The sequence below is a fragment of the Nothoprocta perdicaria genome, unplaced genomic scaffold (assembly GCF_003342845.1).
Source record: "Nothoprocta perdicaria isolate Ctin4 unplaced genomic scaffold, notPer1 scaffold_353, whole genome shotgun sequence".
NCBI classification, from domain to species: domain Eukaryota; kingdom Metazoa; phylum Chordata; class Aves; order Tinamiformes; family Tinamidae; genus Nothoprocta; species Nothoprocta perdicaria.
In genome coordinates this window covers 285,495-398,182 of record NW_020455592.1, presented here as the reverse complement: position 1 = coordinate 398,182, position 112,688 = coordinate 285,495, and the positions used below count along the sequence as shown (strand labels likewise).

Genomic DNA, 112,688 nt, shown 5'->3' with positions numbered 1-112,688 from the left:
GCGCGATTTGCGGGAGCGCGCTGGGAACGTGCGGGAGCGCTGCGGGCGCGGGGGGGACGCGGCTGCCCCCGAGCCCCGCGCTCCGGGCGGCCCGCGCCGCCCCCTGCCCCTCGTCCTCGCTCAGCACCGCTCGGCCTGCCCTGGCTGCACCACCTGCCTCTCGTTAGTGTCTTAATGATGTCGCCCTCTGCTCCCTTGGCCGCTAATGGAAGACACCTGTGTGGAGCCGAGCGCTCGCGGGTCCTACCTGTGCGGAGCCGCGTGCCCCGTCCTGACCCGCACCCCCCAACCCGGCCCGCGCGCCCCGGCCCGACCGCCTCACCCGCGGGAAACACCTAGCAGGTCTGCGCAGGCCTGGGGAGAGGATCCTGCTTGCAGCGGTGGAAATCTGGTCCAAAGGGGGAAAACGGAAAAGAACAAACTGCTGCAAGTGAAATGCAAACAGAGAGGTTTAAAAGGAACAAACTGGTTAAGGCCTGAAACAAGAATAGAAACTTTCTGAGAAAGGGAAAACTCGGGGAAGGTGAAACTGTAGCAAGGAAACCAAATCAGTATTCTCTGCTTAGTTGGGAGGGGGATAGAGATATTCGTGAACTGGCACTTCCTGCAATAGCTTCAATTTGAAATTTTGAGCCTTTCTCCATCAGAAACAATTTCAGAACTGCCCGAGATGAGTTAGTGGCAGATTGTCAGTGCAGACGCCTGCTCTTCCTGGGGTTGTGGAGACTCCAATGTGCTGGGGTGTCTCGGCTGCAAGACGTGGTCTGCCCCTCAAGTCTGTTGCCCTCGGGGGAGGCCTGGGACGAGCGGCCGCCTTCATCAGCCCCAGGTCGCCGGGAGCATCCGCGTCTCCACATGGACTTTCCACGGGGTATCAGTAGGATTTGAATAAGGGTTTCACCAAACACTCTGGTGATGGTGCAGCTGCTGAGGGTAAGAGGTGAATTTTCCTGTGGTTTAGTGCCTGGCTAAAGGTTATGAACAGTTCCCTCAGCAGAAGGAAGCTGCTGTTCAGATCTTAGACCTGTGTTGTTTAACACAGTCATGCTGTGTTTGTACAGGGACTTATAAAATGAGCACTGGCATGTTGCTTTCTCTTAGTGATAAAATAGCTAAGGCCTTGAAAACTGAACTAGCAGCAAGTAATTATGGAATGGTCTATGAACGGGCAGAGGTGGAGAAGGACAGTGAAATAGAGGACATTGCTGGTGGCAAAAGACGTTAACAGTTTCTGCCTCTTAAAGGGTTTGGGAAATAAAAAACGGCCCCTTCGACGTCCTCCGAGGGCTGGGGAGCAGGACTGAACCGGGGGATGTCTGTCGTTGGCGTCGCGGTTGGTCACAGCGCTGCTGAACCCTTCCTTTTGGGAAAGTCACAGTCTTGTGACCATGCTGGGTCTTCACCAGATTCTTTATTCTTTTCCAGTATTTCTTACATATATATGAAACACACATATATATATTTATATATATAAGTATATACATAAAAAAGTGTGTGTGTGTATATATATGTATTTTTTTCCTGTACTAGTGCCATGGGAAAATGTTGTCTTTTTTGCTGCTGGGCAGGAAGGTTGTTTTTCTTTTGCAGCTGTGATGCTGCCTAGCTCATGCTTAATGCCTTATTTTGCTAAAGGTGTGAACCCACAATGGCAAACCTTGCCCGAGGCAGCGAACATTAACTAGTTCAATTGTAATTTGAGTTGTAAAAAGAGCTAGCGTTTTATGCTGCTTTCATAACTTTTGGAACATACCAGATTCCAGCCTCAGTTTGGGTTGTGTTCTCATACTAAAATATATCACCAGTTTGTTTATCACGTCAGATGACTTTTACAGTAACTGGCTGCGTTAGGCTCATAGTGCGCCTCAATACAGTGCTTTAAATCTTTTTTTTTTTTTTTTTTTTTTGCATTGGTGCCATAGTTGCAGTCACTTGCAGTGTCCCAACTTGGGTATCTGTGATTAGGAGAGCTGTTGTCGAGGTCCTACTGTGTCAGGAAGGGTGACTCTGAGCTTGGCTTCAGTCCCTGGTGGCGCAGAGCAGTGGGAGCTCCGTGCCCGGGAGGCGGCCGCCAGGATGGACATGCAGGGGTCCGTCCCCATGGGAGCGCGGCCGCAGAGCCGGGCGCCCGCAGCACTGCGGCTGCATCGCTGAGGTCTTCGTGTGCCCTGTCGTGCTGTGCTGCTCCCAGCCACGCGGCTGGGAGGCCTCGGGCTGTCCAGGATGGGCAATATTAGGGCAGAAACCAAAGGGGCTTCCTGAACTCCGGGGCTGCGTCCCGCTGCTCGCGCCCTTTCCAGCCACGTCCTTCCTGAGAGGTGCAGCGGCTTCGCCCAACAGCAATCGCGTGGCCACGATGCTCCCAACAGCCTCGCAGTGAATTTAAAACGGAAATTTCAAGATGCTGTTTGGGCTTGTTTGATAAGACACTTGAAAGATGTGGATGCTAATTTGGGTGCCATCTGTTAGCTGCGCATCACACAAATCGTGGACCGCTTTGGTGGTGTACCAGCTTGTCCTGTGCGTGCTTAAAGTTACTGAAGTTATAACCAGACCTTCCTTTTTGCGTAGTTCATCATCTCGGCTGGGTGAGAAAGAGCAGTGTAGAGCAAAAAGGGGTTTGCTTACAGTAAGTCAAGCTGCTGGCTTTGAGCGCTCCGTTTGCCCTGTAATGGCACTTGCTGGTCATGTGTGGCATTCGAATTTGTTTCACTAAATCATTTAATCTTCTTGAGACCTGAGATTCTTGAAGATAGTAGGGCTGTATCTTACCAAGTGTATCTGAAGATAAAAAGTCTAATACAAATTTATCAAAAGAGCAGGTGAAGATTTGAAGTTATTGCTGGGTGCGTTTTCTCTGTCACTATGAAATTGCATGGTAGTAACTAATCTGTAAAGTGCCCGTTACCAGAGGGAGCTCAAGGGTATGTTTAAAAGCCACAGCTCGTGCACGGGGCCCTTAGTCCGCGGGGATGAATGAGAGCAGCGGTGCCGCGCAGTGACTCGGGCTGGGTCGGCACTTGGACCAGGCAGCGCTCCTTGCTGCTCGCGCCGCTCCCTCCAGCGTGCGCGATAGCAGGGTTGTGCCACGCAGCCGCCCCTTGGCAAACCCGCTATGAGAGGGGCGAGATTGCATCTCTGTGCGCCTACGGAGCACGTGAAGCACCTGCCAAGGGACGGAGTCTTAGCATGTCTGTGCAATTTGTCATCTTGTTCCTCATATTAATCTCTCCATAGGCATGTTATTCTTGGCATAGGACATATTGTCATTCCCTTTCACATTCTCCTGTGTTTAAATTTTACTCGGTGAGTATTGTGTATGTGATTTCAGCATAAATGCTCTTTAATTACTCCATTCTTTCATAGCAACAACTGGTTCCAAAATGATAACGGGATCGTGCGCGTTCTGCTACTGTGCCGATCAACTCCGTGGCCTTAATTTGTGCTTATTTGTTCACTTTGGGAGAGAGATTCTCTTCCCTGTACCGTTCACTGATGACATCTCTCAGGGGAGACCGAGTAGAACAGAAGAGCATGAGACCTATCAGCTCTCTGGATGGAGCTGGCAGCAGACCCTGCTGAGCAGTGTTGGATCCTGTGGCTGGCCGGGATCCAAAACCACCTCCTCGCTGTCCCTATCTCTGCTCTAGGTGGGTGAAATTTCAGTAGTACCCAACAGTCACACACTAGAGTACAACTGCGAATGTTCCAGTTATTCCCAGAAGGAAAATTCCTCATTCAGGTAGATGCCCCTTTGTAAGTCTTACATATATGCTTATGTAACTTGCCATAATGCAAGTTAATGGTTTAGAGGCCATCAAGAAGCTTTAAAATCCTAAAACTGTCAATTTTGCCACTGCTCTACAGATGCAGGAGACCTGACTCCACCTGAATGAGGCCGAGAATAAAACAGAACATGAATCCTTATTAGCAGCAGTGACTTGGGCTTCAGATTTCTTCATAACCTTTGTCCAAATAGTGCCCTGGTGTTTTGTTAAAGCCAGCCAAGAACATCACTTGTAGAGAATGACTTTATTCTTTCTTTCTTTCTTCTTCTCAGAGCATTTAATTTCAGTTCTTGTAAGTTGTATTGTGCTTTTAGAAAACACTTTTAAAGTAAACTCTTTCTAGAAGAGTCTTGAAATAAACTGTGCTTACACAGTTTGCTTTATACTGTGATGCTTTATAACTGTAGTACCTGCTCTGAGATATTTTTAGCTAATTATCCATATCAAAATCTTAAAGCAGAACAAGAATTTCCCATTCAAATTGACAGTTGGCAAAGCTGCCCTAGTTCTAATTTTTACATTTAAGGTCTTCAGATGTGTTCTTTCTTAACTAATGATGTCTCTTTTTAAGAAATTCATGGGCTGTTACTTAAACATACATTCTGTTCCCTGGATGCAAACAATTTTCTTTAAAGCCATCATAGTTTTAAGAGTACTAGATTTGGATTAAAAAAGCTCTTCCTCTGTATCTGAGAGCCTGTTGAGAGCTGACCAGAAAGCGAGGGTAAAATGCAGCAGGGAGATTGCAGGCTTGTATTGATCTCTTCTGCCAGTCACAAAAACCAGAATCCCGAGTAATTCATCTTCTCAATTGCTGATTGGTTTCTGAATCTGCATTGAATTTATCTCTTTTCAGACCTGGAGGGTCCTGGTGGGGATGGGAGCTGCTCCCTGCTGATGAACTAGCTGGAACTAGCTAAACTAGCCTAAGTTTGCTATTAGTCTTGTGATCCTGTCACTGCTGAAGAGCAGTCTCACTTGTAAGGATTGCTCCACTGTATTTTAATTAAATATATAAGTAGAACAATTCCTTTAAGATCTGGATCATCTTTTGCATCTTTTGGCCATCTGTAGTAAATTGACATTAATTGTAAGATATGAATCGTGGTTCTGTCGGATCACGATACACGGGAATACTGATTCCTCCTCACTGGGTTCTAGTTCAGTGCAGTTTCATTACTGACTGGGTAATGAATACAATCAGATTGTAACAGCTGGTGTCTTATGAATATGGATTGTAGATGCTACATAAATATTGAAAGTTCTGTATTCTACTTTTTGCTGTACAGCTGTCTAGAAATGAATTATTTCCATCTGCATGATAATATTCTTTCATAAAGGTGGTAAAGACAATCAACGAAGTTAATGTGATGTTTATGCAAGGTATCTACTACTGAAGTCGTCTCTTAAATCTGCTCTGTTTGTAATACAGCATTTTCTCCATTTCCAAATGCAAGGTACTATTCTAACAAGAGAAGCAAAACCTTAATACAATAATGGCGTTTCACTTAAACAAAATAGGTTTATTCAGTAAGATCATTTAATACCCTTTCTCTAACACCTGCTACCTCTAAATGCTTTAGAAGAAACCAGCAGAAATAACGTTTTCTGTGCTGGAAAACTCGTATGTAAAAACCTGAGTAGTTAATTATTCCAAGTGTTATCTTCGTTGCAGGTTAATTATGCTGCAAGTGCAAAATGGACATTTGCAGGCCAGGCTGCATCCAGTGGAGAGCAAGGAGGATAGACGTGACAAGCTACTATCAGTATCATTTACTGTTCTGCAAATGATACTACATATTTCACAATATTCTTAGGCTAACTACTTCTCTCTCAGATAATAGAGAAACAGAGGAGCTGCAAGGAAAGTGACCTACAGCCCGGAGAAGCTCTTCTCTCAGAAGACAGAAAGCCAGAGTTGCTTAGATTGCCAAGGAAACAAGTAAAAAGAATGATGGAATATGCAGTAATTGTATAGATGATGACGAGTAGGAGTTCTTACCTTGCAGCACAGAAGTGTAAGGAGTTAAATAGCAGTAAATAATGGGAGGTGGGTTCTCAGACATGGGTCCCATTATGGGATCCCGGGATCCCACGGCTCTGGGTGGCCTCGTGCCGGGTCCTGTGGGATCCCGCAGCCTCGTGCTGCGTCCCGCTCTGGAGCAGGCTCCGGGAAACACCCCGTGGCCGCGGGGAGAAGTCACCGAGTGCCCCGGGGCTGCCTCCGTTCCCGGCATCGTGGGCAGAGCTCCCTGCGCGGCCGCCCTATGGGGCTGGGAGTGGAAACGTGCAGCAGCTTTATGCTTAGCTACAAGAAACGTGTTGGAAAGACATTTTTCATGTTGATTAAAGAACAGAGGAGACAACAAGAATTCCATCTGAAGTAGCTGCCTAATTACTGCTTGATATAGTGATGCAGCTTTTCAAATTAAGCCGTTAGTAGAAACGATGCTGGGTAGAAAGTGCTTTTTGCTTTAAAGCACTTTCGGTTTGTTTATGCATGCGGGTTTTTCCAGTGTCACGGAGTCTAGAATAGCAAAGTTCAGCCATTTCTAAAACCCGTCTGCTTTTCTTAAGTGTGTGTTGTGAGTACCATGCAGGTCACTGAGGGGTTCTGGTCTTCCCTGACCACAAATTGGGTGCTTGTCCTCCACAGTGTCTGCAAGCGAGAGAGGCTGTCCAGCCTGCAGGGGCTGAACCGTGAGATTTTGGTGAGCAAATTTAATATATGGGCTAAAATATTGAAACCTGCATCAGTACAAATAAATAGGTCTTCTAGATGGGTGCAAGTGTTTCTTTCTCAGCTTGTGAAATCAAACTACTGCATTAAACCAAATAGCTGAACCTGTTATAGTTCCTTGTATACTAAGGAAAAAAAAGTGCTTAGTATGAAGCTTGACTTTAGACAAAGGGTTTTACAGTGTTTTGCACAGGCCTTTGGGATTCAGAATAAAGAAGAGCATAGCAGCTGAGTAATGCCCAGTGCAGAGCTTAATGAGTCTGAATAAGAAAATCGCTCTCTTAAAAACAAATCAAACCCAAAAGTTCATGCTTCAATATCAATTTTTCCTTTTTCCCCTAAGTCTCTTTAAAAGATCACAGCAAAAACGTGATTGAATGGGGGCCATTTTATTGTTTGGCGCATTTCTTATGTTTGCACAGCTGGTGGGCTATCAGCTTTATCCTGCCGCTCAATAGGGGCTCTCTGTATGCATGTATGGATGTTATTTCTTCTGCTCCTGACATTATTTAAAAAATAAGAAGAATTTGAAGTTGGCGTAGCTCGATTTAAGTGCTGATTATTACCCTCCCATGTTAAGTGATTTGTATTGGGGAGGGGGGGAAGACAAGGGTATCAGTGAATTGTTGAATCATTTTGACCCAATTTTTGCTTAAGCAAAAAGCAACAAAAACCCAACCAACCCAACCCCAGACTTTAAAGGCTTCCCCTTTGTTTAAGGTTTCTTTGCCAGTGAATGGAACTTTGTTTTGGTTATGTGCCAGGTTTACAGTGACCTTCTTCCAAGCTGAAGGTTTGCTAATAAACAGAAGCAGAGTTTGCTGGTACTCCTCATTAAATCCGAGAGGATTAACATGCAGTTATTTCCTCTGAAACCATTGAACTATCAGGAAATAACTAAACCCTAAAGTTTTAGGTCTGTGGAGATGATTTCCTCCTAATGCATGTACTTCAGAGGAATTTCAAAATCCTGTTATGTAAGAGAGCAACAGAGTTCTATATTAATCCCATGGAATGATGCTTAATGGCTTGTTTCATCCTTTATTGATCTAAAGAATTCCTCGGACACCAGCTGACCAGAAGTGCCAGTGAAGTATTTTTACCTCTGTTGCTGCAACTATTATCGCTCAGTAATTTCACTAATCTTCTTTGCAGTGAGATTAGATTGCAAATGCTTTGGTGCAGGGAGGGCTGTGGTGGTGCAATCTGCTTAGCGCTGTGGGCGCTATCAAATAGCGATGAAGTATCAATAACTGAGAAGGGGTGCTCAAGCGTCAAGGAGTATTTAGGAATATTTTTTGCTTTGTCTCGGCTTCAAATTCTTTAGTGTGTCTTTGGAAGACAGCTTTTTTGATGCATACTGTTATGCATTGTGTCCAGTGAAGGATGAAAAATTGTGATGACATAAGTTTGAAAAAAAAATTGCTGTGAATTTTTTTCTTTCATATTGGAAGTTGAACTCTTTTTATATAAAAAAGTTGCCTGTGGATAAATAATGTCAATTATTCTAACCTCTTGAGATCTTTATATGTTGTTTATACACGTGCTTCTTGCTTGAAAAGGCTTGTGATAGAAGCATTAATGTGCCATATTTAAGCATTTATTTTAAAAATATATTGACAGTCATATAAGGTGTGAAATGTTGACAGTCGCATATAACTTGTGGTTAAAGTATATAGAAAATGTCTGAGATTCTGTGCTGTGCGCTCCTCTGAATCGTAAAAAGACGAATACTTTTCCTCCACAGACCTGCACACAGATATGTTTATAAAATCAATAAAATCTAGTGTGGAGCTTTTCCCCCTCAGTGCTGAGCTTATAGTACTGTTCATGTAGTGGAATTAAGAACTCTAGTAACTTGCCTCTGAATTGCAGGCTTTCCTCTCTGTCCTACTTACTCAGTATAAAAATACCTAATCCCAGGGATTGTTTCCCTCTCTGTAGGACAGTGGTGAGTAATTACTTTTCTCTGGTGAAGGTGGAGATGCTGGAAAAGTTTAATTAATGCCATTAGCAGGTGCTGCTAGTAGTTAAAAGAATTAGTTAAAAGGGTAGGGTGCTTAAAATTAGTGTTGATCAAAACAGCACATGCTTGCAGTGGCTGCATGATATGTATGGAACTATTGCACCCTGTCAGTCTGTTGTGCAAAACGGTTTAAAGAACACGTGTCTTGCTGAGCTAATGAAGTCTCTTCTAACCTGTGCATAAAGTATATATGTTGAAAATGAGTCTGGGGGTTAGATCGTAAATCTCTCTCCACTCTGTGGTGTACTGAGCAGTGTAACCAGAGGAAGATGCGTGTTTTTGTCCAGCCTTTGTGTCCTGTGCCTCGAAATATTTCACTAAGCTGTGGTACCTACGGGGCCCTTGTTAGTCTGAATCTTCCGTGCTGCTCTTCCCAGCTCTGAGTGCGGGTCAAGGGGCAGCCGCAGACCATTCGTCTCCTGCTTCACGGCCACTGTTTCTTGTGCAAATGCAGTTTCAGGTAAAGCTGCAGTTAATATAAATGCAGAAAGACTAATGTCATCCCCATGTTAGCATTAGGTGCGTAAATAGATCTGCATCTTGAGCATCACTTGGAGCTTGTCGCGGCGAGGAGTGAAAGGTGGCTCCGTTCCAGGGGCATTTGGCTCGTGCTCGCTTTGTGTTTGCTGCCTCCTCCTAAGGCCTGGCCTGTGTGCATGGCTCTGCGTGGCCTCTGGGCAGCCAAAGGCCCAAACGGGCCTGGAGCTGCAGTGCCGGTCACCGCGTGTCACGGCTGCCCTGCTGTCGATCGAGCGCTCTTGTGAGCGCATTGGAGAGACCGGAGCGTGGCTGGACGGGCTGCGCGGCCCTTAGCCGCTGTGTGCCCGGTGCTGTTGAATAACTGCTTGTTTTGGGGGAAAAAAACAGAGTTTGAGGTTTAGCAGGTGCCCCCGTTACCCTGCGCAGCAGGGCTCGCACAGCTCTTGTCCGCGCGTGTGACGGGGCCTCTCGGGGACAGGAGGAGCCCTGAGCTTCTGGGTCGTGGGTTCCTCATTAACCTTTTTATCCATCTCTGTTCTTACACAAGTGTACTTAGTGTTTCCACAGGGAAGTTTTAAAGCATTCAGAAATTACCAACAGTTCTCTGCTTTTTTTCTCTCAAATTAGAAGTCTGCTAAAAATAGAATATTCTCCCATTCAGTTATCAAGCCCTGGTGTGTAATGTGAAGTGTCATCCTGGAGGAAGAGTAAAGAGCTTTCACTTGGGAAGTTCTTTCTGTTGACTGTTTTTTTTTCTTATATTGAGTGAAATGCAGCAGAGAGAAAAAAGGTTTTAAATCTATTTCTGCTTTGTTGAATTTCCTTCAGGGCCATGAAATTTGTTGTTCCAAAATCCTCAGTTGTGTCGAAGTGGCCTCTTGGCAAATGCATCTGGGCTTTGATTTGATTTTTGTTTTCTTCTTTTTAACTGTGTTGTTAAGAGCATTCAAAATCTAGGTCGGAGATTTTTTTCTTTTTCTTAGTCTTTTTATCTTGTTCATTTGTGTTAAACATATAGAGAAAGTAGATAGGGAAGTACCTAGAACAGACTGTGGAGTAAGGAGGCGTTTTAATAAAAAAGATCCATGTGGATAACAAAAGATCTGCTCTGAAATGCTGCGCTCTGGCAGCACCCAGCCCTGTCCAGAAGATTACTCCAGAATCCATTAGGTCAGAAAATGATGACAGAAAAGGGAATGGTGCAGTATATAGGGAAGAAAACTACTGCGCAGTCCTGTTTGGTTTGGTGTGTGTACGTAGCTGCCTTTGGGTTGACTGGGAGTTGAACACAGGAATTAGACTTGGCTTTGGCCTCTGAGCTATCCCTATACTGGAAGTGTTTTCTTATGTGAATTACATTTCTGTGTCAGTCTTGAATTTAGGGAGCTCCTTAAGCAGATCTCCGTGAGCGCAGCCTTTGGGCCCACAGTGGGGATGGAGGCTGGCAGGTTTCCCATGGGAGAGCCCCGCGATCCAGGAGCTAAGTGCTGCAAGCGGGAGCTGCTTTGCTGGAACCCAGCAGCCCTTTCTCTCATAGTTTATATGAGTGTTGGTGTTTCGCTTACACATCTTCCTACCTTGGGTGGAGCTTTGGGAAGCTTGAAGTTGAGAACAATGGTGAGAGCCATGTGAAAATCAACCACTGAACACGACAGATTGTCACCCACACAGTTCACCTGGAGTCCTCTGGAGGGCAGTTGGGTTTTTTGTTCTTTAGGTATCAATTCTTGGTGACCACTGATGCATCATTTTTGTGGTCCTTTATTGTGCCCAAAGGAGAGAGGGTGGCTTGCAGGGGGACCAGAAGGGATGCAGTGAGCTGTCTTTTGTGTCTGGTTTGGTCGTGGATGGTGAGGACCTTTCAGAATCGGGTTGATTAGATTTCTGTGCATGGTTGTGACTGACATGGACTTGTTTTTTAAGGTTGTCTGCGCAAAGTAAAAAGGTGAAGGACAAACAGTTATTTGCTATGAAGACACTGTTTGTTTTTCCTGTTGGTTTCAACTAGTTCTAAGTCCTGAAGTGTTTGACAGCTGTGAAAGAAATCTAATTCCATCATAATTGAAAACTTACCCATCCTCTTCCCCGTGCAGCACGACACCTATAAAACGAACAAATGCTACCTACTACTGATAGAGCAGAAAAAGAGAAATGTAGAGAAGCAGATGTTGTAGGACCAAGTACCCAGCTGCGTATGAACAAAATGAATCTCATGGTGATTAGTTAACAATTCCTTGGCAGGCAGAGGCATATGTAAAACAGTAAACACAGCATGGGGAAATAAGAAGGAAAAAAAAGCATTTTCTAAGCTTAAAATACTGGCAAAATCAAGTCCACCATCTGTGTTACTGAAGAGCTGTGTTGAGGGTAAGTCACCCCAAGGTCAGCTGAGCTGACAGGGAAGTCCTTAACCCTTTTGCAGTAAAAATATACCATTTCTTTCTTCTAAGCATGAGACCTATGAACATTTGAACCGTTAACTGTCAGTAAAGGAAAATAATTATTGGTGCTGTATATTCTTTACCTGCTATTAAAATAAAGATGTTTAGTATAAACTAGGGAAGCACAAGAACTGAGATTTCGGACAACCTTTTAAAGTTAAAATTATTGCAACTGAGTTGCCCTTTTGTATCTTAAGGTGTAAAGGAGAAAGATTGAGATTGTTACTACCTGCTGGCTCTACAGTTTAGTGAGGTTGTGGCTATCGTTACAAAATTCTGTTTTCTGGAATAGGGTTTTTACTTGTTTGTTTTTATTTTCTCATTAGTGAAATGCATGGGTATGTGCAGGATTATATCATCCTCCATCCTTAGATTCTGAACTTTAGATGCTGAAATTAATCCCTGTTCTGGCAGTGCAGCTCTGTGAATGGCAGATACTGAGTGCCCTGTGCTGAGTGCTCTGCACGGTCCAGCTGGAAGTTCCCATAGGTGCAGATCTAAATTGCATAAGACTTTGTGCTTAAGGGTCTGAGATGGCCCCAAAAAGGAAAAATTGTTGAGTGGGGGATGTTGCTTGGTTGATTTTTGTTTTCTTTTGTCTGTTTGTTTAATGGCTCTTTTCTGAAAATAACTTACTCATCAGTTAAAATACTTTAGTTCTTCTTTATCCTGGTTTATTTATGCACTGCCAACAGTCTGTGCAATTATTATTACTACTGCTTGTACTTTTGCTTACCTTGTATCTTTGCATTATTTCTTATATTTCAAGAAAATATGAGTTTGTTATGTATCGACCTAAAAATGTTTCTGTAAGTCTGGCAATAGTTTCCTTGAAGTTCCCGAATTCAGAACTTTGGTGTTTATGTAGACAGCAGCTTTGTGCCTGCAGAAATGATCTTTAAGAGTGCGATTTATTTAGACCTTATTCCTGTGGAATCCTGTGCTTGTCAGGTGGCAGAAACAATTCCATGATGTACAGCACCCGGAAAACAGCAGAGTGGGATGGTGCTCCTGGGCAAGGGTTCTTCACAGCAGCCCTCGCCTGGAAGGCGGAGATGCGTCTCCTGATAACGCCCTAATTAGTTGTTTCGGGAAGCGCTAGGGCAAGGAACGCGTCTGACCCAATCTAGCCAGCCCTATAAGGGTAGTGTTTCAATCTAGCAACTCTGCAGCGAGCGCCCTTGTTCCAGTGGGCTGCAAAGCCTCTCTCCACATATATCCTTTAAATTGCCCCGCCTGTAGCCCCCTTACCCAGCTCACGATATTGCGTTTCCCTTTGTTTGCCCATCCGTGTGTTTGCTTCCTCCTTCCTTTTGTTTAGGGTTTTATAGCACTTGCAATGCAACTCTGCTGGTGCAATCAACATCCAAATAACAAGATCCTGTGTATTGACTAATTATGCTTATTCAATTTTATTTCTGTAATGATGAATTTGGAGACATAAACTCCTTTCTGTATTGCCTCAACTCTCTGGATCGATTTCTGTGCTTTAATACTCAATTTGGATTGGAAATCTTCCTTATCTGTGTTCTCCTGTCAGTTGCATCATACACTGGTTACTACTTCATGTTACAGATTCTCTGCTTGCATCACCATAGAAATAATTTTTGAGGCATTGTTTACGATAGAAAATGTCATCATGTAAAGCCTAAGGAAGCCTATATGTCAGTGCAGACTCATCTGCTAAAATATTAGGTTTCCTGAATCTCTGCTGCAAATGGGTAGTTTTGTAATTGCATTTAAAGTTAGGTTGATAAATATGCTCTTTGTTCTAGACGATATCTTGTTCAACCCAATCTGCCCTCCGTTATTGAACAGTTTGCTACACAGTCCTGTTCTAAAGCAGCACAGGAGCCGAGAAGCTCTTTATGTGAACGTTGAATTCTGCAGGGAAAAGGTATACGTGGACCCTCTGTGAAAACATCCCGTGTCCCTACCTGTCGGGCGAATTTATGAAGCCTTACGATGTTAGTCTATTCTTGTCAAGTGCTTTTAAATCAAAGATGCATCATCTGTTATAAATTATTGAACCAGTTGAAATGAACTCATCCCATTCTTCCCATTCCGGCTGCTTTAAGTCACTGTGGTTTCCGGCCGCCTGGCGGAGGCAGCGTTGCTGCTGACCTCGCTGCCGTTCCCGTACCTGCTTTCGCCTCTACTGGCTTGGAAACTGGTGTAATGGGAATGCTGAGAACGTTTTGGACTCAGCGGTGCCTGTGAGGATTTATGTTCCCTTCTTAGAGGGACTTCTCGTGAAATATTGCAAATATGACATTTTTAAGTGTGAGTAAGTTTTGCTTAAGGAAAGACTGTTTTAACTAATGCCAGGTCCCCCCCTTTTGCCTTGTGCGGGAGCTCTCCCGGGCTGCACTGGAGACTGAAGAGCTCACCCGGGGCTTGCAGGTGCTGCCGGGCTTGCTGGGCTTGGAGCTGCAGCAGGCGGGATGTCGCGGTGCCGGCTGCAGCCGCTGCTGCCATGGGCGCAGTGTGCCGAGCACCAGGAGCCGGCGGGGGCGCCTGGTGCCCATGCTTGGCACTGCAGGAGGCTGCGGTGTGGAGCACGAGTGCGCGGGCCGGCAGGAGCGCCCAGTGCCTGTGCTTGGCGCGGGTGCTGCAGGAGGCCACGGTGCGGAGCACGAGCGCGCGGAGCTGGCGGGAGCGCCCGGTGCCCGCGCTTGGCACTGCAGGAGGCCGCGGTGCGGAGCGCGGGTGTGCGGAGCCGGCGGGAGCAGCTCCTCGCGGGAGAAGGCAGGCGGCAGTCACGGCTCGCTGCTCGCCGCGCTCCGTCCCTGCGGCACCTTCGTGTCCTCGCGCGTGCGGCTGCTTTGCCCTGGCGCCGGGTCCTTGTGCCAGTGCCCCTGGACGCGCAGACTGGACGCGCTGCCCTCGCTGCGCAGCCACGCTCCCCTGCCAACCAAGATAAACTTGGTTTCTTTCAGCCCTGGCTACATAAGAGAGGAGAGGGGAACACTGAGCAGCCAAGCTGGGAGAAATCCTGTGCAGCACTCTTGTTACCAGGCATTTCTCATATGCTGTCCTCCGGAGTTTTTCTCTGTAGAGGAGCTTTTTATCAGCAGATACTCTCCATTTCTCACCTTAAGAATTGCACTGCCTGCCTATATATTTTTCTGTTTTTGTGCCCCTGATTCGTAGCTATCATAGCAGACTAACACATGCTTCTCTCGTGCAGAAATGCCATGTGAAATGTGAGAGTCACGCGTTAATGTTAGTCATGGACGAGGCACATCTGGAGTTACGGGGGTTTTGCTGAGTGTACTTATTGCAAAAGGAGCTTTAGAGCTTTGGGGGGTTTTGTTGTTGCTTTGTTTTTTTATTTTATTTATAATTAAATGTTTGGACTTTCAGTCTCTAGTCAATATAGCGGGGCCATGGCCTGTTTGTTCATTTAGTCTGATTTTGATGTTTTAACTTCGTGGGAATCCTTGAGAACATGGTGACACACAGCTATGCTCTTTGGGACTTGCATTTGTTATTGAGCTGCCTCTCTGGCACAGCATAACTTGTCTTTAGGGAATGTCGCAGCTTGTGGTTTTGCAGTGTTGGGATTTCCTGAATTCCTCGAGGAGCCTGTTTGGGAAGGTTCAGCTATTTAATAAAACTTGCAGAATGGCTCTTCCTTGGGGCAGGAATGGCTTCTTTCTAAATTAATGTAGGGGTCCTGTCATAACGGGGAGCCTGTGGAGAAGCCAGGTGTCCAGCACGTCCTCAGTTAGTCGCCTGAAACAGTACTTGTAGTTTTGTTGCTCACTGCCACGTTATATGGGAGAAGACCCTATGCCATAAAAATGGGTTAAAGTTTAAAGGAAAACCCAGAATCAAGTAAATAGGAAATAGTGACTGCTCTCGCTGGCCTTTTGCAGGATCTGTGAAAATGGTGAGCGAGAGCCGGGCAGCAAGTGGAAATGGGAGTCAGAGGGACTGGAAAGATAACTGACAGCGTTTGGCTGCCATCCGTGGTGGCGCCCTCATTTTTCTTGGTCAATGTAATTCCAGTGTGCAAGGCTGAACTGTGTGCATAGGGTTTTTGTGGTAAGAGAGCAAATCTCTAGGCCAACTGTTTGCCCAAAAAAGCTTACAGATTGCGTTTCAGCATTTGGAAGTGAGCTTCTGTTAAGAAAATAACTATATTTTAAAGCAATGTGTGGTGCGGAGATGTTTGAAGTGGATCTGATGTTTGGAAGTTTACTGTTGTGTCCTTGAAAAACTATATTTAGGGATTTGGTAATGAAAGACCTTGGTCTTCCACTCATGAACTTAGCTAGATGCCTTTACATGAAGCTTCTTCTCTTGCCTGTATTGGTTAGTAACTTACAAGGTTTGATCTGTGTTCATGAGAATGCGAGTACAGTTGTCAAACTCCTCCTCTGTCAAAGTCAAGGCTGAAATAGGCTGGTGGGCTTAGAAATTATACACAGTGTGATTGCATGTCTTGGTTCCTATGAAAAGAAGGCTAAAAATAAGCCTGTGTAGTAGTAAGTTCTAGTCTAGGCTAATGCATCTTGGAAAATTAAAAAGACAGTCTTGGTTTGTGAATGTGTAGCCTTCTGCCTGAAAATAATGTCATAATCCAAGCAGATTAAACTGTTTAACTGGGAGAACAGCTGCAAGGGCATTTCTGTGGGAACATGACTGAAACGTGTCACTCGACGGAGCTCCCTGCCGTTTCTGCAGTGGGGAATGCCGTGTTCCCTGTACATCAGTGTGAGAAACCTGCTGCTGCCTTAGGGAAATGCATCTCCTTGGTTAAGTGTGTTTTACTGTTGGGCTGTGTACATCTCTAGCCTTCGTGTTGTGTGTTTTTTCTACTGTGATAAGCTAAATATTTACAATAGCTGAACTGTGAATTACTAGATTTTGTGTGTGTGTCTGCAGCAGTTTGCTCGTAGTTCAGATTTTCAGCTAGTTTTGCAATTGCTGCAGATACTTTTTCAGTTAAAAAAAAAAATTAAGTTTTCACAGAGACTTTTGAAGTTTTACATCTATCAAAAGCATTTCTTCTCTTTGACTTGGAGTGCCCTGATCCTGATTCTGCTCAGTTAAGAGCAGGCTAAGTGCATTTTGTATTATTCTAACCTGTAGCAGCTATGGAGAATTCTGATTTCACAGCTCCATGTCTGTATTTGACTTTTTAGTATGAGTGTAATAACCGTAAGGATTGCTCATGTCAGAGAGCCTCTGTAGGTGTAGCCAATTACACACTGATTAAGACTCAGCAAGAGACTGAGTGTGTAATTAGGAAGCCTTAATAAAATATTGTCAACAATGTTATTGAAAGCGCCTTGTATTATTATAATTTAGAGCATGTTTGCACAGTGCCCTATAGACTTTTATAAGCATGCACTTCTAACACCAGCTTGTTTGGAGCCTATCTGTAATGTCACCATACAGGCTTCAAAATCTAGGATGATAGGTCCGATGAATTTATCTTCTATGCTGATAATTATTATGCTTTATGCATAGGCGCTCTTCATCATCATTGTGTTAGTTGGGGTTTTTTCCTAAGAAAATTTCAAATCAAAGAGAGGAAATCAAAGTCTCCATATACAATATAAACGGTCAGGCTGTTCTCTGGTGGAAAGCTGTGCTGCATTTTCATTCCCTGTTAAGTTGAAGGAAATTGTTTGTGTTTTATTTGAATCCCATTCATTATCTTAATAATATGAGTTCTACTCATATGTCCTTCAGTGTCTGATCTTATATCAGAAACAGCTGTATGGTTCTTTGTGCTTTGCCATTATTCTATTTAATAATGGCTGTTAAAATACTTGGCATTATTAGAAAAAAATTCCTACCCGTTCATAACTTTCCTGACTGTATGTCCACGATTCATGTTCTTTGTGTGCACAATATGTTATTATATCTGATGTGAGCAGGCTTGAACCTGGCAGCTAGAAGCTTGAACTGCTTCATTCATGATTTTCATTTGCAAAAGCCTTGAGGTCGTAGGCAGAGAAGATGCTGGTGCATTGAGTAAAGCAACCTGCAAGTGATGCCCACTGTCATCCACGGGAGTCGGCGTGGCCTGAGGCTCCCCTGGCTTTAGGGGGGTCCACGAGGTGGGCACCAGAAACGCGGTTGGGCTCCATGTCCACGTGGTGCTCCGGGTGTTCCCCGTGCAGCCGTGGGGAGAGACCTGCACGCCGAGTCCCTCACTGCATTTGGTTGTCCTCTCCAGGATGTTTCTGTAGCGTTTGTCCGGTTCCTGGCAAGAACAGGCAGAGACAGTCGCTGGGACAGCAGCCCCGGGGCGCGTGTCCCAGCACACCTTGCAAGGAAGCCTCCTTCCTGCTCCTTCCTTCCTTCCTCTGCAGCTGCCTAACTCCAAGGCATCGTGTTAACAGCCAGCGTCTAGCTGCTTGTTTGCTTTGCCGAACTCAGCCTGGTGATTTTCCTAGTTTTGTCTCTTAAACAGTGCTGTGCCTGGCAGTGAGTTTGGCTGCCCTTGGGAATAGAACAGATGGAATAAAACCTGGATTGCGCCCACCCAGGGTGTGCTCTCTGTGCCAGTTTCCAAATCGATCTCTCCCAAACTTTGGCCATCTACACGTGCGAAGGCTGCAAATACGCAGCACTAACGCATGCGCAGCATTAAATGCTGTGGAGCCACCTCTGTCTGCACCTCTTTTTGCGGGATGGAGTAGCCCCTTCCCACAGTAACTCCCGTTGTTCCGCCCCGCAGTCACCTGCTGCCTGGGTCCGGCCACGCTCCGAATTCCGTCTTCTGCTTCTTGCATAATTGAAGTAATTTTAACTTCCCACATGTTCCCTGTTGTACTGGCAATGTAACTGTATGTTTGCTAGATTGTTGTATAAATACTAGAGGCTGCTGTTACAGTTTTGCTTTCCATGCAAAACAAAAAATGAGCCCTTTTCTATTTCTTTTCTAATTTTGGGAGTAGTGTAATTCTTTTGTCTGTTTTTGTAGGAAGGATTTATTTTACTAAGTGAATGCATACATTCAGTTCTGCAGCTCATGTTAAATTATAATCCGTGAGTAATTGCTGATGAATATTGTGAAGTTAATGCCTTGCATGCTAATTATAACTTTGGTCTCCTAATGCAATATATCTGTTTTGTGTAGCTGGATGTTTCTTTAAATGGCTTTGCTTAGTTAAGTCAGAGTTAATCTTACTTCATGCATAATAACCTACTTTTAATTAAATAGTAAATGTTTTCCACTTGATCAACCTAGATAATTCCTGTTTTCGTTAGCTGCTTTTAAGCAGAGCCGTTGAGCTGTTGTTCTAGCCCTCCATGTGTGTTTGCTGCCGAGCTTCCCTGGCACAGCTCCCTTGGGATTGGGACTCGGATGCACCTCAGCATTTGTCCGTAAACCACCGGATTTTTGCCTAGATTCGTTCTGTGCCTGGAGTCGTAATGACTTCGTCAGTGCTCAGTTCCTTCAGCGCTCGCTGTTGTAAATGGTGGTGGATGTTCCTCTGGATGCAGTGTTGTGCGGCTCTGTGTGCGAGGCCGGAGGCTCCATGCAGCCCACTCAGGGCTTAGGGCCTCAGGAGAGAGGCAGGCCTCGCAGGCCCTTCCTGTAGCTCCATGCGGCTCCGTGCAGCCCAACTCGGGGATTAGGGCCCCAGGCAGGAGCAGCGCAGGCCTCGCAGACCCTTCCTGTGGCTCCATGTGTGAGGCCGGCAGCTCCATGCAGCCCAACTCGGAGCTTTGGGTCTCAGGAGCAGCGCAGGCCTGGCAGGCCCTTCCCGTAGCTCCATGTTTGAGGCTGGCAGCTCCGTGCAGCCGGGCTTGGAGCTTCAGGCCTCAGGCAGGACTGGTGCAGGCCTCGCAGGCCCTTCCACAGGGGCGGCCACGCGCGGAGCTGGGCGCTGGGGTGTGCTGGGCAGGCCCAGCTCCTGCCCTCCGCCCAGCACGGCCTCTGGCCTCTCCCTGCCCTTCCTCGCTCTTCTCCTCCTCCTCCTCCTGCCTCGCCCCACCTCCCCTCGAGCAGGCACTTCCCTCACAGTGCCGGCCGCGCAGGGTGAGCAGAGGGCTGGGACCGGGGCCGCCCGCATGGAGCAGGGTGAGGACGGCGGGAGCGGGTGGTGGGGACAGCGGGTCCCGCACGGGCTGCAGCGGGGACGGGGGCTCTCTGGCCCCGGGCGCCAGCCCTGTCGCCCTCTGCAATGGGCTCCGGGCAAGGAAGACTCTTTCCTTTAGTGGGATTGGACTTACGCAGAAGATGGCTTTTGTGTGGCGCTCTCTGGAAGTGCCAGCCTACTGCTCTGCTGCTCTCGGAGCTAACGCAGTAGCTGCAGCTGCCATTAGCCTTGGGATGTCCTTTCTGCAGGGGCTGCTGGCGTGGAAGCTCTGGAGCATCATTCCTCTAGAGTGCTGCCGCTGACCTGTCTGTAGGGAAATGTGGGTCAAAATCAGACTGAGTTTTACATGGCTTCAAAGTGATATGGGAGGAAATACCTCTCAAATGCTCCTTGGCTTGGCTGCATTGTCACCCAGGGCTTGTGAAAGTCTTTGCTGTGACATTGTTTGGCAGTGAAGTAAAATCTTTTACGGGTTGAATGAGTCTCTTAATGTATTTGCATGCATACATGACACACCTCAAATTGCTGAACTTGCAGCGTTGCTGTTGTACCAACACTGCTGTTTAGGAATGAACTTTTTCATCTTGCAGTGTAGTTATAGACTCAGGCAACTGACACACCTAAAATTTAGAAGGAAGTAAGTGCTTTGGCACCTGTTTATTCACATTTTGCTCAAACTTGTAGCTGCGCTTCACAGTAATTTATTTTGCTGTAGGCTCAAGTCCCAAAAGACTTGTCTCAAAAGACTCAACTCTTAGCTCTCCTTACTGAACTGCTGTGTGTGTGTGTGTGTGTGTATCCTCATTAAATAGTGCTTTTGTGGCCAATTTAAACCAGGAAACAGGAGAATTCTGCCTGTTTGTCTTGGAGAATCTGCATGGCATAAAGTGCATTATTCATCTCAGATGGTTCCCGAGGTTCACGCATCGTCCTTAAGGGACAGCTTGACAGGAGAACAAGCAGGATCCTAAATGTTTTGGGGTGTTTCAGAGCCTGATACACGAGGTCTTCATTAAAGTCTGTGTAAAGGAGACACTCTAAAGAAGCATGTTCCGTTTTCCAAGGGAGAAATAAGGTGTGGGGTGTGGTGTGTTTTTTTTTTTCTTTTTGGCATAAGAACAAGCTCTGGAGGTTGCCTGAAGTGTCTTTGCTGTTGCTTTATTTTGCTGCTTTCTAATTCATGCTGCTCTTTAAGTGGCCTTCTGCCTTACTTCTCTGCCTAGTGTTTTTTCCATCTTTCTCCAGCTCTCCCTGGGCAGCCCTTTCAATCTTCAAGCTAGTCTCTTTGCTCTTAGAAGGCAGACGAATCTGTAAGGTTTTTAGTGTTAAGATTAATCCTCTAATGTCAGCATGTTCTTACCAACAGCTTTGTGTTTACTTTTTTGACTGAATTGATATTTATTGAAAATGTTTTTTTCTATAATAGCATAGTATTTGTTGCAACAAAGTTGTCTTTGTGAGCTTTTAAGTTTTGTAGCATGAATGGAGGAAAATCAGTAAATACAGAGGTCTCTAACTCTAAATTTATTACAGTTTTTTACCTCTTGCCAAGTTTTCCTACATGCAGCAGTATGAACATAGTTAACAGCCATATTCATCTACCTAAGTGAAATATGCTTGTGTTGTTCAAGTGAGATGGTATGGATGTGGTTTTGACAGGGAGATGGATGGACCATTTGAGTGGTAAAACAGTTTTTTAATATTGAACAACCATCTTGACTGCAAGCCATAAAGCAATTTGCAGTAAGAAACGGAGAATGTTTTTTCTTGTTGGAGATCAGCCCATTTGTTTTCATTCCGTGCGACGTGTTGTGCCCGCTACACTGCAGAAAGCAAACCCGGAGCTTCCCGACACTGGAGAATCCTTCTTGTGTCGTTGATAGTTGGCAGCGTGAAATGAAGGTGGGGATGGGGCTGCGTTCGGAGCCCCGGAGCAGTGTCCAACACGTGTGTGATGCCTGTTGCAGGGCATGGGACACGAGTGGGTGGCCGGTTTTGCTTTGAATCAGTGCATACCTGTCTGGAGAGAGAATCTCATCTTCCAACATGCCAGCATTTCAATCGGATGAAAGAGCGATAATTGCAAGGTGGTTAACTGTTAATGAACGATGCTAAATAAGGGGTTGGTTGAGAGCTGCACTTCGGGTGGCTATCTACCCTGAAGGGGGGTAGTTATTTTAAGACGTATAGGACTGTCAGCGTCTTAGTGTTGTAAGTACACAGCAAAGTGAAGGAAAATGGACCAGGAAAACGTGCTCTGGGGGCCGGCCCCTCTGCTCCTCTCCGTAGAGTCTCCCTGTCCTGCTCCGTGCTGCCCTGCGCCTTCTGCTCGGCTGCAAAGCGCTGGATCGGGGCGGACGGCAGCGCCCCAGGACGAGCAGCGGGGGAGCGCGGTTATGGTGTGCTAGCGGGACAAGGCTGTCCAGTGCTGTGGCAGATCTGCTAATGATACCTGACAGAAGGATCACACAGAAATAATTGCAGAGAGCTCTTCTCTAATGCGGCGTTTTTTGCAAAGAAAATTTGGTTTTGCAGAGATCAGTTGTTAGTTATGCATAAAATCACTTTTTATTGCTCTGCTCACCCAGCTATAGAGTCTCTACAAAACAACTTGTGTAAACGGCTTTGGGTTTTGCCCCTCTTAGCAGTACATATGTTGATATTTTTGGATTTTGTTTATTTTCATTAGCTACTGTAGACATCTTTAAGAAAAATCCTATACGAAAAGGATTGGCTTAATTAAATTCTAAGCATAATTAATGATTTGGCTTGTTTTATTGCAAAAGTATTGCTATGTGAGTGCAAAAATAATCTGTATTTTCAAAATATCCCCTTATATAAGAGGAGTAGGTTTTACCTTGTGTTCTTGCCTGCAGCTGTTTGAACATATGCATGTGCTCCGCTAGTGGCAACTCTGGGTATTTAGTCTTCCAGCTGGTGTGTAGCGTCGAGCTACCAGTGTTACATGAGGAAAGCTTTGCAAATAATATTATTTTCTACGAGCCTGATGCATGAACTATACCTTTTCTTTTTGTAGGAACTTCATCCTTTTTTAGATAGTTGACGATAGGTTAACCTATTTCCATAGGAAATACTGCTCATGTGGTATTGCTATCATGCTGCTGTTCTCTTCGGTGATCAGCTAAGGACCCTCTAACAAATAAGACCCCGGGTAGGAGGAGCACGACGGCTGTGCATCTCGGAGAGGCGCGTGTGAGCGCCGCACAGGAACACCCGGCCGTTTGAGGATACAGTCTGATTGTCACAGTCGTTGGGGGCACCACTCATGTACGTGGTTGTGCAGCCGCTTCCCTGCTGGAGGACGGCACCTCCCTACTGCCTTTCCTTTTAATAGCCAGGATGTGTGTTTCTCTAGTGCAGTTCCTGTAATCACTTTTGAAGGGGTTCAGTAAGAGCCTTGTGAAGTTATGTCACTGATTTATGTCACCCGCATTTTGGTGTCCGTGCAGCAGTGCCACACTCTGAGGGGTCGCTGCGTGCTGCGAGTTGCATAAGCAGCATCTAGCTTGGGGCAGAGCCCTTGGGACCCGCAGGGATTTAGCTCCTGCTGCAACACAGAAGATCTATAAACCAGCTGAACGAGAAAAACGCACAGATCCATAGTTGGACTCGCAGTTAAGTGTTGCATCCAGTTGTATCCTGCACGCGCACTTTGGAAATTTAGGAATGAGGAGCACAGGTCTGATGTCGGGTGAAAGCTTGCACAGCAAAACACTAAGTAGGGAAAAAGCATCTAAACAGCATTTGGAACAAAGTGTCTGCATTTAGATCATAGTTCAGCAAAAAGTCCCTTCCTAAATGGTGAATACGTAAATAAATGAACATTTCTGTAGCCAGATATCGAAGTATTATTTGCAGCCCACGTATGAAGCAGTTACAAAGCCGGGAACACGCGTTGATGCTCTCTAACACAGTGCAGCTCTGCTGCCTGTGTTTGCTTACCAGACCATGCACCGTATTATCGTTCAGTCTTGTGCTGTTAACACTGAGTTTGTCCTTTATCATCAATTTCCACACAGAGAGCTGAGAACTGCTAATGCTCTGCAACGAGCAGCTCCATCTGTTTCATCCTTATTATGGCAGGAAACTTGATGAATGTCAAAATGTTTGCTCTCGCCTTAACTAGATTTTAACATAAATGTAAGGTGGTTAGAAATCCTTTTGCCTCCATATTGCTGTTTTTAAGTATTAAAAATTACTATTAGAATGAATTACCATATAAATATATATTTTTAGCACGGGGATTGCATCTACACAGCATTTGTTTTATTTGTGTGTGTGTGTTTTTTTAGGAAAAGTCATCAACAAAGATTTGCGTCACTACTTGAGCCTGCAGTTCCAGAAGGGCTCAGTCGACCATAAACTGCAGCAAGTGATCAGAGACAATCTCTATTTGAGAACCATTCCATGTAAGTATGCAAAGGTCAGCCCACTTGTGCTGAACATAATTTAAGAGCTTTAAATTCTTTCTTTCTTAATCTGGTTTGTTTTTACCTTTTCAGTGGAAATTTCTATAAACAGCTTTGTCAGAATAATCTTGTGTTGTAAGTTGCAGTCAAAAGTTGCTACTAATATGCTTTGACAAAACAGGAGAAATTTAAGAATGTAAAGCTCAGAGTATTTTGGTACATTCCCAAAATTGGTCTTTATCTAATTGAAAGTTTGTAATTTATTATAGATTTTGGAGTATCCATAGCAACCATGGAAAATAAATCATCCTCAGCATGATTAAGCAGAGCAAGCACATCGCAATTTTGGTCAATGTATTGTTTTTTGCACAAAGAGGAGATTAAGATCCCCAGGCTGTCACACAGAGCTCGACAGAGGAGCGCAGCTGGAAGGGGGCGGTGCGGGAGGGATTATATAGGGAAAGGAGCCCCCAGTGCTGCAATTCCTGAAGGCAGAGGGGAACCGCTGCTCCTTAATCCTGGAAAAAAGTAGGAGGTGGCAGCAGCCAAAGGGAGACTGAATCTGTGGCCTGGAGGAGGAGGAAGGAGCAGGGCATGGACAAACGTAAGTGTCACAGCAGGAGGTAACTGGTTCCCCTCGGGATGGACCTGTCTCCTCTGCCGGCCTGAGCACCCGGTAGCATCTCCCAGCCCAGGCAGGTGCTCGCTCACCTTTTCCTCGGAACCTGAAGGCTACTGCTTCTGGGAATGAAAAATCTTTTGTCAGTCTTTTTTTTTCCCAATCACTGCTCAGCCTCAGAGGCGTTTGGGACCTTTCGAACCCAGTGCCCCTCAGGCTCAGACTCCAGTGGATTTTAGGCTTCGCCCGCTCTGAACTGCTCGTTGGAGCAGGTGTGCTTAAGATGACTCTTTAATTACCAGACACCCCTAAAGATTTCTGTGTACCTCCCACGTGAAAAAAATTACTGTTAACTTCACAGAGTATGGGGAGTGTTCCAGGCAGGTGGTAACTCTGGCGATGGTGACTCCCGTGGGTGGTTTGTAGATGGTGCTTCCTGAGTGACTGACACAGAATGTCTAAAATGCACCCACCGTTTCTTCTAATCAAATATGAAATTAGAAGGCAGTTTCCGTGTTATGTGTGTGCAGTGGAAGGGGTTTTGCTTACTCTGCAGAGGGGTTGGGCTGTTCTGGTGGCGTAATTGTATCTTCTAAAAACACTTGTAACTGTTTCTTTTCAGTAAAAACATTTGTAGAAAACCCCTTCTGATGTAAAGGACATTGACAGCCACCAAAGTGTCTTTGCTTTTGCCTTTCCATTCAGTTTCTTTTCTAAATCATCATAAAATCATCCTTTACTTTGTCTCAGAGGGTTACCAATTAAAAAGGCTTATTACCTGTTGTGCTGAAATATCCATTGAACAACCGATTTAGAACAGCTTGTCATCTAACACTTTTGTAACTACGGAAATTTCATCGTCAATTTAACATCATTATAATATTGATCATGCTCAGGAGTTTTTGACTTTCTTAAAAGATAATATTATTGAAATGCTGTTTACTTACAAACAGCTTAATAAACTAGTAAAATCCTTTCTAGGAGAGCTTTAATTAAACTATTATAACTACGGGAAATCCTGTTCCTAGATTGAACACTCTGAGAACTTCTGCCCTGACACAGCAGTTTGCTGCTTGCTTTGAAGCTTTGCTTTATGACAGCTGATGTTTTCTCTGCCTTCAGGAGAACAAACAAACAAACCAAGAGCTGATCCACAGTCGGGATTTGCAGTACAGATGAGTTGAGCTCTGAGCTGTGAGGTTAAGGACAAGTTTCTGTACCAGTTATGGATTTGATGACCCAAAAATCAAATGCGTGAGGTCATGCTGACTTCAGTGCAAAATACTGAGCCGCAGTGGGTGCTCAAAAATAACAGAAAGATAAAATATCCACACAAATAGTTAAAATACTATAGCTGGTAAACAGTTCCCCAGACCATGAACTAGCATTGCCTTGTCCACCACCAGCTACCACTGAATGTGTTTTTGGTTCACAAAATATATACAAAAATCTCTCTCTCTCTGCCACTTCATCCTGTTTTTTTTCTCCTCTCCCCTTGATATCCTAACTGTCATTCCTACATAATTTATTGCCCTAGTTTTTATAAGTTCCTGTTTGCTTGCTTGCAGGAGTTCTCTCTTATCTTCCTGGAATGACCATCATTGTATAAAGCTTCAAACTACTACTATTTTTACTGAGTTTTACAGGCAACATTTGATAAACAGGCAGCATTTAAGCATTTACAAGTGTGTTTCCTCTGTCTTTTCAGGCACTACAAGGGCTCCTAGAGATGGGGAGGTCCCTGGGGTAGACTATAATTTTATTCCTGTTGAGCAGTTCAAAGCACTGGAAGAAAGTGGAGCCTTGCTGGAAAGTGGAACATATGATGGTATGTTGATCCCACTTATCAGAATGGGAATATATCCAGGACTCATGACAAGCATCTTTATCTCCCTAATAAAAATCATATGAGCAGTCAGAGGAGTAGTCATTTACCTAAATTATTTTCCAGAAAAGAGATGCTTCCCAATCTTTGTGATTTAGATGAAAATGTTGATATAAAATTGTTTTCTCAGGTAGAAATCATTTTGAGACCAAATGATATCTACAGCTTTCTTTGGCAAGTGTATTGTCAGCTGTTAATATAGGGCTATATTATTTGTAGTTGTGTTTATGTAAATAGATATTTTATGTTTCTGCACAAAATCAATTTGGTTTTTGGCTTTAGTGTGTTTCTATTGCTGCATGTTATTCCAGATAATCAGTACATATTTTACAAGAAAATAGGAGCAATTGATTTTCACTGTTTTGCTTCTCTCATGCTGTTCACTAAGACTCTTTCCAGAGCATTAGTAAATGCAGTTCAAACTAACAAATCGACTTTTTCTTTGGAAGCCTGTTGCAGGTTATACATTTTGAATCAAGCCTATTATTTCTGATGTACAGTTGCAACATGAGAAAAAACATGGTTATGTGTTTTTAATAGATAATTCATAAGCATTGATTGTTTTTGATGGTGCTGATCCTTCGAAAAGTTAAATTGCATTTCTGGTATTTCACCGATACCTTGCATAGACAACAAAATGTTTACTCCAACTACCAGCAGTTTCCATGGGCATTCATGCTTTTAATTACCCTGATTTTTATCTCCCGGTCAGGTAATTTCTATGGTACTCCAAAGCCCCCAGCAGAGCCCAGTCCCTTTCAGCCTGATCCAGTGGATCAAGTTCTTTTTGACAATGATTTTGACACTGAATCGCAGAGGAAAAGAACCACATCAGTCAGCAAAATGCAAAGGATTGACAGTTCTCTGCCTGAAGAAGAGGAAGAGGAGGAGAAGGAAGCCGTAAACGGCAGTGGAGGGATAGGTTGGTTGACAAGGGGAGAAATTCCCTGAGGTATTTTATGAATGAATAAATAGCATTCATGCTTGTTTGAAATACTCCATTAATTTTGGTGAAGTTTGAAGATGATTTTCTATTCAGGCAAGATTTTGAATGTGTTTTTACACCATTTTGAAATCATGTTTAAAAAGAAACAGCTGTTCTCCCAGCCAGATGTTCAGTTGCATCATTAAATGCACTGCTCATTTGAGAACATGTAGTGCTGGGTACCACCCAGTTGCATGAAGATGAGGAAAAAATTATGCACTCTGCAAGTGGAATCCCTCTGCAGAGTATAATTCATGTACATTTTGTCATTTAATGAAAATAATATAAAGCTAATTTCGGAAAGGGAAAAGCAGAATTCAGTGTTTATTTTAGCTTTTAAGAGCTTGTAGTTAAAAGTAGAAAAATACACTTCAAATAAATGGGTGTGTTTGATTTTTCACTCATAGCCACAGTAAGAGGGTGGTTCTTAATGAGAAACAAGACAAGCATCTGATAAATAGTAACACTTTCCCTGAACAACTGCAGAAAACAAAGAAAAACATTCAGATTCTTCTGACTGGATGAAACCTGTTCCCAGTTACAACCAGACAAGCAGCTCCATGGATTTCAGAAACTATTTGTCAAGGGACGAGACCCTGGAACCTCTACCCAAGAACTGGGAGATGGCCTACACGGACACGGGCATGATCTACTTCATAGAGTGAGTGTCCCGGAGAGTTCTTGTACCTTCCAGAAAGCAGCAGGCACAGGGATCTGCCTTCTGGGGAGATACCTGCCATTGGTACTTCCCATTTTAGCTTTAGATTAAATTTAGTCTAAAGTCTTAAGAAAGGAAATACTTAGAAGCTTCCTCAGCTGAAGGGAATTCTCTTCTTTTAATGCCCTTTGTTTTGTTCCACAGCCACAACACCAAGACAACCACATGGCTTGATCCTCGGCTCTGTAAGAAAGCCAAAGCCCCTGAAGATTGTGAAGATGGAGGTGAGATGTTCAGAACTCAGTTGTTTCCCTTGGAGTCTCCTAAGTGTCTCATTTCATCATAGTTGGATTAATGCTGAGATGGGAGCTTCTTTATAAAACACGTGGCTGTCTGGTGTGAACAGAGTGCTGAGTGTCCATAATTTATTGGTAATCACTAAAGAAGTTAGAGAGATTGGAAAATACCGTAGCATAATTTTTCTGGGGTGGAGGGATTTGATTGAATTGTGGATATATCTACATTGCTTAGAAGGGAAAGGCATATTTTGTTCTAATTAAGTATCACTGCTGAGAAGAGAGCTGGATATATTAGTGAAGATCTCACTGGAAATTGTTGTGTGGGTGGGATACAACAGTAGGGAAAAGTCCGTAAATACTGAAATATACAAATAATTAAAGAAAATATGGCATAATACATCAAATAATATATGGTGCATGTGATAAAAGAAGAAAGGACAGGCCACATGGAAGGAATACAGGCGCATCGTCAGAGAATGCAGATGCGAAATGAGGAAGGCCAAAGCCCGGGTGGAATTAGAGTTGGTGAGGGATGTCAGGGACAACAGGAAGGGTTTCTATAAGTATGTCAATAGCAAGAAGAGGACAAGGGAAAATGTTAGTGCACTGCTGAATGGGGAAGGGGCCTTGGTGACAGAGGAAGCAGAGAAGGAAGAGTTACTAAATGCCTTCTTTGCCTCTGTCTTTACTGCTAAGGCGATCCCCCATGAACTGCAGGGCTCCAGTAGAAGAGATATAAATGGGCTAGAGGAAGACCTTCTGCAGGTTGAGGAGGATTGGGTTAGGGATCACTTAGGCAAACTGGCCACTCAAAAATCTATGGGCCCAGATGGGATGCACCCAAGAGTGCTGAGGGAATTGGCTGAGGTTATTGCTCAGCCTCTCTCCATCATCTTTGAGAGGTCCTGGAGATCAGGGGAGGTGCCCGAGGACTGGAAGAGAGCCAACGTCACTCCAGTCTTCAAAAAGGGCAAGAGGGAGGAGCCGGGCAATTACAGGCCGGTCAGCCTCACCTCCGTCCCTGGAAAGGTGGACTAGATGAGTGCACGGTGCGGTGGATCGAGGGCTGGCTGGATGGCAGAGCTCATAGGGTGGTGATAAATGGGGCCGAGTCCAGTTGGAGGCCTGTGGCCAGTGGTGTCTCCCAGGGGTCAGTACTGTTCAGCCTATTCATCAATGGTGCTGTTCAGCCTATTCATCAATGACCTGGACGAGGGCACGGAGTGCACCCTGAGCAGGTTTGCAGATGACACCAAGCTGGGTGGACTGGCCGACACCCCGGAGGGCTGCGCTGCCATCCAGAGGGACCTGGACAGGCTGGAGAGTTAAGCAGAGAGGAACCTCATGAGGTTCAACAAGGACAAGTGCAGGGTCCTGCACCTGGGGAGGAATAACCCCAGGCATCAGTACAGATTAGGGGCCGACCTGCTGGAGAGCAGCTCCACGGAGAGGGAGCTGGGAGTCCTGGTTGACACTAAGTTAACCATGAGTGAGCAGTGTGCCCTCGTGGCCAAGAAGGCCAATGGGATCCTGGCCTGCATCAGGAGGAGTGTTGCCAGCAGGTCAAGGGAGGTGATTCTGCCCCTCTACTCAGCTCTGGTGAGGCCGCACCTGTAGTACTGTGTGCAGTTCTGGGCTCCCCAGTATAAGAGGGACGTGGAGCTTCTCGAGAGGGTCCAGAGAAGAGGAACTAGGATGATTAAGGGAATGGAACATCTCTCGTATGAGGAGAGGCTGAGTGAACTGAGCCTGTTTTCTCTGGGGAAGAGAAGGATGAGAGGGGATCTCATTAATGTGTATAAGTTCAGGAAGGGAGAATGCAGGGAGGAAGGGGACAGGCTGTTTTCACTGGTAGCCAGCGATAGGACGAGGGGTAATGGCCATAAGCTGGAGTACAGGAAGTTCTGTCTCCAAGTGAGGAGGAACTTCTTTACTGTGAGGGTGACAGAGCAGTGGAACAGGCTGCCCAGGGAGGTTGTGGAGTCTCCTTCTCTGGAGGTCTTCAAAACCCGTCTGGGTGCCGCCCTGTGCCACATGCTCTAGGTGTGCCTGCTTGAGCGGGAAGGTTGGACTAGATGATCTCTAGAGGTCCCTTCCAACCTGGAATTTTCTGTGATTCTGTGATATAATATGTGAATATGTAAGTTAAGGGAACAATCTGACTCCCTTCAAATCTTCATCCCCTTACCTAGAAGGTCAGGGTCATAGCCACTATATTCGTGATTGGCTTATAGGCCTGTAAGCATTTCCTACGTAGTCATGCAATTTAATCAGTTAAAAAAAAAATAACAAATAGCTCGGTCTCCTGCAAACATCTGACATGTTACAAAAGCTGAGGCTCACTCAAAATAGTCTATCATCTTTCTAAATTGCACAGCCTAACAATCATGTATTCATAATGAAGCCAGCTGGAGCAACTGCCTCATTCTGCTGCTTATTAAACATATGTACTGCTCGCCACAGGATAAAAAGAGCACTTTAAATAGACGAATGCAGGATATCTAAATGAACAAAATTTAAATGAATAGTCTCACTGGGTCTCTTGTCAAATTATGTGGAATGATGCTAATATTAATAATTGGTAACATGCTATTATATACTAGGAAATTTACTCTTACCTTCAAACTTAGAGCAGCCTCAAACAAGATTACATAGAAATTTTTGCCTTCAAAATGCCTAGATAGCAAGCTTGCCTATTCTTGTATTTAAATTCTCATGGTAAGGCAATGAGAATAGTTATGCTATTGGACTTGTGTGTAAACCACTAGTCACGATCAGCTGGTTTGCTCTGGGCTGTGAGAGCCGTCAAACAGGGGCTGCACAGAACTGCATTTGGTCTTCTCAGCAGGACGAGCTAGTGCTGAATTTCATGTTGCCAGAGCTAAAGGACTAGTAGCTGGCTTGGGTATGTCTGCACCTTACTGTAAACAGCAGAAAAACCACATATTAAAATAGCCCCCCATGATGGGGGCTGTCTTCTTATTCATCACTTATGCCCGTTACCATTCTCACTAAGGGCTTCTTCAGTTGACTGAATGGTAAAATGTTGTCAGAATGCAGTGAACTATGCTGGTGTTATTGAGAGAATGAATAAAGGTGCCATTAATCCTACTGGGTGGTCTAAATTCAAGCTGAAAAATGAAACAGAGACACATAGTGTTTCAGGTTTGGGATGTGATGTATTGAGGTGTTTACAGTTCTTTTGCTGTGCTGTATTTGGGAACACAGGCATTTTTCTTCCCCCTTGATAAGTTTTTCATCTCAGAACAGATTATTTTGTACCTTACTTATTATATGTTTTAAATGGCATAATTTCATTAAATGTAAATTTCCCCATCTACTAGAACAAGAACAATTAGCTATAGGTATAGGTCTTCAAATTCCCTGCAACGGCCTAAAAGACTTTTATTTAGAAGGATCAGCCTTGAACAAATGAAGGAAAGAAAAAAAAATGTGCATTTTCTCTATTCCTTTTTCATAAGTCTATGATCTCTCATTATTTTATAAGAACTCCAGTATTTGCTGGTGGTTTCCCACTATAATGGAGATTTTTTTTTTTTCTCCTGACTGCAGAACTTCCTTATGGATGGGAAAAAATAGAAGACCCTCAATATGGAACATACTATGTTGAGTAAGTAGTAACTGTTAGCTACAGCAGAAAATAATGTAACAGTTCATGTGTGATATGTATAGATTATAATACAGTATAAGTGCTAAACATACTCAGTAGAAATATATTTTTCTTATTCACATTAACTGCTTACTGTGATTGCTACTTGCTTTTCATCCTCATAAGAGAGAGACACTCAAATAACTCAGGTCACAGCAGGGATATATGAAATAATAACAAACAGATTTGGAGGTGTATATTCTGTTGTTGTCTTTCCTGTCAAGCAGGCAGAATGCTTTCTTATGGCAGGTTGTTCTTTCTTGTGTGTTTACAGTCATATTAACCAGAAAACTCAGTTTGAAAACCCGGTGTTGGAAGCCAAAAGAAAGAAACAATTAGGACAAACTGATGCTGGCCCTTCAAAATCAGGTATGACTTAATGTTATGTTTTTTGTTACTGATACCTATAGGTAAACAATGAAAAATAGCCCAGAAATTTCAGGTTTGGTGTGTATCAGTTCAAGTAAGTCTGACTTTTTTTGCTAGTAGTTCTAAATATTTTAGTTAGTGTTTGTTTTGATGATTGAAAAGATGGATTTTTATTTTGCCAGAATCAATATGTATGTATAACGACTGCAGAAATTAACTTAAATCATCTTCATATTTCAATAATTCTTAATACGCAGTTCTGCAGTTTGAAGTCCCATTATATGTTTTTTGCAGACTAGATGGCTCACTGTGGTAATCACTGTGTCAGCTTTAGTTGGGTGGTGCGATTTACGTGTCGAGCTGTTCAGCTTATTCATCAGTGACGGGGCTGAAGGACAGAGCGCACCCTCGGCAAAGCTGCTGCTGATACCAGCCCAGGAGCAGGGGCTGACACCCCTTCCTGCTCCTTAGGCATAAAAAGCAACCTCTTATTCAGAAGAAATCATTAATCCTTATGATAACTTTAAAAAATATACTTATCAAAACCAACCTTTGTATCTTCAGGTCTTTTTATTCCTTAACCTGGAAATATCCTGGAGAGATTTGGTCCTCGGCCTTTAAAATACCTTCTTCCTTCTCTCTTGTTATCTGTATTACATGTCTGCGGTCACCATCAACTGGGGCTTTACTGGCCACCTCCTAGCAGCACTGTTGATGGTGGATTGTTTTGAATCTTGCCGTGCACAGGAGCAGAGAAGTCTCTCTTCACCAGAGACCCAGCCCAGCTTACTGGAGCCCTCATACGGACGTCGCTGAAGAAAAGTACAATGGGATTTGGCTTTACGATCATTGGAGGGGACAGACCTGACGAGTTTCTGCAGGTGAAGAATGTGTTAAAAGATGGACCTGCTGCACAAGATGGGAAAATTGCACCAGGTAAAGTGGTATTTCCCTCAACTTCATATTACCTTCTAATTAACAAATACTGCATAAGTTTTTCAGGATCTGAAACTGCTTGCACTTCATATTGGAAATATGTAGCATGCCAGTATAAGGACACAGAATATGGGTGGACATGTCCTAAGTTATAGCCAGTCCTAAAATAATTATAAGAACAACAAAAAAAAATCCGATTTATTCTGGATTGAGTTTAGAAGGCAGTACAATATGAATTAGAGCATAAGACATCTGCTTGCAGTAATGTGGATGCACTGTTTTATCTTCTGTGGCTGTATAGTATCATTTATTAAATCTGCTGCAGATTAAACTTTATATATTTAGCACACTATGTTCTGAGTTGAAATAGAATAAATGCAAAGAGGAAATCCGTTAGGCTTTTTTTTGGCAAAAGACGGTTAAGAGGTAATAGCACAACCCCTATTCATTATTTTTAAGGATTGTACAACAATTTTCTCCAGCTAGAATTTTCTCCTGAGCCTCAGAATGTTGCAGAGGTATAGGTAGCTTTATTTTGGGTTTGATGCTTTTAATTTCCTTTTGTAACAGGTGATGTAATTGTCGACATAAATGGAAACTGTGTCCTTGGCCATACCCATGCAGATGTTGTCCAGATGTTTCAACTAGTTCCTGTCAACCAGTATGTGAACATGACTTTGTGTCGTGGTTATCCTCTTCCTGAGGAAAATGAAGACTCTATTGTAGATATAGTGACAGCTACACCTCTTATCAATGGACCACCTATGACCAAAGGAGATGTTTGCGTGACCAGTCAGGATTTGATACCAGGCACAGTCGTGCTGGACCAGAATGGAAAGCCGGGCCCTGTGTTAGTCAACGGTCGTCTGAATGGCCCCTCTGTGGACACAAATGAGCAGAGAATCTCTGTTGCATCTTCAGGGACATCTCAAACAGAGCTGGTCACCATTCCTCTAGTCAAAGGTCCTAAAGGCTTTGGATTTGCCATTGCAGACAGTCCTACAGGACAGAAGGTGAAAATGATCCTAGACAGCCAGTGGTGCCAAGGCCTTCAGAAAGGAGATGTAATCAAAGAGATTTGTCATCAGAACGTACAGAACTTGACACATCTGCAGGTGGTAGAGGTGCTGAAGCAATTTCCAGTAGGAACGGAGGTGCCACTGCTTATCTTAAGAGGAGGTACATTTACATTTATCATATGCAGTTAAAAGCTCTTTAAAGGATCCTTTTCAGTGTAATATGTCAATTATGTCCAGCTTTTAAAATTAAATAGCGGCTTATTATGTCTCTAAGCTGTCATGCTCTAAGTTTAATTTACACCCCTGGGTATTGGGGGTGAGAGCATGCAGCTAGTTTTGTGTCTACAAAAATGTTATGAGATGTTTTTGCACTGTCTTTTCCAAACTTGCGGGGTGAGTTAAAGAAAAAATGCAGTCTCTAGTGACATGCAAGCAGCATCATGGGTGGGATTTTTGAAGCTTTACAAATGTATCGCAGTAACCTTGGCTGAAGTGGACCGGGGTCACGAGCGGCAGGAGGAGGCATCAGCCGCAAGGTGGAACCTTCGCTGACTTGACATGTTCTGAGTGATGGTTTTGCTCAGCTGAGTGTTTGCTCTGCATTTTAAAAGAATAGTGAATGAGCAGTAATCAGTTTCAGCCCAAGAGGAGCTGATTGTACTGGTTTAACACTGTTGTGGTTGTGATGGCCTGGCATTTCAAACTTCATTCTACATAGACATTTTCATCTTTTTCCTTCAGGTCCTCCTTCACCTACTAAAACTGCCAAAGTGGTGAGTATTAATGATGCATTTATCTTTGTTTCTGATGGAGGAATTTCAAGTTTTTTTGGTTGTAAAACAGACTTAAAAATATGGTCTGATTAGTGTCATGTGAGGTTTTTTGAATTATTTAATGGGGATGATGGTTTTCTGTTTTACTGCTGAAATATAAAAAATGCAGCAAAAGTCTTGATGATGCATGTAGTATTGTTAATTTGCCCTGACTGTAAATATCACATTGCTGTGACAATTTTTTTCACGATTCCTTTTCTGTCACTGTGCTTGAAATTGCTACTAGTAGAAATATATGACTTGATATTTATCTGTGTGCATACTTTGAATTGCTTTTGTAATCTCATCTCTTAGTTCCTGTGATAATCTGCAAGAATGATTTGGCAGAACCATCTCTATTTAGCTGGCACAAATTAATTGTCTAAGTAATTGCTGTCAGAATACTCATTGAAGGGGAAACAAAATACAGCATCTCATTTTTTTGCTTTGCTAATTACCTGAATCCTGTATTAAAGTAAAATGGGAATTCTAAAGGATGCTTCAGATACTTTGATGTTTCTCAATCCTGACATAAAATTAATGAACTGGTTAGTACGCCCTTCTTAAAATGCTTCCTTATCTCTGCATGCATATATTGAAAAAATCTCTACATAACTATACATTTCTTGTTGGATGTTCATTTTCCTTGAAAGTTTGGTCCAATGGGATATCTTTGATATATACATTAGCTCTGTAAAGAATCTTTGAGATTAATAAAATACACTGAGATTTAATAATATTCACAGTAACACATATTTTTGTCATGAACACTTTTCTTAGTAAACAACTACCTAACAACTACCTATCTCAAAAATAGACATATTTCTTTAAGAATATCTCTCGTACTCCAGAAATTATCTAGTTTTAGGAAAGCCCTGTTACCTGCTGAGCAAGTACTAAAGTCGTATCCTGGCATCTGAACTCACAAGTTCACTACACTTGAAACAAGCTGCACTCCGAAAAATGGGTAGATTAGGTTCCTTGTGAGAGTACAGCTGCGTAAACCAGATAAATCACTGCACGAATCTGTTCCGTCGGAGAACACGAGTGCTGTCAGCAGAGCTCCCGTTTCGGTGTGCTCTGTGCAGGCATGCTAAAAATACTCATGACTTATGTCTGCTAGAATGTGAGACCCTGTGAGAGAGACTTTCCCACAGAGCACTCGATGTTCAGTGGCATTAAGCAGCATGGCAAACTAACGCAGTCAAAAAGGGCAAGGTCTTATGTTTATAAACATACAAGAAGTGTCAAACTACTAAATGCCTTGGGGGAGTTTTCTTCCACCCTTCTTAAAAGGGCATCTAAGTCTACTCTAATTGTGTTTTTGTTTAACATGCACAGACCATGCTCCAGTTTTCCAGTTTGGGTTTCAGCCCAGAATCAATATTTAAAATTACTTTAATGCATAAACCATTGGAAATTAGGATGGGAGGCTACAAGGCTACTTGGTGTCCTTGAAATAGTATTAGAATGCTGCAGAAACAGCATAACAGAAAAATGCAAATACTGAATTTTTATTCCTCATGGCATGTGCGTCTCGTAATAGTCCATTGTATTCCTCTTGCTCAGTTCTTTATAATGTCAACCTGATATTGAAGATACCTCATATTTCTTCTGTTGTTTTGATATAATTGAGCATCTTGAAATTGGGAGGAGGCAGTTGCATGCTAAGCTGCTAGCAGCCTGTAATAAACAGAAGTGAATGCAAGCAAGAGCATGATTAAACTTGTAATCATGAGGAATCTGTGAGCATCAGGCCCTGGAATAACTTTGTAAGCCCAGGCTTCAGTGAAGTTTCAGGACACGTCTAGAAGCCTTTAGCAGTGAGCACAACTGAGGTACTGGAAGAACTAGGTGAAACAGTTCCCTTATTGCCCTGGTCTACTGCGCATTTCGGCCCTCTCTGATGTTTATTGCCTTGGCAGATGTGTGTAAACAAGCACAGTTAGTGCCTTTGGTTTCATATGGATCTTGTGGGAATGGGGGGCTCTGTTTCAGAAAGATAAGCAAGACAATTCAGGGAGTTTAGAGGCTATCAGCGATCCTATTCCACAGCCTATGCCTTTCCCACCCACTGCTGTGAGATCGGGCTCTCCTAAACTAGACCCTTCAGAAGTCTACTTGAAGTCTAAGACCATATATGAGGACAAGCGTGAGTATATCAGCTTCAACTTCGAATTATTAAATTATGAAGTAATGTTTCCTGTATGTCATAAATGTGGTGAAACTACTGTGCCTTTCACCTTAGCCATTTATTTTGTATATATGTAGCATTTTGAGGAATGGCTAATTCATACAGAAGTTTAAAAGAACTGGAACCCGTTAAAGACAGTTTTGCTTTCTCGATTAGCCTCACTAAAATACCTGTTTGTCCTTTTCCAATTCCTGCTGCAGGCCTTTAACCTTGTGAGCGTTCAGGGCACCCTCGGGAAGAGCACTGTACAATGTGGCACATGCAGCTGCATTGGAAATGATAGCTCGGCATCTCATTTATTACATTATCTGGTTTTACTAAGAGATATACCATCAGTCAATGAAAACAAGTACATATTGAATAAAACTACTGACTCATTTTATCGGATGTAATACAGTACATAGGGTAAACAAAACCCTTTTGTTGTGCTGAGAGTGCCACCAAACCTGTTCCATAAATATCCCGGAAGAGCTGATGGGAAAGCAACTCCCTGATACGAGTAATCAATAACACATCGCTAAAATAGCAGGCTGATGTTACAGCAGGGGAGGTGTGAAAGGTTTGTTGTAATGACAGCCTTGTAGCTTGCTGGCATGAGACCCCCTCAGCAGAGGATACGTTGCTTCTAAACGTGTCAGCATCAACCAGTGTATCCTCCTGTGCATATTCCAGCATTTTCCCCAAACGTATTTATGATTAAATGACTAATCGCAGAAATGGGGTAATGTTCTAAGATTGTTTCCTGACCTGAAAGTTCTGAACACTTTTTCAGTTTGTGGACTTGATAAAAGCAACTTCTTGCAAAACGGATCATTTGAGAGACATGGGCTGTTTTAACATCTTACTTAGGTGAAATTTAATTGACGTCAGTATATCTGACTAGAGCTAGATATTCTCCTGAGTAACATCTATTAGCTAGCAATAAATGTTATAAGAAGTAAAAAATAGTCCATTTTGCTGACGTTGACATAACTGTATTAAAGAATTCCAGCAGTTTTATCAGTCCTTTCATAGCTTTGCAAGTACAGGTTTTAGTGACAGGCCAGAAGAGGCTGATGGTGTTTTCTGAAAGAACCCTTTGTTAGTATTTTAATTGAGCTTTGCTGCAGATAGACTTATGTAAATGGCTCCATAGCAAAACTGTACAGACAGTTTAAAAAATGCTATTTTTAACAATGTCATTAAGGACTAACTTCAGAGATCAGAGAAAAAGAAAACTAAGTAAACTTGATGTGTCAAATAATTTAGTATGCCAAAAATCAGTTACAGTAGCTACACTGGAATACAGTAGGAAATTTGTGTATTGTTTTTTTGTAAGAGGTCATGAAAAAAGGAACTTGCACCAATTTACAACAATTTAGCAATTCTTCAAGCTCTAAGGTGCTCTGATTATCAAATTTCTGAATTTAAGTGTTTCTCATAATTTCAGTGTTTCCAAAATACAGTTCTGAACCATAGTACAGTCTGGATTTTATTGCAGGGCTGCATGTGAAAGCAGCTCTGTTTTGTCCCTTTTTTGTACTTTTGAAATGTTGTTTTGTTTTAGCTCCAAACACAAGAGATCTGGATGTTTTCCTGCGGAAACAAGAGTCAGGCTTCGGTTTCCGGGTGCTTGGAGGCGATGGACCAGATCAACCAGTAAGTTGTTTACAGTTGCCTGCATGTTATCTTACAGCTCTGCTGTTAGGGTGGCTCCTGCTCTGTTGTTCTCATTTCCCTCCCGTTCTAAATGATTCAGGAATGTTACTGTCAGAATAACTAAAGATCAGTAAAGTTGTATAACAGCAGACAAAGGAAACACCATTAACTAAACACATTTTTTAAGCTTTTGTCCCATTCAAATGAAGGGAAGAAAAGCGCTAGTTACCTTTCTTTCCTCTACATGGTTGACTTCAGTATCCCACAGTCATGTTCATTTTCTATTTGTCTAGATTCTTTTTTTGGCAACAATAATGCTCTATGCAGCCTGTAATACTGATGTATGTTTCCATAGCTGTTGCTATATCTAGAATGATGTGAAGGACAGTGTTGGCACTAAGCCTTTGCATGTTGCACTACCTAATCCTGTTAGAGTCTTGGCTCGGATGATGTCTCTACTCAAGATGCTTGTGAAAGAATGTCAAAGAGGAGGCAGAATGGTAAATATTTTGTGGAAACCCTGGATAGTCCATTCTTGTTACAATGGGCTTTAGGAGGAATCCACTATGTTTCATAATAGACCAAAAATTTTCTCTGGAAAGAAGTTAAAGATAGACTGGGGGGGACTATTGACAGGGACTATTTCATTAACTACCAAGTTAAGAGGCAAAGTTTTTGGACTAGATATGCTGGTAAATTGCTTTCTGATTACAATTGTAGGAAAACAGTTTTGTTGTTGTTTTTCCATTTGCAGTTGTGATTCACTGCCAGACTTTTTCCTAATATGCAATTAAATAAAATGAAGAGCAGCGTTTCTTCTTGAGGAAGAAAAAGCAGTCTTCCTTATGTTGCACTTTATAGCATTTATTGCCTTTTTGTTTCTATAGCAATAGCTGTTTGTAGGTGTCAAGCTAATGTCATGAAAATGCTGTGTATAGATCTGCTGTCTAATGCTTAACCTCAGACAGCTAATGGCAATAATTGCTTTTAGTCTTTCATTTAACTTGTGATTGTAGCATATAAACCAGAGTATGTTATTCTCTGCCGTGTCATATTTACCTGGCACTTTATGGGTTGTGGTGGACCATATGGGTGCAACTCTGAGTTCTTTGGCTAATCACCAAGAACTGTGCACTAAAAGACATAAAGCATGGAGCTGTCTGGACAACTTTTCCTAGGTGAACCTGAACCTGTCCAAAGCTTTTGCCCCAGCCACTCTAGCCTTTTCTTGCCTCACAAGGTAAGGAGGCTTCCAGAATTCCTTGAAAAGCTCTTGAATATTTATTGGATGCTTTGAGCCCCAAATTGCATCCATTCATTCAGCTGGCACAAACTGCACTCACTGGCTATGCTGCTGTTAGAATATGATAAACAGATTGTTTAAAGATATCTTTCTGAAAGCTCTTTTCTATCTGGATTTGTATGAAGCATTTCTGCTGTAGGGCAGCATTGAAGTATTTTGATGTGCTCCTACTGTACATTTGGAACTTGCCACTGACTGTACTTTATTGATAGATTTATATTGGAGCCATAATCCCATTGGGAGCAGCAGAAAAAGACGGCAGGCTTCGAGCTGCTGATGAACTGATGTGTATTGATGGAGTGCCTGTGAAAGGGAAATCACACAAGCAGGTGTTGGACTTAATGACCAGTGCTGCACGGAATGGCCAAGTGCTGCTCACGGTCCGGAGGAAGATCTTCTTTGGTGGTAGGTGTCTCAGGAGGTACTGTGGGAAGTGGAGCCTGCCTAAGGAGTTACCTCCATTTTGATAATCATTTCGGCTGAAGCTGCACTGAGACATGTCAATTATTGCAGTAGAACAGAATGACTTCTGAGATTAAAGACCATCATCTGTCACTTTGAGTAAGTGGAGAAAAGCAGAATTTAATAAGCTGATGCTTTTGGTGCTTGCTAGCTTGCACAAGGAGGACTCTGAATCAGTTAGGACGAGGCTAATGTTTTCCTTTTCACAGATGTTTGTTAAAACAGTTGCTTGTGCTACGTAAATGGAGTAATAACAGTCATTATTACTGTGCACTGCTTTCCCAAGCAGGCAGTTTCTTCATCCTGCTGCTAATACTGCTATGTACAGTTTTGTTGTAGTTATCTAATAAAACAGCAATATTTTTTCTCATTTGTTGTATGTTTGTTACCTGTAAGGAGAAAAGCAACCAGAGGAGGAAGAGTCACAGCCTATCTTGGGCGAAAAAGGGTCTCCCCGATTGAATAGGGTGGAGTTTGCAAGCCAGCAGTCCTCAGAGGTCTACGATGTCCGTCTACAGCGAAAGGAAAATGAAGGATTTGGCTTTGTCATTCTCACCTCAAAAAATAAACCTCCCCCTGGAGGTAAGTGCTGTATTCAGCCCAGTGTCATCAGGACCTGGCTTCATTGGTGCCTGGTATTTTTAGCGTTAGATTTCTTGTACCAAAGCCACTCTTGTCATTAGCGAGTGTGCTCAGGGTGGTGGGCTCTTCAGTGATCTTTCCTTTCCAAGGCTGTGGTTATGTTACATATACAGCAGACTGTGTAGGTGTAGTCTTGTTTCATTGACAGGGCTTGCAGACAACTGAAGTTTAGTCTGTCTTGTTTCATGTTTATGCTTTTTTTCACCCAACTGTGGCATAAGTGAAGAGCAGGGAGAAAATAAGTCATGCTCAAACAGCCCATACATGGGAGTGTGAAGCGTTTATGACAGATTATTCTTCAGGACATGGATGGTTTTTTAGACTGTGCTAATATGGTAGATTTTGTACACTTCGTTAACTCATAGGCATTTTAATGCAAGTATAGCTTCAGTCTTGTTATTGTCAGGAAGACAGCATGTTTGCCTCAGAATATTCTCAAAGTGAAAAGGTATCACAATCTTACATTGTAGTTCTCATATACGGATTTGGCTTCAGGCAGAGTTGTAAAGATAAACAGCAAAATAACCAAGGTTGAAAGCAAAAATAAAAAGGTACATTGTGAGCAGAAATGAATAAGAGAAGCTGCGTGCAGGAAGCTCTGGAATCCAACACAATTAATGGGCAGATTTGTGACCCTCCACACAAGAGCAGTTTTGTTCTGTGTAATCAAATGTGTTTTGTATTCGGTGTGCTGATAGCTGCTAGTTATCTAGTAGTGCCAAGTATAAACTACTGGACACTTTCTGCATGAGTTGATGAGCAGGATAATCCTGTTGAGATTTATTCCCTTTGTCCATTGAGTTAGTTATCTGTGTCAGCCTTTAAAATACAAACCAGCTCAGTGAATTCACCCACAAACTCGTTTCATTGCAATTAAAAATTGAGTAATTCCTGCAATATTTACCCTGTTCATGTAGCTCCTTGGTGTAAATCACCTTTCCGAACCTCCTCAAGTGGTTCTAGACTGATATAATGATGTGGTTTTTGTCTTTTTTTGAACTCGGACACTTTCTTCTGCTTCTCCATTTCCTTTTGCTGTACTATGAAAAACAACTGGAGCGCCCTGAAAGTTCTTCCAAATCACATTATGCTGAATTGCTACGATGTGTATTTTGAGTGATGCAATCTTGGCTCGGATGATGCCTTTTCCTTCCATTCTGGAACCAACCATTTTGGAAGATGCCTCGTGCCAGAGCTGCAGCGGGTTCTGCTGCGTGCCAGGTCAGCGCAGAGCTGCTGAGTCCTTCCAGAAAAGCAGTTCCCATGGGAACACCTGGATCCATCCCCTGCGGATGCTGTGAAAATTACTGTGTCCTGTGTTAGAATCACTGAGGGCTGATGTGTTGTCTAGTCAGTTGGATATTAATACAAATGCTACCAGCAGAACTGATGCAGACAACATTTTTGTCAGGGAATCTGCTGCAAATCTATGTTAGTTTGATACTAGTATTAGAAATAGCTGAATCGATTGAAACCCATTTCAGCACTGAAGTATAAGCACTGTGATCCTCGGCTCCTTTTAACACGGACACAGGAGATGCGGGTAAACCCACTGCATTCCTGTGAAGCTGGGATATTTTAAAGCAAATAATCAGCAGTTGTGAGTCTGCAACCCTGCACTGTTTTTCTCTTCACAGTTGGTTGTTAAGTTTAGATTATACTAAAAAAACAGTCTTTTAAGGGAAGGGTAATTAAAATTTAAACTCATCCTAAATGCTAGAAGGCTTTAATGGCCATTCTTGTGCAGTAGCTGCTCTGTATGTTTGCTCATTAAAACAAACCTTGATTTTTTTTTTAAATCTTGGGTGATTATCTCAGCTGATGTCTGTTTCTAAAAGTGCATCAGATTTGCTGTCACGGTTTTGAAATATCTGCTGATAATCTTGAAAAGTGCATAAGATTCCTTATCGTTTCCTTAGGGAAGAGGAAGTATTTTGGGGAAACCAGGGACTAAAAAGCAGGGACTAAAAAACTTAATAAACGAGGTACATGTGAAAACCGCTCCAGGCTCAGGCTCTGTTGGATGTACAAACAGGTTTTTACATGAAGCACCAGGAGGAGCCTCCATGGGAAGGACAGAGGTCAGCCAGGAGAAGTGATGGGGCTGCTTGGGAATGGAGTGACTAGGAAGCCTGCACAGTGGGCAGAGGAGCACTGAGGAGGTTCTGTAAGGACAGGAACATTTTGCTGTGCTTTAGAACTTGGTGGATGTAAGGTTGCTCTGGATGTATGGGAACACAGGCTGACGTGCTTTGGTTTAGCACGGTGCTCTTCAGTGCAAGCAGCCCAGTGAACTGCTGTCCAGCCCGCGGCTTTGGTGCGTTGCTGCTGCTGTAACAGCCCCTCGGTGGCTGGGGACACCTCCACGAGCACCGCTGCAGCTCCTGGCCGCCAGAGCGGGGATCCTGCTCCCGGCTTCAGGGTTCAGCACCTTTGAGTGCTCCACGGAGCAGCGTTTGCAGGAGGGACACTGAGGGGCTTCTGTCCTACCATTGTCCTCAGGTCGCTAATCCTAGGGTAAGGCTAACACCACTAATAAGAGCCACAAGGCAGCAAGCTCCAGGAACGGGGGGCACTCTTGGAAGAGCCAGCAGTGTTTCTCTTCCCTGCGAAAGTGTCTGAGTGTTGAGGGACCCCCGCAGCCTGTTCTGGTTTGTTCCCTTTCTCGGAGATGTGGATCACAACACAGCCCGTCTGCAAAAATGACACAGCCCGATCCCATGGGATCAGCCTGCAACCCCCAGGATTATAGGTTACCCACATATGCTTTCCCTCCTAAACAGTGTATTTAGCCCTGCAGACCAGTGACACTGCAGCAGACTGTTCCTCCAGCACCCTTGGGCACAGGAGATCTGCTTCCTCTGCTGCTGGGAAGGCAGAGAGGGAAGGAGGCTTCCCTAGGGCAGGCTCACAAGCTCTGCTTAGATACCTGTCGGGAGAGCTCCTCACTGATCATCCACATCAGCTTCTTGACTGGTGGTGAGCAACCTCTCAGTGTTTATTTTAAAATGCTGCCTTCAGTGGGAACGGTCTGTGTGGTGACTATAGTGATCCTGGGTCTGTACCGTGCCTGACGGCAATGAGCATCAGCTGTGTTCTGATATGCCTGTTCTTGATTTCCTAGTGATTCCTCACAAGATTGGCCGCGTTATAGAGGGCAGCCCGGCTGAGCAGTGTGGGAAGCTCAAAGTGGGGGATCGCATCTCGGCAGTGAACGGCCAGTCCATCGTCGAGCTCTCCCACGACAGCATCGTGCAGCTGATTAAAGACGCGGGCAACGCGGTAACTCTGACCGTCGTCGCCGAGGAAGGTGAGGAAGGTGCATTACACTCGGGTGAATGTGTCCTGCCAAAAGCGAAGTGTTTCTAAAGTGGTGTTTGGTGGCTGTGGAAGTTAATGCAGAGAGAGGTGTCTGGAATTTAAAGAAAATCTGCCATTGAATGTGAAGCTCATTGACTTGCTGTGTAGGACTGAGCACTACGGGGACAGAATTAGACAGCTGCTGAAGTAGTTATATTGAAAAATAACATATATGGAGAACTTAATGCAGAGTAAGAGAAATTCCCATGGTTTCTGAAATGGGAGAGTGAGGCCGCTGCTCACAAGGAAGCCTGTGAGCACCTGATTTTTAGATCCTTTCCAGTTGGCACTCTGTGTCTTTTCTTCCTGCTATGTGAAAATACACAAATTGCCTAGCACTGCATCTCTAGAATACAACAAATGTTCTGCAGTTCTTGTGTCTTCTAAAAACACATTTTGGAAAATAGTCACATCATCATAGAAATCCTGTCCAGACAATTTCCTGCAGAGCTGTCCAGGCCACTCCATTCACACGCAGCAGTCATGTCCCCTCGACAGCAGAATGGATATTGGTGGCTGCAAAGTCACATCTTCAGAGCTCATGGTTTTTAATGAAAGCTCCTATGCAGCATTGCATTCAGCATGGTATTGTTCCTACACAAGCACTTCACTATAAATATGTAAAATCCAACCATTTAATGAGGAAAAATTCTGTTTTCCAACCCTGCTTAGTAATGCCTTTAATGCCAGGGTTTCTGCTTTTGAGTTTAATTAAATTGACTATTGTTATTGTACCGGAAATTTGGCTTTTCTCACCTTTAAAATAATAAATACCTAAAGCCAAACTGTGAAGAAAGCCAGCAGATTGTTCTCTAATTTCACATTCATTGCAAATATTTAAAATGCTATTGCAGCTTTCAATATAAAATGCCAAAGACTTACTTTCTCTTTTTGTTAATGTTTGAAGCAGACTGACTTGTATAAATTCAGTTATTTTTCTATGAAGATTTTCATTTTTTCCAAATCTAATTCATTCCAGAATAAATAGATGCACCTCAGAGCAGTTGCCCAGGGCAATGTTCATAATGCAATTGAAGTCTGAGTTGGTTGCATTAGATCTATTTCTCTAGGGATCTTTACTTTGTCTTTAGAGTAAACCTGCCCAGTATAACCATTTTGTCATTTACTATGACCCTTCCTAGGCTCCATATAAGAAGTTATCTTTTCCCATTTCCTCAGTCACAGATTTATAGCCAGAATGTAGAGATAAATTAACAATTTGAGTGAGACTCAACAAGGAGAGAAAAATCTGTGAGCAGGAAAATAGATGAAAAGAGCAGTCAGCAAAACTGCGACTTGGAGGAGCCAACGTTGGTGCGTTTTGGATATTGAGAGCTCGGGGACAGCAGGCAGAGCCTCATGCACAGAAATGGAAGTTACTGTTTTAAAGTTCTCCTTGATTTATCTGGAGAAACGCTGTTGAGCGCTCGTGCAACCCGCCACGCAGCCGGGGCCCGAGGCAAGGCGGCCAGCGTGGATGTGAATGATGTGAGGACTTGAGCCGTTTGGGCTGCACCAAGCTGGTTCCCCGGACCATGACGTGTGTGAAGGATGAGGGGAATGCTGTTGTCGCCAAAGCTCGGCAGCGTAAACCCCGGCGGAGCTCCCAGCGCTGCTGCCTTGGAGCTCTCCTCCGACCGGCACTGAAAATGCTCCCATGTCTGCACGTGCCCGTGCCTGCCTCCCTCCTGGCTTCCACAGACGGGTGATCTCTGCTTTTCATATGAATAACCGGATTCCACTTCATGCTCCAGAAGACATTCTTGAACATTTTTCACAAAAGTAGGAGCCTGTCAGCTTCTGTCACGTGTTAGCTGGAAATGCAAGGGAGCAGGCTGAAGAGAGGACTGGAGAATTCATACAAACAGATGGCCTTTCCCTTGCTGTGCTTCTGAATTAAAATTCTGAGCATAAAGCAGGAGCAAATGTTGACGTTTTGTCTCCAGAGGCAAAGCCTCTCCAAGGCCTGTCACAGCCACAGCACCAGGCAGCCCTGGGAAGGATCCCGAGGTCTGGCACACCTGGGAAATGCAGGATGGGAGCGCGCAGCACACGGAGCAGCGCTGCCTTCCCTCCCCCGGAGCTGCGTGTGCACCTTGGTTTCCTCAGCTTTGCTGCTTTATAAATGCTGTGGATTTACTGCTAGTGTCCAGTCACTGTATTTTGTGTGGAAGGGAAGAATCATCCTAAAAATTGCTTGACAAGATTTTCTTAAAATGCCATTACACTTCAGTTTACACATTACACATTTTAAGTCGGTCTTGGGGACAAGGCAAAATGCCTGAAATTCCTGCTGATAACAAGAAAACAAGTTGCATCAATTTAATTGTCAGGATAGTTCATCATCTCTCCAGTGGCTTTCCTGTGGCAAACTCCATTGAGGCTTAAAGGAGCTGGCAGCTTCCTCCCCACCATTAGCACCTTCCCCTGTGAGTCCTGAAGGCCTCTGCAGATCCTCAGACTTCTCTCCCTTTCAGAAAGGGATATGTTCTCAAATAAGTGTTATTTTTCATTTCTTATGTTAAATATATCAACCAACTGTGTGGATCTGACTAGCCTAATACCTTCAAATCTGTATCTATGAAATACTTGTGTTTGTGTCTGTTTCAGTTAGAATTTTGTTTGACAAAAAAGAATTCAGATAAGAACCAAGTTCCTAGAATTGCATTCAGTGGAATCAATGAGCTCTGCTGTGATTCCTGGCTTACGGCACCAGACCTCAGAAAATCCTCTCCCCCCTTTTAACTACTATGGGACGTAATCTGGCTGTGGTGATATGATAAGTGCCCCCCATGCCTGTGCATTAGGGAGGGTCTGACAGCTGATCTTGTTTGAATTCACCAGAGCATCGTGGTCCTCCCTCGGGAACAAACTCGGCGAGGCAGAGCCCGGCTCCGCAGCACCGGGCACCGGCGCAGAGCACCCCGGCCGGCGCGGACAGGTATGGGGCGCCCGGCCGGGCGGCAGCAGCCAGAGGGGCTTCGCTGGGGGTGGCTGCCGCTTGCAAGAATCGCCTGCTGCCATTGGTTTTGGGGTTAAACCACCGAGAGTCTGGCCTTAGGTGACACCAGGGTGTTCCAGTGATTTTGTTTGTAAGCTGGAGGTGATGGAGCAGCCTTACGTGCAGCTACTCATGTGTCCAGCATGCAAGAAGCCTGTCCTGTCAGCTGAATTACTGTGTACTGGTTTCCACTGGAACTATATTATAAAGCTTATGACGGTAACTCCCTACGTGCAGACTAACATCCATTCTGTTTTACCTCTGAAGGGGCACCACAGAAGGCGAAGCTGGAAAAGAGGCATCAGCTACTTACAGGCTTTCGTGGCCTGAGCACAAGCACTTGGCGCAGCCTGAGGGGGCTGTTGCTGCAGTAAGTGGTGGCCGTCACCCCCAGGTACAGGTAACCACCTGGCTTCAGGGCATGCAAAATACTGGTTCGAGGATTGAGGGCAATGAAACGTTTCCCTGCCGCGTGTGGGTAGGAAGGTTGCTCATAAAAATGGACTTGAAGCATTCCAGAGAAAACTTTAACATCATAAATTTGGTTGTCTCCTTAGTATAACTTAATACTTGTTATAAAAGCAACAGCAGATCTTTGGAGCTGGGCTATTCCAGACTCTTTGGCAAGATTTCTTCAAGAACTTTCATGTGTATCCAAAACTTGGGCAGAAAAATATTCTGTATATTTGACTTGGCATAAAATTATTGTAATAAATCATACATGAGTTGTGATGAGTTCAAGTTAAGTAGTGTATTGCACCTTCTTCAGAAAGTGTTAAGCATTTTCTAGAAAAACAAACGTTTCAATATGCCTACAGCTCTTCATCCTTTTTTGTGTCGCTTCCTACACAGAATCCTGGCTGCTACCCAGTGGAACTGGAAAGAGGTCCTCGGGGGTTTGGGTTCAGTCTTCGTGGAGGAAAGGAATACAACATGGGCTTATTCATCCTGCGACTTGCTGAAGAGGGGCCAGCAATCAAGGATGGGAGAATACACGTGAGTTTGTCTTCTGTTTGCACAGAAGTTGGCCTTTGATGTATTTACCAGTAGTGGGAACAAACTTATACCTTCTACCTTACCACACTTCCCGAGTGCAGGGTGCCAGCGGACAGAGCAGTATGTGGAGAGCTGCCAGTGTCTCGGTTCTTGCTGTGCAGGTTCTGGGGTGATAGGCTTGGCTTTAACAGAAGAAATGATCCTGTGGGTGGGGAAGGGGCCGTGAGTAGCTGATGCCCTTCTGGCCTGCAGACTATGGGTGATTTAAAATTGTAGGTGGCAGAGATGTTGAGCAAGATCTAACCCCATATCAGCAGCAGGGTCATTTCTTGGCTTGCTGTTTACTGGGGGCCCTGCTTTAGAATAGGAGACACCTGCACTGTAGGATAGAGCAGGATGCAAGGCAAACCATGCTGCTTGGATGTTGAACTTGTCCCGGCAGTGCAAGTGCCCTGAAAAGGGAAGAGTGGAGGCAGCTGCCTGTCCCACCAGCGTTTGAAAGGCCTACCTTGCTCTCATCCTTGTAACTCTTGCTCTCATCTCATGTAACTTGTAGCAGTGCATTGTGCGATCTGCTCCATGCAGCTCCCTGAGTGGCAGTGGCAGGAGGGGTGTTGGGCAGCGTGACAAGGCGGCTCCAGCGGGTCCTGCTCCAGCACTGGGTGTCACGGGCCCCCCTAGGGCCCCCGGGGACCGAGGGTCTGTTGGTGCCAGACGTGACGTTTCTCACCACTCTGGGGACATTCGGCTTTTCCCTGTTCAGCTCTAAAAAGCTGTCACTTTGTGGCTGTACTTCCAAATAACTAGGAGGAATTTCTCACCCAATTAATAGCAGCTGAGCACAAAGTGGTGCACACAGTGCAGTGTGAAGCTTCCTGTCCCATCACATGAGTAACCAACTAGTGACTTTCTTTGGCAATGACATTTTATTTAACAGAGCCCAGATGGACTCTTTAAGCAGCTATTTTTATGCACACTATAGTGACATCCATTGGCTGATCTAAGTATTGTGGAATAGATTTCATGAGGCTTTTTGCAAGAACTCTCTATTTCAGCCGCTTTATAGAACCCTGCAAAGCTGGCGTGAACTGTAATTAGATGCCCGTTGTCTCTTCTAGTTGCTAATTGGTCACAGACCTCAGTGCTATTAACTGCATAACGTTGGTGATCTGTCTTACCTTTTCTTTACATGAAGCCTCTTCTGCAATAACAGTATTCAGCTCTTATGAAATATGGAGCAGTTATTGTGTTACTTCATAAAGATTAAGCTGGCTGCTGTTCTCTTGTCAGGTTGGTGACCAGATTGTTGAAATAAACGGAGAGCCCACCCAAGGGATCACTCACACACGAGCCATTGAGCTGATTCAGGCTGGTGGGAATAAAGTTTTGCTGCTGCTGAGACCAGGGACTGGCTTGATACCAGATCACAGTACGTCATCTGAAATGTTAATTCATTTTCAGGTCCAAGGCAATGGAATAGAGCCTAATAAAGATATGCTGTTTTACTTAAATAGTTCCCTTTTTGATAGCTGTACAAGTGGCTCATACTATTTCAAATATAAGGAATGCTTTTAGTAAAAATTATTGCAGGATAAGTGTCTAAGAAAATTACATCATGTGTGAAATTATTTATTATTATTATATTTACTTTTGTAATCTGCTTCTCTGCTCTGTTGAAACTCATCTCCTATTCTATGCAAATATGACAGTTATCACCATTTGCCTTTTAGTTTTAGTTAAGATTCTGTACAATACAGACACAGTTTTCTCCTTACTGACAGCTACTTGGGCTGGGTGCAGTTTCAGCAGTGAGTGTTTAACATGCACCAAGGAGACTGCAGGAGTCACCTGGAACCATTCCTGGCTCCTCTTGTTCACTGAAACCCGCTGACAGAAAAGCAGAATTGTAGCAGGGTCAGGCAGGACCTCTGGAGATTGTTGTCTTCGGCTTTCTCTCAGAAGCTGGGTCTCACATTAGGTTCAGCATCTTAGATTAGACCAGCAGCTGGGGAGAAGGGGAAGGGCTTTATTACCTCTTGTCTTGCTAATTGTACATTTCTGATTGAGATCTGGCTTGCTGCACTCCTGTGATTTTTGGTATGTAGTTCTGGGCTTTTTTCTCTTCCTCCTTCAGGTTTGGCTGCTTCCAGTCTGTGTCCCTACGTGAAACCTGAGCAACACTAAGGGCTTTCAGTGCTTTTCTTGGTTTTTCCTTAAAGACTTGGTAAATCTGCATGTCTTGTGATTCATCTCTTCCTATTATTAAAGTGCAAAGCTATCAATAACCTCAGCTTCCTATTGGTTTTGGTTTTCTTTAGTATAAATCTTAACTCTGTAGGTCTAAGAATATTTTATTTGCAATTCTGCTCTGTAGACTCTAACATAATATGCTGATCCAAGACCCTGTCAGTCCTGCAGAGATCATGATCAGACCCTGCAGAGCTCTCCAAACACAAGTTTTTCTTCTAAAATCACATCCTTTTATTATTGTAGCTTGTAGAAAGTGAAGAAAACTGATAAGTAGATTTGGAGAATACATCACTATATAATTTATCTAAGTTGAAGATTTCACATAACATCCTGGAACCTCAGTAATAAACACACTTTAAAATTTTTAATGTTTTTTTCTGCAAGGTCTTAGTCTAATCTCATGTTTTTCTTTCAGGTGATTGGGATGGTTATAATCCATCTTCATCAAATGTAATATATGAAGAACCATCACCATTATCTTCATCTTCACAGTCTGCTTCCCCATCTGAACTGTGTTATTTACCAACATCAGGAGAAGCTTTAATGAAAGTTCAGCTGTCTGAGAAACTGGAACAGGCGAAGAACACTGTGCCTGAAAAGATAAGCACTTTATCAGAAATCTCGTCTGAGCTTAAGCCTGTATCTTCTCCCCAGAGAGCGAAGAACAGATGGGGTCATCCCTCCAGTCCTGGCTTGGAAATGACAAAAGGATCCCCCTCCGCGAGCCCAGAGAGGCCGGGGCCGTCCGAGGGGCGGCATCAGGCCGGACCGCGCGGCCCTGGGCAGGGCGACCCCAGAAAGCTCCACGTCGGTGTCGCAGCCGCCTCTGACGGCTGCAGAGGGGGTGAGGGCAGATCCACAGACCCCGGGCTCCACAGCAGCAGCAAGAGAGACCCCTCCAGAGCAAACCAAGGCAGGGGCGCTGGTCCCCACCAGTGTCTGGGTAAACAGGGACCCACCGAAGTGTCAGGAAAGTTGCCGGAGTATCAAGACAGAACAGCTGGTGGTGACGTTAAGACTGCTGAGCAGTTGAAAAGTGGGAACGGTAAAATAAGAGTCACAAGGAAAGATGCAAACCAGGAAAGTTCTGGAAGGAAGGAGGGGTGGCCATTGGAGAGAAGATACCCAGCATTTGAAAATACTCTTCCATTCAGTAAGGCCATGGACTCTTGGACAAAATCTTCTGAAGATGAAAAAATACAGAAGTCAAACTCTGGAGAGCCAAGTTTCAGCAAATTCAAAACTTCAAGCCTTTCCAATATCCCCCTGCTTTCCATGGAGAGGCAAAGGTGGCTAGAACCCCCAGAGACTGCTACTCTCAACAGGCAACAACACATGGAGCCACTTGATGAAACCAAAGATGATGGAATCTCAAAATCTGAGAACAGTTCACCGGTCAAGAGAGCACCAATAACTCCTGGACCTTGGAAAGTACCAAGTGTGTGTAAAGTCACCAAAGCAGCAAGTGTGGCTGAAAAACGGGTTTGACTGACACTTTTTTAAAACATGTTTTAATCAAGTTTCTAATGATGGTCACTTAAAAGCACCATTTCTTTACATAAAGTCATCATTTTTCAGAAACTGTTTAGAGGCTGGAAAGTAATCTGATTTATTCTTAAATTATCTAAGCTGCATGAAGGAACTTTGGATTGCTTAAATGAAACTCCTCCATAAGCTGCTGTCCCCTTGTCCTTTGAAGGCAGTGTGCTGCTGCTCCCGACATTGCACTGCTACAGCTTTCTCAGATAGTATTGTGAGGTTCTGAACAAAGTTATTTAATGCTTATATTGCCAATGTGATCATGACTCACTTGTTCTTGTGCCAAGTTATCTACTGTATCCAGTCAATCTAATCCTTCTCATATGTAATCCGGTCCCAGAAAAGACGAGGTTTTGTTTGAAATGGGTATTTTCTCAAGAGCATGTTGCATGTTTACATAAGGAGATACCCATGTGCTTACTGCTTCTCTGAGAAGATGGGTGAGTTGGTTTTATCAGTTCTAGGGCAGCAATGAGCCACTAATGCTGCTCCAGCAGATGTGTTTTGTTTTTATTTTTTTTTACCTAATATAAAATCATGTAGATAAGAATTACATTGGACATGATGTAATTCTGCTTTTTATGAACACAGCACAATTGCTTTAATTTCTTGATTCATGAGGATGCTCATAGTAATTGTTGACAAACATCTGTCTAAAAAGAGAGATGATTTCTGGATTCTGTTAAATAGCATAATTCCTTTGGCTTCCCTTGTGGCAGGGTCATCCTTACCATTCTCTGTAAACATATGTGAGTGTGTATTTATTTTTAGTGTCATTCTGGTGCTATTTACTGAAATTTCCTTAGTTCATTATTTAGCACTAGTTAAGAGTTGGGATTTTCTTTCCTCTGTAATGATAGCAGTTGATCCTTAGTCAGCTTCTTGAATGAAACTAATTCTACCTGTGCATACTGCAAGTCTCCCCCATCTTACCTGAAACGTGTGATCTAAGAGTGTGAAATAGAATAATAATACAGGCAAGGTGAGATGTAATATCTACTGTTTTGGCTCTAACATAAAATAATAGGAGGAAAAATATCAGGAATGCCACCAACCAAATAATTAGCGGTAAAAACAGTGAACTGAAAAAATTTAAAGGGATGTAATTGCTTTGAAGTTTTAGTGATGGCTTCCTTCATGTCTACAAGAAGTGGTAAAAGAAGCTCTTTGGTCCAGTTTGTAAAAGCAAACAGTAGTACCAAAGGTCAAGCTTTACTTATGTTAAAATTCATACTAGTACAACCTGCTAATTGCAAATGATTGAGCAGCATCTTTGACTTTAAACATTGAATGCTTTTAAAGTTCATTGAAGCACAGCGGATCAGCTCTGAGTTGAACAATTCTTCACCTACCTAAGGAGGTTTTTGATCACTTCTTGGAAAGTAAATAGGCTTTAAGGCAGATCTGCACTGCTCTCTGCTGTTTCACGTGGGACGATCCACTGATTGCTGTAGCATATGTACTAATACTCCATGGTGTGGAGTCTGACTGTGAAACTATTCAATACCTTGAAGTAGCCTCTGTAGATACTATCCATGTATTCTTGACAGGAGACTGTTTATGTTGTTGTATACACCTGCCCTACCCCTGAGTAATGAAATCAGAAGTTTAATATGAAGATGAATTAGCACCACTGAAATTATTTTCCATTTTTTTCTGCTAATGTGATCTAACTTAGCGTCTTACCTGTCTGTGATTTCTCCTTCCAGAGAACTTGTATCTGTACTTACTGTATGAGATGACTTAGCAATGTGGCCTTGGAATGCTAAGCAATGGATGGATGTACTGGGTGTAAATGTTTATATATTGTACAGCATCTTTATATATACTTCTGAGGTTCTAACTAGAGAAAGACCTGTAAATTGCTCATTATTTTTTATATAGATATTAAAAAGAAACTCCAGTTCACGGTCTGTTGGTTCTGCACTGTATAAAACATTCATTGTTGACTTTCAGTGGTGTGACACCTGCATTTAACAGATCAGTATAAGATCCAGGTTTTACCCATAAGCAAAATACTCTTCTGGAAAACAAATGCAATTTATTATTGGAACTTTAATTGCCTCTTTGTTCAGGTAGTATTTGTTCAACAAAGGTACTATAAAAAACATCAAATCATGTAGTATAAACTGTGTATGGTGAAATACTTGGACTGTAGGTTTATTTGTACATTTTGATATATAAAACTGTCACTTCCTTTTACATCTTAAAACCTTTCCTTGTACAGAAAATAGCTGTAAACAATTTACTACCCCAACCTCCTTTCCCATCTTACCTCCTCTGTGAAAGAATGAAGCTATGATATGGTCCTCTGTTTTTTCCTTTTTTCATTAAAGATAACAGAGTTATGAGAACTGAAGGAAAACACAAGTTTAACACCTGTCATTAAAAGGTTTTGTTTTGCTCCTGTGCCATTTCTACAATAATCATGTACTTTTCAAGGGAGAAAATCCCCGTGCTGTCACGGAGCTCACAGCAGCTCTGTCCTTGGGCTTGGCACTGGAAGGCACGTGGCAGTGCAAAGCTCCAGCCGCTTTCCGGAACAGGCAGTGAGGCTGGGTGCCAGAAGAGGTTCCCACAGGGTGAGGCCTTTTGTACCTGCCCCGAAGGGAAAAACCTAGGAAGCATCATCAGCAGGAACACAGCAGAGGAGTTGCAGGGAATGAACACAGCAGGATTCTCTATTTGATAGATGCTTTACTTGTAATCTCTGTTGTAGGATTGTTTTCATTTAACTAACATTTTTCAAAGTGATACCATTTATTTTCAGAAGACATACCATAAACTGCTGCTATGCAGCTGCAAGCTTAATTGTCATCATGGAAAAAATGTTTATCTTGTGCAGATTTAATTTCTTCACTGTATCCGTTAGTGGCTCAGGATATAGATGCAAAGCCTAAAGCACACTGAGCTTTTAAGTAACAAAATATTCTTCAGCACAGTTAGATAAATACATCTGTGGATGACTTGATCTGAGAAGAGTTCTGAAGAAGCCTGCAGAAATTTGAAAATGTGAGAACAGCTCCAGAGCTCCCTGAAAAAGGATGCTAGGAACTGAAAGAGCAGGACTGGCTAGTCACTAGCACCTGTAGCAGCTCTCTGCATCCTCTCTGTAACAGCTCTCATGGGGCTTTTAGTGTTCAGTGCCCTGAAGTATGTGCACATAGTTCCTGCTGTTTTCAATGCAAACCACTGATGTTTGGCCCCCTTTATTTTGCTTTAGCACACACACATATCATGGGCTGACTTCACTAGTTATTCTGTATGTTGTAGAACAGTAAAGCAGAAGAGAAAGTATTGATACATACATTGACTCTGCTGAAGAAGTCGTAATTACAGATTTCCATAATTTGAGCATCTCTGCCTTTTGCCCAAGCAGGTGGTTATCTATCTTCTCTGCTGATGGTGCTCAGTTCATGGTTTAATTTTCCATAACTGAAAAGACAAATTGAGAGGGAGTACTGGGCTAAGAAAGACTCTTCTTTAAAGATTAGCAAATCAAATTTATATACAGCTGCTATCTTTGAAGCTATAGCTGTAAAAATAACCAATGTCTAAATGCCCACTTTTCAAACTTGTTTGTTAGTTTAAGCAGTTCTGATACAACTTTTTAAAGGACAAATCTGTTTTGTTTTTGAATTACTTTCATTCTTGTTCATAATTCTGTACCAAATTGACAAGACAACAGTTAAATTCACACTGATGTGCAAGGAGACAAGCTTTTTTTTCTTTTTTTCCCCCCTACTTCTGTACTTCAGAAGGCAACCTGAGAATAACAGTAGCAGTCTGTAAAGAGGGGTTTTTCCTGACTCTGAGCACAGAACAGAGCGGAGGTGGGGGGGGGGGCGAGGAAGTGACACTCATGTTTTGAGCACAGGAAAATGTGTGCAGAATGGAAGAGGTTCAGTATGAGGAAATGGGGTCCTGTCAGTCTGCAGGGAGCCCTAAGCCTGAATGCTTTTCATCTACAGGCCAGGAACTTCTGCATTAGCTGTGCTCAGTGACACTGGTTTAAAAGAAGTGAGACACAGCAGGATTATTTCTTTCTTCTAAAGGAAAAGAACTCAGGGGTTCTGACTTCCAGCTTTAAGCGGGCACTAAAGACCTTAACAGGGCTGCAATTTAAGACAGGCCTGTCCTTCCCCAACCACCTGGCTTCATCCAGCATGGTCTGTGTTCTGCCACTGAGGTGGAACCTAATGCAAGGGTGCTAGCCCTGTTACAAAAGTAACCCCTACAACCTATTTCTTGTTAGAAGGAGCAGCTGTACTTACCCTGATATTGAATCCTAGAAGATCACTTATAACACCTGAGACAGCAGACAGTATCACAACACGTGTTATGTTGTAGATCAATGGATTCATGGTCAGTCCATACAGCCTAAATGGTGTATCTAATTCCTGCAGTGCATAGGAGGAAGAAAACAAAACAAGCAAAAAAAGCAATTAGAATTAGTCCCTACAGAAGTGATTAATGATGTTCTGGCTTTTAACTTAATACTGTTTTTCTGCCAGATTTTGTTAATCATGGCCAGCAGCTACATCCTGCTTTAAACCTAGTGACTGAATCTACCATTATAATTACCTCATGTGTTCCAGCTCAAAGTTTTTTTTTTTAAACATCCAATCTCAAATCTGAAGTCTTTGTTGCAGAAATGGAAGCAGCCTGCTACTGTCAATAATGGGTTTCCCCCAGCTTCAAGTGTGCTGTGCTCTCAATGGCTGGTTCCCCACCTGACCTAAATTCCAGTAAGCTGCTACGAATAAAATGTGCACAGTACCCATTTGCCCACAGGTCCTCTAGTGCTAGATGTTAGAGCATGGCTATACAAACAGTTAAAAATAATGGCAATTATAATAATAACAACTCCCTTTGTGAGAACTTACCTACCTAAACAGGAGAGACTAGAAAGAGGAAGGGCAAAGCTATACAGTAGTAACATTAGTCACCGGTTCCATAAAATTGAGCAACTGTGTGTTTTAGGGAGAGGCCTTACCTTCAGCAGTTTTGTAGATAGTTTCAAAACATTGTTGACTAGCGACAGCTGTTCTTTCTTGTTTGGCTTCTTCTCCATCTTTAGATACAAGTTTATCTACAACAGACAGACATTACAGATTCAATGCTAATAGTCTAGCTTTAGCCCTCACCCCACCTACCTCCAACTCCTTTCTAACTGAAGGAAATAGAGCCATTTTTATACCCAGCTTTCACTGTTAAGTGATGCATTTACAGAAGGAGTTGAATAGTGGTCACTCATGCTCTTTTCAAACCCAAAGCCAAAAACAATATAGGATTTTGGAATTTGAATCTGCTCAAGTGTTTAATAGTTGCTGTACAGTGTTCCACTTTAATACTGCACTGCACAAGTTTATAAATTTTACAATTTGATTCCAATATCATTTAATATGGTTTGAGCAATAATTATATCCAAACAAGCCAAAAAGACAAAGGGAGAATGAGCTAAATGGAAATACCTGCTCAGTGAGCAGGATTGAGATATTACTGTACTTCTTGTTGGTTTCAGAGCCCAAAGATGCTAAGCGCAGTAGAAAGAGAAGAAGTGCTGCCTCCCAGATGAGGAACTCCCAGTTGTAAGCTGCATTTAGAAATGTTTTGTGACCCTTAAGAACCTGTGTTAAAAAAAAAAAAAAGCCAATGTCAATAAAGAATAACATGCTGGTTCTTTGGTGGGAGGCAAAAGCCTTGCTCTTATTCTTGTGAACAGATAGCTCTGCTCTAACTACTACCTGGGATTTTTTCCCCCAGGAGGAATTCATTCTTGGAACTAGGTTAAAATAAAAGGACTTGTTTCTAATCTCTTTTTACCTTGAATTTTGCTTTGCTTTCCCGGGTTGTGAGGAACAAGTTCCAACTAATTTAAAAGAACAAGAACATGAAAAATCTCACCTGGGCACAGCATATAAAAGCAATTGAAAGGGCCAGCAAAAAGATTGAGGATACAACAACATCCACAGATCGCTGGGGGCCTCGCCGCTGCAGAAACAGTAATGCTGATTAGGTCTAAGCTTTGTCCTAATGCAGCTGCAAAGACAATGCTCTCCAAAAGCAGTCACAATTGTTTAAATATTCAAACACTGATGTCCAAAGTGCCAGAAAGTAGTGAGGAAAGTGTTAGAGACCTAGTTTATACCCATGTAATAATTAAATGCACCCATTTTAGATCAGAACTCACCTTTAGATAAGAACGAAGGGATAACCAGATCTTAATGTTTTCTACTTTCTTGAGTCTGAAATGAGGGATTTCATATTTCCTGGCTTTCCGAGCTGATGTAATGTGACTAAAAAGTTTGGCAAACAAAAACCTCTGCAAATTATAAAAAAAAAAAAAGCACACAAAACTATTATTTAGTCTAAAAGGGAAAATAAAGTTCTCAGGGATAGCTTACTGGTAACCATGGCAGAAAAAGACATGCTAGAAAAAACTATTTGAACCCTTTCCGTGTGACCTTAGAGGTAAGCAATCATGTTGAGTTTGCATGTGGCAGAGGTACAGCTGCTGTTGCTAGGGCAGCTGAAGCACAACGCTCTCACTAACCAATATGAGACACCCACTTCCCAGCATGGAACATCTGCAGCCCGTTTGACACAGCTATTGCCCACTGAAGGGAGACCAGATGTAACCAACTACCGCATTCTCCATCTTAAAACAGGAAACTTTGTAGGTATTTCCTTCTTCCACTCTAAGCATCACTTCCTTGCAGAGTGCTACTTCAACCTATTGTTAATGGCAAGGAGACTGACCAGCCTCACCTACCTAACCATCTGCTGGGGCTGTCTGTGTCCTGCCAAAGTCTCTTATGAAAGGCAGAAGGATCTCAGCAGGGTTCAGGAAAGGCAATGGTACATTCGCACATACCTGTTTGTATGTTCTCTCAGCAACACACATCATGAAGAAGAACATCCAGGTTAAGCAAAGTCGCTCAAGGAAGTTGATAGCAGACAGAACAATGACAGGAATGCTAGCAGGTGCTCCACAGAAGATGTGCAGAAGCTCCTTCACAGAAATGGAGCACAGCTGCTCCAGGTTATCTGTGTGAAACAGTCTGTAGAGGAATGGCAGGAATGCTAATCCAATGGTGATGATATTGCCCAGCATTTGATACCCTACTCCCTGCTGGTAGGCATTAACCTGATGAGCAGGAAGAAACAAACAACAACAACAAACACACTACTTGTGCATCAATGAAAAGGCAGGCTGCTGCAGCAGCACTAAATCAATCAAGCATCAGCCCCCTCTACCACCATCTCCCAAAGACATGGCATAAAATAATTCCACTTATTTCAGACAGCAAACCATCTCATTCCCCCAAGAAATCAGCACACTGCAGACATACTGCCAACAATACCCATGCTCTTTAGTCTTGAGAGCACCTTTGAGAACTTCCCAATGTTTTGCATATGCAATTACTAAATAAGAATTTTCAAGACAACTGCAGTTTTGGGGGACAGGTGGCAATTTTACACTGCACTTCATATTTGCAGGTATAGCTATTTTCAGTCTGGGGAGAGGAGGAAGAATTGTGCTTTCTTTTGCTTCTCAGTGTGAGAAAGAGGTTGCAGTGCCTTACAGCCCTCTTACCCTGCTCATGATAATCCCACTGATCTCAAGCACAGACATGTCCACCTTCTTACACTCATTTCCTTCCCAGATCAGTGCACTCACTTTTGCAGATGCTGGACTTGTATTCTGTAGCCAAAACAAATGGTTCTATAAAAGAAAAAAAATGCAACAGGCATACAGTGTATTTCTGTCTGTCTGTCTATCAATCCATACTTTGCTTAGGTTGGGTTGCAAAAGGGATTCCAGATTTAATGCTTTGTTTCAGGATTATCAGTTGTCCAAACACCTGGATAGTGAGGGCTCATTATAGCTGCTCAGATCATTCTCCCTCAGCTGACTGAAGGGGATCATCAAGTGGTAGGTGGCAACACAATTCAGACCAATCTTTCCTATTATGTGGGCAGGTACAATACTATGCTGGGGGGGAGGGCAGGGAAAATCAGAGAAGAAAATCTGTGACAGCCTTCTCTGCTACTGTGAACCAACCCACCTGCTGGAAAACATCTTCCTTCAGGTCACGCCTTGCCCCTCGCACAGTCACCTCCTCGCTGTCGCTGGTGCAGGAGGAGCGGCACTCTGGCCCGTGCAGCAGATCGTCCCACAGCATGTCTTCTGTCTCAGAGTCGTGGCGGGTGCTTTCAGAGTCTCTCCGCGTCACGCTGCAGCTCCGGGATCCTGCATTGATGCAGGACCTTGAGTCCTTGAAGGCAAGAAAACATTTGCACAACCACATCTCATGCCTCCAAACAGCTAAATCAGCTTTCAGCTCACACCCACCTGATCCAAACTCACGTGGGGTTTGTTAACAGCAATATTGCACAGTGACAGTTTTGTAATTGGCAGTTGCATGCAAGAAGGCACACAGAAACAGTAGTTACCCTTTGTCTACTTCCAACTTAAACTAAAAATGGACTTAATCATTCAGGTGCTTTTTTTTTTTTTTATCGTTTATACATAAAGATTCTACTTATATTAGCTTTTTATCAATGTATTTTATTTGTATTGGTTTATATTTCATTTTTCGGTGGTGGAAGTAGAAGGGGAGGGAAGATAAAGAAAGGGATACAGTGAAAGCATTTCATGAATATTTAGGTTTCTAAAAGATTTAGATTCACTTCAATGCAAAACCAAAAGCTTAGCATAAAAGCTGCTGTACTGTGCTGCTTCACAAACTATGAACTGAGTTGCTGAAACGCTGTCGTTGAAGGGTGGGTTATCTTAGCTGGGGGCTTTCCTGGCACTGTGCAGGCTCAGTGACCCTACAACCCCTTGCATCATGCCCATACCTGACTATATAATGTGGACTCTAGCTCAGATTCCACAACGCTGTCAGAGTCTCTGGCGCCTTTAAGAGCTTGTTTGACCTGCCAAAACAAATAAAAATCAACTCACTATCCAGAGCATTACATTCAATAGGAAATTACATTAATTCATCATGATCACCTGTGAAACAGCCTGGTTCAGAGAAACAACTGGTCTCTTCTTATTATCTTCATAGCTATTGTCACTGGAGGCCCCATCCACACTCTGGCGTAACAAACTCCTCTGTGCCATCGCCTCAGCATCCTCCTCACTTGAAAGTTCATCAGAAATACCACCTATGTTGGTGCACCCGTCCTGGAAGAACGGCAGCCAAAATCAGTCCATGATTATGGACTTATTTCTGAGGAGCCTCAGAAATAACAGCTCTACAAAGCTCTACATTTTTAAGCTTTTGCAGAGGTCACAATGCTTTAACTCAGTCTTTCCCTCTCCCCGAGGAGATGCTTCAGTCCTTAACTTCATGCTTGCCCCAGAAAGATAATAAAGGGACCTGCTTGCATAAATGCTTTTGAGTATTTGCTTATTTCTTATCATTACCAGCAATTTTCCTGAACTGAACAGCTTCAGCCCGATGTCTCTACAACTAAACAAGCACTTTGATATAACAGATATTTAGGATTGCCTATGCTCAACATATTTAACAGCTGTAACATACACATGGAAATGTGTTGATAGAGTATTAGCATCATGTCAACTGTTCAGCTCAGGAAGCAGAATGGGTTCTTAGGTTTTCCATTTGTAATCAAAAATATGTAGAAAAAGAAGTGTCTTGGATGAGATCAATCCAGTAGCAACAAACTTTTTGGTACATACAGACTATTCTGAAATTAGCCATTTGAAATGGATTTTCCTGCTAGTACCTGATGACTCTTTTCTCCATCGGAAAGTTTATTTTTCTCTTTGAAGGGCAGCAGCCTGTGTTCAGATCTGGTGTGTCTAATGCCATTATTCACAGCACTTGCATCATTTTCTGTCTCAGTCCCCTTTTCAGCCACCATCTTTACTCTTCCGATTCTGAGAGAGAAAATACAATTAAATGCTTTTATAGCAGAGACAAGAGCTTTGGCAATGACATCAGGGTCTTTCACCTGCAATGCAGGTTCTACACTAAGCAGTAACTGAGGGACTACAGAATTGTACTTTGCTGTCAGACACTTCTATGTGCTTTTAATAAAAAGGGTCAATCTGCTTCTCACAAGCTGGTTCCTGTTGTTACCCTGCTAGGGCCCTAAAACTACTAAACCCACAGGAAAGTCTTTTCTTACTGCAATTTTGAAAAACTAACAAAAAACAACTTGTAACTGGCATTACAAACAGACTATACCCAGTAAAGATCACAGACCTCCTTCGGAAGAGTGTGCCAAATAAATTATCAAGAATGGATGCAGATTCTGATTGCTCTTCTTTACTGGCTTTGTCAGGAGAAGGCCAACTGTTCCCATCAACACCCACAGATTTGCGTAATTTCCTGATTTAAAAACAAAACAACTTTTAGGTCTTTCTTAAAAAAAAAATGAATCAGATTTAAACAGCCCATAGATTTTATTGAGTCATACACACAGAAGGCTCATTTCCATATATAATAGAGTTTACTAGGCATAACATAAATTATGCATATACCTACAGGACATCATCACTAATAAATAAATCAAAAAGGACACAACAGACAAAATCTGGATGTTGTCTTAACAGAGCCAAGAACATATCCACATTCACTATTGTGTGTTCAGACACATTATCAGCATCTGCACTGACTTTTCAGACAACTGAAAGTTAAATATCTAACAGATGAACTGTAACATCTTCCACGGGCACAAAAAAAAGATTCCCAGCAATGAAGTCATTTCTGTCATCATTTGCCTCTTATCAACACACATCAGCAATTCTCTGCAGCTAAGGCCAAAGTAGAACTCCAATTTGCTTTGCAAAGCAAACTCCTTGAGGATGCCTGACTGCAGAATAGCTTCCTCTGGCCACAAAAGGACCTGCATTAAAAAGCTACTTTAGAAGAAAGGTCCAGGTGCAAACTAAAGCAGACCTATCATGGTCACTTGCAGCACCTGTACAGGTAGGGAGCAAGTCTGAGAGAAAATACTCATTTTCACATTTATAGTTAAATAATGTGTTTGTACCAAAATAGAATACATTTATGCCCTAACTTCTATCCCGAGCGATCTGCCACGTGCCTCGATCCCAACAAACGATCTGGGCAGCGCTCTCACCTCCGCCGCCTGCTGAGTCCGTTGCTCCCCGAGGGCCTATTCATCTGCGTGGACACTATCTGACAGTGAACAGTCCCCATCAGCAGCATGAGGCACATGGGTCCCATGACTTCACTCGCACTCACAACAGGCATCATGAAATACAACACAACTGCTATCACTGAGAAAGAGAAAAGGGTATCAAACACAAAGGTTACACTGGCAGCTCTCCTACTTTTTTCTTCTGTCTTCACAGTTTATATTTACTGTGTTATATTCTTTCTCCAAATTCTGGTACCAAACATCTTGTAAGACATTTTTTCGCAGAAATTGCTTATTCTGTAGAGTGGTCAACACATCTACCAAAGCATAGGATGAAAAAGCACAAAGGTTAAAAAAAAAAAGTGTTCTGTGAAAAAACACTTCATAACCTTCAGTAGACCAAAATTTCAAATCAGTTCAGAGAAGGAGGCTGATACACAAGAGTCCCAAACTATAAATCGTCACAATGGAGTAGATTTGTTCCTGTACACAGCAATAAAAAGCATCTTCTCTAAACAGCTTCCTTAACACGCTAGTGAGGCTGAAAACTTCTCCACAGACTAAACACAGGACTGCAAGACAAAGAAAGCTGAAAGAACACCTCAAACAAAAGGGGTCTAGTCACAACACAAAGACTCAGGTATATAATACTCCTAGAACTACACATTCTGCAGAGGTTTAATTGACAAAAAAATGTTAAGGTTCAAAAAGATAACACAAGGCTGCCTTAATCCGCATATTTTTAAGACTAGAAAACTGTAAATCTGAATTTTCTAGTCAGATCTGTGCCACACCAAAGACTCTTCACTTAACTGGCCCTACATCAAATCCATATCAGGAACTCCAGCCAGGGCACTGCACCTTGGATGCAGCTGTAGGTACAAACAAGCTGCCTCAAACAGTGCCAGACCCAGGCCAACAAATTAAAATTAGAATCTCTCTTTACACAGGTGATTACTCTTTCCCAATGTCTTACACTAATGAAATACCCTCATCACTCCACATAAAGAGAGCACTCCTGATTACACAGCTGGTTCAAGGTCACCCACAAATACAGCAGCTGTAAATGAAACATAATTAAGCTTTGCTCCAAAGCCCCATTGACAAGACACAGCAGAGCAAACGCAGCACAGGAGGTCACATAATCAGCAGAGAAAAGGTGACCACACACCCTGAGCAAGCCAAGGCAAAGCCCTGCCCAGACCTGAGCACTGCCCATAGATCCTTATCAGGGTGGTTAAGGCTATTACCATCTTCACAAAAGGAGGCCTTGGCACAGGTGCTCCCCCTCCTTACCTTGCATAAGGTAGAGCACCAGAAGCCACGTAAAAATACGCTGCGAGGTAACCTGTATCCACCACTGGCTGAACAATGGGAAAAACACAACCCTCACAATTCCTTTCCTAGTTAGGGATGTCCACGGGATTTCAGGCTTAGCTTTGGCAAAGGTGGAGCCTGGGAACCAAAAGCCAACACAGCCGGGGTTACTGGTGAAGCGCAGGCATGTCCCCAGCCCCACGGCCGCTCTGCCGGGCACGCTGTAGCGCGGGCCGGGGCTCCTGGTCGCTCACCCCGAATGAGATCGACGTCGATGAGGTCAGGCTGGATGTGGCCCTTCTTCCTGGGCTTGCTCTTGAGGCCCTGCAAAGCGGAGAGGCGGCGGTGAGGGGCTGGGGGGCACGGGCCGCGCGCTGCGTGCCACCGTTACCTTCATCTCCGTCTGCTCGATGGACTTCTCCCATATCTGCTGGTCGTAGGCGCCCACCTGCGCAGACAGTGGGCAGTGGGCGCGCGGCCGCCGGCACCGCTGCCGCTTGGGGGCCGCCGCCACTCACCTTCTTCTGGTACCAGGAGATGGCATCGCTGTCGTGGGAGGCCATGGGGCGGGAGAGGCGAGCGCGGCCCAGGCCCAGGCCCCAACGCGAGCCTCGGCCCCGGCCCCGGCCCCGGCCCCGGCCTGCTCCGGCCGTTACCCTGGAGACGCCGGGGCGCGGCGCGCGACTGCCCCGCCTGGCTGAGCCCGCCCCCGCAGGCAGCGCCAGCCGAGTGCCGAGCGCGCAGAACCAGAGCGGCGGGATCGAGCGCTGACCCGCGCAGGGAGCGTCACCGGGACGCCGGCACCGGAACCCCGGCACCGGGACCCCGGCACCGGGACCCAACAGCAATAGCCAGCGAGCAGGTAAAGGACAAAAATCAGACTTTGTTTATTAAAAAAATACTTTACAGGAAAAAATTCTATGCATTCCGTTTGACTATTTTACAAAGAAATAGCTTAACATTTGACACTCTCGTACAGTCAGCTACTGAGAAATGCACTGTGTTAGAAGAGTATTCACAGAGAGGTCGTGGAGCTCCACCTGTTTACACTACTCGGTATAAAACCTCTTAAAACACTTGCTAAATGTCAATAAATATACTAAGGCCGCACAAAGCAAACAGTCTTCCAGGCAATTGTACATTTCCTCTGAGGCAAAGACCTTAGATAAATTAAAACCACAGAAAAATCTTAGCTGCCAATCAAAATCAAATTAAATCACAAAAAACAGCAATACAGAAATCTCTTTACATGTTGTACAAACAAATTAGAAGCGTATGTATTTCTTAAAACACAAGAGTGCCACAGTAAGAGACACCTTCTCAACTACATGTGCTATTGCATCCTAAAAACTACTGTGTATTTTGGTGGAAGGCCAAAATATCATTGGGATTTTTAAGTGGACCAACATAAGAATATACAGTACAAGCTTTCAGGTGAGAGAGGTCACTTTGGGGAGTAAAGACAAATATTCCTCTTTTTCTTGCACCCCTTAAGCAAACATATGGCTACAAATGCTTGGCATTTCTAGGAAATTACAATTTGGGGGGCTATTACTCAGTTCAGGTCTGTAAGTGGGAGGTGCCCGATGAAGGGCGTGAATTCATGTTCACCACAAAAGTTCTGCTGAGCAGCATTAGCTCCTCTGGCCAAACCGTAACGTGGAGGAAAACTGACCGGAGTGCAGTACAGAGCCCTTAGTCGCATGGTAAGACCTAGACCTATGAAGAACATGAACTATATATCCCCTGAGAACAGTCACTCAGTGTCACACCTTCCTGGAAGAGAATAGTGTAATGAGACAGGTATCTGGTTCCAAAATTTCTCAATGGTAATCAAATCACTTCAGAAATGACTGGTAGCTTGCCTAAAGGAGAAAGGAATGCAAAGCTGATCTTTCATCCTTAGTTTGTCCCCAGCACCGTTTATCCACTCACCCTATCCCAAGTGAAACCTGTTCTCAGCAACGCCACTATTTCAAATAGAATCCAAAGCCTGAGTTCCAGCTCAAAGCTGACTGCTCTTCACAGAGAGAGCACTACATTCCTGGTCAACTAGCAGTTGTCTTGAGCATAAAGCAGGAGTGTTGCCTGGGTATCAACTGTAGACTGCCAATTTTCTTTTCTTTTTAAGACACATCAGAGGGCAGATCCTCAAAAGGAGAAATGACAGTTTGCAGTAACTGACCAGTGCATTGATATTTATAAACTTTTGTGTCTATCCATGTTAAAAGTGAGCACTGTTAAAACAGGAAGTTTGCCAACATTTGATTATCCCTACATGCAACCTGTTTTATGAAATATGAGAAATTCATTTAACAGCCATCTATTTAATACGAGAGAGATTTTCCTAAATACTTACTTGGACTTACCCAGAGATTTGTTTTGGCTCAGCAAACACTACACAGATGGAACTTATTTCATTTTAAGAGAGCTGTAGCATATGGAAACAGTATGTCAGGTTACTCACAAAACCATTTGAATCTTTCACATCAAGGTGTTCTAACTCTGCTAGTTTTAGTGCAGCTGAAGGAATCTTGAAGCCCTGGGTAGAGTTTCACTATGAGCTTCACAATCAATCCCTCCCATGTTTTATATCCAGATCCAAGGTGGAGTTTAAAAGCAGTGTATCACTTCAGATTACGCACACCGAAGTTGATAAGGTATTTAAGGTCATAGCTTTTTATAAAGTCTGTTTATAAACAGACTGAGGCAGAGGAGCCTCAATCTTACAGATATAGTCTGGAATAGTATCAGCATCATCCTCCAAGTAATTTGAAGATACAATGTTTCTACATTTAAATCTGACATTAGATATTAAGTTATTAACTGAGGTGACTATAAGGAGAGCATGATAGAAGCAGTCATCTGCTTCCATCCAAGAGGAGTTAGCATTTTCCAAGTACTTCAGATACTGTAGTCACAGATTTAACTATAAGAAGCTACAGCTTTAAAAGCAGCATGAGCCACTCTAGTCATCTTCCTTTATCCATTTAAAAACATGCTATTATAATATGCAGCAGGCTTCCAAATTGATTCCCTTTTCATTCTATTTCAAGTTCTAAAATAATTCAGAGAAACTTGTGTGGTGGCTCTTAATCTCCTTATTTAAAGATCCATGGGCAGAACTGTAGGATCCGCAGACTTGTCAATTCCCGAGTGATTGTACACAGTGCTGCTGTTAAAGAAGTCACCTTACCGACATCCCTCTAGTGACATGACCAAAGAATAGCACATGTGAGAAGGGAATCTGGCACTTGGAAGACTAGCAGACTTGTAAAAAGGAAAGAACATAGTTGTGTAATACGATCTTTGAGTATGAAGGATGAACTGAAACCGCTATTGCCTGTGAGGAATTTTACTTTGCACAATCCTTAAAGCTATGAAATTCCTCTCAACATAAGAAGTAGAAGGGCAGAGTCAGGAAGAGGGGGAGCGGGGAAACACCAGAGAACAGACAGCTCATTTCTGAGCCAATCCTGATCATCTAGAATTTCTGCTAAGATTAAATTACACCCCTGCGTGAATCACATTACTTTTCATCATAAAAGCTTTCCATTCTAACACCTTATTTACACAGATTACTAAACAAGTCACTACCACTTCAATCTGCAAATTAGTTTGAAATATTTCCTAGTCCTCATTTTTGTACCGAAGACAATACATACATATACATAAGGAGTAATACAGGTTCTAACTAATCACTGCAGTATCTTCTGATGATTATTCTTCTATCAGTTTAAAATAGTGACCTCTACACTGAGGTGCTAATATGTATATAAAAGTCTACACAAACAATATTGCACAAAGATTTATAATATAGTAACATATTTTAGAGACCCTTATAAAGAGAAGAGTAATAATTGATATTAAAAAGATGCATCCAGAACTAACACAGCATCTTTGCTTTTGTCTAGTCTAACATAGTGTTTCAAATCTTTCCTACCCCAGTGAGGATTAGAACAAATAAAGTTATCATCTGAAGGCAACTTCAGTTGCACCAAAGCCCAACTTGTACTCTAAATGTGCAGAGGGTGTTAGAGGTGAAGGGACAGGACAGGATTTTTCCTTTTGATGACTGGAAAGGACAGTTGTAAATGGGGTGAGTGAAAGTCAATTACAGATTACACATTAACATTCAGAAATATTGAAAGTTTTTTTCTTTTTAAAACTGTTGATAGCTGACATTACATATTTAGCATGTGCCATTGATTTTCCACAGTACCTGGGCACTCAAAAGCTACACATGGAAACAGCAGTCCAATGCCATAACATTTTATTGTGAAATAGTAACACAGAACTTCCTAAAATAAGGACAGTCTTATCGCATAAGTCAGTCGTCAACTCAATGCTAATATATTAAGTGCATCAGTACCAGGGAAAGTGTGGTTCCATTGGCATTTACTATGACCTGGTCAAAACAAGCTGCCAAGTTAGTTAGTATTTTAAAGCCTTAAAGTGCTCAAAGATAGCAGTTTCTTCCACAAGACTACCATTAGCTTCTCTAATTTTGCCACTAGAATTAATCATGTTCTGGGAAGATGTGTTTTGGAAGCAAAATCCTCACGCCAAACAGCATAAGTAGTTCTATAGAAAGTGTTAGGTCAGTAAATCACTACATCAGACACTTTCTTCAGTTAATTTTACAGCTCACCATTGCCGGACTGTAAGAAATTGAGATCAATTTCTATACAACTTTTAAATTAGGTTGTCAAGAAGAACAGACATACCAAAAATATTACAAATCACCAAAAGTGCTGTGCTTCCTCTTTTTCTTAGCAATTAAGATGAGATGGGAAAGTCGCTTTGCAAGTCTTCTACAAAAAACCATCACTTTATGGTGAAGATCAGAGATAAAGTAAAAGTAGGGAAATAACACTGACCAATGTAGTTCAATCATTTTATGTTCCTGGAGGAATTTCATTCCGACTTTGGGGAGATACTGAGTATCTCTTTACTGAAACAGAAAGAAGTGGTAGACCACTGTTACAGGTTGTACTAAGGGGTTAAAATACAACTTGAATTTTGCATAATCTGTGTAAAAAAGATATGCTTGACATTTTGGAATGTCACCTTTCTTTATAGAATTATAGGCAAGATTTCTCCAATAAAACATAAGCCAGTTATAAAACTATAACTTCACATCAAAACTTTAAAAAGTTGTTAAAAAATGTTTGATTATATACATATCACACAGAAGAGCCTGTATGATCCTGTGGATTGTGTTGCTGATCAGACTCTACTTTAAAACCTGGAAGGGGTCGGGCCACCTGTTCTGGTTGCACAAGTCCTGATATTGAAGAAACAGAGGAGGAGGAGGAGGAAGAGAGCACGCCTGTTGCAAACTGCATTTCTATACCTGGTTCTTCAGACTCTATTTTTATACTCACACATTGGGGTTCATCTTCCGATTCTGTCTTGCCACTATTGTTCAAGCTTGAATTGCCCTCTGTGTTTTGAGAAGTCTCCTCCACAGGATGATATTGTTTAAGTCTTATGTGCCATGCTAAACTGCAGACTGCTGACACAGTTTTAAATTGATGAATGACATTTCTAGGGATGAAGTAGATGTCATTGTCACACAACTGAATTCTAGCATAGCGAATGCCTTCCCGTCTCATTTGGTTTAGTTTGGCTTCATCCACCCATTGAACACACTGAGAGGAGGAAAGATGATAAAGTTACTGGTAGAATCTTACATGCAAAAATATACATATTTTCTATAATACATGTTAGTGGTGTATATATTTCTACAGGATGCTTTCTTTGTAATGCCATTATACTGAATAATGTTTTTTTGCTCTATCAGGGCCTACTGGTCACAAATTAACTTAGTTATAACTACCTAACTAACAATTTTGCAGGTACTGAACTGAACTTAAGACTTTGGATGAGAATGAAAATAGCATATAAAAAAGCTCTCAGCATAAATCCCAGTTTGATACAAAGAAACATGAGAAAGGCAATTGCTTTACAGAGCTGAGAACTGAGGGCTGCTGACAATACAAAAGGGCTGGATATACAGTGAACCCCAAAATTATCAGAAATTACTTTCAAAATATTAAGAAAGTGTTGTCACCAAGGAAGAATCAATACCTGTGACACTGGAGGTTCATGCAGATCCAGCTGAAGTCTCTGCACAACATCAGTGAAGTCTTCAGCGTGAAAACAAACCACATCTTTGGTTATACGAGGCTGGTCACTCCTAAAAAGAGATAAACCCAGGAATTTTTAAAGCATTTGAGTTAGAGAGTATTACTGTTCTTCCAGAGAAGTGTTTCACTGAAAAAAAGTAGCTAGTTTGTTCTGCAGATGGACATGAAATCTCCTTTCTTCTCAATAAATACACATTATTTAGGAAAGAAGCTGTAATAGATCTGTTTTATTTTGCTTTTTTCCTTAATGCATATGCAACAGAAATTATGGTTTTGTGGACAAATACTGTGCTAAAGTATCAGAAAACTAGGTTCAAATTGCCACTCTGGTGAAATTTACTGTTATGGATGTAATTTGCTAAATTCTTCCATCCTGTAATTGGATCAACATTCCTACATTAAAGGAAAAATGTAAAATAAACATGTGGCACTCTGAACCCGTAATGGTAAAGACAATATCTATCAGCTCTTTGTCCAATAACTGTGAAACAGGGTAAAGGAAGTTTTGGCCCCTTTTACTCATATTCAAATCTAATGAGATTGCTGATGATGCTATCCATTATTTCTAACTATTACAGTAAAAAATGTTGCAAGTCTGTAATTTAGAATGCCTTATGTGCAAGGTCAAGAGCCATGTCATGGGTTATGAAATACAAAAGCATTACAGTTTTGAAATTGATCCAGTTAGATGGTCAGTTTACAGAAGTTAGCATTAACGCAACTACTCAGGAAAGCAGCAATCACAGATCATGCACAGGTATCATGTTTTAAGTGCCCTTATTTTGAATGAGGCTAAAATACACTGAAAACTGCTACTGCAACTTCTACAGTACCTCAAAATGGTAGAAGAGAAAAAAAAGGATAGTACACATTTTTCAACTTCCAGACACCATTTACCTTATTAAAAGGTTTGAATGCTTTCTGTAGTTAGACTTGTTTTCCAGCGAGTTTTCTTTTTTAGGAGAGAATGTTTAAGATTTCCCCCTCCCACCAGGATAGTTTTTTCAGTTGCACTTACCACTCCCCAAATTGTACAGCCTTCAGAACACCTACAGCAGCTGTACTCTGCCAGTCAAATCCTTGACCCACATGATCAGCGTGAGCTCTTGTTCTGTCTTCAAAAAGAACCTCACGGGGCTCACTGGTCCGAGGTAGGTACTGGAGATTCTTTATTTCATTCATTGATCTACAGCACAATCAAAAGGTATGCTGAAATATGTTTCAGAGTAATCATAAAAATGTATCTAAAATAATCTTTTAAAATGTAGTTTCCTGCAGGTTTCAAAATCTATTTCCCTTGATTTATTTCAGGTGCCTGACAATAAAAGACTATGCAAACTATGTACCATATACAGCTAAGTTATGCTGTCATAACTGAGCTCAGGTTATGACAGCGAACTTTTCAGAACAGACATCTATCTACCAAAATAAGTTTTGTTCCTTTAGGAAAGAAAAGAATTTTTATAAATGTAACGACATGTAAAATTGATCTATTTTAATAGTCACTAGAGTTATTTGAGAGTACCTTCAGATATTCTGCACAAGGTAGCAATTGAAATTTACAATCGTTGTCTCTTAAAATTAGCTCTACAGAGCACTCATCTAAGAAATATCAAGTGTTTGTATGCATAAATACATGTGCATCTATGCACACACAGGGATGCACGCACACACACCATACAGTACTTCCCAGGAAAGCACAGAGCATATTGCAACTACCTATGCGCTAACATTAAGATGCAACTTTCATTGTCTAAAGATCTCTACTATTTTATATCATCTCCCTCACCTTTACTGCCTAATTAGTTTCCCCACAGAAACTGGATGAAAATTACTGAAAGGTTACAGGAGTTACAATATTAAGGAAGTATTGATCTAAGTTGCAATTAGCCTTCTGAAGAACTAATTACATATAAATATTTAGTATGTGTTCTCAAAACTCAAAACAGGTAACACTCATGTTTTTCCTTTAATAAGTAAAGGAAAGCAAAATGTTACCGTCGCCGTTTGAATGGTGATTTTGGCATATCAGCTGTCGGAATCATCTGTTCTCCTGGTCTCACCCACATTATGGGACCATCATCACTCTGTGACCTGCACTGAAGTCTGAGACTAGAAAGAGTACCCCAGGGCAAAGTCATCTACAAAAAATAAAAAAAAAATAAAATAAAAACATAAACCAAAAAAACACCACTGAGTGAGATAGATAAATAATGCCTTTAGGAAAACTGGTTCAAACAAATAAATGTAGAGAAAGTGATGCAAGTTCCAGGAGGTAAAATATATTCTAAGCTAAGCTCATCAAACTTAGTTTTTAGGAAAGTAAACAATTACTTAGTATGTATGACATGATGAACCAAATTTTAAGTTTTGAATAATTTATGTAACTATTCCGTTAGTTCAATTCCTTTCATTTGGACAGATGAAAGAATGTACCACCATCCTCAGTGGCCTATAATGAGTACATCATTGCAAATAATCAGTGGAAAAAGTGGCCTCACAGTTTCTAATTACCTGGAAATATCTGAAATTTAGCAATTTACAAAATATCAACAGCACTTCAAACAGATCATCATGAGTTACTGCTTACTCTCAGAAATGGAGATTCTTCCAACATATCTAGAAATTCTGGGAAGTAGTCCCCAACTTCTTCATCTACTGCTCCAACAAGACTAATCTGCCGCATGGGTCCTGCTCTGTATGTTCCACAGCAGTATGTCCGATTGACCTGAGGAGCCAGAAGGAAAAGAACAATATCACTGTAGTTTTATGATATCAAAGCACAGAAAATTAAAAACTATTAATACAATTCTACCTGCATACGCAGAAGGTTCCACTCATAAGAGTTTCACTGTAGATCAAGCACTCTACTTCCAAGTCCATCAAAGCTATTAGCAGCTCAAGGGACATACATTCTTCTTCTGGTTTTGACAGTACTGATTTTTATGAACTAGGCACTATCCTCACAGGCCAAGAGATTTGGCAATCCAAATCAAAGTCTCCAAATAGTATTTGGACCTTTCAGGCTAAGGTTCTTACTCAATGTCAATAAGGTAGAATAACAACTTTACCAGCTACCTCAGATGAATTTCAGAACAGTAGTATTAAAAGATCGTGGTATGAAGCTATTCTTTTGCCCTAACAGGAGAACTCAGTGGTTAAAAAGAATTGGATAAAGGTACCTAACGCCAACTACAAGTTAAACTATAATTTAAGGCTTCATTTTTCATTGAGACATTTTATGGCATTTGAATGCTTTGCCTTAGACGTTTCACATACTTGAGTAACAGCAGAAGTAGACAGAATCAGTTTTTCCCTGAAGTAACAGCTTGGGTAGTTGATTACTGAGGTAATTCAGACCCTCCCTCATGAACAGTCAAGCAAGCCCTGTACCTCTGTCTGGTAGGAAGAGTGTCCTCACATGAGGCTTCAGCTTGAAACAAATTAAGTCTGAGAAATTTCTCCAAACAAAAGCATGAATCAAGGGGTCATTATCATCATAGCTGACCTGACATACTAATAATTGCTGTGATGAAGAAAGAATACATAAAGACTTGCTATTTACAACACAAGTGAAAGAAATGAGGACAATGTGACAGACAATTGCAGCAGGGTTTGCATTTTTGTCCCAAACTGTCAGCTACTTCCATAAGACCCGATATTGCTTATGTTGCTTTGAGCAATACACCAAATTAAAGTCTGTAGCACAAATGCACACATTCTTCATTTTATATTTTGATAGCTTCTCCAAATAATGTTGTCCATCCAGCATAAGAAAGCTTTTGTTCAGAGTTAGAAAAGATAGAGGGCAGAGCACCAAGTTGTGATATGGTTCATTAACTAAAGCTCTTGAGAATATTGATTGTAACTTTATCTGACAACATGTTCCAAGAATGGGGGAACTTATCCTACTATCCTCTGTTTGTTGCTTCTCCCACTTCCTTCCCAGTAGCAGTATCAGTTTACACAAACCTACTTCCCCCAACTCTTTCCTGGCCTCCTCCCAGAACCTATTCAGTTGTGACAGTTTAACCATTCTTTGGACCATAAAGCAAAACAGAATAGGCAGATGATCAGATTCAATTTGACGAGAGAAAAAAAAGTTTTCAACTATTTATGTATTCCAATTCACTGTGTAGCCCTAAAAGCAACTGTATTGAGACAGTCGATAGGGAAATATATTGTTCAAGTCACATTGTCAATAACTTTCAAATTAAAGCATGCTTATTGTGCAATAAGCTTCAAACAGCTTACAAATTGCTGTTCTTAGTGATTTGAGTCTTGAAAGCTCTCAGTAAAAGTGAATAGCTCCAAACTGAAGCTTATCTTTAGCTTAAATATAGAACAAATGAGCCAGAATAGGTTAAAAAAACCCAGAGAACACTCAAACTTAGCAAGTATTTTAATGTACAGAGCCATACAGACACAGTACCTTTATACTGCAAAGATAAAAGTTGGAGTGCTTTACTGTAGGTAAAGTAACAGATACCCAAGTACTAGTTCATATTATATACAGATAGGAAAGACAAGTTAATTGAGTTTACACTGTTTTCATTGCCCTGAGAATGTATGAATTCACCCTGCAAGTAAGATCATTATCACTAGGTTTTGTGAAGTCTCCCAGAATAATGTCCTTACTTTAACTGGTAGACACTCAGTGCTGATACTCAAGGCTGCAAAGGAATGACAATTCTGCAGGCCAGTTCTAAAACGAAGAACCACTTAATATCTTGGCCTATCCTCCCTATGATTTCTTCAAAACAAGTTTATTACAGCATTTTAGCCTTCTGTTTCAAGATGAGCTAGCTTTCAAGACTCAGTTTGGGTTTTAACAAGATGCAGTTACCATAGTTGAATTTGCTGTCAATTTAAGCAAATTTAAGTGAGATATTTGAACATCATCCATACACTAAAGACTCATGTTCCAGCTGTCTTTAACAGCAGAGTTGTCACAGCTGTGCCTCTACACATTTGTTTACTGTGTGAATCACACTAACATACTTCAGCCTAAGGGGATTAATCAGGTCATGCTAGAGCTGGATTTAGAGAGTTGTTTCAGCATAAATGAAACTAGTGTCATGACTCACTCTTGACCAAGTTTAGACAGAACTTAATATTAATTGAAATACCACAGCAGAATATAACCCAGATCCTCTTATTCATGACCATACATTCCACACATACAAGCTTCCAGTACAAGCTAGTCACCTTTACAAGACCATTAGCCAGGAAAAACAATTGCTACATAGCCGGATGGTGCTGTTGAGCCATTTCAGAGAGCTGTTACATGTACACCAAACAAGTAAGAAGGTAACCAATATGCCAAAGAGCATATGATATAAATAACAGAAGACTTAAACTCAACATCTTGACAAGTTGCCTGTCTTTGGAATACAGGTTCAGATATGTTTTGTGTAAAAGTTTCTTGCTGATGAGGAACGAGTTGTACATTAAGGCTGTTACTGGAATACTACACATTCTGATGCAGCTCTTCCAGTTCAGAAGATGTAATCCATGAAGATGTTAAAAGGTGCTGTAGCAGCAATATGTTATGGAAGACAAGCTTCCAAACAAAGGTTTACATAATTACTATTTTAAGTGCTGTCTGAAAGAAACTCTGGGAAGCTTTAAAAGCCTCTGCAAGTTATCATACAGTACCCTTCTGTGAAAAGGTACTATACTTTCTGTGAAAAAAAACTATGAAGTTTTCAGAATATGTTAAGTCTACTGCAAAAAACAAGGCAGTTTAACTGGTTTCAGGAAAGCTTTCACATAAAAACTCCAACTCTTTCTGAGGAGTTAGCTTCAGGTAGAAACACTAATAAACAGCACAGTAGAAGTCCCAACATCATAATTTTTCATCTTAGAGGAAAAGAGAAAACAAAAACAACTCATGCCTCAAATGCTTATATACCACATCTTTTATGCACCTCTTATGGCCTCACCATTCTGGATTAAGCAGATTAATCACATCTGGACACCGTCTATTTTACATGACTTTAAACAATTCTTACCTGAGAGTGAAAGTTCGAAATTGTTGTTGTTTCAATGTCTTTCTTGCCCAAGATTTCCATTTTCACTGGAGTATTAGGAAAGTTAAAAGCAAAGTAATCCAGGAAGTCTGGTAAATAAGCAGCTGCCCCATGTACTATGGCTAGAGCATAGTAAGCTGCATTTTTATCGTTTTCACTGAATGACAAAGCAAGAAATTCTTCTGCAAATCTCTCCATCTCCACTGGAGACAAAAATGAGAGTTCATCCATGTAAGCATGAAGGACCAGAGCGCCACCATTAGACTGATGTTCTTCGTGAATGAAGTTGCTAAATTTAGTGCCAGTTTTCAAGAAGCTGCTGCGAACAGAATGCTCCTGGTGAGTCACAAATGGTGTCTGTACTCCCTGGGGTACTCGATATTCCTGCATTCCCAAATTCAGTCTGCAGAGCTGCTCATCCTTCAGATACCTGAAGGATTCCTTGTTCATTTCCAAGTTATCACATTGTCCTTGAGTCAGGATTTCTTGGTCAATGCGAGTGAGCCCAGCACAAACCGTCTGCACTTCTTTGTTGTACATCTTTAGGCGTTTTCCCCTCACATCTTCCCGGTGTTTCTTTTTCTTTTTTTTCTTTATCTTCTTCATAATGAGACCGTCAGCTCGCTGGGTTTTGCCATTTTCATCTGGAGTTTCTGGCAGCAACAGTAAAGAGAAGATTAGAGTTCTGCAATTACAGCACATTCACTCAACAAGAATTGAGACACACCAACTAAAGTTATTTATTCCCACAATATCTTGTTGTCTTTACAGATTTTACTTATACAATAACAAAATAAAAGTAGCATATCTAGTTATTATGAAAAAAGCCTCAAATTAAGAAAGTTTCCCAAAAGTCAAGCTTAATATTCCAGTTTAGGAATTTTTTTTTTTTTTTGAGATTATAAAAAACTAAGTCTTTATAGGAAAGATCAGTGGTCCAACTGGTATTTCCAAAACACTGAGAACAGTGTAAAACAAAACTAAGTTTCATCATGTCGAACTGAGCAGACACTTTTTAAGTGAAATATATAAAAACGACATTTATAATATTAACAGTCAGCACCAAGCTCACTCATGAAATCTTATTTTTTGGTCATTAAAGATTAAAATTCAGGTTCTACAGCAGCCTCAAGGCCCTCTTCCTGGCTCCCCTGCCAGTTCCCAAAGGGTAGGGAGCCCAGCAGAAGGCAACTGGTGAGAGATCTCATGCTGGTCACACACCTGATAGGTACAAATATTAGGTAACAACATTTTTAATTCTCACTATAAAGTGGCTCTGTCAAAATGATGACAGACTTTTTTGCTCTTTAGCACTACTTCAAGGCACCCAGTCTTCAGGTAGTGGCTTGCTCAAAAACTCACTATATTAAGAGTGCCAAATAAATGCTATTTAGTTCAGATGGAACTCAGTATTAACATATGCTGTTAAGCTACATACCAACCTGTGCAAGAAGAAAAATATCTGAAGCATCACCTCCACATTTTCAGCTGTCTTTCTAGTTTAGTACTGTTTTTGTTAGTTATCTAATTCAAAATCACAGAATAAAGTTTTAGTTTGGGGGGTGGGGAAGAGAGTGGATTTTTTTTTCTTTTTCGCAGTTTAATCTTCAAATGGTCTGAAGACAGAAGGTTTTCAGAGAGAAAAATAGAAAAACAGTTCTGTCAGGCTCAAGGCAGTTGTTTAGTAGTTTATCTTCGAGGATTAAGATAGAATTCAAATAAAACGTAGCTAGTAACAACAGTAGTTAGAAATTCAATTGCCCAGATTTTTAAAATAGTGCCAAACCAGTATTTTAGTCTTCCTGTATTAAAGGACTATTTCACGTCCCTGATGCATACAAAACACTACGTGCCATATCATCAGGACAGCTAAAGGAAGTTAATATCTGACTAAAAGCTGCCACAGCTAGGGTGTGTTACCCACAGCACAGGGCTATGCGCTGAATTTACTTTTTCTTGTGTTCCTTTCTTGTTCCCTTGCAGTACATGGGAGAAAAATATATGTTACTATTGTGATCTACAAGAAGAAATAGCAAATTCAAAGCTTCAAGCTGTGCAGTTTGACCACAGTATTTAGCTATATCATTAGTAGTTTGTTCCCAGAGCTCTTCAGCAAAGGCAGTTGACCTTCACAACAGCCTAGCATAACGAACAGAATTACTCATGAAGCAAAGAAATAGGTGATTGCTTAATACCAACTTTATACAACTGTCTTTGGACCTGAAATACGAGTTTTCATGGCATTGCTGTCACGCATAACCTCTACAAATAGCAACTGTCCTTATTCTTTTATTACAGATAGGGAAATCAGGAAAGAAGTGTTGCAGCAGTTGTTTTGATAACACAGCTTATTCATAGAGTGGTTTCAGTTACTAGTGAATCCTAAAAGTCAGGCTTGCATAAGCTTACCAGCTCTGAGTTATAGCTACTAGCTTCACTGAACAAACCATTTGCACAGAGAAGATCCTTAAGTTGGGGAGAGAGAGATTCAAATCTAAGCTGGAATTACAAGAGAGCTTTTTACCACTAAATAGGTATTAGAAATAACTCCTTACTTTTAAGATGATTTTTTTTAATATTATACATATCTTACTTTAACTATTTCTAACTTTAGATACAATTTAAAAGCCACAGTTGCGTACTAGGTATAATGTGGAAAACCTTCCTGCTTGGAGACATTCCCTAATACTCCTTATCAGATGTAAGCCTCGTGCTCTTTGTACTGTGGAACCTCCACTGAGCACTGTGGTCTGTTTTCAGGAGAGCTGCCACCCCAGCTCCCCTCACTGCTGTACCCAACAGAGCAGGGACCCCCTGCTGCGCTCAGGGCAGACTCGGCAGCAAGGGAGGCTAGATAGCAGTAAACTCGGTATTAAGTTATTCCTTCAAGTGAATGGATAACCTTCAGTACTTCAAATATCGAAGGGACCACAGTCAGGTCACTCAGCAGACACACAGGCTCTCACAGTGAAAGAGAACGAGAGCTGTGCCAGGAACTTTAGCTAGTTTATTAGTCATGCAAATAAACTTCCTAACATCGCCGTAACATCAACCAAAACACCACAAGTGTTCACAGACACCTGCGGCCTAAACAGGAACATGGCAGACAGAGAGAGACAGATAAATCAGACCACATATGGAAATAGAAACTGATAGTGAGAAGTAGTGGGAGGGGAAAAAAAGAAAGAAGGAAAAATAAAGCAGCTTTCTTTGGCAATTTTGGAATGCTGACAGTAATTTTAGTAGTGTTTAAGACTTAAACTCAGAGACATGCTTATTTAGTTACTATCTTGGAGCTGCTGCACAGTGGCATTCCCAGTTTAATAAAATCTCTCTACTTCTGTTTCCCCAGATGCAGTAGCTGGCACTCACTCTACCAAGGTAACTTCCACAAGCACATGCACAACACCTTCACCCTCCCAGAGCATAATTCACAGTGCAGTTTGCCTGTTGCAGCAGCTTTGCGATCGTCTACACTGATTTTCAAAAGGATTTTCACTATCACAAGTGTGTGAGAACAATCAATAGTGATTTAGAACTGTAAGAAAATAAACAAGCAAACGGTCGAGCGTCACCGCGGAAATTCCGCCCTGACCCCTTTGAGCAACTTGAGGCGCTGAGCGAACGCGCGGCCCGCAGCTCCAGCGGACACCGGCTCGAGCGCGACACGGAGAAAGTTTCGCCGCCAGCCCCTGTTACCGGGCGGCCCGGCGGGCTCGGCGCGGGGCGCTGCGGCCTTGCGCCCCGCTCGGTAACGAACCGGGGGCTCCCGGAGGCGACGCCGCTCGGCCCAGCAGGCCGGGATGGAGCCGCGGCCCGGCCGGGGCGCCAGGCCGCTCCGCCCCGCTCCTCACCTCGCTTGCTGGGCCGCCCGGCCGCGCCGTCGGCGGGGCTGCCCCGCCGCGCCTTCTGCGGCGGCCCGGCGGCGGGGCGGCCGGGCTCGGGGCCGACGGCGGGGCGGTGCCGGTGGTGGTGGTGGCGCCGCTCGTCCAGCGCAGCGGGCGGCGGCAGGCTGAGCGGCGAGAACGTGAAGAGCCCGGCGGCGGGCAGGCCGGGCAGGGCGGGCGCGGGCAGCGGCTCCGCCGGGCCGGGCCCCGCCAGCAACGGCTGGCTCAGCCGGGCCCGCTTGGCGCCCGCCGCCGCCTCGCCCGTCCCACTGCGCCGCCGCCGCCCGCCGCCGCCGCGGGGCCGGCCGGGCCGCTCGCCCGAGGGGAGCGGGGGTGGCTCCTCGGGGGCCCGCGCCACGGCGCGCACCGCAGCGACCTGCGCAGCCATTTCACGGGCTCCCTCACACACATTTAAATGGCCCGAGCGCCAGGCGCCCGCGCGCAGGCGCCGCGCGGAGCCCCTGGGAGCTGTAGTCCGTCGCGGCGCGCCGGGAAGCGTAGTCCCGCGGCGGGCGCATGCGCGGGCGCCCTAACGGCCAGCGCGCGGCGCACGCGTCGCTGCCGTCCCGCTCTAACGGCCCGCGGGCGGCGCCAACGGCCGCGGCTGCTCGCGAGGGGGAGCGCGGGAGCCGCTGGGCGGCGGGCGGGCGGCCGGGCTCTGCTGCTGCGGCTTCCTTGCACGGGCACCGGCATGCCCCAAAGCAGGCGGCAGCGGCACGTTTCGGCCGCCGGGCTCCTGGGTGTCCCGCGTGCCGCCAGCCGTGCCAGGAATCCCCTCACACGCGCGCTTGCGCCCGCCACATCGGTCAGCCCTGGCACCTGAGCCACATCAGCTGTTTATCTCTGTACCACTTTTCTCACAGCGGCAGTTAAATGCTTCATTGATTCAACATTTGGGTACAATGCTTCAAGTTGCAATTAAAAGACATTAAATAACAGCAAATGTCACTTTTACTCGTGGCTGGTGTCAGAAGTCTTGGCCGCTAATGAAGGCTATGCAGGGCATGGATCTGCCCCCCAAGACAGAGCCCAAACAGGAAAACAAGCGTAAGAAGCAGCTTTCAACATCTTTGCTTCTCCTCACCTCAGATATAAATAGTAGGAAAACAGATTCCAGAGTGGGGTAGGGGGTGTCAGTCTCAAAATCTGTCTACCAAGTTGTCTGCCTGAAATGGTGTGTGGTGCTTTGATGCATCAAAAATCCTTAAAAAAAAGTGCATTGCCTTTATAATACATTTATATTTTGTTGTACTTTTTTCAGATGGTGAGGGCAATTAGGCCAGCTAATTACACAGTCATTACACGTTTAGTTTCTATACGAACAATCAAACATCTCAAGTCTTACTGACTAAAAATCTAGAAAAAAGGTACCTGACTCACTCAAATAAGAAAATTTAACTTACAGAAAAATGTTTCTATAAAATCTGATGCGTAAATTCTTTTAGTGCCAGTGTTGTAAATATATAAGCAAATGTAGATCTTCGAGCAACATGATTATACATGTAAGTGAAGTTATACATAAGCCACATTTGCAGCACCCAGATTTGTGTTTTGCTTTGGTCAGTCTTTTGCTGTCATATCTTCTCACTGTCTTCACTGGAAGTCTTCACTCTCAGTTAGCACTGCATGTTTTGAAGACTCAAGTCCATCATTTTGAAGTCAGTTCATCCCAAAACAAGAAAAAAATGTCACTTAGTACAATGAAATATCCTTTTTTTTTCCAGCTTCCATCCTGTTAAAAGTTAATTAAAAGTGCCAAGCTGCTTATTTTTGTATATTGTTCTTTAAGACTTCAGTTGATAAAGAATGTGCAAGTAGTGCCTCAGCTGCAAACTTTGTGCAACACTCTGATTTGCTTAATCTGGTGAAAATTCTTATTTGGAAGAGCACTCAAGGCATGCCAGAAGGACACCTCTCAAATCTGCAACAGAATCTATACAGTTTGTCTAAAGATTCCATGTTGTTGGTGGATTTCTTGGTCCTTTAGGTTTTGAAAATCGAGTTGCAAAGCCTAGGAACAAAACTTTTTTTAATGAAACAAATTCAGTATGTAATTATAGATGTTGATCGTGTCATTACTTAAGATAATACATTTTTAAAAAACCTCTGACTTCAATTCTGAACTTTAAGATACACTTGATTTAAAACAACATCCTGTAGTTGAAAGTCAATGGCTACACTCACTTCATATAGCCTATAAATGTATATGTCAACAAATACTGTCATTATAACGTTAGTAACAAGAACACAACTAGATTTTGTACCAATCTAATAAGTGACTGATCGTTTTAATGGAAGATTCTTAAGGAAAACGTAGTGACTTTCCTCTCCTATATTATATAGCATGAGGCAGCAGTCTAATGGAAATATAACAGCTTTATATTTGTCTTCTGCTCTCTCTGTTACCACATAAAGGCCAAGTCTTTCAGATACAGGAAAACCAAATATACATTGTTCGCACCCTTTACACACTGAGAAATATTTGTCAGCGCAGGTTTCAGGGTTTGTGAACCTTCCCCCATTCTTGAAATAATTCATGTATAATGTAAATGTGTAAAAACAGTAATTATTACTTGTTATTACTCTACAGAATAGAATTATTACTCTACATAATAGAATATCTGATAATTGCCACAATAACAGATTAAAAGTATTCAGAAATACAGACAGAATCCCATTACATTAAATTAAATTATGTAGACAAGGAATTGCCTGGTTCTACTTTCAGACACTACTTCACTTGAAAGTATTAGAATTCAACCTGATGCCTGCATTCAGACCTTTAAACAAAACTTCTTATATCAGAAAGTAAAGATAATAACATACCAAAATTAAGAAAAGAGCTTGAATGGTTTGATGGGGCAGATTCTGGTGGTTTTGTCTTTGAAGATGGGCTACAAATACCTAGAAATATAGTATTAAACTCAGAGAGTTAGTGCCCATCTCAGTTTCCTGAAAAGCTGGATTCATGCATACCTATGGGAAAACACATACTGCCACATGCACACTAAGGTTAGGCACAGAGGCTGTTTCAGCCCAAGATGAAATTAAGAATTTTCCATGCTATCTGAGCTTGAATACTGCACAGTTTTAAATGCATTATTTGCTTATAACAGGGAGTGAATGCACTACTTTGTTTATTTATTTATTTTTATATATACTTGGTTAAAGCCTTTAGGAAGATGCACGTTAGCTTGAGAGATACTTACTTTTTTTCACATTTTTCAATATTTTCAAGCTCTGTAAAGAAATGTGAAGAAAAAGAGGGCTTATTGAAAAAAAAAAACACAGCAAGCATGAAATCAGTGAATACGAGAAAATGAATTCAGGTTTTGCTTGCAGTTTTACAGCAAAATATGGAAGCATTTCAAAAGCAGGCCACTATTCTGCCACCGTTTTCAGACATTTTGCAATAAGAAAGTAACACTATCCATAGCTAGAAAGATGGCTTCTTCTCACCCTCTCCTTTTTCAATCGCTTTTGTTTTGTATTCCTCTGTACCTTGCTTCTCCTGAAGCACACCATAGGCTCTTTGGATGGCATTTCAGAAGCTTTATTGCCCGGCTCCCAAGGACCGCTTGTGGAATTCCTTGCAGCGGGCTGCAGACCTGAGAACATGCACCAAAACATTTTTAGTGGTCATTCGTGAATCTTCCTGTTTTGCTTTTAAGTGCTTTGCTACGGTTTTTCATTTCCTCCAATGCCTCCGTTTCAGAAGGGGGAAGTGATGGTAATCTTCCCAGCAAGTCTCCTGGTTTCATTTACTTCCTTTTATATCTGCTAAATTCCTCTGCAGCTAAGTCCCGAAGCACGACCCTCAGTAATGTTTTGAGCAAGTGGGCCATAATCTCCTCAGCGAAGCACAGATTTAGGTTAAGTATAAAATCTCAGTTACATATACACAAAATAAATTGTCACTTACTGCCTGCGTCAGCAAGAACAAATGATTCCGGGGTTCTTTCAGGAAGCGGAGGAGGGGAGTTAGAGCGATCCCTACTTATCTCTAAGACAACAAAGATAAAAGATTTACTTAATTGGCATAATAATAATAATAATAATAATAATAATACACTGGCAGTTCAATGAGAGAGCCACAACAATGTAATATACATTTATCTCGATCCTTTGAAGGAAACACCAGACATGCAGTCAGAGATGCAACTCCCTTTAGCAGAGGAGACTGGAAGGAACATCCCAGTAAATGAGCATGGGATGATACAGTGGCTCATTAGGAAATATAAAACAACCAGCTCGTTTGGTTGTTGGACTATTTAGACAGTGAACACGACGTGTGTTGCACTGAGTACTGATTGTGAAAATGTTGACCAAGTCTGTTACCATTTAAGGCAGGCTTAGTAGCAAGCGGACCAGAAGAAGTTATACCTGATTGGCAGCTCCAGACCTTCACACTCTAGAAATGAAAAACAAGGCAGATATTTGAAATTCCAACAGTTCTATGTGATTCTCCTGCATTCACACAAGCCAGGGAAAAAGCAGTGATGTTATATGCAAACACCCACCCACACACCCCTCATGGTCCTGTAATGGAAGGCAGGATTACGCCTTGTTGTTTCACTTTACAAAGCCGTAATTAATCTACAAGATGATCAAAAGATGTTGGTTTTGGATGTGTCACTAATCTAATACTTGCTCAGCTCCTTTGTGTTCCACAGGATGAAGTGAACTCCAACAGGCCCTAGTTATCCCTCTCTAAAATAGGGACAGTATTGATCCTATTTAGCATAGGATTTTGGACAATAAATTACTGTCTAGTGTGAACTAAATATTGATAAGGAGGAGCTTGACAGAGACTGGTTCTTTATTCCTATCCTGAATCCTGAAATAATTTATGGAAAGTACGCACTACCCATTTTCTCACAGAAACAGAAAATATGATAAATAATTCGGCATAGTAGTAGTGATGGAGAAAAGGTAAAAAGATGTTTATTTACCATAGAAGGTCTCAGTCTCACTGAGTCATTAGAAACCTCTGAGCAAGATGCACCACTCCACTCCAGAGAGGCTCCGATATTTTTATTTCTGGCTGGGGGCTGAAAATCAGAAGCTGCCGGAGCAAATTCCCCTGGCGATCATGAAACACAAGAGACATCATTTCTCACCTTGGGCAGACAGAGGAGGCACTACTGGGTGCTAGAGTATTATACAACCCTAAGGAGACTCCCACTCACTGCTGGTTCCCACTTACCTGGTTCACCGGCCACAATAAAGGACTCTGGGGTTCGCTCGGGCAGAGGGGGGGGATCATCATCATCATCATCACCATCATCCGGCTGTGGCAAGGGGGCTGATTGAAGAGACATGGACAAATTACCTGCATGGCACCTAATCCAAAGCAGCATATGAAGTGAAATCCCAAATCATGCTGTCCTAAAGATATTTTTTATTTATATGGAGAGAGAGAAAAAAAAAAAAAAAGGCAGGATGAGACAAGGCGAGGCCTTTTTTCTTTCCTCAGCTCCTATCCCAACTGAAGCCCATTTAAGTTGTTCCGCAGCTGTGAAGGGTGCGATACCCTTGCACTCCTGAGCATCTACAGCCCTTCATGGATATCAAAACACAACACTCTCCAGCCTAGTGAAACCCAGGGTGAACCAGCCAGCTTGCACCACTCACCGAGCGAGGACATCCTCTTGTGGTTCCACGCTGGAGCGTGCTGGGACACAGGCCTGGCTGCTGGGGGGCTGGTCAAGGGGGGCTGTGCTGGGGCAGGCACAGCGCAAGTAGGAAAAGCTGCATCAGACGCCTCTGCAAAGCACTCAGTAAACAGTGGGGCTGTGAGATCATCTAAAGAAAGTGATGAGAAGTAAGGGTCTTCTGCTGAACAAGGGTAAGGATGGGAGCACTGCCTCCTGTTCTGCTGTCTTGAGGGGCAGTCCTCTGCTCTGCTTGAGTGGTTCGTCTCAACAAAGGAAAATCTATCCCGTTTCTTTACCTGAGAGCTTGAATAACAGGCTTTTGGCAACTGCGAACTCAAAACAGGCTTTATAGCCCCTCCATCCCATTTCTGGGCTTCGCTCTGCTGCGCGAGCACGAAAGGGGTAGATTTAGTCCGTGTCAGAGGCGCTCTGTCATGAGGCCATCTCCTGCCTACCCCCTCGGGTTTCAGGTTGAGCAGCAGCTGCTCAGAAGAGATGCTGTTGAACTCCACGCTATGGTGTTTCTGGAGAGCTTCCCCCGGGCCCCACTTTTCAGCAGCAACTGCCTTCCCACTGTTGCTGAAGTTCAAAGTCCCAAAGGAAATGGCTGGTCTAATGTGAGGGCCTCCATGCCCAAAGCTGTCGTGTAAACCTGCGGTAGACAACGATGTCACGGACGCTTCGCTTTGCGCTATAGGAGGATAACGTTGCTGTACATCCTGCTCCTCTTGCCCTGAGCTGCAATAAAGCACAATAGCATGAAGTCAAAGCCATCTAGTACTTAGGAATCTGTTTTGGTCACATCAATAAAAGACATAGGAATTATGTTAAGAGGGAATCTGACCAAATCAAAGTAGGACTCAAAGGAGTTTGCAGATCCTGCTCTCAACTGGACTGCAAATTAACTGAACTGCAAGATTCAAGCTGAATTGTCTCACGGAAAACACACACACCTACAGCAGAGTACGTAAGTGCATCTTTGTGGACTCACATGCTTAACTGGAAATACTAACCCACATGGTACTTGTGTAATGGCCTTACCAGTCTGGTAATCTCTGTGAATAAATTTCTTCCACTGGAGTCAGAAGTGGCTTTGCTGCAAGATGCTTGGTTTGCATCTGGTGAAGCAAAAAGATTTGAATACAAGACAGTGAAGAAAATGAATGCAAAGGACACAAACAAGCTATTTCAGGAGATAAAATTTGTGCCCACTTCTTTTCATTATTAATGTGGTTTGGAAATAACCAACACCAACGTGGAGCTGAAAGTGGAGGGCAGATCCTCTTGATCAGCTTCTCCTGTCAGTCCCTTTTTGAAATGACGGTACAAAGGGTCACACAACAATTCAACTGTTTTAAACACCTTAAAAAGGCCTGAGCAGACACCTCTGCCATTGCACCTCACAGGGCCACTCGTCCAGCCGTGTGAGGTTTCATTTACGACACTCCTGCACGTGACCATCCCCCCTGCTCTGCAAAGCGCTTTCAGAGGGCAGTGAGGTTTCCAGAGGTGAAAGATTTGGCCAGGAGCTATAGAACCACATCCGGACTTGATCAGTTCTCTGTATTTTCTGTCAAGCTAGTCCCTTGTCTTCTTTGCTTACAGACCATCCACAGCATATGAGCAAAAGATTCTTGCCAGCTATTTTCTCTCTCAGTTCTGTCTTGAAACAAGTACCATGTGACTACCATAGCAAGACTGAGGTGCACATCTCATTGCAGGATCCTGTTCCCAGCTCTCTAGGCAAAAGATTCATGCATACAAAGTACGCTGGCTGAAACTTCGCAGCCTTGGCCTAAGAGCAGCAATGCATTTATTTCAGCAAGATTGCAAACAAGTTCGCAGACAAGGTAAGATTAATGGCAATAATCAGAGAAGACAACAACAAAGAAAAGCCTAACCATGGATTGTTGATGTTCCTGTTTGCGCAAATTCGTACCAACAACACTTACTCTCCCAGTTACTAATAAATAGGACAAGGAGGGTAGAAAACAAGGCCCTTCCTACCAGGTCTGCAGAGAAGAGCTTTGCAGGAGGAATCTAGGTCAAAGCTGGCTTGCCTGAGACTGTAAAAGGCAGCCTGTTTATCTTGGGGACTTTTACCTGCGAAGCAGCAGAATATTCTTGGTCGTCAAATGCTTTAATCTGCCTTTTCAGGAGTTCAATCACAGCGTCATAAACCAGCTCATACTGCTCCTATATTCCGGACAAATTAAATAGTCATGAAAACCAATACAACTGTACTTGTAAGCGGTCATCAGTTACCCAAATCAAACAACATCAGCTCCTAAGAAAAGCCTTTACTTTCCAGTCTGTAGGTAGGACAAATTCTTGGAAGAGATGGAGGCCACAACTTTCAAAGCGTTGAGGCTGAAGCATTTGTTTTGGTGTTGGCAGCACAAACAACACGCTTCTTCACTGCATCTGCTCATCAGTCTGTCTCAACTGAGAGCAGTTCCCACTTTATTTTTTGTACAGTCACTTTTTTCACAGTGTAAGTATTCAATATATGCAACTCTAAACACTAAGCTATTCCAGCTGTCTACAAGGAAATGGTCAGCTACCAATTCATTTCTGCTAAATCATTCTTCTGCTCAGAAAAAGAACTTGTAAAAACGTTAACAAATCCAAGTTCTCAGCAGTGCAACAATTCTGTTTCACTCTTGCAAACCCTCCTGGAAAGAAGTTGAAGTTTCGATATTAAGAGTATACCAGTTGACGAAATTTCATGCATGTACCTTGGTTTGCACAATTGAAGGCCTTTGTGTGCGCATTTCCTGAATCAGACCGAAAATACTGAAGTTCACTGGAACAATCTTGCAAGCAAAGATAATAATAATACAGATGTAATTCCAAGCAGCTTCCAAGTCATAATGCAGTTTAGATCAGAGTCAGAAAGACTGACACTTACTCCATCCTTCAGTAGCTTTTGGGTGTAGTCAATAGCACAGATGACCCCTGTTCTCCCACACCCGGCACTGCAATGGAAGTCACAGCCAAATTGCTAGAAATGGTCATTTTGAAAACATGCACAGTCCCCTGAGAACTCTCCACCTTGTTGCAGACCAACAGTGCTGCTCCTGGTGGCAGCTTTACCTGATCTCACTGTACCCTTCTCCTCCACCTGAGGACAGCTCTGCCGCAGGGAAACCCATCTCATCCCCCTTTGAACAATTCTTCAGTCTTCCTGTGGGGACCAACCTATACATTCTTGGTCTCTTAACTATATAATCCTTGGTCTATCTATTTTTTTTTCCTGCTATCCAGCCATACTAGTTGCTCAAAGGACATTTTTGTCCTTAGAACTTTCTGAGAGGAATTTGGCTCAAATCTTGTAAGGGAACAGATGTATGGCAAAGGACCCTGACCATCCACCTGTACGGACTCTCATAAAGCAAGCAAGAAAGAAACAAGGGTGGAGCCAACAGCTCTTTCATGTCAGTGCATGAAACACCCACCTGCAGTGGATGCACAGAGGAACGTTGTCATCGGGCTGGTAGCAACGAACCTCACAGACGAGCTCCAAAATGGGATCAATGGAAGAGGGAACATCATGGTCTGGCCAGTTTGTATAGTGGAAATGATAGATGGTGCGGATTTCCTACAAAAGAATAGGAAGAGTACCCCTTCTTTTAATATGTTATTTATATAATAAAACTAGCCAAGTCACATGTCCTGCTTTGACCTTTCCTACTTACTTCATTCAGGGCCACCTTTAAAGTCCGAATCACATATTCATTTTTCTTGTCTTCAGCTTCCTGCAGAGCAGTAAGTTAGTCACATTTTATTCAGATGGCATTAGTTTCCAATGCACACGATGTGACACGGCATTACGAGGCAGATATACTCACACAGGTGATGGAGAAAGGGCCGCACTGCAGGGAACAGCCACCCTCCTCTGCCCAGTACCGCTCACATTTTTTCTGTTGCAAGCAGCAGGAAGTCTGTGGTTATTCATCTCTTATCATCTCCTGCTTTACCCTGCCTGACAAAACTCATGCTAACAACCTGCTTTTTGCTGCTGACCAGTCTCTAGTCTCCCCCTTCCGCAGAGTCACCAGGGCAGGAATTAGACCTGTGACAATTTCATGTGCAGATTTTCTGTGCTCATTCCTGACCGCCAGAACCATAGCTCTGTGCACAGTGACACAAACGGGTTTTGTGGGAGGAGAGGAGAAGGATGTAGGAGTGTTTGGATCTCACTTGTCTTTGAATCTTTTCCCCCCTCAAAGAGTCTAGTTACACTCTCGAGGTAGTTTAGGAACCTGCAGCGTGGTAAATCCAGCAGGCAAGGATTAGTGCGTATCAAAGAGAAACCTGGTGTCCTTAGTGAGGTTTCACAGAAATCGATATCCCTTCTCCCTGTCCTGATGGCAGAGGTCACCTTTGATACGTAACTCACCTTTCCCATTTCAAACTCCATACAAGCCATGACCACAATCTGGAGAAAAAAAGTTTGTCAGAAAAATCTGGACAAAAGTTTCCTAATGTCCACCCGCACCATGGCATTGCCACTGCCCAGTGCATCACAGAGGAAATGGGGTGTCTTTATACATAGCCTTAAAGAAATATGTGTGTATATGTAAATATATATATATATATATATATATATAAAAATGTGCACCTTACCAGGACTTCATACTCCCAAATCATCCTCCAGAAGTCAATGACAGTAGTGGAGAGAGGACCCTGGGTTGCAATATACGCTCTTGGCCCATAGACACCCTAAAATGGCATTCAGATTAGATAATATTTGCATAATTCACTACAAGAAATATTGTCCCTCCTGCTGAATCCTACTTCTATCCAATTAAAAAAGCCCATTAAAGACTTAGAAAGGCTTTTATCCAATCAAATTTTAGGCACCTAAATGAAATTAACTAACTTGTGAGATGTCCTCAAAGGTTGGCTTGTGGACATTGGGTGCCCTTGGCTCCCTCGAAGCCAGGGAGATGGGCTTGAGGTGAGATCTACTTTCAAAGACCATTGTTTCTGTGGGTGCCTTTGTGGGAACCTGGAGGCGAACGTCCCAAAGTGGGGTCCAACCCTAGCACGCCCGTGACCGCTGCCTGAAGAGAGAACCCCACTCCGTTCAGGAAGGTCTGCGGTGCTGCTGCGGGCCACGCAGAGCCCTCGCTCCCGACGGCACAGACAGATGCCTGTCTGCACCTGGGCAGAGCGGTCCTGAGCCCAGGGCAGACTGGAGGCGCACGCAGCCCCTCTGAGGAAGCTGCCCGGTGCTCTCTGCTGCTGCGCAAACTTCCTCCCCGCGCCCCATCCCGCTATGAGGATGTCAGGGCTGTGAGCCACAAACTGCTGCGCCAAGCAGCACACATCTCCTCCCTAGAGCTTGCTGCCTCTGGGCTGCAAGGAGCATTTCACACAGAATCACCGATTATACACGTCCTACACATGTATGGACATTGTTCAGATCAAGGCACTATTCCTGACATACTCCCAATTCTGAATTATCCTGGTACACAGCACAGAAGCTAAGTTCTGGTTCTCTCTGCTTAGCACCAGGACCCAGCTCCACGAGGCAACACGTAGCTACTACGGACAGCTCTCAGCTGCAAAACACCATGAAGCAAGGCAATACCTTGATGAAGTTGGCATTGATGTAATGAGAATCTGCATCGGATGTGATCAGAGACAGCTCCACTCTGCTGTGGTCAACTGCAGGCACAAGAGAAGAGAAGAAACAGCAAGGACATTACTGCTTGTGTGCTGGGGTAGCTCTGTGGGGCTCCCCAGGATGCAGCCTGAGGTGCTTTGGAGGAGCCCTTAATCCAAGAGCTCTTCCTCAGAGCAGACAAGAAATCTCTAGATTCTCTTTCACTCTCAAGAAAATCTGTGCCAAAATCTTGCAGAACATATTGTAATAGAGACAAAGATGAAGCCTTAAATCTGAGCAACAGAATTCGAGGCAGTTGACAGGCAGTGATGCTCTCATATGCAAGTGATCATGCAGGCAGATACTCAACGAAGGGCAGAATTGGGCTAGCAAAAAAAAAAAAAAAAAAAAAAAAAAAAGGAAGAATGAATAGGAAAAATTGCTGTTTCCAACCTACAGGGTAATATGTCCTTGTATCTGTTTTTCTTGATGTTTTCTGGTTGCTCAGAGGCCGCTGTAGGGTAGGTTTTATCCAATCTGTACTTTGTTGACTGCTTTTTCAGCTTCTGTGATGAAAGAATGGAATAAATTAGAACAAATGTGCTACAGACAACATGCTACTAGAGAGCTCGCGCGCAGTTCTCTGGGGTCAGGCTCATCACCACAAAGCCAGGTCTGCACGTATAACCCTTCCTGAAGGACTTCTCTCAAGGTTCTCACAGCAAGAACAGAGACACAAAAGTCACCTGAGAGACTCAGCAAAGCTGAAGAATGGAAAGTGTGGGACAGTGGTCACGAGGGGCTCAGGCACGCATGCATCCACAGCGAAACGATGCCTTTACACAGAACACAGGGCAACCCTCACAAATAGGGAGATGAGGGACACTCACTCCAGGTATAAACTAACGATATTAAAACACCTCTAACAACTGTCATCAGAAAAGATGGATAAAGCAATTGATTTCTCTCACTTTGGCAAAGATGCTCGCATTCCTAACTGCAAAAGTAATGGTCAAAAAGCCCTGCAGGACAAGAAATCGGAGCAAAGTTGTTACATACATCAATAAAACAGAGAGAAAAAGAAGCCCTAGAATACACAGTTGAGAGGCATGAATCTCCAGTCTTTCAGTCTCTCTCACTTCCAGGCTAAAGCTCTTGCAGTTCTAGAGAACTTGTGTGCATTTTTCCTCAAAAAAGAAGCTTAGAATTCTATTTCATTGTCCTCAGCAATGGTTTTGATTTCAAACAAAAAGCCATTTCTCTAATAGTGTCCCTGTGGTTTGACACTTTGAAGAGCAAGTCTCACTTTCTCACCCCGCCGAAGCCGTGCTTCCACAGACCGCCTGCTGGGCTTTACTGCCAGGCTTCAGGGAATTGGGCTCAAAAGGGGAAAACAGAAATGTCTGGGGTGCAAAAAGCAGAGAGCAGAGGCAAGGGCTCACCTGAGGCACGAGGTTCTCGTGCCTTGCCTGCGCTCCCGTTAGCAGCGAGCAGGAAGTGGAAATAATGGCTCAGTAGCTCATACAGCAAAGGAAAAAGAGAGTCTGCTGGTCCCGGGGTCAGCTCACCGAAATAGCAGGGTGGTCAAAGGTGCTGAGAGCAGAAGGGGTGGCATTTCCTTCCTGCAGGTATGGACAAACTCCAGCGCGTTTGGCCGTGTGGAGCTGCGAGCTCTGACACGACAGTGTGTGAACTCGTGTCCCATGAGGGCCTCGTCCCTTCAGAGCCTCGTTCGTGAGCTCTCAACGTGCATCGCTTCGAGGGTGAGTTTGCAGAACAGACCCCAACCCCGCTGCAAGGGTCGTTTTCCTGCCAGGCTGGAGAATTGTGGCCCTTGTCCTTAGGCGCTTAAGGGGTGATATTCCAGCAGCTGCAGGAGAGCAGCAAAATCCCTTGACTGCAGCCTGCTTTGGACCAGCACCCTTGGGAACATGACCCTGTTCAGGGCTCGTATGCATAGAATTTCTGTTTATGGAAATTCAGATTCAAATCAGAGTTCTTGTTTTTTAACACTAAGCTGCAGCTTTTTAAACCCTAAATTCTGATGCTTCCCAGACAAAATACTGCAAGGGCAGCATTTCACTGAGCTGGAGGGAATGAGTCAGGGAGAGGGTGCGGGAGGCACAGGACGGTCCATGTGTCCTGTCTCCATTAATCAAGAACCTGAGAACACTACAGTGAGACAGCACTTGTGGAAACAGGTGAGCAGCAGCATGTTTTCATAGACAACGCATCCATGCCATGCCATCCATGACAACACATCACATCCCTCCTGCCTCCTTCCAATGCAAAATCCACTTCCAGAGTGAGCTTTCAGGCACGGGGTTTGACTCAGCATGAGACCGGCCTTCTCAAAGCAAAGGCTCTGAATCACCTTACTTACTTACTTACTTCCCTGTCCCTGCAGAATCCGACAAAGAGCTTGTCCTGGGAAATGGCTACATGGGAAAAAGCAGGTGAAAGCAGCAAGAATCAAACTCTGGCTGTGAGATGCACAAAAAGTAAAGAGAGACTTAACTGAAAAAAAAACAAAAAAAACCCAAAAACCCTGTCATTTACAGCAGCAGCAGAGTTTACACGTACAAATACTTGTTCACATAAAAAAAAAGTAGGACGGAGAATAAAACTGTACATTTCTGCCAAGTTTGGAAATGTGGGCTGTCACAGTTGTCTCTCAAGGTTTCAGCACTTGCAAAAATAGCAGGAAACTCTGGCAGCCTCTGGGAAAACCTCTTCCCAGCACAAGAGGAAATAGAGCCCTGACCACTTCTACCCACTGTCGTTGCTAGAACATTATCTGTACGCTCGGCTCTGCAGCTACTGTGTGCACCTAGACTGTGCAGCCCTGCAGCCTCCCACTGCGCAGCACAGCCCCAGCACGGCAGCGAGACGGGGAAATTCAGCAGCCCGTGACAGTGCTTTGTTCCATGGAACAACAGGACTGCTAATGCAGGCTCGCATTAATCACTTCCCTCTGACCCAGACACCTCAGAATCAAGCACTAAACTTTTCCCAGTCTTTTGCAATGCAAGTCTTCACTGGCAGGACAAAGCAAGGTCTGGATAGCATGGAGACTCCTAAATAATCCTGAACCGCCTGCCTCCAGCTTCAGAGAACCAAAACACATCTCTAATACCGTTAGAGCTGCCGGCTGTAACTGCAGCCTGTGGGTTGCAGCCCAATTCCCATCCAGGCCACCCAAACAAGTGCGGAGCCGGGAGGGCGCTGCCAGACCGGAGCACTACACGGCTCCCAGCAGCGAGGCAGCGCAGAGCGCAGGTGGAGACACCGGCGAGGACACAGAGCTGCCCAGACCACAGGCATTGATCTGAATAGCTGCCCCTTACTCTGCGGGGTGTGTGTTTTGTGCGGCTTTCCAGAGAAATAACAACAACAAAGAGATCTCCCAAGTGGTGACTAGAGATTCCCGACAGAAACAGATATACCAGAAATACAACAGACTTCAACGGGAAGGTGAGGCAGGGGCACTGTGCTCCTCGCTGCACCCTCACTTGTGCTACCAGCGCAAAGTGAAACCGTATCTTGACAAGTGCATTCACAAAGGAGGAAACAGGAAGCATTCTGAAAATTATTTTAAAAGCATTTTTACTTTCAATACAAAGTATTAAGCTGCTCTTCTGCATTTACATCCTTTTTCTTCTAGTTAACTCCTATATCTCCTTCTGCTCTAAAATTTATAAAGAAATCTCACTGTCACATGCAAATCTCGTCCCCGTTCGGGGAGACGTGACTGAGAGGTTCCCTTTAAAATGAACTGAGACACAGAGATGTGCCTTGAGCAAACTTACCAAAAACTCGTCTACAAATGCTTCTTGGTCGAGCTTCTTGCTTTGGGCCCTTTCCAGGTTTTGCAGCAGAATCTCCCTTTGCTCCATTTTGCAAGAGACAGAGCGAGCCTGGTCTGGCAAACCTGGGAACGGACATGTCAAATGTGTGTCACAGCGGAAAGCACCAGCCTGGAGAGCACTTGCTTCAGCCTGTGGTTTACTGACTTCATCACAAGTCTAAAAGGAAATTAGTGCGTAACACATACCATGGTCAAATTAAAAAACAAAACACAATCTGGGGCCCTAGCGCCTCCTTTTTAAACCGCATGCGATTCATTTCTACCCCCAGAGAGAGTAAGCAGCACTAAGCCGGGCTCTTCAGCCTCTTCTGCCACCCAGCTTTCATCCTACTCCTTTCACTAGCAAACCTCACTCGCGGTTCAGAGCCATACACTGCAGACACGACACGTCTGCCAGAGCCTTCGACTCCACACTCCCTGTTGGGAGAAAAAGACATAGAAACAGGCAAAAAGGTTAAGGGCATGGTGCCCTTTTAAAAGGTTAAAACAGGCTAGACAAGGGAAGCAGGAATACTGAGTTCTATGCCCATGATCACAGCTACAGTGAGAGTCCTTCAGTGCCGGCTGTACAAGCCTGACAGGCACTAGCTGGACAGAAATGTGATGCTACTTCAGCAACAGAAAACATGGGCTTATATCTGCAGAAGCTTCTAAATTACAAAATTGGGGAAGATTCTCCTGGAAAGCATGACCAAGTGAAAATAAAAAGTGTGCTCTAATTTTAGCACCATTTCCAGTCATCATTAGCAGCTTGGCATTGCCTGTCAGGGAATATCTGCACACACCAGGTCACAGGAGACTGCACTGCACTGCAAAGTAGCCAGAATAGAGGGTTTCAAACCCAAGAGGATCTTGTGACTAGAAGAGTCCCTAAAACAGTATGCAAAATCCAAAATGTGAAGTTCCCCTTCACATTTGTAACTTTGTGTATTTTCCACATTAACAAATCATTAAAGAACTCTTAAGACAGATGTTGAACATGTGAATCCACTCTGTACATTTTATTTCTCTGAATAGCACAACAGTTTCCAAACAAAGAAGTATTTCCCATTAGCATACTTCAGGTCAATTCTTCATCAATTGTTCTAATTAACCAAGCCAAAAACTCAGCTTCCTCTTTTGTAGGGTAGCCCTCTCCCTTTCAATTGTCCAAGTTCTCCTGGTGAGGAAAAAAAAAAGGCATATGTACATATGTATTTATTTTAGAGAAAGAATTCAAGAATTCAAAGAATTCTTCCCAGACTTATATCAGCTTTCCCCTCATTAAATGTATTAAGTGGTACACTAAGTAAAAATTTACAGTGACACAACTGTAAAGCTATGCATGCAGAAAAGCGCTTTTTGTATGACTGATCCTTAATTATTTTGATTGTCACGAGTATGTAACGAGTTTAACTCAATATTGTGGTAAGGAATTAAATCCTGACACCATGAAATAGATGAGAAATTTGATGTTGACCTGATTAGTACTTATGAAGACATTAAGATCAATGCATTTAGCAAAGCCGTGTTTTCTCAACTATAAGCAGAGTTAGATGATATACAGTGGGAGAGGATAGGATGCCAGTTGGGCATCAGTGGCTAGCAAAGCAAGGCAGAAGGGAGAAGGGCATTTGGAAGGCCAAGAGAAGCAATGAAACAGAGCCAAAAATTCTAAGGCAAACATAACAGCAAATTTTGTATGCTCACCCATCCTCCAGAGGACTCAATGTAGCTTCTCACTTGGGAATTTCCATTAATCAATTCCACGAGCTGAATGCGATGGAGCATAGTTGGGACTTTCTTTGCAATACACATTGCCAATTTCACAGAAATGGCAAGAAAAGCTCTCTCATAGCAGAACTCAGGATTATGGATACTCCAGCTCCTGCTAAGGGAATCCACTGCAGCCCCAAACTTCTCTACCTGCAAATACCAAAAGGATGGTTTGAGTTTTCTCTTTTTAAATGACCACGTGGTATGAAAGTTTTACCTTAAAATCTGACAAACACCTTCTTGTTCTACCCATGAACAAAGTGGGTGACACCCTGAGAGTTCCTGGTGATACCCCTGCAACGTAGGGCATTCTAGGCAGGGCTCTCCTGTGCAGCTCTCCATATTATTGTGGCGTGTACAGACAACAGGCAAGCATGGTGAGGGACCAGGAAGGAGAGCTGATAGTCTAAGCAGAGTTGCAAAGAGCCTTAGCTTAGAACCACGTGCAGCACTTGTCCCAAAACGGCACTTGCACTGGCCCAGACTGGGGCATCCGGTCTCCTCCCCTCTTCCTTCATATCTCTTGTGCACACAAGCTCTCTTCAACTCCGAACTATAAATTGTCTCCTACAATGACAGATCAGCTCAGGAAGTTCCAGGACTTCTCAGATGACAAAAAGCAGCTCCTCTGGAAGGGAACAAGCAGAGAAGTCACGAGGAATCACCCACCCATGTAAGCGGGTCCTACAGGGCTTTGTTTAGAGTCTATTCTGTCATCTTATGCACTGCCCCTCACACAGGAAGAAAGGCAGGAAGGCTTCTGGATATCACATTCCTTTCCTCAAACACCTCCTGCTCCCACAGCATAAGCTGTGCTCTTCCCTAGGCATTTGCTATTCTCCAACAAAACGAGAGCAAAGACTAATCTACAAAGAGCAGGTCCAGGGCTAGTCAAAGAGATGTGCATTACCTTTCCCTTGAGCACTTCAGCAACAACAGGTGAGGAATTTTCAAAATCTATGTTACACTGGTCCCCTATGCTTCGCAAACGACTGGCAATAACAACTGGGTCAAAATTACTTGCAGTTTCCTCTGCAGACTGCTCAGATCCTAAAACAATGAACAGAAGCAACAAGATACGGGATTATTGCATAATACATGAAAAAGCAGAGGAAAAGAAAGAATATAAACTTGCAGCTAACAAGGTTGGCAACTTCAGATGCCACGTCCCGGTCCAGCCGCTCCTCTGCATGTCTGGTTGACATGCCTGTACTTCAGCACTAGGAGCCCTTTGCAGGGGCCTCTCTACACCAGGGATTGCAGAAGGATTCCCTGAGCTGCAGGCACTTCACTAAGTGGAGCCTTCACAGGCAAACAGGCTCTTTCCCGTGTGGTCGAGACAGCTAAAGCAGATGTAGCCACATCTAATCCGTACTACAGAAACAAGGAATAAGCTGACTTTTCTTCAGGGAAAGCTATATGCACGCTTCCATAAACCTTTTGAGAAATCTAAACCCGTAACAGGCTTGTGTTTGCATATCTCTAAATCATTTTTCCACCACGGGAAGGCAGCCTTCCAGCACCCCAGCTCTCAGCAACACAGAACTATATAACACCTTACACAGTACGTGTGGACATATGCAAAGTACAGCAGCAGAGAGCTGCTGGGTACCTTGCTGGGTACCAAGTGCAATCACAAGACACGGAGAACACAATTTGTAGTCTTCCCTCCAGAGCCTTCCCGTTTCCTCAAGCCCTCTCCTACCAAAGCAGACTGCAGCTTGGTCTTTCCAGGATTCAAACAATTAAGTTGTTCTCTCTTCCCCCCAAAACAGATATAACTCGTAAGTCATCACAATGTGCATTTTAAGAAATGCAACCCCAAGCTGCAATCCTCCTTCCTTTAAATTTTCAGAACTCCTTTCTATGATCTTCAGCAAACACGAAAACTTTTCTCTCATTTCCTACCAAACTGCATCCTTACCTCCTGAATCTTTCTCCAAACATCGGTAATCAACTTCCTCTTCATTTAGGAGATCAGAGAACAAGGCTTCTACAACATATTCTGTCTGTTTCTCAAAAGTGCTCATTGCAGTAGATGGCTCCCACTAGCTGATATTCAAAAGAGTCAAAAATACACCTGCAGCTGCTTTCCTTTCCAGGTGAGTGGCACCTCAGAACGACAGTTTCCTTTTCACACCAGAGGTCCTTCCTTCTGGGAAAGGCAGATCAGCAAGACTCCTCCCCAAAGAGGACTATTTCAGATATACTCTTACTGTCCCCACCAAGCGATGGGCGTGGTTTCATTTCACAACCAGCTGTACAGCTCAGACAAAACGCACATTTAGAAGAAGACGAAGACGGCTGGCGTGGTCATTCACCTAGAAACAGGTCCCTGGACAGCAGGCTAAGAAATAAGTCACATCCTAGTCAGGGCTTACAATTAGTGTAGCTACAATTGAGTACATGTAGAATTGCTGACAAGCTAACTATTTATTTTTTTCTGAAAACTGCCTAATACGACGTATGTCGTATACGTATGACGTATGTTGTATTATGTGCTCCATAAGCACAAGAACCCAGCACAGGCTTAACAGCACTAGGGACTGTTCACAGAAACCCTGTCACAGTGAAATACACTTGAATTCACCTGCAGTTAGCATGCTTAACATTGCAATTTAGTTGTATATAACTGCAATATGAGACTGAAATAAAAGAGTTAATGAAAAAATCTTCCATAAAGCAGCTGAGACAGATTCATATTTGTAAGGAAAACCAGAAATCTAAAATTTGATGCAACTGTAGCATTCCTGTGAAGTGTCTGGAAAGCATACAGTAGTATAAAAGTGCAATATAGAATCATACAAAAAAAATAAATTTTACAGAACAGGTTTAACAAAGCCAGTTCCTCACACTGTATTGTAAAGCCATTACAGTAGCCGGTACACTTGAATCTTAAACCAGGGAGCATTCTTTAGGGTTTTGAGGTTCAATAAACTCGGACTTTGCATCTGTATTTGTACTTTGTATCCATAATGGATTTGTATCTGCAGAGGTGGATTAGGAATGACATTTCCTGTCTTGACCAAAACTACTCAAGCCCCAAAAGCAAAGGTTTCACCATGAGAAAGGGTTCTCATGGCTGTAGCAAGGAACTTTTCACAACACTACGAAGTCCAAATCTCTCTAATTTTCAAAGCAGAAGTGCTGTCCTTGTGATACCAGTCCTGAGGTTCACAGAGTATTTTTCAATTTCTTCCTACGTGAGGAACCCAGGTTCCTGAATAGATTAAGGAATCCTTAAGTGAAAAAAAAATTCCCTTCCTCCCAGGTAGCATTTCCCAATTATTCTTTTATTTGAATAAAGGAAACATGAATCTAAGTAATATCATTTTTGGCACAATGACAGCAGCTAATTAAAGTAGTCAAGCTATAATATTTTATTCACAAAGAACACGTCCAGAAGCTTGCCAACAGAAAATGAGAAAGGAAGCAAGTCCCTTCTACAGACATTGGTAAATCATCAGCCAGCTTCCCAGTCCACACTAGTGCCTTGTGACAAGCACTGGAGATGCCACCACTTTTATGACATGCTAGAAGCAGCAGGCTAACAAATGCATTGTCTTGTCCTTTCACCAGCCCATAAGAATTTCATTTAATCAATGACCACTTAAGAGTAATGCAATATCTACCAGCTCACCTCATGCTTGTGGTTGCTACATATGACGGTCCCCACTGCCCGGGAGGGAAGGGCTGCTAAGGCTCCTACAGTTTATAAGTTCAAAGTCAGCAACAGTTTATGGCAAATGAAGCCACAGGATAAGGAAAAAAAAAATAAAAACAGTTTCCTGTGATCTCAGTAAGCATCCTACTGGGAGCAGGGGTCAATCAGGATTTCAGGCCAGCAACTGTCCCCATTACAGTCTCTAAAACAGAAATAAAGGCTTTCAGTGCCTCAGGCTTTGCCTCACTCTGCTTCACGGAAACCTGCATCTCTGAATCCTCTGTCTCCAGCAATAGTTCTGTTAGGAAGAGGCAACCAGTGTCATCCTGAGCACTGAGATAAGCTTTCCATGGCCGGACCCCAGCTTTGCTCATAGCAATAGTCTGGATATGGACCACATGAAGAGCAGTCTGTATGGTATCCGAGTGAGCCGCTCCACGCCAGGGCAGAGAGTGCTGGCAGCTAATGTCCAGGTTCAGCCAGGTCTTCTCAAACTCTTCTGCAGTCAGATACGTGTCAGGAACTAAGGCCAGGCTGCCTGTATCAGGATGAACCTGGAGGACTTCTTTATTCCCTTCAGAAATTAGCGACTCTGAAATGAAATCAGAAACGTGAGACACATCATCATCATCTGATGCTGCTCCCTATTTCACAAAAAACATCTAACAGGATCACCAAATGATTAAGTCTAGGATCATGACATCTTCAGCAGCATCTCCCTAAAGAGATGATGATCAGCCAGGCACTGCACAAGAAAGAACACTAAAGCAACACTCTCCAACCACTGTGACCTTTCTCCAAACGATCCAAGATGAGGACAAGGCTGCTTACCTGCCCTGTCCTTGGGGTCAGTAAAAGGAGAACAAGCATAAGAGGATTCCACTGGCTGCTGAGCAGTGACAAGTGCCCAGGATGCTCTGCCATAAACACATGCCAGGGTGTTAAACTCTGAGGCCCACGTATTCACTGGCCGTTCAGCTGGATCTTCTAGGAGCCCCAGAGAGGGGTCAGACTTGGGGCCGCAGAGGATCCTTTTCACTTCCTCCACACCAGATTGCAAGAGGCGATAGTAGAACAATCCACGGTCACGTACAGCCATGTCTATCTCTTCCTCTGGAAATCAGAGGGATACATATTCACATAACTGCATCATCCTGATTCCCCCTAAATAATAACCTTTAATTATTAAAAATAGACAGATTCCCCAGGGTACAATTTAGGCCTGTTACACTCACCAACCAGGCAGCTTGGGACTAAGTTGCAGCCTAAGGCATAAAGCCACCTTACTTTGCTTCCCTGGATGGTCTCCTCTTAGATACAGGCAGTGCCCAACACGCGGCATCAATGCACAGGGTTCACAGAAAAACAAGGTGCCCAAAAGCCAGTACTATCACTTCAGAGAAATAGAACATTCGGCAAAGTGAACTCACCTATACAATAATGAAGTAGTCGTCCTAGCATGTCCTGACACTCAGCAGGACGAGACAGGAAAAGCCGCACTAACGCTGTCAGAAGCTCCATCTTCACTGCTGGAGACATCTCTGATTTCACATTCTCCACAAAGTCCTCTAAAACATAGGGAGCATTTTGTACTTTCTCACCATGTGCCCCCAAGAGCCAAATCAATGCTTGTTTGCCCTGAAGGAAACAAAAAGCAAATAGTAAATTGTCTCTGCTTATCAGAAAGGGTTAACACGAAATCAACTGACACAAGAGGACAAGTCTTCTGAGGATTTCTTCCTCAGGCCAATCACGAGTCAAAGCAAAGCAAGGCAGATTCCATCCATCCTCAAAGCTGTTACCTTAAGGGCATAAAGCCACCTTACCTCGCTGTCCTGGATGGTCTCCTCACAGCCCGGCAGTGCCCGACACACTGCATCTGTGCACTGGGGACACAGCCAAACCAGGTCCCGAAAAGTCTGCACTACCGCTGCAAAGAAACACACCACTCAGCATCCCCCAAGGACCCTAAAAGCCCAGTGCCTTCTGGAACCTCAATTTCTGGGACCACAATCCTCAACAAGGCAATTTCTTGAAAGCACAAACCAAGCCAACAGCCTGCAGATGATTACCTGAGGTTATATGCTCCTGTTGAAGCCCCAAAAGCTCTGTCAAAATCGCCACACACTGCTCCATGTATGTCCTTGCAATATTGCCTGCAGGAATACCAAAGGACATAAAAAGCAACCTTTCATCACGATAAAATCCCTGAACCTAATTGTTTATCACAAGCTCATTTAAAAAAAACAGTCATTCTATCCTAAAAAGGCAGTCAGATGACCTAGCTACTCACAGAAGGGACATGGTGCTTTTTCTGCAGCCATATCTACATATACCATTATACTATTTACAGTCATTTACTTCAACAGAAGAAGGCACACCTTAAAGACTGAAGGTTGCAGCTGCTTTGGAGGGAAGGCAGAGCTCTTACCTATGGCAAAGATGGCCCTTTGGGCAAGCTCTACTGACACATCAGTGCAATAGTCCTTCAGCTCCTCCAGCACTTGCTGCACATTTTCATCATTCACCAGCTCACACAGTATTTCCATCTTCTGGCATTTGATGTAGTGAGGCTCTGAATATGAGCAGAAGAACTTCTTGTAATGGCTGCTAAAGTGGCCAGGGAGGCTACCAAGGATCTGGCGCACGTGACACAGAGCTGTAAAGCAGAGCTCCCTGCTCTCAGAGGTGCAGGCAGACAGCAGTGGTCCTTTCACTCTCACCAGAACATCTGCCTGCACATGTGGGTACTCCTTGGCCAGCACGAGGAAAAGCTTGGTGGCTGCCATCACAACACTGATGCTGCTGTTTTTGAGATATCCATCTAGCAAATTGAGTATGTCAAAGAGTTCCTCCTCACTGCGGGGCTTGTAGCGCAGAAGGAAGGCAAGTACCTCACTCTGTCCCCATTGATCCAGATCAGGCATTCTGCCAAGAAAAAAACACGGTTTCCATGAGTCAAGAAGTGCACAAAGATCTGTGATGTGCAGAGTAGTCTTTGAGTTTGTTATCATCTCATTTATAACCCAATGCTATGTTTTAGATGTAGATGCTACAATTTTATCTCAAGAAAATTGATCAGTTTACACATACAGGCACATCAGTCACATGCACCTCCCTCTGTGCTCTAAGTCAGAGAGAAATCTTGACAAGATCCCTGAGCAGAACACACCAGCAGCTGAGCCAGTCTTCCCAGAAAAGCAGGGTATCTGAGATTTCTCTTAAGACTTTAGCATAAAAGTAGTCTAGTTTCTCTTAGGATGAGCATCCTCATCTTGGATGCCTGACTCTTCAACCTCTGAATGGTTCATTCACTGAGCAGCCCAAAAGAACTGCTCTGCTAATGCATGAAATACAAGGATTAGAATTATGCTTCCAGCACCAAACTAATCTTGAAGAAAACAAACCTGTTGAGGAGATGGTGGGCAATGGGCTTGTTGATGACAACTCCTCCCTCTTTCTTCAAAATCTCTTCTAAAGCTCTCAGACAATTCACTACTACAATAGGATCCTGGTCACGAAGCAAACTATATAGCTCATTCACCAATGCACCATCTGCAAAGAAAGGGGCCCCTATATCAAATTCTGTTGATATGTTCCAATTTAATCACTATCCATTGAATAAGGAGAACTGGTCAAAAGACCTTGCAGCTTTATAATACCTGCCTTTCATGGAATTTTGCATTAAAAAATGTGTACGTGCTAGAATGACAATCAGCTAATCAGACACTAGAGGAGAGGGCCAGATAATAGAGGCAGCAGCATAAAAGCTCATGTGAAATGTAGACACTTGCAGTGCCCGACATCTCACTGATGACCTGACACACATGAGCAGAGAACTTTGCTCCTTCCCTCTGTCTCACCCCCACAGCAACCATGGGACAGCTCAGTGAACCCAGGACAGATTACAGATCTTTACACGTTTTTGTGAGCAATACCTGAGTGTCGAACATTACCAAGTTCTCCCCAGGGTGCACCCTGTGGCAAAACACAAATCTGAGCGCTGTATGTGAGGCCAGCTCACCCACTTCTGCGTCCCCTTGCAGCTTCTGCATCTTCGCACAGCCCAGGACCGCCGCTCTCCTCACGTAGGAGGCCTTGTCTCGCAAGCCGTTCAGGACGGGCTGCTGGATGTACTCCTGGATCCCGGGCATCCTGCAAAGGGGCGCACGGGTGTCACGGCCAAGGCCTGGCGCGCTGAAGGAGCCGAGCCCGCCTGCCCGCAGCGCCCACCTGAGGCTGCACATGCTGCGTAGGGCCAGCCCGCGCACCATGGGGTTGGGGTCCGCGCAGTCCTTGCGCAGCGAGTTGATGGCGAGCAGCGCCAGGTGCGGCTGCCGCGGCGCGTAGCTGCACATGTACAGGTACACGAGCTTCTTCTGCAGCACGTCGGCCGCCGCGCTCGCCTTCACCATCTCCGTGAAGAGCCCCGACACGTCCGTGCCCTGCGTCATGAGCCTGCGGGGACAGCGCCGGGCTGGCACCGCGCGCCTCGCGGCACGGGCGGGCACGGGCGCCGCGACAGGGCGCTACACGGCCGGGGCGGCCCGGTACACGGCACGGGCAGCACGCGGGCCGGCACATGGCATGGGCAGACACGGCACAGGTACCATGCGGCCCGGCACACGGCAGCAGGGGCCGTGCCGCGCAGGGCAGCGCCCGCCCCGCCCCGCCCCGCCCCGCCGTGCCGTGCCGTACCGGATGACGCGCTGGACGACGCCGCGGTAGCGCAGCCGGTCCGCCTGCACGTGCGGGTTGGCCAGGGCCCGGCGCAGGTCGCGCAGCGCCTCCTCGCCGCCCAGGTACGGCATGGCCGCGGCGCGAGGACGGCGCCGAGGAGCAGCACCCCGGAACCGCCCCCGGTACCGGCCCCGCCGCCAGTGCCGCGCGCAGGCGCCGCCTGGCCCCGCCCCTGGCCCCGCCCCCCGCGCCGGCCGCGCCTGCGCGGCGCCGCCCGCCAAATCGGGCGGGAATCGGCGGCGCGGGAGCGGCGGGTGTGCCGCCATGAACGGCACCGTGATCCCCGGCACGCCAATCGCCGTGGACTTCTGGAGCGTGCGGCGCGCGGGCGGCGCTCGCCTCTTCTTCCTCTCGCACCTGCACGCGGACCACACGGTGGGGCTGTCGAGCACGTGGAGCCGGCCCGTGTTCTGCTCGCCGCTCACCGCGCGCCTCCTGCGCCGCCGCCTCCAGGTAGGTGCCGGCCCCGGCCCCGGCCCCGCCGCGCTGGCCCCCGGCCTCGCTGACCGCCGCGCCCGCAGGTGCCCGCGCGCTGGATCCGGCCGCTGGAGGTGGGGCAGAGCCACGTGCTGGGTGACGGCGACACCGTGACCGTGACGCTGCTCGACTCCAACCACTGCCCCGGCTCCGTCATGTTCCTCTTCGAGGGCGCCTTCGGCACCATTCTCTACACAGGTACGGGGTACGGGCCGGGCGCTGTGGGCGGCACCGCCGCCATTGCCGCGCCCTCACGACCGCTCCTCACAGGCGACTTCCGCTACAGCCGCGCCATGCGGCAGGAGCCGGCGCTGCGCGGTCGCCGCCTCGACCGCCTCTACCTGGACACCACGCACTGCGAGCCGGGCCGCCGCCTGCCCTCGCGCTGCCGCGCCGCCCGCCAGGCCGCGCGCCTCATCCGCGACCACCCGCGGCACCACGTCGTCGTGGGTGAGCCCCGCGCGCGCCCTGTGCCCGCCCGCCTGCCGCTGCCCGCGCCCCGCTCACGGCTGCCCCCGCAGGTGTCTACAGCCTGGGCAAGGAGGCGCTGCTCGTGGAGCTGGCCCTCGAGTTCCACACCTGGGTTGTCGTGAGTCCCCAGCGCCTGGAGCAGATGCAGCTGCTGGAGCTGCCCGACGTCTTCACGGCTGAGGAGGGGGCCGGCTGGATCCGCGCCGTGGACGTCGCTGAGATCCGCTGGGACACTGTGGTCCGCTGGAACCTGGAGCACCCCACCATTGCCATCCTGCCCACCGGCCGGCCCGTGAAGGTCACGCACCCCAAAATCTACCCCGTTCCCTACTCTGACCACTCATCCTTTGAAGAGCTGTGTGAGTTTGTGGAGTGGCTGAAACCCTGCTCGGTCATTCCTATTGTGCGGGACAGCAATTGCCAACGTTACTTTGAAAAATACCTGTGTACCGACCGCCGGACTCTTCCCGACCTCAACACGTCCGAGCCTGTGCAAGAGTTTGCAGAGCAGGAAAGGAAAGAGAAAGGACAGAAACTTGTGCGTCCACTGAAAAAAGCTGTCCAGTGTTCTGTGCCTCGAGGAGTTGTTTTTGAGTCCCCAGAGAAATACACTGATAGGCGTGAAGAGGTTGGAGACTTCAAGGTTCCTCAGCAGAACTGCGAGTCCAGTGTTTGCTCCGAAGAATGCTGGGCTTGCCCTCCCTCACACAAGGAGAATGGGGAGGAAACGTTTGGCCAGGATCCCCAGAGGCAGCGCAGGGCAGCGCCGCGGGACGGAGCACGGGCAGCAGCGGTGCCAGCTAGCCCTGCTAGCCCATCGCCGGCTTCCGAGGACGACGTGCCCAGTGGGTTGGCAGAGCAGTATTTACTCGCGCCTTTAAATATCCTGAAGCAGAATTCCGTGGAGAAATTTGACAAGGTAGTAGAAGAATTCTTAAAGAGGGAGGAAGCATCCTGAGATTTGTGACACTTGCAAAGACGGTTGATAATAGTGATTCTAGCAGTCTTACAATTACATTCCATTCTTGACATTTCCCATGACAAGATTGCTTAATTCTGAGGCTGTGTTCTCTTTTATTAGCAGAGAAGGCAGCAACTTGAACTTATTTGTATATGTTGAGATTTTTCTTTCTTTATTTTGTCATATGTTGGCAAACATTTGTGTTAAGCGTTGACTGCACTCGGGCAGAGCAGTTCTGCTAGGAGCGTCCCCTGCATTTACTTTTTAGTCTTTTGTTGCAAAGCTGTTATCAGATTGAGCAGTAGAGGGCGTGAGCTGTCTGCAGCTGAACTGATGGGTTTGGATGTTATGAGAGAAGCAGAAGCGAGTCCGAGAGTCTAATGTTCCTCTTTTTATATTTTTGTAATGACCTGTTGACAATGAGCAGATCATTCCAAGATGCATTACAATATTATGCATTAAATTATGTTTCAAAAATGTGCTCAAAGAAATCTATTAAAAGAAGTGCCTTTAAATCTGCTAATGAATTACTTAATACCTCCAAACATAGTAGTGCTTTTGCTTCTTGCCAAGTGCAGCTGGCTGCAGCTCTGCGCTTCTGAAAACATCACCTTAATGTTAACTATAAATGCTCTTTCAGGTCACAGGCTGGGAAAGTAGGAATTATGGATTCCTAGGTTCCCTTCAGAATGGCTTACTATATCCTCTGCAGTCTCTGCACTCAGGTGTGCATGTTTGAATCTTTCTGCTGGACTGCAAAATGCTTCTGGTAACTGTAAGCATTCTGACAGGAGCTCTGCTTTCCTGTGGAGTGCCTGTACTTTCCAGGCAATTGCAGGTGGGATAGGAGCTAATGAAACATCTGCTTACTGTTGCAAAGTGTGGAGTTTTTGAGGCAGTGTTTGAAAGTGTGGGAATACTGGGGCTAAGCAGCAAAACTGAGCTCTTATTTGGAGGGTCAGGCACTTCCCCACTGCAGGTCACCGCAGAAAGCCACAGCCTGCCTGTCACAAATGGGAAGTGCCAGCATGTGACCAGGCAGTGAAAACACTGTTGCTGTTCTTGCCAAACTGCACTGGCTACAGCTCGCAAACTGGTTCCCCGCTGGGTCGCAGCAGCAGCGCTAGAGTGGAAACATTCCTGGGCTCTTTCCTGGAGCACCAAGCCAGCTGGTTACTCAACTTTCCTAACTTTCGTGCCACTACTTTTTCCTCGCCAGATGTTTCATGTGCTCCTGGTCAAGATTCAAATCTCTCCTGCGTGCAAGGTCTCTGCAAGGCCAGTCAGCTAGATAGATTGAATTCCCTGAAACAAGCCGGGTGAGGAAGTGTTTGCTCTTTAAGTAGAGCTAGGGCTCATGAAAAACAGAGGTGCCTGTAGAGACAGCCACACCTGTTAAAAACAAGGCTGTGCTGAACTGTAATCATGACGGCCTGTGTGGGTATGTTTGGAAAGCTGCCTGGTAAACACGAGTCCTGGGTCCCAGCCCTGTGCCCAGGAAGGGCACTGCAGCATTATCACCTTAATGTGAGCAATGCCTTTTAGTGAGAATGCTGATTGTTGTCTGCCAGTGAGACTTTGGAAACGTTGGAGCAGTGGTCTGTATTGCGCCTTAGAAATAAACTTCTTCAAAAGTGGTAGAATGGGCAGCTTCAGCCTTTTTCCATGGTCTTTACATCCTATTTTATGGAGATTTGGGTGGACTGTTTGCCAGTCAAAACTGAACTGCAGAGCCCCATCATCTCTATATGAGAAGAGGCACCCACATTTCGGTAACACCTGAGACTTCCAGCAGGATCATTGCCCTGCACTGGCATGTTTTGTCTGCCGTGGGCTGCCTCGGAGATGCTGGCTGTATTTTAACATTGTTGAAATTTAAGTGACTCACTTGACAGGTGGGTGAGTGAAACAGAGTCTGAACTCCCAGATCCCAAGACCTGCTCTTGGCTTGCAGGCCCGGAGTGAATGCTTGCGTTCTGAGTCACGGCCCTGTTTAGGTATGTTGCTTAGGATGTTTTGTGGCATTCAGCCTTTCCTATTCTCATCTTGCCTCAATGAAATAGACCATTTCCAGGTGAACCTATGAGCAAAAAGGCGTAGTAAGAGCGTTAATGCTTTGCAGAGGCCTGAAAACAGAGTTGTCAGAACTGGAAACTTCAAAGGCTGTGAATCTGCTCCATGTGTCTCAACATGAACTTAAAACTGCAGAAGAAATGCTGGAATCTGGTACTGGAGCATAAAAGGTAATTCCTGCCCTTTCAGAAGGAAATTATCAAATTATGTAGAATCGGGGACTAGCAAAACTTCCACATAGATTTAAGAGAAAATAAAAGCAGAAGGGTCTTGGCCAATAGTCAGCCTGGAGACCCTTGCTTCAGCACAGCTAGTGTGTGAGGCACTTGAGTGCCAAACATGTTTGTTCTTTGTGTTAAGACCTAAATGCCTCACATATGTTTTATTCTAAAATACTGGCAAAAAGGTGACCTATGGCAGAGCTCTGATATTTCTGGGAATCCTTTGGCTACCTCTGGAGGCTCCTGGCAATAAATAGCCGGCCACTTAGAGGCCTTGTTCTCCCTCCTGCTTGCTTCCCCAGCTTCCCTCTGTGCCGGGCACCGGCCCAGCTCACAGGGAAGTGTTACTGCAGCTGAAGAGCTGGAAGGCCGTGTACACCGCGTCTGAACATGCTGCATTTTGCTCCGCTGCATTGTGCCCTGTCAACCCTGCTACCACGGGTGTGTCTTCACAGAAGCGACAATGAGAAGCTGTAGCCAAGTGTTGCTTAGTCACGGATTATCTAGCACTATGTGCATAGAAACTGTTGTAATCATCCCTGTAAGAAGGGGTGTGGGGGGAAAGGTGCTCGGACCAAAGCCCTTCCAAAATCTAAATATGCAGCTTGAGCTTCTTATCTGTGTTCCCCAGCTGGACAAGCTCTGGTGGGATGAAGCAACTCGCCTAAGGTCTCAGAGTCTACAGAGGAGCTAGGATGGAGCTGAGGTCCCTTTGGCAAGTGCTTTAATCACAAGGCTGCCTATTCAGCTCTTCAGCACTACTTTAACAAGGTGTGATCTAGCTTACAACTTTAACAAGCCGTGACACTAGCCCGTCACCAGGGTAGGGCAGGTTTATGGTGCTGGAGCTGCGTGCTGAGCTCCTTCCACACACTTGCCAGGCCAGTCAGCACCCTGCAGAGCAGCTCGGCTGCTCTCATGTCTGTGACTGTGTAGGAAACCATGCAGGAGTGCCCCAGCTCTCCCGTGGAGAGAGAAACAAACACGAATTTAGGTCCCCACAGGGACAGGAGGCACTTGCAAAGCCTGTGTCCTCCACAGCAGGCAGTCATCACGCAGCTTTGCAGGTGACGCCCTGGAGCTCCCGGGAGTGTTCAGAGCAGGGCTTCCCGCAGGACAAGGCTGAAGCGCTCGGCACCCCTTCTGCTTGTCCTGCTGCAGACTTGTTCCCCATTCGGTACTATTTTCTAGATACAAAGATTGTGTAACAGGGAAATTGTCCTTGATTACCAGTAATTTTTTTTTTCTGGGAGCTTACACAATTTCCTGTGCAATGTGTTGTTGCTTTACACTCATGTAAAATTAATTTCAAACGTGTTTTCTGGTTTTGTGCTCTTTTGGACTATTCCAAAGAAAGGGACTGAATGTGTATGAAAAGCAGAGTCGCGCCAGTGTCACCTGAGGAGCAGCCTTCGCAGGAGCTGCTCTCCGGCCATGTCTTTCTGTGCACAAGGGCTCTTCCTTCCACCACATCTAGGGTGCTGCAGGGTCTGTGTTTTCACTCGCGGTCCCATCCCAGCACCAGTGGCCATGGGTTTGCAGGAACTGCTTTGGGACAAACCTTGCTCGACAGCAGCCCTGTCGGCCCCGGCTCAGGGAGTCCGGGGCTCCGCGAGCAGGTGCCCAGGAAGATGAGGGCAGTCTTTCCTCGTCGCGCGCATGCAGGTCTGCGCGGGGTGGCCCTGATGCTGCTTTCCAGGCGCTGTGGGCAGTAACGCGAGGGAGCAGCGGGCTGAGGCCGCCCGCGGGCCGCATCCATCGCATCCATCCCCCCCGGGGGGGGGGGGAGGAGGGCTGCGCCATCCCGCGGGGGCAGCTGGGAGCGCAGCGCCCTTCCCGCCGGAACGGGCTGCGCCCGGCGCGGGGGCTGCGGCCGCTTCCGCCTCGGCACGTGTCATGGCGGCGGCGAGTGTCACGTGAGCCAGCTCGGCGCTCGGCTGGCTTGGCCTGTGGCGGGCGGTGCGCGGCTCGGCGCTCGGCTGGCTCAGCCTGTCGAGGGCGGCGCGCAGCTCGGCGCTCGGCTGGCTCGGCCTGTCGCGG

General features: G+C 44.1%; 6 protein-coding genes across 8 annotated transcripts; 2 read left to right on the top strand and 4 right to left on the bottom strand.

The window, feature by feature from the left end:
* Positions 1-23,942: 23,942 nt before the first annotated feature.
* On the top strand, positions 23,943-54,745 carry MAGI3 (membrane associated guanylate kinase, WW and PDZ domain containing 3). The gene is made up of 20 exons (XM_026044205.1): positions 23,943-23,974; positions 26,302-26,421; positions 27,191-27,400; positions 27,950-28,124; positions 28,326-28,405; positions 31,994-32,051; positions 32,365-32,459; positions 33,207-33,395; positions 33,966-34,574; positions 35,156-35,187; positions 37,282-37,378; positions 38,967-39,058; positions 40,574-40,766; positions 41,220-41,405; positions 44,590-44,775; positions 47,670-47,766; positions 48,094-48,226; positions 48,679-48,822; positions 50,113-50,251; positions 51,488-54,745. Exons 3-20 carry the CDS (start codon positions 27,322-27,324, stop codon positions 52,558-52,560), a joined length of 3,657 nt encoding a protein of 1,218 aa, XP_025899990.1. The 5' UTR covers positions 23,943-23,974; positions 26,302-26,421; positions 27,191-27,321; the 3' UTR covers positions 52,561-54,745.
* Positions 54,746-55,027: 282 nt separating this feature from the next.
* PHTF1 (putative homeodomain transcription factor 1) lies at positions 55,028-65,654 on the bottom strand. Of its 2 annotated transcripts, XM_026044206.1 has the most exons (19): positions 65,595-65,654; positions 65,468-65,524; positions 65,331-65,400; positions 65,056-65,214; positions 63,739-63,898; positions 62,859-62,984; positions 62,377-62,530; positions 61,637-61,810; positions 61,480-61,557; positions 60,684-60,893; positions 60,212-60,340; positions 59,489-59,761; positions 58,805-58,936; positions 58,519-58,605; positions 58,086-58,241; positions 57,608-57,703; positions 56,886-57,011; positions 55,920-56,046; positions 55,028-55,605 (listed from the first exon to the last, which is right to left on the bottom strand). In XM_026044206.1, the coding sequence occupies exons 1-18, from the start codon at positions 65,637-65,639 to the stop codon at positions 56,026-56,028; spliced, it is 2,253 nt and encodes a 750-aa protein (XP_025899991.1). In that variant the 5' UTR covers positions 65,640-65,654; the 3' UTR covers positions 55,028-55,605; positions 55,920-56,025. The 2 variants fall into 2 exon arrangements, with proteins under 2 accessions (XP_025899991.1, XP_025899992.1); XM_026044207.1 differs by lacking the exons at positions 63,739-63,898; positions 65,331-65,400; positions 65,468-65,524; positions 65,595-65,654 and having other exon boundaries at positions 65,056-65,103.
* Positions 65,655-66,419: 765 nt separating this feature from the next.
* RSBN1 (round spermatid basic protein 1) lies at positions 66,420-81,550 on the bottom strand. The gene is made up of 7 exons (XM_026044198.1): positions 81,115-81,550; positions 77,243-77,913; positions 73,819-73,956; positions 73,227-73,369; positions 72,247-72,414; positions 71,170-71,278; positions 66,420-70,730 (listed from the first exon to the last, which is right to left on the bottom strand). The coding sequence occupies exons 1-7, from the start codon at positions 81,533-81,535 to the stop codon at positions 70,263-70,265; spliced, it is 2,118 nt and encodes a 705-aa protein (XP_025899983.1). The 5' UTR covers positions 81,536-81,550; the 3' UTR covers positions 66,420-70,262.
* A 1,435-nt stretch (positions 81,551-82,985) lies between these two features.
* On the bottom strand, positions 82,986-98,011 carry PTPN22 (protein tyrosine phosphatase, non-receptor type 22). Its single transcript, XM_026044199.1, has 22 exons — positions 97,976-98,011; positions 96,228-96,349; positions 92,876-92,984; positions 92,404-92,480; positions 91,434-91,529; positions 91,207-91,245; positions 90,656-90,727; positions 90,503-90,562; positions 90,263-90,405; positions 89,716-89,782; positions 89,543-89,620; positions 88,908-89,000; positions 87,846-87,922; positions 86,782-87,542; positions 86,354-86,479; positions 86,100-86,230; positions 85,531-85,558; positions 85,070-85,150; positions 84,649-84,755; positions 84,357-84,387; positions 83,974-84,051; positions 82,986-83,158 (listed from the first exon to the last, which is right to left on the bottom strand). Exons 1-22 carry the CDS (start codon positions 97,977-97,979, stop codon positions 83,094-83,096), a joined length of 2,445 nt encoding a protein of 814 aa, XP_025899984.1. The 5' UTR covers positions 97,980-98,011; the 3' UTR covers positions 82,986-83,093.
* A 3,302-nt stretch (positions 98,012-101,313) lies between these two features.
* On the bottom strand, positions 101,314-106,516 carry AP4B1 (adaptor related protein complex 4 subunit beta 1). Of its 2 annotated transcripts, XM_026044200.1 has the most exons (10): positions 106,404-106,516; positions 105,939-106,163; positions 105,730-105,860; positions 105,113-105,260; positions 104,137-104,633; positions 103,778-103,861; positions 103,532-103,635; positions 103,136-103,343; positions 102,537-102,818; positions 101,314-102,297 (listed from the first exon to the last, which is right to left on the bottom strand). In XM_026044200.1, exons 1-10 carry the CDS (start codon positions 106,514-106,516, stop codon positions 101,870-101,872), a joined length of 2,220 nt encoding a protein of 739 aa, XP_025899985.1. In that variant the 3' UTR covers positions 101,314-101,869. The 2 variants fall into 2 exon arrangements, with proteins under 2 accessions (XP_025899985.1, XP_025899986.1); XM_026044201.1 differs by lacking the exons at positions 105,113-105,260; positions 105,939-106,163; positions 106,404-106,516 and having other exon boundaries at positions 105,730-105,750.
* Positions 106,517-106,709: 193 nt separating this feature from the next.
* Positions 106,710-108,351, top strand: DCLRE1B (DNA cross-link repair 1B). The gene is made up of 4 exons (XM_026044221.1): positions 106,710-106,898; positions 106,967-107,120; positions 107,193-107,372; positions 107,444-108,351. The coding sequence occupies exons 1-4, from the start codon at positions 106,710-106,712 to the stop codon at positions 108,349-108,351; spliced, it is 1,431 nt and encodes a 476-aa protein (XP_025900006.1).
* The last annotated feature ends 4,337 nt before the right edge of the window (positions 108,352-112,688 follow it).

Coding starts and splice junctions, on each gene's coding strand:
- MAGI3 (XM_026044205.1), top strand. CDS start 27,322: ATGCAAAGGATTGACAGTTCTCTGCCTGAAGAAGAGGAAGAGGAGGAG. Junction 27,401..27,949: donor AAACGGCAGTGGAGGGATAG/GTTGGTTGACAA, acceptor GAACAACTGCAG/AAAACAAAGAAAAACATTCA. Junction 48,227..48,678: donor GCCGTCACCCCCAGGTACAG/GTAACCACCTGG, acceptor CTTCCTACACAG/AATCCTGGCTGCTACCCAGT.
- PHTF1 (XM_026044206.1), bottom strand. CDS start 65,639: ATGGCCTCCCACGACAGCGATGCCATCTCCTGGTACCAGAAGAAG. Junction 62,985..63,738: donor GGACTCAGCAGGCGGCGGAG/GTGAGAGCGCTG, acceptor TTTTTAAATCAG/GAAATTACGCAAATCTGTGG. Junction 57,704..58,085: donor CAATCCTGCTCACTGAGCAG/GTATTTCCATTT, acceptor TGTCTGTTGTAG/ATAAACTTGTATCTAAAGAT.
- RSBN1 (XM_026044198.1), bottom strand. CDS start 81,535: ATGGCTGCGCAGGTCGCTGCGGTGCGCGCCGTGGCGCGGGCCCCCGAG. Junction 73,370..73,818: donor AAGAATCTCCATTTCTGAGA/GTAAGCAGTAAC, acceptor TATTTTTTGTAG/ATGACTTTGCCCTGGGGTAC. Junction 72,415..73,226: donor TCACCATTCAAACGGCGACG/GTAACATTTTGC, acceptor ATTGTGCTGTAG/ATCAATGAATGAAATAAAGA.
- PTPN22 (XM_026044199.1), bottom strand. Junction 92,985..96,227: donor CATTTGTAGACGAGTTTTTG/GTAAGTTTGCTC, acceptor CTTTCATCACAG/AAGCTGAAAAAGCAGTCAAC. Junction 86,231..86,353: donor TATTGTGGCCGGTGAACCAG/GTAAGTGGGAAC, acceptor CATGATCGCCAG/GGGAATTTGCTCCGGCAGCT.
- AP4B1 (XM_026044200.1), bottom strand. CDS start 106,516: ATGCCGTACCTGGGCGGCGAGGAGGCGCTGCGCGACCTGCGCCGGGCC. Junction 105,261..105,729: donor GCAAGGGGACGCAGAAGTGG/GTGAGCTGGCCT, acceptor CTTTCTTTGCAG/ATGGTGCATTGGTGAATGAG. Junction 102,298..102,536: donor TGACCCCAAGGACAGGGCAG/GTAAGCAGCCTT, acceptor ATTTCATTTCAG/AGTCGCTAATTTCTGAAGGG.
- DCLRE1B (XM_026044221.1), top strand. CDS start 106,710: ATGAACGGCACCGTGATCCCCGGCACGCCAATCGCCGTGGACTTCTGG. Junction 106,899..106,966: donor TCCTGCGCCGCCGCCTCCAG/GTAGGTGCCGGC, acceptor CCGCGCCCGCAG/GTGCCCGCGCGCTGGATCCG. Junction 107,373..107,443: donor GCGGCACCACGTCGTCGTGG/GTGAGCCCCGCG, acceptor CTGCCCCCGCAG/GTGTCTACAGCCTGGGCAAG.